The sequence below is a fragment of the Ammospiza caudacuta genome, chromosome 2, assembly GCF_027887145.1.
Source record: "Ammospiza caudacuta isolate bAmmCau1 chromosome 2, bAmmCau1.pri, whole genome shotgun sequence".
NCBI classification, from domain to species: Eukaryota; Metazoa; Chordata; class Aves; order Passeriformes; family Passerellidae; genus Ammospiza; species Ammospiza caudacuta.
Genome location: NC_080594.1, coordinates 32,079,779 through 32,218,741, shown reverse-complemented (window position 1 = coordinate 32,218,741; position 138,963 = coordinate 32,079,779). Strand labels below are relative to the sequence as shown.

The 138,963-nt window shown below is 49.8% G+C and overlaps 6 protein-coding genes and 1 pseudogene across 16 annotated transcripts; 5 read left to right on the top strand and 2 right to left on the bottom strand.

The window, feature by feature from the left end:
- Positions 1 to 5,016: 5,016 nt before the first annotated feature.
- On the bottom strand, positions 5,017 to 8,720 carry COPS7A (COP9 signalosome subunit 7A). 4 transcript variants are annotated; one of them, XM_058825157.1, is made up of 8 exons: positions 8,532 to 8,720; positions 8,358 to 8,433; positions 7,773 to 7,861; positions 7,496 to 7,698; positions 6,923 to 7,028; positions 6,422 to 6,573; positions 6,242 to 6,307; positions 5,017 to 5,468 (listed from the first exon to the last, which is right to left on the bottom strand). In XM_058825157.1, exons 1-7 carry the CDS (start codon positions 8,691 to 8,693, stop codon positions 6,268 to 6,270), a joined length of 828 nt encoding a protein of 275 aa, XP_058681140.1. In that variant the 5' UTR covers positions 8,694 to 8,720; the 3' UTR covers positions 5,017 to 5,468; positions 6,242 to 6,267. The 4 variants fall into 4 exon arrangements, with proteins under 4 accessions (XP_058681140.1, XP_058681141.1, XP_058681138.1 ...); XM_058825158.1 differs by lacking the exon at positions 5,017 to 5,468 and adding an exon at positions 5,497 to 5,962; XM_058825155.1 differs by lacking the exon at positions 5,017 to 5,468 and adding an exon at positions 5,500 to 6,100.
- A 14,878-nt stretch (positions 8,721 to 23,598) lies between these two features.
- Positions 23,599 to 29,239, top strand: PIANP (PILR alpha associated neural protein). Its single transcript, XM_058799956.1, has 5 exons — positions 23,599 to 23,656; positions 23,771 to 24,369; positions 24,515 to 24,596; positions 24,828 to 25,055; positions 25,205 to 29,239. The coding sequence occupies exons 2-5, from the start codon at positions 23,772 to 23,774 to the stop codon at positions 25,224 to 25,226; spliced, it is 930 nt and encodes a 309-aa protein (XP_058655939.1). The 5' UTR covers positions 23,599 to 23,656; position 23,771; the 3' UTR covers positions 25,227 to 29,239.
- An 18,640-nt stretch (positions 29,240 to 47,879) lies between these two features.
- On the top strand, positions 47,880 to 70,189 carry ZNF384 (zinc finger protein 384). Of its 6 annotated transcripts, XM_058824897.1 has the most exons (11): positions 48,022 to 48,046; positions 48,377 to 48,425; positions 49,364 to 49,511; positions 52,144 to 52,210; positions 52,336 to 52,576; positions 52,913 to 53,234; positions 65,155 to 65,379; positions 66,024 to 66,206; positions 66,995 to 67,073; positions 67,907 to 68,065; positions 68,215 to 70,189. In XM_058824897.1, exons 3-11 carry the CDS (start codon positions 49,459 to 49,461, stop codon positions 68,488 to 68,490), a joined length of 1,605 nt encoding a protein of 534 aa, XP_058680880.1. In that variant the 5' UTR covers positions 48,022 to 48,046; positions 48,377 to 48,425; positions 49,364 to 49,458; the 3' UTR covers positions 68,491 to 70,189. The 6 variants fall into 6 exon arrangements, with proteins under 6 accessions (XP_058680881.1, XP_058680882.1, XP_058680880.1 ...); XM_058824898.1 differs by lacking the exon at positions 49,364 to 49,511 and having other exon boundaries at positions 47,880 to 48,046; positions 52,140 to 52,210; XM_058824899.1 differs by lacking the exon at positions 49,364 to 49,511 and having other exon boundaries at positions 47,998 to 48,046.
- Positions 70,190 to 77,679: 7,490 nt separating this feature from the next.
- On the top strand, positions 77,680 to 91,863 carry ING4 (inhibitor of growth family member 4). 2 transcript variants are annotated; one of them, XM_058825418.1, is made up of 8 exons: positions 77,680 to 77,735; positions 88,702 to 88,773; positions 88,968 to 89,134; positions 89,346 to 89,460; positions 89,780 to 89,888; positions 90,205 to 90,352; positions 90,750 to 90,811; positions 91,030 to 91,863. In XM_058825418.1, the coding sequence occupies exons 1-8, from the start codon at positions 77,699 to 77,701 to the stop codon at positions 91,067 to 91,069; spliced, it is 750 nt and encodes a 249-aa protein (XP_058681401.1). In that variant the 5' UTR covers positions 77,680 to 77,698; the 3' UTR covers positions 91,070 to 91,863. The 2 variants fall into 2 exon arrangements, with proteins under 2 accessions (XP_058681401.1, XP_058681400.1); XM_058825417.1 differs by lacking the exon at positions 77,680 to 77,735 and adding an exon at positions 87,680 to 87,796.
- An 8,660-nt stretch (positions 91,864 to 100,523) lies between these two features.
- On the top strand, positions 100,524 to 111,071 carry ACRBP (acrosin binding protein). Its single transcript, XM_058825557.1, is given in 10 exon segments — positions 100,524 to 100,573; positions 100,575 to 100,918; positions 103,507 to 103,601; positions 103,715 to 103,817; positions 104,022 to 104,298; positions 109,563 to 109,695; positions 109,850 to 110,029; positions 110,127 to 110,294; positions 110,370 to 110,456; positions 110,946 to 111,071. Coding segments are annotated over 10 exon segments (1,563 nt in total).
- Positions 111,072 to 112,685: 1,614 nt separating this feature from the next.
- LOC131572385 (protein Wnt-4-like) lies at positions 112,686 to 115,326 on the bottom strand (annotated as a pseudogene).
- Positions 115,327 to 116,744: 1,418 nt separating this feature from the next.
- Positions 116,745 to 126,434, top strand: LPAR5 (lysophosphatidic acid receptor 5). Of its 2 annotated transcripts, XM_058800225.1 has the most exons (4): positions 116,834 to 116,856; positions 117,418 to 117,536; positions 118,044 to 118,274; positions 124,266 to 126,434. In XM_058800225.1, the coding sequence occupies exon 4, from the start codon at positions 124,555 to 124,557 to the stop codon at positions 125,683 to 125,685; it is 1,131 nt and encodes a 376-aa protein (XP_058656208.1). In that variant the 5' UTR covers positions 116,834 to 116,856; positions 117,418 to 117,536; positions 118,044 to 118,274; positions 124,266 to 124,554; the 3' UTR covers positions 125,686 to 126,434. The 2 variants fall into 2 exon arrangements, with proteins under 2 accessions (XP_058656210.1, XP_058656208.1); XM_058800227.1 differs by lacking the exon at positions 117,418 to 117,536 and having other exon boundaries at positions 116,745 to 116,856.
- The last annotated feature ends 12,529 nt before the right edge of the window (positions 126,435 to 138,963 follow it).

Sequence of the window (138,963 nt, the reverse complement as noted above, 5' to 3'; positions counted from 1 at the left end):
AATAGAACAGACACTACCTGTCTCCAACTGCTGGTGATGTAATGTCCAGAGGTAAGCTGGGAGATTAGACACTAGCCTCACCATTTCCATCCTTTACTAATGGCAGAAAAGAAGAACAAAGATTGCAAAAGAATAAATGCTTGAGTAAATAAATAAAATCCAGCAACATTGCCAGATTGGATGAGGGTAACATACAGGAGAACATAGGTGGCCTTGAAGGTGTCAGTAACAGCAAAAGGGCTAAAGTTTGTAGCACAGAGTGAAAGGGAAAAGGAGCATAGGGCCTAAAATCAAAATTTCGGTGATAAAATGAAACTTCTTTGATTATAACCATCAGAAAAGAAGAAAGACTCTGGATGACCAGAGGAGAAGACATGCAGTCCAGGAGGCATTTCTGGTAGCTGTAGGTGTGTGTTACTGTGCCTGTGAGAGATGCTGATCAGACTCCACCTGTGGAAGAGAACTGTGCTCATTTCTAGCCAAGAAAGCCTAAATTGAAGTGCAGGTAAGAGAGCACTTTTGCACTCTATTTGAAGAGCAAGTAAGAGAGTAAGGAGAGCTCACAGTGCACGAGGAGGCTGATTTGGTTAGTTAAGCAAAGTGAAGTCTGTCCTCAAGGGAAATAAACACCAGGGAGGAAAAACAGCTTCAGCTAGAGCCAGGCTGGCACTGGCACAAGAGAATATCAACTAGCTGTGAATTCACTTAAGCTGGAAATTAAAAAACTTTAAACCACTACAGCAGTTGGGTTCTGGAGCAGCCTGCCAAGGGCATCATTGGGGACTGTAAAATTTACCAGCTTGGGATTGGCACCTGAGAAGCTTTTGCAAGGGATTGTGAGACCACAGTGGTGAGAGATCACACTCAGTCACCAGGAGCCTCCTTGCTTTTGCTCCCACTAAAGAGATCATCCATCTTCCCACATCCTGAAACCAATGCTAAATGCTTCAGAGGCAGATACAGCCAAAGCCTCCCCAGAAACATTTTCTCCTGATCTGAAGGGGCTGGGACTTTACTTGTCCTCAGAACAGGAGGGTGCAGGGCAGTTTTTAACATGTGCACAAGTGCTACAGGAATTCTGAACATTCTTGCTACTGTAAAAGGGTCACAGCTCTCGAATCCTGCTGACATTTTGCTGCCTATTGAATTCACCACAACAGGAATATAATTGCACACTGCACAAAGAATTTTTGCAAATGAACTCCTTTCCTTGGCAAGAGAAGAGCTTGCCACCAGCAGAGGAGGCAGACAATAGTCCAGCCTAGTTCCACACTGGATCAAGAGGGGTGCTCCTGGAAAACTGCAGAAGATGAGAGAAAAGCACCCAAAAGATGGGGTGCCTGTGGAACCAGCAGAGAAAACAGGTGGTTTTTATATGAGTATTTCAGCTAAGCAGTGACTAGTACTAGGAAAAGGGATGAGGAAAGAAGAGCCCTGCAGGTGGGAACACAGACAGACTCCCATGGAGAGGATGGCAAAAAGGGAAAGGGGTCACAGAAGGAAAATGAGCAGCTATTCCAGGGCATACAAAGAAGACAAGAAGGATGTCAGAGATCTGAGAGACACATTTGCAGCAGCTGACAGGAGCTGTGAGATTCTTCTGACTACTCTACCTTGCTCTGCATCAGAATCCTGCAGAGGCAGGGCCCTGTCCCAGGAAGGATGGCTCAGCTGTGGCAAGCAGCAGGCACAGCCCTCAGTGGCTGCTGTTAGGGGGGGTCTTTGTACAAAGGTACAGCCCGACGGGCAGCAGAGGAGGACACACACCATCGGTGCCACCTGGCACAAAGGGCCTTCAGGGGAGCACCCTGGTGCAGGAGAGGCAAGGCATCCCTGCAGGGAGCTCTGGGGACCACACAGATGTATGATCACCCTGCAGACCAGCAGGTGCAATCTGGCTGGCATGGCCACGGCCTCTGCAGCACCACTCCTCAGCTGGCACCAGGAGCTCACCAGGACGCAGGTGGTGGGCACAAGTTCTGCTGCTGGGCGGGGCTACCATCCTCCCTGCTGCCCCAGACAGGCCTGAGGGGGGAAACCTGCTGTCCATCCAGAGATGTGCCCCCCAGCCAGTGTCAGTGGTGCAAAGGAGGCTTGGTGATGTGTACCAGCACTTGGGTCCACACCAGCCCATCATTCTTCAGGGAACAAAGCACCCTGCCAAAGGTCTCCTCTGGAGAACAGAGGTAAGGGCAGCCTCAGCAACCCCAGTAAAGAAAATATTGACTCCTACTGAGCACACAAGGACCATCTCTGACTCCAGAGGTACCTCAGCACAGAGCAGTGCAGGATGGGGAGTACCTTAGAGAAGACCTGCAGGGTGTCTGCCCAGCTGTGACACCTCTCCCCACCCTCCAGGTATGGATGGGCACTGCTGCAGTAGCCAAGCCGCTGGCAGCAGCTGCCCAGCACCTTCACCACCTTCAAGAAGGGGAGCAGCAAGCTCCCCAGAGGAAATTGTGTCCCAAGAGTGCAATAATTACCAACATTAACACCAATCCCGTGCTACTTCTTGCCACGGGGCAGCTGGAGGCAGCTGGCAAAAGTTGGACATCAGTGATGGAGCAGTTCAGGTCCTCTCCTGCCTCCTCCCTTCTCTGAACCCATGTGAGAGCCCCATGCAGGTACCCAAAGAGGGTTTGCAATGAATCACTGTGCAAGAGCTGTTAGACTTTCTGTGCTGGGGGTGGCAGATCTCCTGCTCCTCATTTTGGGATGGACATTTCTCTGTACCCTCTTCTACAGCCCCCTAAACCTGATTCCTTTGCAAGGCTTAATGTGTCCAGGTATTTCTGTTTTCCTCTACTCAGGCCCTTTCCTTGGAAAAAAATGGGTTAAAACATAAAGACATTTTAAAATGAAAACTTATAATGCTCAGTACTTACCTCACTCTTGCCATCTTCAAAGTGATTTATAAATGTTAACTAATTAATTAATCTTCACATCTTCTCCAACTGAAATTCAGAGTCACGGCTGAAGCGAGCAGAAAAATAAAACCCCTGGTTTTCAGGTGAAGGGCAAAGGCAAACCTATGCTCCTGCCCTCTGTTTGCCATCCAGCAAGGCAATTTGCAGCAATACTTTCATTCTGCACTGCAACCCTCTCATTTATTTTTCAGTCCTACCAAAGGTCTGAAGTAATTTTATGTGCTACCTCCAGCTTTCCTTTTCTTAATGGAGGTCTTAAAAGGTGCTCCCTTTGAAAAGTAAACAAAATGGAAGACTTTCAGAGCTGTGTTTAATCCCAAACTCTCCTAAAATCCATAACACAGCCAGCCTTGAGAGGGGGATACAGGCGAAGGGGAAGCAAAGCAAATCTATGGCAAATGCTGCTCCCAGAGGATGAGCTGACCCTGGGACATGGTGGGGAGGCCATGGCTGTCAAATAACAAAGTTATGGCACAAGGAGAGAGCCAGACTTGTGCCAGCTGGGACTGAGCTGTGAGGATCCAAGTGTGGGCCTTCAGCACAGCCTGGGGCTGGAGTGGTGAGCCCCACCAGTCCCACGCTGGTCCACACGTTGGCTGCTGTCACCCACGTGGGAATTGGTGCTCCCAAGGCTGATGGCAGCGCGTGGCACAGAGCTCGGGCACTGCTCTGCCCGGCCCTTGCTGCACAAGGTATCACACGAGCACTGTCACACGCAGCCAGCCTGGAGCTCTCAGTGCTGCCTTCCAACTCCACTCCTGGGATCTGCAGCCTGGATTTAAACTGGATTCAGGGCATTGAAACAGAGCCTTTGTGTCTAAAAGCCACCGTTTGGTTAAAGATAGCAAAGCCCAGCAGACCAGAGAGGAGATGAGACACTCAGGGCAAGGCGCTGTTACAGCTGCTCCTCCTGAGCAGCAGGTTCTGGTGGGACACAAAGATCCTCCTCCAGTACTGGTAACTTCAGCTCTCCCTGGAGGTGACACTGCTCCAGCCCAGCTCCTGCTGGATGTCAGCCAGTGGCTGTTAGGACACGTGCTGTGTCCGACTGCTCAGCTCCATCCAAGCCCATTCTCATCACACCCCAATGGCTTTGCAAGCAGCACATCTTTCAAAGGGTGTCAGGTGCCAGACATGTGGCAGGTGCTTGACAGGTATCTCCTCCCCTGTTGGCACCTCAGCTCCAGACTAGCCCTTCCCAGGGAGCTGAAGATCTGATACATATGGGCATTATTGTTCCTGCAGAAAATCACAAACACAGCGAGCACAGAGCCTCTGCTCCCTGACAGAGACAGATGAAGGTGATGTGACGCAGAGGGAAGAAGGCTCAGGTGATTTAAACAAAAGCTGGAAGCTTTGTCACACTGCCTCCCAACAATTTATGGAGGACAGGATTCATCAGGGAGGCTCCCAAATTAGTTACGCCTCTCTAGATGGGCATACACAACTCAGGCCCAGCTATCCCTTCATGTGCTCCAGCAGCCAGATTTGTGTTTTCCATCTGGCCAACTTCGTACCAAAACTCTCCCACTTGGCACTTCTGGGCCAGGCAACTACAGCCAAGGTGCTCGATGGGGGAAGGTGGGGGGCTGCCTGAGCTCCTGGGAGACACCAGCCAGTGAGAGCCATCACCCCAGGAGAGCTGGCACATCCCTGTCCCCAGCAGAGCCAGGTGCTAGCCCAGCCCTGTGACCACACACAGAGGAGCAAACAAAGCTGCTGGGGAGTTTCAGGAGTTCATGGCTTCGGGTGACAGGGCTATCCCACTGACAGTCAGGGCTTCGTTACAGCAGCCTGGAATTAGCAAAGCAGGGATATTGCATTGAACCTGCCTTTTGTGGGGTTTGAGATCTGGGATGGCACCTTGTTACCACCAAAACAGGCACAGACTCACCCCCCTCCCCTTTACAAGACTTGCTCACACCTTGGCTCCAGCTCTCACCTGTCTGCACAGGGAGCTCACCCAGGAGAAAACCCACCCCAGCCAGTGAACCCAACATGGCCCCATAGAGACAAAGCCCCCAGTTTCCCTTCACTGGATTATTTTTTTCCGTGGTTTGCTCACACACAGGAACACAGGTTCAGGGAATCAAATTTTAGTCTTGGCACAAGGCGCAGAACCAAGCGGGGGTGGGAGTCACGGTGTCAATTTACATTTACATCAGCTACATGTCATGGAGAGGCAGTGTGACACTGACACCCGTCTGACTCGGCTCCAAGCCAGCCCCAAGGAGGCATCCTTTGAAGAATCTGAGTTAGGTTTTTTCCTGGGCATCTCACAGGAGTCACTTTCACTGATTTGGATTTTTTTTTTCCAACCAGACATCACCACCACCCGAGAACAGCTTGTGCAGCATCCATCCTGTGAGAACTCACACATGTGGGCATTGACTCTGTTACCTCCACCTGTCAGGCAAGTCCCCACATCACTTTCCCTTCTGTCCAGGATCACAAGACACACAGTATTGACACAAATAAGGACTTTTTCTTCAGTCTCTGCATCCTCCTCTGAGACTACCTGCAAATCACCTTTTGAAGAGCCTAGAGGAAAATCAACCACACAAGGAACACTTTAAATAAGATTTATGATTCACTTCTGTTTTATGGACTCTCATCCCAATAGAGATACTACCTTTGAGAAGGGAAACTTTGAGAGAATATTCCATCCCAAAATGGGACAAAGGCTCTTAATGTCACAGCTTATTTTGGAACCTCCAGAACTGGTGTACAAGGCAAAGAGATGCCACCCACAGGAGCGCAGGTTTATATAGATATGTCCATAGATCTATATTTTTATTGTTTTATATATATTTATAATATATTTATATATTTTTTAAAAGAATCCCTTCAAAAACTACCCTCCCACCTAGCAAAACAAAGATTAAACAATCAAAGACTGTGTCCTGGAGCAAAGTATCCCAGGGGGTCTCATGGAGCCAGAACGACTGCTGTGCACCAGCACCCTCTTTCCAAGCTTTTGTGATGCCCTGGGGGTGCCAAGGTGACTGTCACACCTTGTGGCTCCTGAAATTGGCCTGTCAAAAGACAGGGAGAGAGAAAGAGAGAAACACGTGGCCATGGCGACGGGGGCTTGGGCGGTTGGGGAAACAGCAAGGCGTACAACCTGAAGCTCAGAGTGTGAAATGCTGCGATGAAAAGGAGGGAGTGGCTGGCTGCAAGGTGGGTAAAGGAGAAAGAAAAGAGAACAAATGTGCAGGAGAGTTAGCTGGCAAGATGGGTCTCGGAGAAGAGCTCAGAAGCATCACACTTGGGACCCCTGCTACCCCTCCATCCCCCAAATCTCTTCCTCTCACCCTCCCAGTTGTGAAGGGAGATCCAGCTAGTTTGATTTAGACCAAATCTTCGTGCTGCCTCGGAGCCTGCGGACACAGGGGAAAAAAAAAGAAAAATAACAGTTCAAAGTGGGTCATATCTCACTCCCTTCCTTGGTGCACAGAGCAAAGTGCACTGGTGCTCCCCCACACACTGCTCACCCCTTGGCCTTGGAGGTTTTCTTGCTCGCCTGGCGCTGGTTGGTGCCAGGGGCCGGCTCCCGGAGCTCCGTGAGGTGCTGCTCTGGGTCCTGGGATGTGGCTGCTGCAGCGGCTGCTGTTGTCACTTTAATGGTCTTCTTCAGGTTTGCCACCTGCAACAGCAGCAAAGACAGAGCTAATGTGTTTCCCAAAGCTGGAGATTTTTTGGCTATGGATTTTTTCAGATGCCCTCTGAATTTTTTTAAATTTCTTTCTAAAGGAAGCCCTGGAGCTAAGAGCTGCAAGCTCCCATCAAGCAAAAGAGCCAACATCTGTCCAGGCCCCTGCACTGCAGAGCAGTATTAAGCTGATTTAGGACTCCTCTTCAGGCACAAGTCCCTGGGGGGTCTGGCCTGGGGAGAAGGCAATGCCTCACTCCAGCAAGACTGCAACAACCACAGCACAGTGGCTCTAGCTGTTTAAAGGCAGGGCCTTTGGCTGCTCCCTGCTGCAGGCACTCACCTCGCTCTCGATCTGCTGCTTCAGGGCCAGCTGCTGCTCCTTGTGCTGGTTGGCCCTGCTGACCTGCTCCTCGATGCCCGAGAGCACAACCTCACAGCCCTGGCACCTGGAGAGGAGACACACCACTGAACAGGCCAGGGAATTGGCACAGCACAGAGACAAACGTGACAGACAGCAGATTTCAACTCCAAAATCACTGGGAAGTGACAGCTATGCCAGGCAGGGAACATACAGGGGCAGGAGTCTGATGTAATAACGCAGGGAATTACATTATTATCTGGGAGGGGGACAGGTAACAAAGCCATGCTGGGTTAAGAACTACAGATAAACACTCAGGAAGCCTCCTGCCAGCAGCCGGCGCTGTGCCAAGGCTGCTGCAGCCCCATCACCCCTCCAGACACAAAAAGGGGAATTACTTTTGGGAAATTACTTTCCATTGGAGTATGGGAGAGGGGATCGAGTAGGTCACCTCTCAACACCACCCACCCTTAGCAACACACAAAGGATCCAGGGAAGCCAGCGGCCACTCCTGCAATCTTTTTGGGGTGTTAGTACTGGGGGCTTCCTCCTCACCACTCCTGCAATGTGCGGGTGATGGTGCTAAGCTCCTCCCTCCGGATGTCCCTCCCAATGCTGTAATCCACCTCCAGGCGCTGGTTCCGTTGATCCAAGCTCCCTCGCAGCACATCTGCATACACAGCCTCAATCACCAGGTCCTCCAGCTGCCGCACGTTCTTCAGCTGCAACTGCTCCAGCAGCACCGAGTAGGGGATGCACTGTGGAAACACGATGGTAACTAGCACCAGACAATCCCAGTGGGAGGAGAGCTCAGGAAAAACAGGGCCATTACCTTGATCTTGGCAGCCAGAGTGACGACTGACAGGTGCCTCAGTTTGTTCTTCTGGGCCTCTGTCAAGGGAGGGAGGTTTGCTGCTTCAGCTGTCGTCAGGGGAAAGAATGGGATATTAGAATTTATGCCTCGTTTCCCAGTTCTGCACAGAAGCACCTGTACCACACCCATCTCTTAAGACGTCTGCACACCAATCCCCCAAGTGGTGCTTCGTCTTGCCAAGCCATCCCCATCAGTTCTCAGCTCAAAAGACCTTTTCTGGGCAGCCTTTCTTCCTGCCACCCTCAACTCAGCACTTCTAGCTGTCCCATGGTTATTTATGCGAGTCTGCACATCCCAATGGATATCCAAGTCTCTCCCCGGCCCCTCAGAAACGCCTGTCAGGATGCTCTTTGGCAGGTGGCAAATGGCAGCGTCAATCTCCGCCAGGCACCCGCTACTCTGGGGCCCAGAACACAACCGGGCGTGTGTCGGGCCGGGGCCTCAGCCCTGGCTGCACGGTGGGGCCCCTGCGCCCCGGGTCCCCGCGCGTTTCCCACCCCGCGGATCCCCACCCCGGGCCGGGGGGCTCGGGCCCGGCCTCACCCAGGTAATCCGCGTAGGTGCCGTAGGCGAAGATGGTGAGGAGGCGGAACACGGGGGAGAACTCGCTGTCGGCCAGCTGCGGGGACACAGGGTCAGGCGGCGCCGCCGGGCCGCGGGCAGGGCCGGGCCGGGCCGGGCAGGGCCCGGCGGGGCCGCGGGGCGGGCGGCTCTCACCTCGCGGACGGCGGGCATGTCCAGCAGCTCCCCGAACACGTAGATGCCCGGGGCCTCCAGCACCTGGTGGATCAGACTGGCGAGCGCGGCGCCGCGGGCCGCCTTGGCCAGCAGCAGGAACTGCTCCTGGCTCTGCCCCGTCACCTTGCCCTCGGCCGCCATGGCGGGGCCCAGCCCGGCCCGCCCGGCCCGGCCCGCCCGGCCCGGCCGCTCGCTCGCCCCCCGCAGCCCCGGCCCGGCCGCTCCCGGCCGGCCCCGCGCACCCGCCCCACACCGCCGGCGTACGGCGGCCGCTTCCGCGTGTGACGCGCACCCGCCGCCCATTGGCGGAGCCGGCGGCTTGTCCCGCCCCTGCCGCTTCCCCATTGGCCGGGCCGGGCGCCGCGCGGCGGCGCAGTCCCGCCGCCAGGGCGCCCCCCGCTGGCGGGGCTGAGCGCTGCCGGCCGCGCAGCGCTTCGTCCGTCCCGCGGCCGCCTCGTGCATCCACCGCATTCCCGGGCCATTCCCGGCCATCCCGGGCCATTCCCGGCCATCCCGGGCCACTCCCGCCCAGCCCAGGCCACTCCCAGCCATCCCCGGTCAGCCCGGGCATTCCTGGCCACTCCCAGCCGCCCTTGTCACCCTCCCATGGCAGCGTTCATGTCCCCGGGCCAGCGCAGGCTGTGGTCTGCCTGCGGCGCAGCCTCCGCCGCCACCCGCTGGTCCCCGGCCTTTTGGCCCTGCTGGTCACTGGCACCAGCCAGCCCTCAGCTCCTTTCTGCGCTGTTCTCATGCTCTGCCCTGCTCACCAGCAGCTGTTGTGTGCTCACTGCTCTCTTATTTTTCACGACCCATCCATCCTCTGTCGAAACTCCCCAAGCTGCCCAGCCACAGTGAGATGTGCAAGGCAATCAACGCCAGATGAACATCCACGTATTTATGGGCCTTGCCTGTCTGGTGAATATCTGCTACTCATCCCTACACCTGGAAATGTTCGAGGCCAGGATTGATGGCGCTCTGAGCAGCGTGGTCTAATAGCACAGCTCCCTGCCTCCAGCAGGGGTGTTGGAACAAGATGATTTTTAAGGTCCCTTCCAACCCAAACCATTCTGTGATTCTATGATTAATGTTGAAATAGCTGGTGAGAAAACAGATGCACTACTATATGGCATGGTGTTTTTCACATCTCAATGATCTATTCTATAAGCACCACGCCAGAATTAAAAGAGGTGCATGGAATACCTTGTGTGTGCCCACACATCGCTCTCGTTTTTGCTTTCACACCATTAAGATCTCACTATTTTGGGGATATGTAAATGTAAAAAATCTTATGTTGCAAAGCACTGTACTTATGTATTTAAGATGTGCATTTCTTAAATCCCTGCATGCCTCCCCTCCTCTACTGCATTAATTTTTACAAAAAAATGACTTTACTATCTGCTGAATCATTAACCATCGCACTTGTCAAGAAATGCATCCCTGATGCAGGCAGGGTATGGCCATAAAACGATAGTTTAAACGCTCCACAAGGATAGAAATGTTTCTCGTGCACCTTAAGTACCTCTTGGTGGGTGTATGAGTTACAGCAATGCGGTCATTGCTGAGGGCACGCTTCCCTGTGCCAGGTGAGAGAGAACAGAAACTGGGGGTCATTTGGGGAAAAAAACACCCACACCTTCAGAGCTCTTCTCATCTTGTATAAATCACACTGTGGGCAGAGGTGAGTGGTGAGGGGACTGGGAGGAGAGCAGGCAGTGTGCATTTCAATAAGCAATATTAAGCTGTTTGGCCAAGAGTTTCCAGTGCATCACCAATTTCCTCTTGGCTGGCTCCTTCAGAAACCCACAAAGATTTTCCATGAAATAAAAAGAGGCAACAAATTGATGGGAGCCTTGTACAGTCTATGTAGGCAGCATGGTTTTAGGATGTTAAAATCATAGAGCCATCAGGGCAAGTTTGCACTCCAGCACATGATTGCCAGCAAGAGATTTGGGCTTCAGCTGGATCAGTTTAGCACATATTAAAGGCAGTTGACTTGTGCTTTGCCAGACTTCTGTAAGTGCAACATCTTGAAATAAGTGTAACATCTTGAAGTCTTCATCTGGGTAAAGTCTACGTTTGTTAAGGTTTTACTTGCCAGTATCAACAACTCTCATCTCCTGCTTTGACTCTAGTTCTTGTCACACAGCTGCTGTGGCTGAGTCACGGAGAAGGCTCCTTTGGGGCACAGTTCTGCTCCAAACACAATTTCAGAGCGAGGAAACATAACCCCTGACTGCCTTGGGGAGTTGGATCGTTGTCTCCCAAGCTCATTTGTACAGCTCAGGGTCACTCTCTTCAGTCCCTAAGGCTCCTTTAGTGTTTGGTCTCCTCACTGAGGCCACTGAGAGAAGGAGGGAACAGTGAGGACAGCCATGGTCAGTGTGAAAAACTGAACTTGTAATGTTAATGATCGTGCCACGAAGACTAGGTGGACATCTCTTAAAACAAATTCCAGGCATAAGGAGCAAAACAGTCTGAGTGCTGGGCCAGAGAAGCAAACATGTGCCCTGAAAGGGAAGGGCACTCAAACCCTCAGTCCTGCTCTTGTAGGGCACATTTTCATTTATGTGAACCATTTTCATTTATGTGATCATTTTAGCTTTGAGATGTCACGGTCTTGTTTGCCTCAAAAATCCAAAGCTGAGCAAAGAAACTTCTCTGATCATCTTCCACTGGTAACTGAGCATGGGCACAGTCAGTGAGCTCTCCCAGGAAAGTGCCTCACGCCTGGTGGCTCTGGGCATTGTTGGAAGGTACCCTGGGTCCTCAATGAACAAAGCAGTAAGGAACATTTCCTATGCTCCAGTCAGGTAAAATGGGACCAAGACATATTTTACCCACCAGGCATTTCTTCAGGAAGATCATGATGACCCAGGGAAGCAGGAAAGTCTATCAGTCTGTATTCTCAGAGCCAGCAGTATTTGGCTTCTCCATGCAGCAGGATGAAGGGAGAGGCAGGCAGGTAATGGTGGCTGAGAGCTGTGAAGGCAGGTTGCAGGGCAGTATTGACAAGGGCAACATCTCCTCTCTGCTTTCCCCTCCCTGTTTCTGTATTTAGGCCTGATTCACCGTAGCCTCACACCTGCTGTCTTCACTTACACCAGTGCAGGGTGCATTCAAATCAGGTTCAAACGTAACCCTGCTGATTTGTAGTGTTTTATTACTCTCTTCCCCACCCCCTTGCCGGCTCCTTCCATCTCAGTTTTATCTCTGTATCGATCTGTTTCTCTCACACTCTCTGACACGCTTGCTGCCTTTCATTATTAGTTAGATAAAGCCTGGCAGCCTGAGCATCCTAGCTTACATGATGCTCTCTCTGTCTCCTCCTCCACTTTGGCCCCAATTCCTATGGTCTGTATGCTGGGTCCCCAAGTTTTTGTCTGCTCCTTTTTTATCCTGCATCAAGGGCAAAGACTAGAAGGTCCTTTCAGTGACTCAGATCCTGCACTCTCCAAATGAGGAGGTCATCGTCTTCACGAGTGCAAAAGTCATGGGTAACATCTCCACAACTTAGCAAAACTTTGGCCTCATCCCTAGATTGGAGTGCTGGGTGTTGAAATTAAATCCCAGCCTCCTAGAGGCAGTAACTTCTGTGCTTTTGCTTTCCTCACAAAGCAAACACCTATCTTTATGGTCACAGGGAAACTGTGAAATGTGATTTTCATGTAACCAAAAGAGCCGAAAGTAGGAGGCGAAGAGTGCAGATGAAAGCAAGTCTGTACGACATTTCATAATTTTAAGATAAATCTTGTGACATGGAGACGTTCTGTGTTGTTATTTCAGAATGTTTGGGATTTCTGATCCTAGCTGTAACCACCCCCTAGCATCATCCCTCTCTTCTGATCTCGCTCTGATCTCTACAGAAAGAAACCTCCATTCTCTTTGTGCTACAGATCCACTTTCTTTCCTCTCTGCTCCCTGTCCCACTTTAAAGCTGTAGAGCTGTACGGGCTCATTCTGGGTTCTTCCTTTCTTCGCCACCACAGAATCCAAATAACTTGTCAAAATGCTGAAGACATTTTTTTTCACCAGTCCCTCTCCAAACATAGCAGAGTCACATCTCATGAGACGATTTTTCACAACTGTGTGTAACACGGACTCTGAGACAAAAACACTGTAAGGACAAGGGAGGCTGGCATGACTCTCTTGGATACCAACATGATACAGAAGGCTTTTAACCCTTTAGTTTGTACTGGGCTAATGCACACAGGGCTTACACTTAAAATCAGCCCAGTATCAGCTCCTTGAGGGTAGCTGCATGATAATTCTTCCTCTGATCTGCTCTCACAGCCCTCAGGATTCTGCAGACCAGGAACTGTCTTCCAGACAGGCCTCCGGTTGTGATTCAAAGACTCCAGAAGAGAGAGGATCCTGCACTTCACTAGGTAGTTTGTTTCTGTGATTAATCACTCTCCAGTGACTGGCTCTTGTTATTCCCTGCCAGAATATTTGGTAGACTTTTCTCCAGGAAAGGAGTGATATTGCAAGCAAGTCATGTCTCGTTCTGCTTTTTGATATATTAAACAGGTTGACCTCTTTAAATTACTGAGATCTCCAGCCTTCAGATCATCTTTGATTCAAAGTTATTTTTAAAATATGGAGCATAAAGCACTGAGCAGTTTTCCAGCATGAAAACTGTCTTACTCATACACAGAGAGAGGTTCAATCGTCTCCTCGCTGCCATCCTCACTTCTGTCCTTACACAGACAGGAATCACTTCAGACTCATTACTGCAGCCTGGACCACTGATTCTGTGTTCAGTTTTCTGCCTGTTACAATCCCCACATATTTTTCAGAGCACCTCTTTTCAGGACTGGAAGTTATTCCCTGTAGACGTGGGCATTTTTTTTTCCTGTTTGTGGCTGTACAATTTGCTCTCAACAGTCCTTATAAGAAGTTTTATGAGAATGGCCACCTTACTGAAAGGGGCAGGTCACTCTGTCCTGGTCCTATCCTCATTATTTTTAACACTCTAACAATATTTGTGCCCTCAGTAAATTGTGTCAGAATGAACTATATCTGCTCACCAAGCACTGAATAAAATGGTGAGTCATACCTGACCCGGGACTCATTCCTGGGCATCCACATGAGAAACACTGCCACTCAATGGTGGGCTTCCAGGGATGACCTCCTTTGTGTTTACAGGGCGTTAAATGGAGTTAACCAGCTCACTTAACCTCCTGCTCTGTTAATGTTGCATAACGCTTTTTTTCTTATCAGCATGCTTTGGGAAATTAACACTTCCAGAAGCCTGGACAGATCTGAGCCATCACCTTTCCCAAACAAACCTGTAGTCACATCAAAGACTGACACGAACAAAACAAGTTTATGCAGCAAGATTAGTTTCCTCCAAACCAGGCTGATTGGCATTAACTGGAGAATCACATATCACCTCTTTGTTGCTTTGCCGAGAATTTTTCAGGTCTTCTGTTTGCTCTTTACAAATATTCACAGGGCACAGTTCTCTTCCAGTCTTCTGGGATGTCTCTGATATTCCAAAGCTTATTAACCCCTTGTTTGGTGAGCAGTAGGGCAGAGGAAACTGGGTTCCCTGTGGACTTTTTTCCTGTATGTTCTGTACTTTCCACTACCATACCTTCAGCAGGGGTCTCTTGAGGCACCCCTCCCACGGCTTGCCACATCTGAGAGGGGCAATTTCTTCTGCAGTCTACATCACTGGGCTCCCCCACCACTCTCTAACATTACATAGCTTTTTTTACATAGCTCAGAGGTCTTTGTTACATCTCTAAAATGACACAGCTTTCCCAATGTTTTCTGCTTAATTCTTTTGGCCTGCTGGATGGGCTGCTCTGACCTGTGGGGCTTTGCCCAGCAGCATGGCTACAGGCTCTGTTCCAGCACAGGCATTGGAAGAATCTCCTTCCTCTGTCAGGCTGCTGGTTTTCATACAATTTGTTGGAGCTTATTTACCTTCTAGAATCTGGTCATTTTGTCAAATCCATGGCAACTAACAGACAGACAGACAGACAGACAGGATTCTGCAGGCAGCAAGGCAACAAGGCAACAACGTGGGTCTCTCTTCCCTTAAGAAACAACAGTAAAGCCAGCAGCAGTGGCCTGCCTGGGCTCAGGACTCCTGGGTGTAAATGATCTGTACGTGATCACTGCCAGACAGAAATAACAGCCAGTAACACCTAATTTCATCTCTCCCCTCAAATTTCCATGTAATTTTACATTAGCTTTCCTTTGAAAAGGAAACCAAACGAGCCATTCCATTTAAATCACGTAAGAGTGAGGTACAAGTGACATCAGCCCTTGAGCTCTCTGTTCCCATCATCTCGACAGCTTTCCTGATTCCCCCCACCACATCTACCAAGGTTTCCTTGGTCCCTAAAAAAATTCTGCTCTTTGTCCTCTCTCTTATTTCTGACTCCTTTTGTTGCCTTCTGTAGTTTTACTCTTCAGGGGGATTTTCAGTGTTTGCGTCATTTGGATTTTCACCCTTTAGCTGACCTTTCCCTGGTTGAAATTTCTCTTCTGTTTTGTGCTTCCCAATTATACTAAACACATTCGTCAGGATTTGAAAAGGTCAGAGAGAGCCTGTGTGCCTGATGTAGCCCCTTCCAGAGCTTTCTACCTTCTGCTCCTTCCAGGTGAGAAAGCAGGGGGAGAAGCACAGAGAGCGAGACAAGCTGAGCGCTGACTTGTGCTGCTCCACCATGTCTGCACAGGGGGTTTCTCGGGATGACACAATGAGGGATCGCTGAGCAAGGTTTGTGCAGATGATTTGTACAAGTCCTGGGAGAGCTGGAATGAGAAGGCTGGAGTGTGACGGGAGCCTGGATAATCTCTGACAGGAAGCCCCATGTACATGAAAGGGACAAAAGGCGGGGTTTGGTGTGTGCAGCCTGGTGACACACAGGGCTGTGGCATCTGACACAAACCTCGGCTGTGACACCGCTGCCCTCCTCCCACACCACGACCTCCTGGTGACAACAATCCCCGTGCTGGTCCTCCAAACACACCAACATCACTCCCAAACATGTGAAACACCTGTTGACTCTGCTAAACATGCTCACAAATTCACACACAAGACTCAAATATCCTGGCATGGAAAGCTTGGAGCAGCCTGGTTCATTGGCAAGGAACTCGCAGGAAATCTAGTGAAGAACTGACTCAAACCCTTCAGATATGTGTCCAAACTTGGCACAACCTGTTCTGGCCATCCTGCCGTGCTCAGGCTTGGTACTTTGTGTCCATTTGTCACCTGCTTCCATCCCTCATGCAGTGGCAGGTTGCTTCACAGCTCAGTGCCGTCTCTATTATTTCTTTCTCGTATTTTTTTTCTCCCAGGGTCAGTCACAGTCTTTCCTCATCGCTTTATGATGAAAAGTTTGATTGTTTTTGAGGATCTGAGGAAATTACTGTCTTGCTTCCTCATATTTCAGGCCCTGGAGTGGAAACTGTCTCTCTGTCATTGACTTTCTTCTCTCGCCCGTTGGTTGCTCAGCTGCTCCTTTCTGATTTGGTCTGTGCTTTCTGTTTGGTTCTTGATGGTGGAGGGAGACGTTCCCTGTGAAACGCTCGGCCCCTCAAAGGCACATCAGCTTCTTTCTTTAATTTTGCTGTCACATCCCTACCATTTCCAGACGCATCCCATCGATCCCTGGCAGAAACGCGCTTGGGGACGCGCTCAAAAGAGCCGGGCGATCCCTCAGCGGGTAAAACACACCTTGGAAGGATCCCCCTCCTCCCCCCCGCTTCCCCATCGCTCCTACCTCACCCATGTGTCCCAGGGGCTCTGCCCGTGAGGCTCGACCGAGCCCCGCCGGGGGTGCGCCTCGCCGGGGCCGCCCGTCCGTCCGTCCGTCCGCCGCCCCCCGCCCGGTACCGCGGCGGCCACGGGGGCCCGGGGCTCCGCAGCCCGGGGATGATGGTTGCGGGGACGGGGGACGGGGGGCGGGACCGAGGGGCGGCATGTCCCCGAGGGCACTGCTGCGGGGCGGCAAGGCGAGGGGCGGCGGGGACGAGCCCCGGGGGGCGGCTCGGGGGAGGGGGATCCCGGGGGGCCTCCGCCCCCAAGGACGGACCGGTCCGGGGGTGGCGTTCGCCGGAGCGAGCTGGAGCGACGGGTCCCTTGGAGACACCTCTCTCCATGGCAACCTAATCGCTTCCTGTGAAGATCCCGAAATAACCGACGAGCCGGGGGAGCGGAGCCGAGCGGAGTCGAGCCGGGCCGGGCCGGGCCGGGCCGGGCGGGCAGCGGCGGGAGGCGGCGGGGGGCAGGTCCGGCGGGCCGGGAGCGGGGCTGCGGGAGCGCGGCGGGCGGGCAGGGAGCGGCAGGAGCCGTGGCCGCCGGGGCAGGGGGCTCCGGGCCGGCGGGACGCGCTGCCCCCGCCCGGCCGTGCCCTGCCCCGCCGCCCCGGCGCCCCCCGCGGGCCGCAGCGGGGCCACGGTGCCGGGCGCGCCCGTGCCAGCAGCCATGGGGTTAACGGGAGGCAGCGAGCGAGAGACACAGAGACGGAGAGAGAGAGAAAGAGGGGCTGGACCAGTCCTCGGCAGCTGTTTATTTCAAGGCATCTCTCGCTCCCTCTCCCTCAGCCAAGGCTCAGCCTCAGCAAACCTTCCTCCTCCTCCTCTTCCTCCTCCTCCTCCTCCTCTCCTTCCTTCGTCCTGGCCATGAGAAGCACGGGCAGCAGCAGCTGTGCTCCCCCAGCCCTGTGCTCCGCCGCCCCGGCTGCGCCCCGCTCGTCTCCCCGCAAGGTAAGTTCATCCTCTCGGCCCGGGCTTGGGGGACAGAGTGGGGACGGGGCTGCAGGGCCGGGGGGAGGGGGGCTGCATGCCCGTCTCCAAGTCATCTCTCCCCGTCTCCTTCCCTGTGTCCTTTCTCCCCCTTTTTCTTTCCCCTTTCCCGATCTAGGTGCTCTGTCTCCTTTCAGCCGGCTGTCTCCTTCCTCCCCCCCTCCTTTTCCTCCTCTTTTAGTCGGGGGCAGGGGATGCCTGAGGTGCCGGGAGGGAGGGGGCACAGCCGAGGGATCGCTGCCTCTTACCCTCCAGCTCCGGGCTCCATCACAGACCTGTTGTGCTGGAGCACTGGAGCCTGCGCTGAGGAAGGCGACTTCAGCCAAATTGGCGCAGCTGGAGAAAGGAAACAGAGGGATCAATCCCACCTCCTGCCTGGCCAAGGGTGCACCATGCAAGAGAGAGCAATTCAGATGTGGAGACTCAGCACTTGGAGCACTTGGATGCCCGGGAACAGTAGGAAACTGGGAGGCAGAAGATTGTCAGACTCATGACATGTATTGCAGGCAGGCACTAGATGGCAGGGGACCGGCATCCTAGAGTGCTGCTTGGAATGGGGCCACACTCACAGTTCCCAAATGCAGGGAGACTTGAGCTCAGAGGACCATTGATGGGCTTCACACGCCCATTCCCTCGCTATGAAAACACCCAAATGCAGCATCACCCTTCCAGCCCTGCGTTCTGCCCCAGCCTAGGATCGCCATTCCCAGCCCGTAAGAGCTCACCCAGGCAGCCTGGCACGGGAATTCCTATCAGCAAGTCACTGAGCGCTGCAGGACCTGCACTGACTCAGGGCGAGCAGTGCCAGCCCCTCTGGGATCCTGCTGGATCCTCCTGGGTGCTGCCACCAGCCCTCTCAGCCTCAGACATCAGCCTGACGGGAGGCACTGCATTCCAGCTGTCAGCCCCCAAATTCAGCCAGCTCTGGGAGGTGCTGCCCCCAGCCCCACACATAGCAGCAACTCTTTCCCTGGATGGGCTTGGCATCTCCACCCCAGCATTCGGATTCACAGTACCAGCTTCCAAAACTCCTTCGAGTGCAGCAGAATTGTCCCACTGGGTCATCTGCTCTGGGATTCCTCCCTTTCCCTGTCCCCACCCAGCCAAATCCAGCAGGGCATATCCATAACCCCTTTCCACCAACACCAGGGCTCCTGCTTCCTGCTGCCAGACCAGCAATGACTGCATCTCTGCCTCTTGGACCATGAACTCCGGGGTGTTCATGGCCCCTGAGGAAAATACAGGTGTGGTGTGCCCAGGGCATCACGCAGTGTGGGGGGGTCTCGCTGCCAGTGCCTGAACTCGCTCTGCTCGGCGCTTGGAGAGAGCTGCTAGGTTCCGTGGTCCCAGATCACAGACTCCTATCAGTAGCTGTCACCACAGCCCTTAGTGCTGGCTGAGAGATTAAAAAATGACAGCCAAGCAAGCATTCCTTCTCTGTAAGGAGGGCTGGGTCCTCCTCAGGTTTGTTTTGATTTTTTCATCACTATTTCGAGTGGAATCGTTGCAGTGGGGGAGCTGGGCAAAGCAAGGATTTGCATGAAGCTCTCAGTGCTGCGGGGTTGCTAATGGTGAGCGTTACTCAGCCAGCAGTAAGTTTCATAATCTTGGCCCAGCTCTTGTGAATGTTCAATTTTTCAGGGTCATGAGCCTCTTTACCCTTCTTCCATCCCTTCCCCCTCTCCCCAAACTGGTTGGCAATTTCATTGTTCCAGTGGAATATATCCGTCATGTGAGGTCATCGCTGCATAAGGAGAGGTGATTGATTGCTTAGGTCGCTGGGGCCTGTCCCATGCTGGGCTTTGAATGCTGGTTTGGAGACCTTGAACCGGACTCTGTGCTCGAAGGCGAGGTGATGTGGGGTGCGGAGGGGCACAGTGATGCATTCCCGGCAGCTCGAGTCGCCGAGCAAACAGACTGCTGCATTCTGAACTAGCTGGAGCGCTCTGAGAGCAGACAGCTTCATTCCTAGAGGCACAGTATCACAGCAGTCAAGCTCTAGATGTTACAAAAATACAGATAGATCATCATCTGCCAGCTGAGCCAGACAGAATCGGGTGCAACTCTTTTGCCATCCCCGGATGGAAAGAGCCTCTACCCGCTCCTCACTAACGCGGCTTGTGTGCGCTTGGCTTCATCCAACTGCTCTCCAGTCAGAGGTGATCTCGGCCAGGCATCGAGAAAGCTGTGAGATTCTCAGATTTTAAGGCCAGAGGGACCATTTTGATCATCGAGACTGACCTACAGCAGAGCACAGGCCAGAGAATTTCACCAATTTAATTTCCTGCGCCAAGCCCATAACTTCTGATTGAACTGTAGCATCTCTTTTAGGAATAGAGCCAGGCAAAGGCTGCAGGCAGTAGGGAACACACCACCTGCCTAGGTGAATTGTGCTGGTGTGTGACCCTCTTTATTAATAGTATTGTTCCTCATTTGAATTTGTCAAACTTCAGCATTTTGTAACAGAAGGTTACAGATTGCACTTGATGCGAGGGAGCTACAGCACACGGCTGGCACGTTGGTTCTTTTATTCCTGTGATGCCTTTTTTATTTGGATAGGATTTATCTATGGCACTGAGGTATATGAGAATCCTGAACATGGAGAAAGAGTAAGAGAATCCTAGGTCTTTCCTGGGGCACAGCAGTATCTGAGCTCCAGAGCCCAGGGTGTCACATTCAGAGCTCCTTGCTCTGAGCAGGAGTGCAGCAGGCTCTGCTCCTAGCCATTAGGTAGGATGTAAATTCCCAGTCCCCCTTAGTGAACTGCTATGTATGCTTTGGGGCATGGCTCCTGAGATCTGCTCTCTCATGTCCCAGCAGTGGCTGGTCCATGCTGCAGGAGACTTACAAAGAGGGAGGAAGCACAGATGGGTGTGGGGAACAGCAGCAGGATTCATGCTTCCATCCTGCAAATGCATGAGAGCAGCTCCTAGCAGATTAGCCCCAGTCTGGAGTGATGGTGGGGTCCATATGCAGCAGCAAAGAACAGTGTAATTCTTACTCACTGCTTTCAAGCACCAGGATTCACAAACTGAGCTCAATGAAGTGCCCCGGGGAAATAGCTTTGTCATTCACACTGTCATCTGTGCATCACAGGACCGGAACGCTGAGATGAGGGCTCTGTACCTAGAGTGAAAGTGTACAGGTTTCCTGTTCAGACTCTGGGAGTAGCCCTGTCCAGTTTTATTGACATTAGACCTGGAAAACACATATGAAAGCAAGGGCCTTGCCATGAGGTACTGGTGCAGAAATTCAGTCTCTCTGCTCTGGCACACAAAGGCTTACCTAGAATGGAAATTCAGTCTCTCTGCTCTGGCACACAAAGGCTTACCTAGAATGGTATAAGGTGGGATTTATACTCCCAGGTAGTGAGAGCATTGGCATCCCCTCCTCTACTCTGAAGGCCTACCAGTTTATTCAGGATCCACACAGGGAGCTGCATGCAGAGCTGAAGGAAGGGCATGTGTTACTCTGGCCCTCCAACACAGCAGGGTTAGTGCCCAGGACACAATCCTGCTGCTGGTGGCTGACCACGGAGTGCCCCAGACATGCTTTGTCTGCCTTTTAGTCAATAATCCATAGGGACATCCATGCTCCATTTCAAACATAAACGCTCCAAGCATGCTGGAATCCAGCCTGCACTGCCTGGTATTTTCACCTGAAACATTCCTTCGCTGCCACACCCTCCATGCCATGGGAGACACCTCTGTCCAGCTCCCAGCTCCTCCACAATCAGTCCAGGGTGTGCCAGTGCAGGACACAGTCTTTGGCCACGATCTCATTAACAAACCAGAATGTTTGGACAGAGACCAACCAACTTTGCATCATCTCTGCACTCATCTGGAGCCACCTTTGGGGTGGGGACATCGGGAATCACCAGCTCATCACTCTAGGCAGCAGAACCCACACACAGCAGTGTCTCCAGTCTGAGGCTTGCACCCCCATGTATGGGCTGTGCCCTCCTTGCACATGGGGCAGTCAGTGCTGGGGCTCACCCCTCCTCAGCTCATTCCATACGTTATCTCCTCCATAGGCCTGAAACTGAGACAACCATGTGTGAAAGCCATTCAGGATTTGGCTCTGTAGGGTATCTTATTCCCAAGTTTTCAACCCTGGAATTCCATAGACTGGGTGTCATTGCTGGAGCTCACAATCTCAGCTTAGAAGAACAAGATGTCTCCATTATGAGATCTCCCAACAAGGAGAGCACAGAAACCCCAGCATTCCTACCCCCAGGCACATTTCCGAGGGCAGAGCCATCTGTTAGGAGGAGTGCTAGAGCTTACATGTGCACCACTACTGTGCCACACTTCCCTGTGGGACTGGCACTGAGGTCTGCCTGCACCTGGAGAAGGTCGCCCCTGCTGGGATGGCACTGTCCAGCCCCACATCTCCTGCTTCCCGATGCAAAACAACCCCCTGCCCCCTGAAGACTTGAGCTGTGCCAGAAGCAGAGCAGGCTCTTCATCCCAGGGAACTGCTGTCCCGTGGTGAGTGCCAGGCATGGCCCCAGGCACTCCAAGCCATCTTCAAACCTCTCCTGCAACTTGTGTGCCCTCCAGCCTGGGCATTCACACAAGGAGGTCCTCCATGCTTGGAATTCCTTCCCTTTCAAAGTCCAAAATAAATTCTGTCATGGATTTCTGTTGCCAGACATGATCTTCTACGGCATCGTGATCATAATCCAGATGGCCAAGATCTCGCCAGTATCTGGGTTCAGAAGAAACTTGCTCCATTCTGCTGCCTCTCTGCAGAGCTGCATCTTAATACTGAGTCCCCTCCAAGGCTTAGAGGTTCAGGAGCAAAGAACAAAGAAATGCTGAGAATAGCTGCTCTTTTCTCCTCATCTTCATCTCAGGATCCCTCCAGAGACTGATCTTGCCCCGGAGGGAGGGGCAGGGCACATTAGCCAACAATTCTTTTTTTTTCTGTGAACTTTGTTTAAATATTTAACAGAAGGAAACTAAAAATATCCCCGGTTAATGCAGCAGGAGCTAGACAGCTACTTAGTCTTGGGTGCCCTTCCTCCCGGCCCCTCCTCTCAGGTGCACATCACAGCAAGCCCTGGGTTCTTCCCTTAGGAAGAGGAAGTCTCCCACGCAGGAGGGGCTGCAGTTTTTGGTCAGGGCATGGGGTGAGCCGGGCGGATGGCAGTAACCCCTTGGAAGCCGGGAGGTGCAGCACAGCTGGCTCAGGGCTGGAGGGGCAGCGTTGGCCTCTGCACTGACTCCCTCAGCCCAGCATGCCTGTTTCTCCATCCCGGCAGCCACAGGAGGGCATGACCGTGGGCTGTCGGCATTCGTGCTCTCCTTTTCACGATGAAGGAGCAGGCTGAACATCTCGCAGGATTTTTTTTTTCGTCCTGTGCGTGCGGTTGCAGAAGGATGCGGGGTCAGGCACACGAGCTCACCGGGAAGGGCCGGCACGGTGCTGTGCCCGGCCGAGGGAAGGGGGGCAGCAGCAAGGGCAGCAGTGCCGACACCGGGCTGATGCCGGAGGGTGCCGAGCGTCCAGGGCAGAAAGGACACTGACCTCGCTCCGTGCTTGTGTTGCTCAGCCGTGGGAGACGGGAGACAAAAGGGAGGAATAGGGGAGAAAGGGAGGGATGGGACAGCGCAGAGGACATTAAGACACGGAGTGTGGGAAGGTAATTTCATGTTAGCTAAGAGGAAAGTAAATACTAAATATTTGATAGGCATATTTTTTTCTCTTAAATTCTTTAGTGAGGCTGGACTTTTTCTCGCTGATTCACTCCTTCTCAGTCGTCTTGGTTTACCACTCTCATGCTTCCCCTCTCGCTCCCTCGCTCTGGCACACAATGAAGAGGCTCTTTTTTAATAAATGGATTACACACTCCACACTATAAATAAACACAGGAATTAAGATTCCAACTTGTTCCAGCGATAAGCAAACAAAGATGCTGAATCCCCCTCTCGGCCCTAAGACAGGAGAGTCCCCGGGGAAGCTGCGCATGTGCCTGGGCACGTGTGCTCCGGAGATCGCTCCCTGCTCTTGGGAGCATCTGCTAAGGCATGTGTATCTGGGGGGACCTGGCATGGGGATGGGGACCATGCACCTCCGTGCATGGGGGGCACGGGAGCAGGAGAGGGTGCACGCGTGTGTGCATGGACTCTCCTTATCCTGCCAGCCGGGAGCTCACCTGGGGTGGCACACACTGCCTGCAAGGACAGAGCCGTCACCACTGCGTGGGGGGACACTGACAGCCCTCCCTTTTGGTTCCCAGTGAAGAAGATGAGACAAGATCCTGACTGAGCAAAGACACTGTTGCATCTGAGATGGAGCCCAGTGCCTGGTAGGTTCACAGCTTCCCACACTGGCAGGTGAGGCGGGAAGAAAACAGGAGTGTGGGTGGTGGGCTGCTCCCGGCTGCTTGGCCTTTCAAAGGAGGAACGTTTAGATCAGGCTCTCTTCTTCTTCCCCCCGCCCCGCAGCAGGATGCCTCCGCTCCTCTCCCGCATCCACTCCCTGCAGCTGTGGCATCTCCTCCTCGTCGTCTTGGCCGTCCCTCCTCCCGGCACATGGTCTCTCCGCTCTCGGGGCCCCGCAGCCCCTCGGCCTCTTTGCACCCGCCGCAGCCCCTCGGCCCCACGGTCCATTTGCATCTGGGAAAGGACCTCACAGCCGGAGCGGGATTCCCGCTCGGATTCCGGCTCGGATTCCGGCTCGGATTCCCGCTCGGCCGTGCCGCGCCAGCGGGCCGTGCCCGCGCGGGGAGCGGAGCTGCGGCACGTGGTGCGGCTGAGGCGCCAGGCCGCGGGCGCCCGGCCTGCCACGCCCTCGGGCTTCGAGGATGGCATGCCCTCCTCCCAGTACCCCTGGGCCATCGTGTGGGGCCCCACGGTGTCGGATGAGGACGGAGGGGACACAAACTCAGCCAACCCGGGCTTCCCGCCGCTGGGATACACCTTTGTCTCGCCGCACGGGATGGCGACGGCGCAGCCCAACTCCCACTCGCTCCTGCACAACGCGGGGCTCAACCTGCGCGAGACCCCAGCCACGCTGCGGCCCTTTCTGTTCGGGCCCCGCGGGGAAGGTAAATCTGCACTCTGCTGCTTTCACTCCCAGTCCCCTGCAGGAGCAGCTCCTACTGCAGAACTCATCGGGGACCTCCCTTGCCCTGCTGCTCCCTGGGGACCCAAGGGAGCGGCCATCACAAGCCCCACTCCTCTGTCTCGCAGGTGTGGACCCCCAGCTGTACGTCACCATCACCATCTCCATAATCATTGTCCTGGTTGCCACTGGAATCATATTCAAGTTCTGGTGAGTGGGGTTTGGGCCAATTGAGGCTCTCACTGGGCCAGTGTCCACAGGAAGACTGTGGGCTTGGGACCCATTTGTCTCAGGGGTGCACATCTGGTGCTGCAATCCCTTGCAAGGTTTGGCACTTGGCCACGCTGGGCTCTAATGCTGAGTGTAGAGGGGTCCATCCCATAAACCTCTCATCAAGGGCTGGGGCTTTTTTCTTTACCTCACCCCTTGTTCTCTCCAAAGCTGGGACCGAAATCAGAAGCGCCGGCGTCACTCGGGGCAGCAGAGCAGCGGGAGGCAGCAGGAGAGCCAGCAGCCCCTCACAGACCTCTCCCCCACCACCGTCAGCATCCTGGGGCCCTACGGCGACCCCCTGACCCCCACGCCTGAGGCGGAGGAGTCCAGGAGGGGGCAGGAGGGTGCAGAGAAACTGGGTGGCCACGGGAAGAATGCAGCATTCCAGCTCAACCGGTGAGTGCCCAGTGAGCTGGGGCAGGAGGGGCTGGCAGAGGACAGGGGGACGGGCACACTGAGGCAGGGCAAAGCTGACGTTGGCTAGCGGGAGGCGGGGTTGGGGCAGTTTAAGCGCTCATTAATTCCCAATTCCCTCTTTCCCCCAGAATCCCACTGGTGAACCTGTGACGCTCCCGGGAGAGGCTGAGCTGGCTCCCCCACCCTCTGTCACCGCTGGCGAGCGCGGACTCTCCCCGCCTCTGCTGCCCCAGGAAAAAAAGCAACCTCCTTGTGCCACGGCCCACCACCACCACCTTTATTAACTAACCCCACCGGGATGTGCCTGGAAAAATGGACGAGCTGGGCCTCCTTAGCCTCCTGCTGGGGGAAGGTTGGGGACCCGCCCTGCCCACGCAGGACAGGGTGACAAGAGAGCAGAATGGTGGGAGGGAAGACAGCTGGTGGTGGTGTGAAATCCTGACCTCCCCAGCCCCTCTTCTAGCATACGTGCACAGACACACTTGGATCTCCATGACTCTCTCACCAGTGCATGCCTGACGTCGGGGGTAGGCAAGGTGGAAAGGCGTACCCCTGTCCCCGTGGGCCCTCACCCTCCGTGTGTCCCTTCCCGTGTCGTGTGCTTTGCAGTGAATGTCTGGAGTTCAGTGGCTGCAGGATTGCCCGCCAGGTGACTCGGATGGTGGCAACTTCGTCTGTTCCTGAGACCTTGGCCCTCCTGAGAGTCCCAAGGGTGGGTAAAGCTTGGGCAGAAGAGGCTCACAGAGCACCTGGGCCCTCTCAACAACCCATTTCCTTGAGGGAAACATTATCTTCCCCCTAGATGGAAGATAATCACATCTTTCCAGTTTCTTTCTGCCTAACACTCCTTTGGGTTTTTTTCTCTTCAGCTTGTATCTCTCTTCCTCTCTCCGTCCGCAGATTTTCCCCTCAGTTCCCACCCCCATGCCACTTCTCTTGCCAGTTAAAGTTGGAAATCATTCCTTTAGCTTTCCAAATGTTTTGATCTTTGAAAGCCTCCTTGCTGTCCCTCTGCACCCCTTCAGTCTCCTTCAGCAAGGTTTTTCTGAATAACACCAGTCTGTGATGATGCTTTCCAGAAAATCTGAGGTGAAGCCCTCTGCTCACTGTGTTTCTTAGCAAGTGTCCTGCACACAGCTAAAGCGTGGAATGCAGACATTGCTGGGCATGAGGAACTTGAATTTTGCTGGGCTCAGGAAGAGATTTGCTTTCAGATACTCCTGGCACAGGCAACAAGGCAGCAGACGGGACTCTGCACCTGGAATGACCGAGAGCAGTTTAGAGCTGATCTTGGGAGCACTGGAAGGGTTGCCATGTACTGCTGCTAGGTCTCTCCTGGAGTGCAAGGTGACTGGAAACCCACGAGGCAGTGCTCACCAAGAGCATGAGAGAGGGGTATCTGGGCTCCCAGATGAAGCTTCATTCAGTCCCCCAGCTGATTAGAAACCGAAAGCAATGGCACAAGTCATCTGTCCAAATTGTTGCCTGCAGATGTCCTTCAGGGCTGTGGTGTTCTGTGGGGCTGGCAGCCACACTGTCACTTACCTGTGTGAGCAAGATCCATGCATCTCCACCTCTTCCAGGCATGGACCCATGGGTGTCACTTTGAGGATGTGCGAGATGGCAAATTTCAGCTTAATGACAATAGTTCCTCTTAGCTTTTATGGACAACTTCAAATCAATCAAAACCCCACACTGACAACCACAGAGGTGAAAAGATGCACATTTAGATAAGGCTGCCCCTACAGTGTACAAACACCTTTAGCTGCTGGACTGATGTGGCCAGAGGCAGGAAAATCACCCACAATTTGAAAGCCCTAATGCACTATACAAGGTCTCTGACAAAAGTGATCTTGGAGAGAGGGAAGCAGCCTTTCATCCTTTATCTCTGCATAAAAAGCCTGTTCTTTATAGGACAAAGCACAGGGAATTTCATAAGAGGCCTGGTTCTGCCCGTTTACCCAGCTGAACCATTAGGTGTTCTCGGGTCCCATCTGACTCACTGTGAAGGGCATTTAAATCAGAGTGTAAATTACAATAAGCTTCCCAAAAACAGTAGAGATTTGGAGAAAATGACAGGTCAAATAAAATTACTGGCTTATTAAAAGCACAGAGTGGCTGAAAGATGTAGGTGGAAAAGGACTCTGGAGATCTCTAGTCTAAGCACAGGCTGATTCTGTGCTTACAGCAGGGGATATTAGTGCTTTACCCTAGATCGATCTGTTACTGAGCCTGTTCTTATTCAGGATCCATGCAAGGCTCAGGTGGACATTTAAGCTGCAGATGGACATGGAAGGACCAGTGGCAGTTCCTGCTCGCTGCCCCATTCATTGCTGTTCCCCCTCTCCTTGGCACGTCCCTGCTGGGGAAGGACATCTGCACTGCTGATTGCTGGCAATTTGCAATACCTTCAACTGGTTGAAGTAATTTTCCAGATCAGATTAATTAGATTGTTCTTTGATCAACAGCATTTGTTGAAACAAGGCCAAAGTTTAGACTCTTCCACTTCAGTGGCTGTCCTTGGACTTTCCACATGCTGCATGGAGAGAAGGTTTGTAAGAAAGTGGCAGGGGACCACAGGAGGCATAGTGAAAACATTTTCCAACACTTGATGTGGGGAAGCCCTGAGCTCTCCTGGGAAAGTTTTTGTAAATTCTGCAAACAAATCAGATTTTGGTGGTTTGGGGTTTTTTTCCTCCCCCTTTTACATGTCTCTGGTTTTGGTAAAAGTAACTCCAGGGAGAGAAACCTTTCATGGATACTGTGGTAAGGGGAAAGCTGGTGAAGCTGTGTAGAGAAAACTCTTACAACAACAGAGGCTTGGGTATAATGAACATCTTTTCTAATTTTCCTAGCCAAATACATTTTTATGATAGTCATTCAATTTCTCACCCAAAACAGGTTAGATACAGGGAAACAACTTCATTGTTCTGCCCAAGCATTCATTGCTATGCTTTGTCCCTGGAACAAAACACTCAGAACACATGTGGACACACAAGCTTCTTCCAGTTAATAAATAATCTCACTGGATCTGTTTTCCCCATGACTGGAGCCTTATAAACCATCTTCCCCTACAGAGACTGGAGCCAGAGCATGCCTGAGGTCTTTACCCTGGCCCAGGGTAATATTTTGTAGGATGTGCACATGGATGGGTTGATAGTACCAAGTCAGGGCAGAGGACAGCACCTTCTTAGTCACAGCCCATCAGGTTTCCCTGTCTTCTACATGAATGGAGGAGAAGGATTGTTTTTTCTTTCCATTAGAAACAGAAAGGTTTTTTCTTTCCATTAGAGAGAAAAGCATGCAGGGAAACCAACTGAAAGTGTTCATAGTCTTGGGCTAATTCTGCCCAACATTTCTATGCTGTTGAAAGGGAACATCCAGGTGGGCCAAGTGAGATGAAGTGACTGTGTCTCTGCTGAGCTCCTGCAGAGCCCTTGCTTTTTTACCATAAGGGTGGTCTCTCTGTGGGCACAGTGGAAGGGAGGGAAGTTCCTGATTTGAAGCAGGAGCTGGAGTCTCCCTCTCTTTACCCAAGAGAGTGGTATGACCACAAGGCCAAATCCTGCTGGGGCTTTCCCATCTGGCTGGTTGCAGTTGGTAGACAGGGGAGCAGACCTCTGGTGTGTGTATCCACACCTCTCCTCCAGTCCACTTTCCAGGGGCTAACATCCAGCCAAGCATCCCAAAATTCAGAGAGGGCTATCTACCTCTTCCTCAATGGCACCCAAGTGCCCTTGCAAATCTGGTCCCTTCATTTCCCACTCCACTTCCTGATGAAGAAAAATGTTTGGAAAGGAGTGGTTTGTTCATTCCCTGCAAGTTCTCAAACAGGACCACCTTGAGACTGTTCTGAATTAAACTGTTTTGTTTTTCACTCTGACAAACCACATCTGTGGCACAGCCTTAGAGCTGAGACCTGCAGCACAAAAGTCCTGGGTCAAACTCCAGCTCCCCAGCTGCATCCCTGCTAATGTCCCACCGTAGTCCTGGCCCTACCCTGGCAGGACCATAGAGAGAGGTCCCCTTCCTTCACCAACTGCTGGCTCTCTACTCCTCTTTTGCTGTTGTTTTCCCTCTCCCACTGTTTTCCCTCTTCCCATTCTTGTCCTGTACCATGGTCTCCCTCCTGGTTCTCTCTCCCTTCCTACTGTTTCAGTTTCCCTGCTTCTCTCTTGTTGTCCCTTTGCCACTCGGTCTCGTTCTGCCCCGGCTCCCATCCACCCCTCCAGCCTCCTCCTGCTCCTCTGCTCAGTCTCGCTCTCCCCCTCCCCTGCCCTTGTGCGCTGTGATATATATTTTTGTAGGATTTCTCTTCTCCTTGTGGTGAAATATTCAAATCTTGTGGGATGTTAGTTTCAACATTTTTAAATAAAACTTTGCAAAATATTGAAAGCAGACCTCTTGAGTCCGTGGAAGGTGCCACACTGGAAAAGCCAGGGCGGGATGAGAGGGGCACCCTGGGCAGATCCCATCGGGATGGGGGCTCACACTGCTGGCATCCCACATTCTCTTCTTGGGAGTAGAGGGGGCAATTTGGCCCCGTGTCCATCTTCCCTCGGTCCCTTTGCCGACTGAAGGGGCCCTTTGGCCAATGTCAGGCATTTCCATGGGAGGTGGTGCCTGGCGGAGTTCGAGCCCTCCTCCACTCCCACCGAAGCAGCTGTCCCGCCTGTGGAGCTGCTGCCTCCCCGGCACGGCCTGGGACTGCGGGTCCCGCTGGGGGCCGGGGTGTCCGGGCGAGGTGACAGCAGCCGAGGGGAAGGGAGGGAGGGACATGCAGCCCTGCAGGCGCACCAGCCTCTCTCACTGTTCCCCGCGGCTGCCTCCGCAATTTCTATTTACAGCCCTGCTGCCTCCCCTCCTGGCCACAGTGCTGCTGCTGCTGCTGCTGCTGCTGCTGGTTTCCAGGGCTGCTCTGTAATTAAGCATCCTTGTCTCCTGCAACTCCTCCACTTCCAGCGGCAATCGGGGCTGGGGCGCACCAACCTTGATGGCCACTCCAAGGGCTGCTCCCTGGCAATGGCTGGATGACTGCTGGGGATGGGGATGGTTCCCAGCCCCTGCTCACTCTGTCCTGTCTGAGTCCTTTGGGCACTGGAGGTGTCCCTGATCCTCTGCTTTACTGTTGGAGGAAGGAGCAGGCTTTGCAGACCAGACCTGGCCTGGGACTCTGGGGTTTCTGCCCACTCGAAGGACCCTTCCTGCTGCAGGGCCAGGCCCTCCACATGGCACCCTGCACCCTGGACAGGATCTCTGTGGTTGGTGGTGGCCCCAGGGCCATCAGAGAGCAGACACACTCCTGTGGTGGCTGTCCCGGGGTACAGGCACACAAGAGGCTGGACAGCCCCTCTTCTGCCCCTGTGCTGAGTATGGGAGGGCAGAGACCTTCACCCCAGTTCTTTACGTGTAAGATCCTCTCCAGCCAACAGCTTTGGGGCTGGGCAAGCTGGAGAGACTTGACAGAGGTGGTGATGGGTTCTCATTGTGCTGAAATTGCACTCATGTACTCATTGGTGCACTGAGATGTTTTGCACAAACCTCATCTGCTTCCAGCCAGAGCTTCAGCCCTTCCTGCTGACTTCTCTCTGTCATCAGATGCTTTTCCTCTGGTGCCCTCTCTGCACAGGCTGGGGCTGCAGGCGCTCAGCCAAACATACCCTTTTTCACCAGGACTCACTCTGACTCACAGGAGAAGCTCCAGAAGCTGCCCCTTATTCTTCTGGCTTCCTGAAACACTGACTGCCTGGTCTGGTCCCCTTCTCTCCCATCACCACTCCCCATACATCACTCCTATACACCTGTTGACTTCCCACCCTTCCAGTCTGGTCCCAGCCCTGACTCCTTTTCCAGCATCTCCATTCCTTTCCTGTCTGCAGCCTTGCCTCCTTCCCTACATCTCCCCCACATCCTGTTCTCCAGCAGGGAGCTAGCACTGGGAGTTGCATTCTGAATGAGGACAGCAGAGATGGGAAGAATGAATGGCATCATTTCAATCAAAGAACATACAAAACCTGTACAATGACTTCAAGACACATAAAAATCACCCTAATGAGTGGCCAAAAACGAAGCATGAGGTGTTGCTGACTGCTGTGATTTAGTGGGAAAGACAGTAGTTCAGAAAAACATTTTGAAATCATCTCCAAAATCTGGGATTCCCTCCAGCTGAATGCCTTCTTTAACCTGCTATAAATTATCCCATTATGGGGGAAAAAAATCAGGCATCTGTCAGCTGGAAGAGTCTGTATTGCAGGGATGTGGCAGCAACCAACAACACTTGCTCCCTACCTCCCGTGCTGAAGGACCTTCTCCAGAGTTGTGGCTGGAAGTTAGGACCCCATGTGCTCTGGTTCTGCCCTCCTCTCCAGGCCTGTGCTGCTGGATGTCACTCCTTAGTGCTCCTTTGCAGCACACCTTGTGAGAGAGCCACCCCAACACTGCATGGGCATGAGGGGAGTGCTGGGGAAACACCTGTGGAGCTGTGGGCATCCCTGTGCTCCTCAAGGAGGATGTGGAGCAGGGAAGGCAGCGTGGACAAGCTGTGCTAACTCAAATGTGAGCCTTTGTGCAGGGGGAATGGAGAGCTTCAGCCACAGGTAGCTCAGCACTCTACTAAAGGGACCTGCCTGTGTGGATGGCCATTTAATTAGGAGAAATGCACAACTTGAAACTGCCATAAAGAGTCGCCCTGAAACAAGCAACCACTCATTTCAGCATCATGTAAAAGAGTTGAGTAGCTCCCTTGGTTCATTCCTGCTTTGATCCTCGGAGGCAGAATTGAATCTTTATTGAGGGCTGCTGTGTCTCCGAGTGCACACTGCGCTCAGTGAATAATAGGCCATTCAGTGACGCATTCCACATTGATCCAGAGCCCAGCTTTCTCTGGGAGTGACCAGAATGCAAGCAAAACCATCTTCAGCCTCAGATCAATCCTCACAAGGGATCTGGCAGGGAAGCAAATGCCAGTTCCTGCTCCAGGGCCCTGTCCTGCCTCTCTGTGGCTCCTAGTTAGCGCTCCAGTGGCAGGAGAGCAGATGCTCCAGGGCAGCCAGTCTAGCTTGAAGCTCAGACTTTGTTGACAGCTGGACATACCACAAGGGTTCAACAAACAAGCAAGTAAACAAGCCTTGGTGACTTGTTTTCTATCAGAGGAACATGGTGTGATGCCTACAGCATGCACTGGTCAAATCTGAGTTACAGCCTGGCCTGGCTAGGGAGCCAGTTGGTTTCCTTGTTAGTTTAACTGTGAAAGGATGCACCAGAACCACAGGTATTGGGGTTCTCTCAGGTGCTCTCTAAGCCTTGGCAAAGTGACACAGACTGCAGAAGCTTTCTGAGCTCTTCCCAAACCAAGGGGCTGTCAGTGGTGGGTGTTCTCTGCTAGGGTCAGGGGACTCAGTCTAGCCACGTTAGGACACAGTTTTGCCTGAATGAGTTCATTAACCAAAATGAACTAATGAATGCAGTGGTTAAATACACCTACAGTGGATGTTTGTGTTGGTCTTATTATGTGGATTCAGACACATTTGGCAATACCAGGATGAGTTATCTAAGCCTGAAGTGGTTTCTCTCCCATGCCTTTTTTTCTGCTTTGCCAATTCTTATGTGACATACTATACAAATCACACAAACATCACACAAATGAGATCCAATGCTCTGTGTACCCTGCGTTGGCTGGATACACAGCAGGAACCCTAAGAGGTTCCTTTATAATGAGATTTCTCTTATATCCAGCATCAGGTCCTCCATGATAAAACTGAAGACCAGAAATACTGTCCTGGATAAGTGTGGGTTTCTTGTATCTACTCACATTAGCCAGCTTACCTGTAGCTCCCTATCCAGTGCAGTAATCCTGAGTGCAGGATATGGGGAGGAGACAGATTTTTCCCCTTGTACCTGCAAGTTAGAGGAGAGCTGGGACAAAAGGGTGACTAAGCATAACACTGCCTCTTCCAGGGTTTTGGTGACAGTTCTTTGTTCCTACTCAGGCAGTCCTGCAGAGAGGAACAAATTGCCTAACTAAAATATAGGGAGCTGAGGCTGTCAAGCAAAGGCCTAAAGAGAGGTATGAGGGAGCAGGGATATGAAGGAGGACAGGAAAAGGCAGGGTGAGGAGAGAGTGGGCAGAGGCAGAAATTGTGGCTAGGATTAAATGATGGGGCTGGAAGGAGAAGTAGGGTCAAAGCAGGGATCAGAATAGAAATTTAGAGCTAGGGGGCACTGAAAGCACTGGGGAAATGAAGACAAGGTGGGTGAAGCAGGGCTCTGGGAGCTCACAGGGACCAGGGTGCTGCCAACACTGAAGCCCCAATTTAGCCTGAGCACTTACCCAGCTCTCCTGATCCTTCCAGCTGTTTCAGGAACAGTAGTTGAATCCTCCCCTGCCTCCTGGGGGGGGAAGGGAAGGGAAAGCACATGCTGATGGGTCAGCCCTCAGAGCTCAGCCTCACTGCTACAGTGCTGGCCCAACCCACGTGTGAGAGATGCAGGACTGTCACAAAATGTAGGTCAGGGGCTGAAAAGTCTTTTGCAGGTTTAAAGGTCTCAGCCCTCTGATGTTTGCTCTAAAGGATGATACATTCCCACTTAAGGGATGCTGTTCCCTTTTCTTGCTTCCTTATCCATGTTAGTTGTCTGGCCATCATTTTCCACGAGCTGAGATGGAGTCCACTTCATGTGACCTACACAGGTACCAAGAACTAAGCCATAGGAATCGTGCTCTGAATAACCACAGCTCTGAGACCACCAAAAATGAGGCTGCCAGAGTCTGCCCTTGTACTCCCAGAGCCAGTCTTTTGGCCTCTGGCCTTTACCACTAAAGGGCAAGGACAGTACCACCTGGAGCAGTGCCTGGTAAGGGAGGAGTCCCTCACACCTGGAAATCTATGCACTGGAAAGCCCAGAAAGAAGGGTGCATGAAGAAAGTGCTTAACACAGCTGAAGCCAAGGACTCAAATGTGAAGGAAGGAGTGAGTAGTGGTATGAAACAGTGAGCACCATCCTCTGCACCAGCAGGGCTGTCTGGAAAAGAAGTGCATGATAGTCTGACTCCAAGCATCTATCAGGATGGTGGATGAAGGAATAAGCTGGTGTTTCACAACTTCTGAGCTCGCTTTGCATCCTGGGTGGTTGCTGCCATTTGTTTTCTTCTTTGGTGATAATTGTACGTCGTTTCAGTGCACGGTTCACTGCACAGATGATTTCACACACCCGCCCAAGCTGTGCTTTATTGTACTTTGTTTAAATATGCGAAATTGTATGCAACTCCATGTGACGTCTTATGCAAATTGCTTCTTGTGTTACTGTGCATATTTGAAATTAATTTGAGTATGATCACAGCCCTGGCTCTGAAGCCATTGTTTAGACTGAGCACTCACCCAGCTCCCCTGATCCTTCCAGTTATCTCAGGAGCAGCAGCCTGAGCCTCCCCCGCCTGCCTCAGCCTTGATCCAGAAGCAACGTGCACTGGAGGTGACACAGCTTAGATGAAGGTCATGTTCCAGGCCTCTGCTGAGTTTGCCAGTTAGTGCAGCCAGAAACTGAGTATTTCGTGGGGAAGCTGGAGCACCAAACTCATGTCCTAGAAGGGTCTGCAGAGATGCACTCATGGGGAGCAAATTTTGATCCCTGCAGAGCCAGGCTAGACTCTGGACAAGGATATGCCATCCAGTGGTTCAACAGCTCACCAAGATATCCAAAGGCATCTAGGCTTAGAACAAAGCACTGGTGTTACATCAGGAATTAAAGGTGCTTTCTGGAGAAGCTTGTTAACAATCTGCCCCTTCTGGCAGTGGGTCTGCAAATATAAGGCAAATGCTCTACACACAGGTGTTCCATGTTTTTAAAAATATCAGATTCCATTAAGAACATCTACTAAACACACCAGCCATAACAGACGCAGCAATATATTTTCTACGCTAATCTCTGAACAACATTCAAGCCATTTCAGCAACATTCTTCATGCTAATTTTCCCTTTTCTCCTCTTCTTGGTTATGAGTCAGCAGCTAGGCTTGAAACCCCTAACCTTCATCGCTGAGGAATGATGTAGACCTCACTCTGGCAAGGCCTTAATCATCTGTTAAAGAACAGAACAGAGACAGTCAACCACTGAGTTTCCTGTAACTCCTGTTTTATCCCAGCTCATATAATCCACTGGAATCTGGAGTGTTTCATGCAAGGATTTCTGTGCTGGGCAGTTGAGTGCAGGTGGTGCTGGGAGGCAGGGGAGGCTGGAGTGTGGGCCACATCGCAGGGCTGCTGGTGTCCAGGGCTGGTGTCCAGCAGAGAGGAGCGAGGCAGGCGGTGCTCCCAGGCAGGTGCAGCTGCTCCACTGCAGCACCCAGCCTGCAGCTGCCCTGGGGGAGCTGCTGTCAGCTTTCCCCTTCACAGATGCTCCTGGGGCACCCCCTTCTCTCGTCCCCTTTGCCCCTCCTGTGCCAAGGTGGTCTCATTCAAGTGACTGCACACCCTGAAAGGGTGATGGATGGACCCTGGGCAGTAATCTGTAGCCTGGCTGGGCACTGAGCCAGTGAGGGAGCTGGCCTCAAAGCCCCTGAGTGCCCAGCTCACTCTCCCCTGGGCTGCAGTGTGGAGGAGCCCTCTTCTGCTCATCAGAAATCCCCTCAGATCTGTGAGACACCCAGCCATCACCTGAAGCAATCGGTCTTGGGCCTGCCTGTCACAGACTGTCCCCTCCAATTTCCGTGCTTAGCTCTCTGCAAGCTGGAGGCAGGAGGATGCACATCCTCACTCCCTGGGTAATTAGAGCCCTACAGCACTCTGCAGTATCCCCAGGACACCATCCCACAGCCCCACTTCCAGGCGAGCCACAGGCACCCAGTTTGGCTTGAGCTGCTTCGAGGGCGACGTTATGAAAATGTCCTGCAATTGCGTAAGAAGAGAGGACTGGCACAGAGATCCTGGCCTGAGGCAGGCAGGCCCACTGCATCCTCTTGCTCAGACACTTCCAGCCCCACAAGAAGTCATCTCCTGGCCTCACTGCTGCTGTTGAAAGGCTGTTCCAGATCCTTGCACTGGTAGGTGGGAAGCTCCTTCTAATTTCCATCCTCAGTGTACCCATGGCCCAGGCTGTGATAACTCATTCTTGTGCCAGCACTGTCCTCAGGCTTAAATTCAATGTCAAAACCCTTTGTTAACACAGAGTTAATGTTGCTTGGTGATAGCTCATTCATTCCCAGAACATTATGTTCATCAAAACGCAAACTTGTGGAAAAACAGGGCATTTAGAGCTAAAGTACGTGCCCAGGCAACCTTACTTGTGCACCTTCTGAGCTGGCAGCTGCCAGAGGGACTGTGAGCTCTCTGTCTGCATTCACTGCGTCAGGTAGAAAGTGTTCTGTGATGATCACTGGGAGCGTTACCTGGGGCCAGAGGGGGTGGGCAAGGAGGGGAGAGCCAGTCCCTTGGGGGCAGGCAGGGTGGGAATTTTGGCTGCCAGCTCTGGGATGAAAGGCAAAGTGCCTCTGCCTATGGGATACCGGCTTCTTTCTGTGCACCGCTTTCAAGGACAGAAGGAGATTACGTGTGATTAGGACATCCTGGGGTAAAGATTTCACCAGGCACTCCACTCTGCATCAACACCGAAGGCAGCAACTTTCTGGCAAGTGTCAGCTCATAAAAATGCAGCTGTGTGGCACCAGTGCTTTGGGAAGAGCACAGCAGTGCTCACTGAGGTCCTGACCCACTGCACTGCAGAGTCTCTGCGGTGGGTAAAGCCATCTCCAGCAGCCAGCTGAGCTAGCCCAGCAGGTCTGGCACAACCGCAGCTGGGGAGGGCTCCCATGATGTTTGGCAGCATCGGGCTGTTTGCACTTTTGTGCAGTTGCAGTCATGCTGTTTCTGCCACAGAGGCTGCTGTGTCTAAGGTGAAGGATGCTAGGAGGCTGCCACGAGCTTCAGCCCCATCCCAGGCTCCACATTAAGGGAATTCAGACCAGGATTGCCAGCACAGCTACAGAGATGTACAGTGCACAAGAGCCAGGGCTGAAGACTTTGGAAATTTTAATACATGGTGATTGCATAAGTTTCAAGCACAGAAGCAAAGAATGGCCAGAGGGTCTCCCCTGAACACCACTGCCCTGTTACCCATGCTGCTGCCATTTCCAGCTCACCCTTCTCACTGCATTAAAACATTAGTGCTTTAGAAACTGCTAATGTTTAAAACAAATTTTCGTACAGTGTTTGCTGCTGGGTATGCATTTTCTAAAGAGTTACTTTTAGGAAGTTCCACATGAAGGACAGCCACAAATCCTGCCCTAGACAGGCTGCTCAGCATCCTTCTGTGCAGCCAGGCTTTGTGCTGGGCTCCTACCTCCAGAAGTTTTGGGGGAGCAAGTAGCATTTCTGAAATGTATTCTCCACTTTCTGAAGTTTTTTGTATCTGTAGTGTGTGCAGTACCTGCCTTCTTGCTGACCCAAAAGGGCAGCTGGCCACACTTGCCATAGCAAGGATGTGCAGACGATGGGAGCTGATCTGGGGGAAGCAAAGGGCTGTCAGCTGGCAGGCCTGGAGGGCTCTACTCCAGAAAAAGTAGACAGGGAAGGAGCAAAGAGTGATTTCTCAGGTGGCAGCTGCTCCTCAGACAGAGCCAAGGCTTCTGCGACAGATGCTCACTGTGCCTGCAAGGCTAGAGGAAATGAAGCCCCAGGTGACCGTGGTGCTGAGAGAGTTCCTGGAAAACACAAGCATCCTTGCTAAAACGAGGCCCAGCAATGATGCAAAATATTTTCTAGGAACTCTTGAGTATCTAGGTGAGAACTGCCCTGAGGATGTGGAGATCATTATGCCAGCCTGTCTGGGAGGAGGAGCTCAGCCAGCTGAGGGGGAAGGAAGCACTTGAACCTGCAGAACACTACTTGCTGCATCTCTGGACTCACCTGCCCTGATCCAAGGACTTGCTGCTTCCAGTGAGGCACTGGGCAGGAAACATGTGCCCTTGGGTCCCACATTCCTCCAGGCAGAACACCTGGCCACAGCTGGACTCCCTAAACCCCTGTCTAGAGAAGCTTCCACGTGGAGAATCAATAAATAATCCAGGAGCTTTTGGGTCTAGTAAGAGGGCCCAGGAACAAGTTTGCAACTCTTGTGCACTCAGTTTGAATAGTGGAAAAGTACCTAGAAAGCAGACAGCTCTGTGAAGTGTGAGGAACATAAGGATGGAGAGTACAAAATGAGAAAAGGACAGTGCTCTGTAAAACAGGCAGAACGCGCTTATGGATACAGGCAGTTGGATCTGCTTGCCTCTGAAACAGAAGAAATGCATCAAATCCTGATGGGGTGCACCCACAAGTGCTGAGTGAGCCAGCAGAAGTCATTGCAAGGCCACTCTCAATAGCTCTTGATTGGTTATAGCACCTGGGAGAAGTACCTGACACCTGGGGAAAGGAAACACCTCTCCTGTCTTCAAGAAGGGCAAGAAGGGGGATCCAGGGTCAGTCAGCTTCACCTTGATCCCTGAGAAGATGATGAAACAGGTAATCCTAGAAATCATTTCCAGGCATGTGAGTGACAAGAAAATCATCAGGAATAGTCAGCATGGATTCATACAGGGGAAGTCATGCTTGACCAGCTTGATAACCTTCTATGATAAAATGCCTCACCTTCAACAGGGCCTTTGACACTGTCTCCCACAAAATGCTCACAGACAGGTTGCTGATGTATGGGCTGGATGAGCAAACAGTGAGTGGCTGAATCCTGGCTGAACGGCCGGGCACAGAGGGTGAGCAGGGGCACCAAGTCGAGCAGGAGGCCCATACCCAGCATTGACTGCAGCTCATGGAGACCCTCTGGGTGATTCCTCAGCAGGGGCAGGCTGGACCAGATGACCTCCAGAGCTCCCTTCCAACCTCAGCCACTCACTGATTCTGTGAAACCACTTAATGGAATGGTTTCTGATGAGTGCCACCCCAAGCTGTGCCTGGCTTTGCCTCAGGCAGCAGTAGCTGAATCTGGCTAAAACTGCAGCAGCTGTGTGACAGAACTGCAGCTCCCCAGCCTGCCCTGTGTCCCATGGCTGAGAACTCTGGCACAAATACAGTCATGGCTTCAGCAGATGGCAGGCTTAGCCTCTAACAAGGACAGAATGACTTCCCCGTCCCAGGGAGAGGTGGAATGAGGGAAGGATGAAGCTGGTATGGGAGAAAGGGACACGATGGACGGGGAAACTCTCAGCAACTGGCTCTGCTTCTCATCAGGAGCTGTTCCCTCCTGCCATATGGCTGTGTGCCTTGCCTGCTGGGGAAAAAGGAGTGTCCAGGTGTGTGATATGGGGGAGAAACAGTGGCAAGCTTGCAAGATGTGCTGTGACTAGCTAACACCGCTGCTGCTGAGCTTAGCTCTCTGTGAACTACAGCACAAGGAGGACGATGAAATAACCCAGGGAGATAAGCTGTCTGCACAACAGTGAGAGGAAGCAAGGCAGCTGGTGAGTTCTCCCTGCTGATGTTGTAAACACATCTAAAAAAGTACTTCCCTGAACATGATGTTTACCTGAAGCTTGGGAGCCTTGCCCAGAGGGATCTGCTCCAGATGCTGTGAAAACTCTGGGATACAATAAAGGCGCAAACGCTGCTGCAACCTGAAAAGCCACCCAGAGTGACGCAGCCCAAGCCTGTTAACTCTGAAAACCTCTCAGCATGTTTTAGTCCATAATGAATTCCAGAGGGGTTCACGGTGCACAGACTTGGTGCATCTCTGATGTTACACTCTGTGAAAACACTTGTAGCAGACCATCCTTCCACACTTTGCAGTGCTCACCCAAGGGGCTCCTGGCAGACTCTGTCATCCCTAGAAACCAAACAGCAGACTGCTTGTCCTGCCTGGAATTGCCTCCTTCCCCTTCAGCTGGCCACAGCCTCCAGCCCCTCCAGCCAGCCTCTTTCTCATCCCTGTCAGGCAGCAGCTGCACGTATGAATTAGCTTCCCCTCCGATGGGCACTTCAAACCTGAAAAAACCCTCCAACTTCAATTCATCAGGAAGATCACATTAAGCCCATCTAATCTCGCTGTCTGACAGGGTAACTGCACTGGCGGGCTGGGGGGGTGCAGTAGATGTGATACGTCTTGACTCCGAAGCTTTTGATAGAGTGAAAAGCACAAACAGTGGGGGAAAAAAACACAGTTGGAATTTCCAAAAAGATGCACACAATTGCCAAAAAGTATATACAGCTGGTTTGGGGAGATTGCAGTGTCAGGGTGGAAAGGCATTTTTCAACGGGGCTGTGGAAATCGGTAGATTCATTTTCATCACTGAGAGCTTAAGCCTTGTGGTAGAAAAAGCTTTTTAACTATCAAGCAATAAAATGCTGGACTAGATTGGCCAGGGAGCCTTGTCATTGTAGGCTGCTGAGAACAGGTTCAACAAATATCTGTCAGGAATGAGTTGTGCTTACTTAATCTTGTCGTTGGGTCAGGAGGCTGAATTACATGATTGCCTGAGGTCTCGTCCCAATTTCATTTCCCCCAATTAAATTAAATAAACCTCAGAAATCATTGTCAGAAGCAAGCTGCAGCAAGCTATACTTACTGCAACCCTCCACCCTCAGTCAAGTGTTAGATCAGCGCTAATCCCATCCAGGTGTAAACCAGGTTCAAGACCTACCACTCTTTCTCCAACTTGAAAACCAGCACAATGAAACCCTTTCAGTTCTGCTGCAGGGGCATGTGGCACATTTACTTCAGACTGGCTTTTGTGTATTTCTCCAAAGAATCCAGCCTTTTCTGAGATGCTGGGTTTTAGACTTCCTTTCTGAGAGAGCTTATGGGAGCTGGTATTGTGTAGGAGAAGCACCAAGAAGTCACCTGCATAGAGAGCACAAGATTTTGGATTGATCTCTTACCCTTGAAGGAAAAACTCTTTGGGGGATGGAGCAGAAAAATGTGGGCTTGTGGGTCTGTGTTCAGCACATCTTTTCTTATAATGCAGTGCTTGTCGTGCTAACCTGCTCTGCCTGCCAAGGAAGCACAGCAAATTGCAGGGAGAGGTAAATCTGTGCAGCCTTAAAAAGAGCCAAGCTCAGAGGAGAAAAGGACTGCCCAACTAAATCATGGCTGAGCACCTTCCCTTCTATAATGGCTCATTTCTCTGCCCACATCCCTGTGTATAAAATGGGATTTTAGAGAGAAGTTCATCCATTCCAGCCTTTTGCTAAGCTAAGGAAGGCTCCATGTCCGCTCCTATGGAGAGCAAGGGTAGGCACAGAGACAGACTCTGTTATTCCAGCTCCCCCACACTGCTGCCAGCCCCGAGCCCCCTTCTGAGTATGAGTGACAAATTGTATACAGCATCCTAAATAAGATTAACGTAATGATCTCTTTAAGACTGTTGTCTTTGTGATCACGTCACATCGGGGCTTCATAATCACCTCGTGAATGATGAATGCACCCAGATCTGTCTCTTCCTCTGTCATTTCTAACCAGTGAATCTCTGTGCATAAAAGACATTCCTGTTAGCAGGAGCAAAGAACAGGACCTCAGACTTCTCTGCTTCAGACTGTGAGTAATTCTCCTAAATGCATTTAATCAGCAAACTTCCTTTTCATGCTGCTTTTTTGCTGAGCTAGAGCCATTACTGCAAGGAGAATTATTCCCAAGGCCAGTGACATTCCTCCATGGTGGCAGTTCCCTTTTGACTCCACACATCATCTGCCTCTCCCCAGCATTTTACCCACCTAAAATTCTCCTACTAATTCCTTTCACTTCAGCTTATCTAGCTGCCTTCCAGCCCTTACTGCAACAAATGCCCTACTGAAATCCAACTAGATTAGATTTACCAATTTCTTTTTTCACCCAGGTAAGGGAAAGGAGGTAAAGAAAAGGATCAAGTTAAGGGCACACTGTGCTTTTGTTGATAAACCCATTTTGTATTTGATTCCATTTCCCACTTACTGCTGTAGCTTTAATTCTGTTTTCCTTCTGTAATTTGTTCTTAACCTTATACTCTGTTGAGACTAGACTAATGGGTTTGCAGCTGCCCAGAGTACTTTGTTTTCTCTCTTCCTGAAATATAGCTCCTTTTTCCCAGGCCTGACATGCTTACTCCGAAGTTGATGGATATGCTGCAAATCTTTGCTCCCAAAACTGCTGCTTCCTCAGACAGCTTTGAAAAAAACCCCAAAAAAACGCCACAAATATCAAGGTAAGGTGGTGAGCTCAAATCTTGCTTTTTACAGAGCTTCTCAAGTTTTGCTTTTGCCTTAATACATCAAGTTACTGTTCTCCACCCTTTCTTCTATCCTCTTCTCCCACCTTTTTCAGCATCATCCTTCTTATTGAGAAATGACAGGAGGCAGCTGTAAAGACCCAGAGGTGTTTTAGCAGCACTGTGGTGAGCACTGAAGGTGGTGTGAGAAGCGCATCAGCCGAGCACCCACCCCTCTGCTGTCCTGGTGAGCTGAAAGCCGCAGCTTAGGCTATCACAGAGGCAAGTTTCTCAAAAAGAGGGGGGCTGAGACGTGGCTGTTTAACTTCTGAAAGGGAACAGAAATCCCCTGAAACTCATCACAGATTCTCTGACGGCAAAGCAACATGCAGACACCTAAACCAAGCATTTAAAGCAGTTATTAAAGCCTCTCTGGTTCTGAAGGGGTGAGGGTTTTGTGTAGGGAGGGAACTCTTACATGCTGCACTATAGTTTTAAATGACATTTCAGTGATTGCTGCTGTTCAGAAAAACATGGGTGTCACAGCTTAAGGAGTCACCCCCAAACCAACCAGATCTTGCTGTTAGGAGATTCATCTGTGGTATAAAATGGGACAAGTTGTGCTAGAGAGGGTGGTGAGCCAGCTGGAGAAGAGACATTCGTGCAGAAAGGCTTTACAGATGCTAATGCTGCTGTCAGCACAGATGCATTTCCACAGGGCCAAACAAGCATACTGACCTTCTGGCTCCCAGCGTTGTGAAGACACTGAACAGTGCCTCTTGGCAGATCAGCAGCTCAAAAACACTGACCCACACAGAAAGTCAGGTGAGAAAGGATTTCTAGAAGTCTCTAGTCTAATTCCCTGCTTATAGCAGGGTAACTCCAAAGCTAGATCAGCTTGCTTAGTGCCTTGCTCACACAACTTCTGAACATCTCCAAGGATGGAGATTATCCCAGTATTTTAAGGCACATCTTCCCCTACTGAATTGCTCTCAAGGGGAAGAAATTTTTTCTTACCCATGTTCAGAATTTCTTTGTTTCAACATTTGTCCCTTGTTTCTTGATCCTTGTTTGCTGCCTTCTCAGAGTCTGGCTTCCCCTTCTCTACAGCTTTCTTTCCTTTAGGAAGGAGCAGACAGCAACTAGACACCCCCTTGGTCTTCCCTGTTTAACAAACCCAGCTCCCCCAGCCTTCTCCTTGTGCATCGTGTGCTCTGCCCTCCACCGTGGGGGCCTTTTTCTGGCCATGCTGCAGCTGGGGTGTGATCTTCAGGTGGGGCCTCACACCTCTCAGGTGGATGGGAATAATAATTTCCCTTGATCTGCTGACTACACCTTTGCTAATGCAGCCTAGGGGACCTTCATTGCTTGAAGACTCACTGCTGAATCATGTTTAAAATGCTTCTTGATAACATTTGTGGGGATCTAATAAAATACAGGGCTTATTGCCACAGAGAACTTATCCCCTTCTGGAGCAGGCTTTGCCTGTGCCCACTCAAGAGGGATCCTCTCAGTTCTGATGTAACCGTGATTTTTGCCCTGTGCTGAAGGTCCTCAGCCACTCTTGCTGTCCTGACACATCTAATTAGTAATATTTTTCCTCCTTCGAAATTATGAGATTTGTATTCAGGGCACATTGGCCAGAAGTTTCAGTAACTAACTGCCCTTACTACACTACAGGGGCCAAATGAACTCAGCCTGGAGCCAAGGCTGATCCAATCACAGGTTGTTACATTCCTGCCCAACAGGGACACACCTCCAAGTTCCCAGTCCTCCCAGTTTCTCCCATTTCCAGAGAAACTTATTTTTTCCACTGAAAAAAGGATTGCATTGTTGCTGCATGTGCTTCAAATTCCAGAATGTATCCCAGGTGTGTGGCTTCTGCTCCTTGCCCTTAACAGAGCAAGATGCCACTATAATGAAATGATTCAGGCAACCAAGCACGTGCAGGATAACACGCATCTGTAACTCTCCATTACTGCGTATTTCTAAAAGCTTAGGCAACACTAAGCAGAAAAGTTACCAAGCAGGGGAAAATGGAATCTATTTCCATGCAGTAGGAGAAAAAAAAAAAACCCAAACAACAAACCAACAAAAAAAACCCCGACCAAGAATGACGTGCTGAAATGCTCTCTGTTGTGTGCTGCCAGGGGATTTAATCAGCCGATTGCCAAAGAGATGTCAGTTCCCTGAAAAGAGTGAGGACAACATGCCTTGCTGAGAAATGTACTCTCAGGATTAAAATACCAGCTGCAGAATAACCAAATATTGTCCTACAATCAGCTACAAATTTGGGTGAGAATGAACAGCCGCCATCCTTAAAATGTGTGTCACTACATCATCAAACCTTCTCTGCCTACTGGTCAGTACCCCCCACAAATTCAGGTACCACTTGAGCCAGCTTAATGATGCCATGAGGCCTCATTAGGCCAGGTTTACCAGCCCAGCAGGATCCTATGACACAAAATACCACTTATGTTACCAGGACAGTCACCGTGAGCAGCGCAGTTTACACACAGACAGCAAACAAAAGGTGCTGAACACAAGAGAGTAGAGTGGCACCACGGGAGGGTGGTCTGTAATCACAACTGAAGGGCCAGGGGTGTGTGCTTTGTGTTGGGGTGGTGAAAAGAGAGAACTGGAGAAATCAGGAGAGTAGATAAAGAAGGAAAGTGCTGAGGTGGGAACGTGACAGTCAGATGTGATTGTGGAGGAGGCAACATGGATGGGAGATGGAACAGGCAGCCAGCGTGGAGGTGTGTGTTTGCCACCCTCCCGGGCCAAAGCTGCACAGCAGAAGTTGTTACAAAGGTTGTGAGAGAGCAATTGTCGTGGTAACCGGCTGGCTTTCTCCACACATTTTCTTTTCTGAGCTTGTCAGGAGCTGATGCCCTCAGCAGGAGGTGGGAACCCGGCGGTGTTATTCACATGATTCTGCTCCCAGGAGGGAGGCCCCACTAACCTCCACCTACCACCTGGGCTCTGCTACCTCCTGCAGTCACTTGGCATTGCTGCTGCCTTATTTCCTTGCTGCAGAGTTGTGAACCTCTGTGTCAGCCCCTGCCCTGCTCCCAGTCCGGGCTGGTGCAGCCTGGCCAGCCCTCCTCACACAGCTCCCAGCAAGTTGGATAGAGGGAGACTGTACCAAATGTGGCATTTCTAAAGAAATGAGCTGGTCTGGAGACTGGCCCAGGAGTCTCCACTACACACATCATGTTACTTGCTGTGGGGCCAGATCTCCACCAAGCCTGTCTCTGTGCATGAGCACAGCATAAGGAGGGCACCTCTCCACCCCACACTGCTCCTCCTGCCCCCAGCACCAGCGGTTTTACACAGGATTTTATTCACCACGCTCCTCAGCTGAGCCCAGCCTGCCAGTTATGATATCCTAGAAGTCCTAAACACACACACACACGTGGGACATGGGCATGTCTCACCAGGAGAGACCTGTGGTGGCAGCCAGGATGCTCTTCCCTGGTGTGGAAAGGAGCAAGAGCTGCCAGCATAAGTAAAGGGAGGGAACAGAGAGCTGGGAAAGAAGGTAAAGAGATCAGCTGTACTCTCCAGAGACACACACCCGTGTTTCTCTGACTTTGCCTCCTCCGAAGGAAAGGAGATAAGACAAATCAAGTGTCTGTGGCAGATGTTAGTCACGCTGCCTCACGTGCTGCTGAAGGGTGCTCGGCAGTGCGGGGTGGGAGGGGGAGCAGAAAACTCCAGGCACCTTAAGAAAAATTAACCACTTTGTCCCAATCCTCAAGTGACACTTTCACTCGCCAGGTATAGGGCATTCTGACGAGTGCTCCCGGTTATCAAATCCAGGCCGGCCCTCTTGGAGGAGATTCACTCCTGTTTCTTCCTAGGCAGCATGCAGGGAGGAAGGAGGCTATAAAGGACACCCTGGCAAAGAAGAAGTAAAAGAGATGTCAGTGCCAGAATGGAGCTCCTCTTCCAAGGCATAAGATTGAATACATTTGCTGCGTTGCAGAACGAGGAGGGAAATGTCACCTTCAGAGGTGATCTGACAATCACAAAAATAAATTACACAGAGGAGAGGAAAAAAAAAACCCCACAACAAGACGAGCATTTGTGAATATTCATGAGCAAGTCAAAACCCCCAAATTAACAAGGAAATTAATTTCCAAACTGATTAGGCTGCCAACTCCTTTTATTTAAATAAATCAACAATTGCCTTGGCGTGACTCCTGCTGAAGAAAGCGGAGCTAACCCTGACTCCTCCCGGCGGGGAGTTTGGTGCCGCCTGCGAGGACCAGGAGCCCAGCAGCTTCTGGGGCCGGGCAGGCTGCGGCCGGAGCCGCGGGCCGCTTTCGCTGTGCCCCTGCTCCGGATGCTGCGGTTCCACGATCGCCCGAGCCGATCTAACCGCTGGCTGCTGTGCTTGTGCTCTCCCCGGTCCCACCCTCTTACTCATGCTGGCTCGGAAAAGCTGTTCCAGCATGCCAAGCTGGCAGAAAACTCAAGCAACAATTAAAAGCGGAGGTTTCTGTCAAGTCAGAGCACTGGGAGCAGCTCAGCCAAAGGCGCAGCCCCACAGGTGAGGGAGGTAACCCAGCCTGACCTGGAGGTGGGCCCAGCGCCAGAGTTAACCCCGCTGCGAGTAGCGGAGCGAAGCCTATCTTATCCCAGAGTGTCCGGAGCGGAGGAGAGCAGCTCCAGCGCGGCTCGGTGATTTATTTGTTGGGGTGTCTGCAGTGCGCTGTGGGGCCGCCCAGCCGGCCGGGATAGCAGTGCTGGAGCCGCTCCGAGCCGTGTCCCGCAGGAGCAGCCGGGCCGTGCCGGGGCGCGGGGCACCGAGCGCCCGCTGCTCCTCCCGCGGCAGCGGCAGCGCACGGGAGGCTGCCAGACGGAGCTTGGGTGGGCTGAGGCTGTGAGAGGGAGTGCTCAGAGCCTGGAACGAGGGCGAGCTGCAGCCCCCGCCGGGGCCAGGTGTGCACGGTTACACCCGCAAGGACAACTGGTGTGTGGGGGAGGTCACACGGAACCGCGGGACAGGGTTACCCTGCTGCCCCTTCTGCTCCCGGCAGGCAGTGAGACGGTCCGGTTTGCCCGTTCTGGCACAAGGCCAGCTGGCGGGAAGTCCGTTCTGTTGGCTCAGCAGGACAAACACGTTTAGCAGCGTGCCAGAAAAAGCTCGAGCCAGCGCGGGCTGGGACCATCCCAGGCGCTGGCAGCCAAACTTTGAGACAACTCCCCTGGATCATCGCGGCGGGCCGGGACCGTCCGGGGCGCTGGCAGGCACAGCGCTCGGGAAAACTCCTCTGGAGCGGCCCCATCCCGCGCCGAGCCAGAGGCAGCGGCCGAATTCCTCATTCACGGTGCCTCATGAATATTCACGAGGGCGACCGCCTCTCCCCCCTCCGCCCGCCCGTCACGTGACGCCGCGAGGCCGGAAGCGGCCCTGCCGGCCGGGCTCGGGGACGCCGCGCGCCCGCCCGCCCCCCGCCCGCCACAGGCACTTCCGCCCTTCCGCCAGCCCGGGCTGCCCCGCGCGCCGGCGCCCTCCGCGCTTCCGGTAAGCAAGCGCGCGCGGCCGACCCCCGCCCCGACCTCCGGCCGCGGCCGCCTCGCCGGTGCCCCCGGCCCGGGCAGCCTCCCCCGGGCCGCGGCCGCCGCTCCGCCGCCCCGTTTTCAAGCGAAACCGCTGATGACGCCGTTCCGCTCATCTCGGCGACCCGGAAGCGCCGAGGCGCGGCCCGCCCCCTGACCCGGAAGCTCCTCCCCGCTGTCTTTCCGGTGAGGAGGCCGCCGCCGCCGGAGCCGGGCCGGGGCCGCCGCTGGGGGGGAGCCCGGTAATGTGCGGGGCGGCGGGACCGCGGGCGGGGGGCCGGGCAGCGGGACTTCCGGGGCCGGGGCGATCTGGAAGCGGAAATGGAGGAGGGCGGGCTGTCTGTCTGTCTGTCCGGCCGCCCGTCTGTCCCGGCGTCGGGGGCTCCGCCACGGGGGAGCCGCGCTCCGGGCCGGCCCCGCCCTCGGCCGCCGCGGCGGGAGGCGCGTCCGGGCCCCACGGGAGCGCCTGCCCCGCTATGGCCGGGGTGCCCCGGGCCGCGGGCCCCGCGGAGCGCCCGCCGCTGCCATGCGGGGCCCCCGGAGCCTCGGTAACCCAGGCGGTTTGTTTGCAGAGACGGCCCTGGAAGGAGGAGAAATGCAAGAGGAGGGAGAGTGAGAGGGGTAAGGAGCTCCCGGAGCTGCGTGAGTGACCCCCGCCCCTCAGCCGCGTCTGCCGCGGGCCGGGAGGAGACGGGAGACGGGACGGGCCGCGGGTCCCGGAGCTGGGAACGGGAGGGCGCTTGGGCTGCAGGGAGCGGGAACGGGGATTGAGCGCCTGGAAGGAGCTGGGGCGCAGGGGATGCCGCTGCCAGGCACCTGTTCCAACTGAGGCTCGCCCGCTCGGGGTGGAGGCTGCACAAGTGTCGGGGAACGGCACCAAAGTTGTGTCTGTAGTCTGCGGGTTTGGGATCCAGGACTTTGCCCGGTACGTTTGGGATATTCCTGATGCGTGTTCAAATGCGCTTGTTCTAAAGGTGTAACACCGTTTGAGCTTTCTGGTGCTTATAGTTACCAGGGAAGCGTTTTTGCTTTTGTTGTAACAGCCTGTGTGGCTTCCAGCATCCTTAGTATTTTGCAGCAATTAAGCCTAAAAGCTCCTTGTCATTGAACAAAGATCTTGGGCGGACATAAAACAACAGTCTAAATTGTTCCCAAGCTTTGCTCTCGGGGCCTTTTGTTGACTGCCGAATGGGAAATAAAAGCCAGGCATCTGGAGAATAAAGAAACCCGTGTTAAAAGTCAACCTGTGAACAAATACCTTCCCATCCAGCCTTGGTTGTGCCTTCCAGAAACACAGCCTGTATCTCACCGTGTACTTGCACGTGCTTTTACCTGTCTGTTATGATTAAGGTGCTGGGCTGCCAAGAAGTATAAATGCAGCACGTTAAGTATGTGATTCTGTGAGACGTAAACTCCAGATCCCTTGTCCCTTGCGAGTTCTCTGGTGCACTCGGTTGTTTATTTGGTGTATGTACATTTGTGGTGTGTACACAGAAAGTGTTTTTGGTTTACATCAGGAGGGTACGTTGGCATCTGTCTGATACTAGACTGGTGAATAGGAAGAAGGTCCCATCTCTGGCGTGTTTGTGGAAGCTGGGATGATGAAGGCCCTGCAGTGGGAGCGTGCTGTGGTGCAGGGTTGAAGCTCCAGCCCATGTCTGGTAGTTATAGAGCAATTGGAAGGGTTACGAGCAGAGTTCTGGTAAAGTAAGTGTGAGCAGCGGCTCAGTGGGGGCTGCCAATAGGGGTGCATGTTTTCAAAATACCCTTTTAGCCTAAAAGTGGGGTAGGGGAGGGACAGCTCTGGGACTAGGCCAGTAGGTTGGTGGAGGAATCTTACCTTTGTTTTCTGCCTTTGGAAGACTGGCTTGCTAGTGAAATTGCATGAAAGCTTCAACTTTTACACCATTTCTCCTTCTCCTCCACATTCTTATAACTCCATCACACTTCAGCCTTCCAAGCCAGAAGTTTGAGGCCTGGTAGATAATGTGGTCAATTATTGAGATTTTTGGATGGGGAGGTGGATTCCAAGGGAGTCTAATGAAATCAGTGTAGCCATCCTTTGAAGGATCAGTACGAGCCGTGTTTGACTTGCACACACTGTAAGCTGAGCAAACAAAAGTTAGATTCTCTCCGAAGTTCTGGTGCAAGACAAGATGGAGACAAGCAGCCACTGAGTGCCCTGGCCTCTGCTAGTCTGGATTTTGGAATCTGGAAATGGACTTGCCTTTTATTACTTGTTCTCTTTAAATAAGAAAGCTGTTGTGAGTTCTTTTTGCTTAAATTGGTGTGTTTCTGTTTAACTCCTGAAGTTTGCAGTTGCATCCAAGGGAGTCTTGGACAACTACAAAGTTTCTCTGGAAAATGCATCTGATTATTATTATTATTATTATTATATGAGACTTTGTGGTTTTGGACAGTCAGGTTCACTTTGGTGGTTTTGATGTGGAAGCTAAGCAAATAACTGCTTATTTATTTTAAAAACAAAACAAAAACCAAGCAAAAACCCTCAAACTTGGAAATTCCAAACAAAATGCCACTCTTGATTCAGGTGGTGCTCAGTTGCCAAGGATGTGTTATCTCCTCATGTGTGCCCATCCTGTGGAAGAAAAAAGTCATGTAATTAAGCATTACATGCAAAGGGCTGTGCTGTGGGCAGTGTACTCAATAATTAATTTGGCTGAAAAGAAAGCAGAGGAAGGAAGGTAAGAGTGTTGCCCCATCAGCCTCTGATTGAATCACAGCAGTGCAAATCCAGAGTAATTCAGTCAGGCAGCGAGCAGTCTGACTGCATGCCACCAACGTAAGGTAAATAATTTATCCTTAAGTGTGTTTATTGGTTGATTTGCAGTGAGTGAGTGAGGCAGGAGTACTTGGCCTTGCTGTTGCATGAGCAATTCATAAAAACAAAATTATCGGGTAATTTGGTTCATTTAAATACTGCTTCTCCACATAGAGGAAAATTATCTTTGCATTTTGGCTCATACACAGCAATTCCACATGTATTATTCCATCTTGATATACTTCTGTAACGTGTTTCATGCTACTGGGGGCATCCCTCTGAGCTCCCCTGAGGACTGAGATAGACCCTTCAGAAGCAATATTGTTCAGTTATGAGACCACTGACAAGACCATAACAGAAATATGAGCAGGACAGTTTGCAGGTAGCTGCATGAAAAACCTACAGTGGTTGTGCTCTGTATTCTGAGCATACGTTTTACCTACCACTTTTGCCATATTTGTTTAGGAATAGATGTATCTGTTTTCAGAAAATATTGTTTTGTTAATTTCTTTAGGTTTTGAGTAGTCTTTTTGCAAGTGTAACAAACTTTGTCCACTAATGGTATTACACAAAGGAATGTAAGGAAGAGAAAGGAAAGGGCTTCTTCAGTCAGGTGTTCCCAAAGAGATTATACCTCTGTGCTCAGGAGACTCTCTTTTGGTGTCTAACTCATCCTCTGAATGCAGGGAGAGTTGAGATGGAGCAGTGGACACTTGGCTGGGGACAGATTCCTACAGAATGTAAAGATGGGAAGAAAATGGGCAATGGCGAGCCATGACATGATCTTGCTTGGAAATAGGGTATCTCAGGAGCAGGGGAATCAGGTTATTTTCCTACTGCTTAGTCTCATTGGAGGAGAGCAGGAATATAGAATGATGCTTCTGTGTTGCTTTCAAGAGTGGGGCTGGTGTGGCAGCAGGAAGTTAGGAGCCCTGAGTTTGACTTCATGGTCTGCTGTGGCTGTCTGTTATCTTGGGCAAGTCTGTTTCCCTCTCTCTGCCTGTCTTTCTTCCTGTGTAACATAATGCTAATGTCCCTTTGCTGCATCTGGGTCCTTAGTGTTGAGCTGGGGTGGAGGGACAGGCAAGGTCCAGCATTTTCACTGCCTGTGGGGTCAGACTGTCTGTGATGGTGAAAAACAGTTTTCATCTGTATTTGCCTGCTTGCAGATACACAGACTTCATTTATGCCATGTACTTGGGTGGATGATAATTGGGAAAATTTGGATCTTTTCTGGGTTTCTAGTCAGTCCTGTTTTTTGCATGGAGGACTACTGGGCAAGGGGCATTTCAGATGGACCCAAGCCCATGGGAATAACAGGCACCTTTTCCCCCTGAAAATAATTTTTTTTTATTTGGGCAGATAGCTCAAAAGGGGGGAGAAGTTGCTCAAGGAAGACAGGGGAGATTAAGGAACTGTCACAGCATTAGACTGAGTCAGTTCCATGTTGGAATCTCTTTGAGTTTAATGGGTTTTTTGTGTGTGTTTGTGTGTCGTCTTCCTTATCCTCCATTCCTCCTCCCTTCCCCCTTCTTCTCGCCCCCTGTGCCCAGCTAGGATGGAAGAATCTCATTTCAACTCCTCCCCGTACTTCTGGCCAGCAGTGCCCACCGTCTCGGGACAGGTGAGATCTCCCAGCCTGTTATGTTCAGGAGTTTATGATGAGTGTTTCTGTTGCATTTCTTGCTCAGCCAAATGCTGGGCAAAGCTGTGCCAGGGTGTGCTAAGAGCTGTCCTCCCCCCGTTTAGATTGAGAACACCATGTTCATTAACAAGATGAAGGAGCAGCTATTGCCCACAGAGAAGGGCTGCAGCTTGGCTCCCCCCCACTACCCTGCCCTGCTGACAGTGCCCACCTCTGTGGCGCTGCCCACTGGGATCTCCATGGACTCGGACACCAAGCCGGAGCAGCTGACACCACACAGCCAAGCCCCCGTGACTCAGAACATCACCGTGGTACCAGTGCAGTCTGCTGGGCTCATGACAGCAGGTAGGGCACTCCAAAGGCTTTGGCAGTCACAGAGGGGACTGTGGCATGGGGAGACACAAGGTCCTGGAGAATCCTTACTGGACTGTAGATTATTCCTAGCCTTACTGATGGTGTAGACTGCCTTGGTATGGTTTCACTGTCAATCTCTAGGCACTCCATACACCCACCCTCTTTATGGAAGTTCAGCTTCCAGCAGTAGAGACTGGGAATGCTTTGGGAGGGGAAGCTACCCTTCTGTTTGTGTTGTAGGCAAAAGTAGATGTTTCTGTGGGATAAGGAGGTTGGGCATAATTGGAGATGTAATAACCGACTTCCTGCACCTTCCTTTGTTTGCAGGTCCTGGTCTGGTGATAACCTCCCCGTCAGGTTCTCTGGTGACCACAGCCGCCTCTGCCCAGACCTTTCCCATCTCAGCTCCCATGATTGTCTCTGCGCTCCCCCCTGGCTCCCAGGCAGCCCTGCAGGTGGTGCCAGACCTGTCCAAGAAAGGGACAACCACCCTCGCTGAAGGTGCCGGGGCTGGGGGAGTCGCCCCCAAACCGCCCCGGGGCCGCAAGAAGAAACGATTGCAGGAGTCGGGGCTGCCAGAGATGAGCGACCCCTTTGTGCTGACAAACGAGGATGATGAGGACCAGCACAAGGATGGCAAGACATACAGGTGGGGAGTGGGCTTAAACCTTGGCTGTAACATTGCATGGGCATGGGGGTGTAACCCTTCAGAGGGTTACATGGGGAAGGAGAGATCTCTGCTTTGTACCTAGAGAGTCCCTGAGTAGAGAATCTTTGAGCTGCAGAAAGAGTTGAGTTTTCTTTCTGGTCAGGAATATTTACAGGCTGATGGGTTGAACCAAAACTGAGGATTTCCTTTCAGTGGACAGTCTTGATTTCCTGAATATATAGTTGTTAATGTTACTAGGTTAGTTAACAACCAGGATGTTAGGGTGGCTAAACTACATCCTTGATGGCACAGCCAGCTGGTATGGGTGGTGTACTGCAGAGTGCAGTGCTGGCTGGTGCAGCTGGAGCACTGCTGGTGTATCTGAGAGCCCTGCTATACCTGGGGGCTCCTCAGTTACAGCTCCAGTCTCTGCAGCGTAAAGACTGCAAACTGGAGACACACAGAGCAGGAAGTGAACTGTGGTGGTAGTGTCTGCTCCTGTGTGTATTGTCCCATGGGATCTTCTATCTCAGCACTCCAAACAAAACAAGGGAAAAAATGTAATTCTGAATTACATATTAAGGGTGTTTCTGAGCCCTAAGTGTGTCAGATAAGAGGTTGGGTTTCTGAGCTTGGAGGGATGTGGCTTGAGTTTACGAGTGATGGGGAGGGGAGAGATAAGGTAGGAGGGAATACTTGAACCAGAGGATAAGCAGTGTGGGTGTTTAGAAAAGGTGGGAACCAGACAGAGCAGAAAGTGGTAGGCAGTAAATGTAATGGTCTGTCTTAGGCAGGAAGCAGGAGCACTTTGGGGTGATTCAATGATAGGTGTTTCTGGTGGATGATTAGGATAAATAAGAGGCAAAGTAGTAGCCAAATTGAAACAGGAATAGGAGATTGTCCCTAGGTCTTCTCATTTGCCTATAATGTGCCCAGGATCCCATATCAAACAGTTTTCCATTTATCATCCTAGATGTTCTTTGTTTTGGTTCAGATTTAGTTATCTTTCTGGAATTAGGCTTTTGGAATATGGAGGCATCTACATAGAATCTGTGTGCCCACCCCAGGCATTTTTTCACTTTAAACTATAGCTTTTTTTACTGTTTACATTTTTTTAATCAACACAGTTAAATGGGTACAAAAGCAGAGCTTGGATCAGCCTTTTTATCTTAGCCAATGTCCCGGTTTTTCAACTTTGAAAATATAATCAGCGTATGGTGAGGAAGGGTGGGAGTGTTTGGTAGCTTGCTATTTGTAATCCCACCGTTTATTTTGGGCCATAGCCACAGATCCACACTACTCAAGCTGCTTACAGTCTGGGTTGCTAATTAGGTTGTTAAATATGTATTTACAGGGGACACAATTGGCAGTGAACACTAGAATTAAAGCTGAACCAGGGCTTTAATTATAGCTCCTTGTTTACTTGCAAGTTTGGAAAAAAATGCCCAAGACCAGGTGGAGTGACTCAGCAGAAACTTTATGAACACGCATAGTCTGCGTAACAGCTCATGAAAAGGCCTTTGCAGGGAAAAAACAGATGAGTATATATGTGGGAATAAGTAATTTCTTAATGTTTAAGCTTTCTTTATGTTTATTCTGAGTGTGGTACCTTTTCCACCGGCTGCCACCCTAAGTAGGCCTTCCTCTGAGCAGTGCTTAGGTGTGAGAGACCTAAATTGGAGACCCCCAATAGTGGTGCTTCAGGAGGGAGTACTTCTGCCCTCCTTGAGATCTGCTCTTTGGACGATGCATCCCATGTGCAAGTTTGGAACTAAAAATGATTGTTGGAAAAATCAAGGAAAGCGCTATCTTCTCTTGAAGCTGTGGGAGAGAATAGCTTTGTGCAGCATAGTAAAATCATTTATAATATGCATATGAATAGACTCACAAGTTAAAACTTTGAGGAATGCTGGGATCCTCTGTATTCTAGAGGAAGATTTCAGTAGTTCCCGTCACTACAGTGTGCAGACATATGCTAGCTAAATTAAGACTGTGGGTGAGGTTCCTCTACTCCTGCTTCTTTCTCAGGCTGGAAGAGGAGTTGGTTTTGGCATTCATATGACTACATTTGTATGATTTCATTGATTCCCATGATGAGACACTGAGAATCGTGTACTCAGATTCCTGGAAGGAGTTGTACTACATTGATCAGTGTGGTTTTTATTTTATTTTTGTTTAATACCCAATTCCTAAAGCCTGGGATTATTTTGTCAAATTTAATTATTTTTAAGCTTTGTTTTTGAGCTCTGTGAGCTCTCTTGTCATGAGTGTCTGGGCAGGTGGCTAATATTTCTAATTCCTGACTCCTAGTGTGGTGATAAAGACAGAGTAGGGCCTTGAATGAGGAGCACAGCCAGGCAGATGTGGGAGGTGCTGGAGCATAAACCTTGATACATACAGCTCATCCCATTCTCTACTAAATGTAGAGATGCCCACTCCAGCAAATAGCAACTGTTTTACTGCTGTATCATCTCTAGAAGTGAATTAGTAGGCTGCTGTGAAAGTGGTGGAAGAATCTCTATGACTAGGATTTTTTTTGTAAGAAAAGCTGTGAGACTGTTGCTAATGATGGCAATACTTGCAGATCTTCAGTGTCTGTCCTTAGGATTTGTCTGGCAGAGTCCTTGGTGCATTGCATTGTGCTGCTGGAAGAATGCTTGCACCTGCAGGGGACAGCATCTAACCCAGTCCTGTGAAGCATTTTCTTTCATGAGTAATGTCACTTCAGTCTTGTCTGGATTCATCGTCAGCTCTTTGTTAGCCTTCCCTGTCATCTTTGTATAATTTACTTTTTCTTTGGAAAATGTGATCAGCATCTTTCTAGAAAAATGCTGGCACTATGGAGCACATGGCTTCTTCCCAGTGCTTTAAAAGTGCTGAGGAAAAGGCAGCAAACAGATCCTGGATACAGTAGGATTGTTTTTTAGTCCTGGTGTGGTGCCTGTACCTGTGCACTTTTAGAAGTCTGTGGTGTGATGTGATCGGTGGACAAGACTGATAAGGTGATTTAGCTGCTCTGGGCCAGATCATCAATTCTCTTCTCTTGACAGTTCTCTAAGCAGTTTCTTTGTAAGAGGAAGAGAGCTCTGTATAGGCACTGCTAGGCTCTGGTACTAAGTAAAATCCAGGATGAATACCAGTTTATAATCTGGAATATTTTGCAGGCTGTGCTCTGGAGCCTCGGATACCAGCAGAAAGGTTGTTGGCCTGAGAAGGGCCTCATGTCATAGTGTAATCAACAAGCTCTGTCTTCTCCACTTCTGGTTTTGGGTTTTCCTTACTTTCACTGGGGAACAGCAGGGAAGCTGGGAGACAATAAGCAGCTGAGGGACATAGGAAAATTCAGAGATGGGTCCAAGGTGCAAAAGTGTACAGAATCGTTAGTGAACTGAGCTGCAGAAGGTGAGGAAGCTGGATGGAGACCCTCATTAGAGAGCAAATTATGTACACAAGGGGAACTGGTGGTTTGAATACAGCAGGTGGGTATCGTCTCAGACATGTCTTGTTTTAAGCCTGTTTGGATTTAGCATTACTGTTTAGTGAACTTCCCATAGTTTTGAATCAATTTGTAATGTGGTGGCTATGAGTTTAGTAAGTCACACGTGTCTGTGACAATATTGTTGAATTTGGCCATTTTTAAGCTTGGAAAAAATCTGTTAAGCATGCTCTGAGATGATTTATAGTTTGCAGGTGGAGATATGTGAAGGAAATATTCTCTTTGAGGCTTCTTGAGGCTTGAACCACTCCAGGCACTCAGCAGACAGTCCATCTCCACAGAGGAGACTTCTCTCAGTTTCTGTGTGAGGCTGGACTATATATCTACTCTTTCTGCAACTCTATGCATCTTCTGGAGCTGCACTGTAGGGCCAAACATGCTTTTCCTTCAGGCACAGCTGCTCTTCCTTCTGCTTCAGAAGGGGTCTCTAGTTCCCAGTGTGGACAATAACCTCCATCTCTGATGGACACAACAGCAAGGCATGAGAAGACACTGCTTGGTTCAAACGTGGTAGGGATGAGAATGAGGTATGGGCAGGGACTGGAGCTGTTTGTGCTGAGGAGATCTGGAAACTCAGTAGAGATGGGAATCAAAAAGGAGGAGAGAAAGGACAAGAGCCTACAAACTAGGGAATGCAGCAGAGGATGTGATGGGGAGCCTCTATGCAAGGGAGAGAGCGGAGAGCTAGCACCAGAATAAGCTATAAGCAGCCAAGACTGAAGGGTGGAGGAAAGAACCAGACCTGCTACGTTCTGGAAAATGAGATACCTAGAACTGGCAGAACAGAGAGGGACAAGAGTATGGGATGTGGACAGACATAGAAACATGAGCAAGAGGAGATAAGTGTTAGGTAACTGAGGGAATGAAGTAGCAAAGTGTCCTTGCAGTAGAGGATCAAGAGGCTGGGGCATGTGGGTAAAGAGCTTGGGTCTGGGCCTTGCTGCAGGAGAGGGGATTGCTCTGGGCTGAAAGGCTAAGGGCAAAAAGGGAATTAAGTTTGAAGTGTCAGGCAGAAAGGTTGACCACATTCCCTCCAAAGCCTAGAAATACTAAACCCAGTGTTTCTAAATTTTGCCATGGCTTTGATGTCAGCATAAGAATGTGACCTCCTCTGGCAAAGAACCTCATCTCCCTCTTAGGCTAGAAAAAGGTGAGAAAGTATTGTTACTGTCATTTATCATCTTAGCTGCAGTGGCAGAGGTGTGTGCAGTGGATTTTAAGATTGCTGATGACCACCGTGGGTGTCAGTGTGATGCCACACGTTGAAATTTCTGTTTGCTTTTTTTAACAAGTGGTTCCGTGAGCAGCGGAACTAATGATGCCTGGTTTCCAGCGGCTCTCTCCTGTGTGGATTCTCTGATGTCTAATCAAGGGTGAGCTTATTAGCCTTTCCCTCAGCAGAGGACTCCAAGAGAGTCTCTCTCCTTTCCTCAGCTGCACATTTTTGAGACTTGTCTTGATTTTTAAGATCCTTACCCCTTTTCCAGATTGGCTGGCATTGTCTTACGGTCTCAGAGTTTCAAGGAATACTGTTGCACATGCACATTTACATATGCACATGCAGTTTGTACACATAATTCTTGCTTTGTACATAAATGTAGTGTTTGGAGCTTAGAAAATGACAATTTGACTGGCCACATGCCTGAGAGTATAATGAGGTAAAACTTTGTGGTATGGTAAGTTCTCTCCCTTCTGCTGAGATGTAACTGTGAGTTTGTGCATGCATGTGCTTTCCCTTGGCAGCTCCTCATAGTGCCAAACAGAAGGGATTGACAAGAGAAGTTCTGCAGTCACAAATTCTAATTTTGGCATGTTACTTGTCAATGGAATGAATGTGTGCAAGGAAATGAGGAGAACAGTCACAGTTTCAGCTTGGGAGAGAGGGAACTTTAAAACTGTATTTTGTGCCTCTTGTCTGATTACACCTTAATTTGGCCCTGCTGAGTCAAGGCACTTTGATAGCATCCTTGATTAGTTATTGGTGCATGATAGCCTGTCAGAGACCTGCATGTTTGCTCAACCTGAAAGGAATATTCTGTGAAAAGAAAATAAAATGCATTGACATGGGATTGTGGAATTGAGGGGGATGATCTGGGGAAGGCATTTCCTAGTATGAAGAACTGTTGATTACATTTGCCTCTGCCACAGATTGCTGTGGTATCCTACAGCCCTACAGATAATCTTGCCTTGAAGTGTGTGCAAGTACGAGTTAGGTTGAATCTTCAGTGGATTTGCATTTGTCTTAGGCTACAAATGACCATAGAGAGTTACCCCGAAATAATTAACATTCAGGGTTCCCAAAACCATAATCTCAAGTATCATTGAGCACTCCTCTGTTACAGGTCAGACCCTGTTCTGCTTTGCAGAAGTGTTGCAGCTCATAGGAGTAGCACAGAAATTTATAGGAGCAGTGATATGAATGTATGTAATAGGAATTTTCCTTTAAAGGAAAAAAAAAAAGTCACAGATTTCAGTTTGGCTGCTTGGAATTAGTGGGTACGTCTCTCTTACTGTGTTTCACTGGGTCTTTTTTGATTCCCTTCCCTTACAAAACATAAACCAGGGACATTGTGGAGGTAGATGAGTGCTTATGGAGCACTGATATTTCTGTGGTGGGTACAGGAGATGAGTGATCTGCTTCATGAGGTTGGAATTGCATGTTGGAGTTGGACGAGGCTTAAGGCTGTCCAGAGTGGTGATATAAAAAGCTGAATGCTTGCTTGTTAAGTGTCTGTCTGTGCAACATAATAAGAGTGCAGTTCTGTGGAAACAGTCAATAAAGCTGTATCAGAAGGCACCTGCATTGCAGAGCCAAATTATGGTGACATGGATGACCTTAATCTTGATGTTTCCAAATTTCCTAGTGCTTTTTAATGGGCCTTTTGTATTCTTTTAATTTTAGCTCTTGCATGTTATCACTATAGTGGGAAGCACATTATTGTGTTTTATTGTTTTGTTGGTCTTTTATGCTAATGGTGACTGATTTCAAAAATTGGTGGACGGTGTCTTAGGCTTGATGTTCGATGATTTGGAGGTCAACAGAAAGTCATGGCTGATAACCTAAAGATAAAAGCAATGCCGGTGGGTAGCTGTAAAGAAGTGGGATATTTATCTGGTTGTTAATTGTTCAGACAAAATATATCTTAATACAGTCCCATGGAAGACTTAGCCTTTTGGGACAGCATGATGTCTCCAGCAGCCAGGGACTGAGGTCCAGATGTTGGGACACAATGGCAAACATTATCAGACAGAAGTGTTTTGTTGGACTATTGAATGTCTCTGGCCTAAAGATAAGGAATATGGAGGAGCAGTATCCTGGAAAGCAATGACTGTGAAAAAGACTTTCAGGAATTAAGTGACATCATGAAAGCTCCCAGTGCAAGACTGCGACAGAAAAGGCTTAAGGTGCAGCTGTTGAAAGCATAAACGATTGAGTCATTAAAAGAACACAGGGAATTTGTGAAGTATGCTGAAATACCACAAAATTTTGGGTCAGGTATTTTTAGGGTCATTTGGAAAAATGGGCAAAATGCAGGAATGCCCTCAAATCTGGGAACTGGGAAAGTGCCATATGATGAGAGCATTTTGAACTGCTCTTTGCCTTGCCAGTATATGAGAGTATGCTTTTCTGCAACCTTACCGAGCCACCAGGTGACAGAAGGACTGTGGAAGTAAGTTGACCAAGATCTCTGAGCATAGCTGATAGATTTGTTGCACACTCCAGTAGTGTAAACTGTTCAGTGGAAGCACAGTGTTGGCTTTGGAATAGAAGCTGATGCTGGGTGTGCCAATGTGGAAGCAGAGATACAATTCCTGTGCCTTCATTTGGCATCTTTGTACTCACTGGCTTTATTTGGGTGTTGCCCAAGTGTACCTGTGTATCTTGGATGTTAGTTTTGTCTCCTTTCCCCTCCTCTTACAAAATATTAACAAGAAAGTGTTTAACTTCAGCTTAAAAAATGGGGGAATGTGAGGGTCAAGCATTTATCATGAACTGTGCATCCATTATTATGCTATGCTTGCATTAGTTACTTCATTAACTCTGCATTGCAAAGGCAGGACATTTCCTTCCTTTTTAAATGAACTGCTGACTCTGACAGCCTAAACTTATCATCTAGTCTAACTTCAGACTTTCCTGGTTTGAGTTTTAGTTTTACTGATGGTCTAACTTGTATGTGTAGCCTAACAGAAGGAGCAAGGACTCAATTAACTTGTAAGACTACTCTCAGTAGATACTAGGAATTCGAATTCTCAGAGCCATATAAAGCTTACATAGTTTTCACAACTGTGATACTGATTAATTAAGCACTTGATTGAAAAAGGCTGTTAATCCATGTTGGGCAAATTTTACTATGAGCTGGTATTTCAGATGACATTTTATCTCCTAACAGCATCTGATGAATGAGGCGGAACATTCCATGAAAAGTGGAAAAAAAAATACAGCACTGTGTGCCACAGAGTTGTAGTCTAGTTGCTATAGGCATCATTTTCTTTATGACTCATTGTGATGACTTTTATATGGGAGTAGAATTAGAATTGTACATCCACCTTTTGCTGGCATTTCATGATTTTTGAGTGTCTTTGTCTAACATGAACATTTTTTTGAATGTCTTTATTTCCTATAAAAAGAAAGCATTATAAACATTGGAAGAGGTTACTTTTGATCTCTGGCATATGGCTGAGTGCTAATTTAACCGTTGATATGAACCTCTGTTTTATTAAGGATATTTTCTCCAAGGCTGTCTGAATTTGCAGAGCCATAACAAGGAGCTGCAGGGGATGTTGTGTCACACCATCAATGGGAATGCTGCAGTCATTTCTGTTTCTTGCTGTCAGAAAGAATGCAGCCAAAGGAGGGGTAGTTTAAAAGCACAGTGGGGAGACTATTAAAAATGGATATTAAACAGAGGGGGGGTAGAAATCAATTATTTCATATAGTGTTTCATTCATGCTTACTAAGGAGCACTCCCTATTTTCCTCTCCCCGGCCAGAATTTCACTGAAGTAGAACACTGAAATGCTGCTAGTGTCAGGTGGGATATTCTCATTATCCATATAGATTTAACATTTTTTTTTAATCCATATTTGCCCACTAGAGGGCTGATTGCATCTTCCCCTTTAATATTTGATGTTGTCTGAAGCAGAATGCAAAGCCCTTAATTAAATGGATCATTTGTTCCCGTGAAAAAGCCTGATACCACACAATATAAAATTCTGAAATGCAGCTTTCTGCTATATTCCAGGGCTTTTTTTAACTCATAAGGCTCATGAATTTGTTAATGCTGCATAACATTCTCAGGGCTGATGCTAATTAGATGATTAGAAAATGAGTTCTTGCAATATTTTAATTCTAAATGTTGTTTGAAAAACAATATCAGAATGTCTATAGCTGCTAAATTCAGACAACAGAGGTTGTTTGTTTGAGGGTTCTGTTTTGATTTTGGGGGTTTGGGGGAGGTTAGGGTTTTGGGGGGTTCTGTTATTGTTGTTGAGGCCTAATAATCAGATTTATCATTGTCATGCAAGTGCCAGTGATGTTTTGAAAACTTCTTTATAATTTTATTTTGAAAATAGAAAAGGACATGCAGTCTGTTTTTCTTCAATAAAGTTTATTTTAGAGAATTTCTGACCTGAAGGCTGATACCTGGCAAAGCAAATAAGTAAAGGAAGGGGTGCACAGGAGTTATGGAAGATGAAGTTGATGGCTTTATGGTACTATAGATTTAATGCATGGGACTGCTTGGACTTGATGGCACGGTAAAGTTCATTAATTTTTCAGAACAGAATAGACTATTTAAAATACAGAGTCCTGTGTACAGCACAGAAGAGATTAGTGCCCAGCATTCTCTTGAAACTAGAGCAAAAACCCTTAGAAGGGTATTTCTCTTAGAAAGGGTTCTCAGAATGCTGATTGTAGGGGCCAAGTGATTGAGACCATATTGTAGCCCCAAGCCTTGTTCCAAAGATACATTATTCTCGTGGTTGGAAAAGTTTCCTCTTTTTTCCACTTTTGGTGTCAGTTGTTGTTCCTCGTTATGTCTGACTTGTTCATAAAATAAGCCCCTAGTAATTGATATTTTTCTCCCTTCATAGATTTATTTGGCTGTTGACCAGGTTATCTTTTAAGCTTTACTTCAAACCTAGATCAACTGGAGTTAGTGAATCTTTCCTGCAAAGCCAATTTTCCACATGCCATCACTCTTTAAGTTTGCTGAGCCCGTGTGAGTTTTTCAGTAATGGCTGAGGACATTGACTACAGAATTAGACATGCTGTTGGCAAGAACAGTCGCTCCCCTCTGTATACAAAAAGGATACCTGCTATTCCCCTTTGTTTTGGTGAGCCGTATTAGCACAGCATCACACTGGGAGCTTGTTCTCAATTGAATGGTTCCTTATCAGAGGGCCAGTGCTGTGGAACGGGGTTCAATTGAGAGTAATGGAAGTCAGCATCTGCTGAGAAGGAGCTTGCTAAAAGTCAAGCTTGGGATTATGCTGTAATTGCTTGCAGTAGCAGGGAGCTGGACTTGGTGGCTCAAAGGTATTTTTCAGTTCAGTGTTCACCTCAGTTATTCCTAACGTTGGTGCTTTCAAGGACACAGTCCTCATCATGTAAGTATGACTTGATTACTGCAGAATACATATGCCCTATTCAAGTCTAGCATTCCAGGAAGTCTGGAACAAACTGTGTGACTTGAGATAGTTTGGTTTACAAACCAAGAGCTACTTTTTTAAAAAAAGATGATGCTGATGTACCTTTTTACTCCTTATATCTTTAATTGATGTAGGGATAAACAGTAAAATTGCTTCTGTTTGTTGATTCCAGCAGGGATTGGGGGGTGTGTGTGTGTATTGAGGAGGAATTTATGTAAGGATGTACTTAGTTTGCATGTTCTGTTAGGGCTCGCAATTAAAATGGATTAAGAGAAAGATGAAGGTAGGACACGTGGGAACAACTGTTAGAGATGATAATGAATGTAGAAGAGCAAAGGTGGAGAGGAGGGAAATGTTATGACAGGTGTGTGTTAGAGTGCTTGCTAGGGAGGCATGGCTTCCAGCTAAATGGCTGGGAATCAAGCTGTGGCTCGGAAGGGCCTGTGGAAGTGAAGGTAGGTGCTGGATAAACACTGCTTACATGACATACGCTAATCAGACTGCACACATCATAAAGCTTCTGGCTCCAACAGAGTCACAACAGTAGATGTAATGAAGTATCCTCCTGAGAGGAGATGGATATGGGGAAGAGCAGGATCAGCTCTGTGGCTTGTAATACCTGCAGAGACTTTTGTTGCTGAGCAGTTTTGTAAACACTATAAAACTCAAGAAATTCCCAGACAAAACCACTGTGAACGCTGAATTCATGCTAACCAGCCTTCCTCTGGCTGGCATCTCTTCTCTCAAATGTGACCCTGGAAGTTGCATGTGGAGATTTTATTTTGCCTTTAATGTAAATGAAAAACCTAAATTCAGATAAACCTTTACTCTGCCCCTTGTTTGACACACACGGGGTGTGGGGAAGAAATGGAAGAAAGAACTTGGATGCAGCTTCTATCTCTCTGTCAAATTAACAACCACGAAAGCTTTTACTATCTTGAACTGTAAAACAGTATGAGCTTCTCTTAACAGCCTGGTGTCGTAGTGGAGGAACAGTTTTTAACAGCAGCATCCGTAGCAGAGTGATGCCAACTGCTTCTTCTTGTTCAGAGAGTCTGTGTGTTCACAAATACATTTCTGATCATTATGGGAACAGATGGATCCAAACGCCCAGACAAAACATTTTGCATCACTTCACTAAGACTGAAATGATGAAAGCCCACTAGACCAATGAAATACCACATTTGATATCCAGAATATCTTTGTGAGACCTACTAGGAAAGCAGCACTGCTGTTACTCTCAGCATTTTGTATCCTAAATATTTGAGTGTCTTCTCCAGAAATGGGGGCAGAGTTAAGTGGATTTGGCCATTTTTGCTCTCACAGACTTCACAGTACATGGAATTAACTTCTAATGCAAACTATAACCTGGGATTTCCAGGTTTTCCAAGTTTTTTTTGACTGAAATAAATCATAGATTAACAAAGTGGTGGTTTTGTCTGGGAATTATTCCTATCCCCTTAGGATTGCCATTGGAAAATTTTCAGAGTGCTGCCCAGCCTCTCTTGCAAGCCAGTTGGTTTCTTCCAACACCTTCACTTGTCTGGCTGTGAAGTATTGCTTGTTCTCTTACACCAATTCCCAGCTTAAATTTGTTCTCCTGGGACTGAACCACTCACAGTCAAGCAGTGTCCCAGGAGAAACCTCCCCAGTACCTCATAGTGGGAAAACACCCCTTCTTCACTCAGTGTGGAGGATCCCATCCAGTTAGAGCTGATCCATATTGGGGCTTACCCCCATGTGACCCTATCTCTTCCCCTCGCCCCGGTCCCAGGTGCAGGATGTGTTCGCTGACCTTCTACTCCAAGTCGGAGATGCAGATCCACTCCAAGTCCCATACGGAGACAAAGCCACACAAGTGTCCTCACTGCTCCAAGAGCTTCGCCAACAGCTCCTACCTGGCCCAGCACATTCGTATCCACTCAGGGGCCAAGCCCTACACGTGCAGCTACTGCCAGAAGGCCTTCCGCCAGCTCTCCCACCTGCAGCAGCACACACGGTAAGGGCCGGAGGAGGCTGGGGCCCTCTGCACTGCATGTTGCCGTCATCCCAGCATGCTGTGAGCACCTCCGTGGGCGGCTGCCTGGGCAGACCTGGCTGGTTGTGGCAGGCTGCTCAGGGCGTACGCGCGGCAGAGCGGCGGTGGCGGTACCGGACACGTGAGCCTGGTGCCCGGCTGTGAGGGGCTGGATGTGCTCAGGTTAGCGCTGCTCCGCCAGAGAGGCGCCGGCAGCGGAGTGACGCTTTCTGACAGGAGCCAGGGCTGGTTGTGCCGGTGTGAGAGTAGAACGGGCATAGGAGGACTGTTCCCTGTCGCCCCAGCGTAGTTGTGCCAAACATCTCAAGTCCAGGCTTGCAGCCCCCCCTGCTGTTTCAGCCACAGGCTTCCCACACACAGCTCTGCCAATGCCCCTCAGTCCAAGCTCTATAGTTGCTCTCTCTGGATCCTCCCCCGGTGCAGACAGACCATGGTCCCTTGAATCCAAGGGGAGCACAGTTTGAGACCAAGAGAGCTCATGTTCGGAGTTCCTTCACGTAGCAGATAGCGTGGTGCTGTCCCACCCCCTTTGTGCCCTCATTCCATCAGCACTAGCCAGATGGCGGTCATGTCCAACTGCTGCTGCTCCTCCTCCTCTTCGGCAGGATCCACTCCAAGCTCCACACGGCGATTGTCAAGCCGCACAAGTGTCCTCACTGCTCCAAGAGCTTCGCCAACACATCCTACCTGGCCCAGCACCTCCGCATCCACTCGGGGGCCAAGCCCTACACCTGCCGCTACTGCCAGAAGGCCTTCCGCCAGCTCTCCCACCTGCAGCAGCACACACGGTAAGGGCCAGAGGAGGCTGGGGGCCTGGCCCTGGTCCCCCCGCGCTGCCGGCATGCACCTCTGGAGCACGCGCGCCAAGCATGCGGGGGGCGGGCGGGGAATGCGGCCGGCTGCACCCCAGAAGGAGGTGAGCCACCTGAGTGGACGGAGTGGAGGCTGCGCAGGAGACACTGACCACGGCAGGGCTGAGGTGGGCACGTGCTGTCCCTGGGGATCCTTGGTCTTGCACCGTGGGCGGCACAGAGAGAGCGATAGAGAGAGAGGCATTGGCTGTAGGGGATCCCGGCCTGGCACCACGGGGGTTGGACTGAGTGTGTGGAAGCTGCTTCTGGCATTGCAGGGGGACAGGGACAGGTTAACACTGTAGGTAAACTCAGCCTGTTACTTAAAAGGAAAAGTGTTGGTTTGTCTATCCTGGAGGGAACAGAGCTGTTTTCTTGGTACTCTGGAAGCAAGAGAACAGATTTCTCTTGGTCATTTAGGACTCCTGAGTTTGGAACAGGGAGCCTGGACCTCCAGACCCCTTCCCAATACATTTTTAGGTAGCTCACATGCTGAGCTGTCCAGGCGTTCCTAAGCTCTTGCTCCCCAATCCTTGTCACTCTGAAATCTGCTTGACTGCCTGTCTTCAACTTCTAACTGGACGTGGGAGCTGTGCAGAGCTCTCCTTGTCCAGCTATAACAGCATCTGGAGGCAACATCATCCCCTTCACACAGCAGCAGGTCCTGGCAGTCTGCCCTGTCTGCCTGCTCACTGCCTCCCGTTTGTGCTCTTCCTCCTCAACAGTATCCACACCGGGGACCGACCCTACAAATGTGCTCACCCTGGGTGTGAAAAGGCTTTCACCCAGCTTTCCAACTTGCAGGTAAGGGTCTGGGTGTGTCCTGCTCCTCGGCAGGGGTTGGCACGGGTTCCAGTGGTAGAGGAGGTGGAGGAAGTGGGGCAGCTGGGAGGAGAGTAAAGAACGCAGAAAGCTATTGAAGCCCTGGGCAGGGAAGAAATTCCTGACTTGTGGCACTACTGGCCCAAAGGCGCATAAACGGTCACATCCTGTAAAATTAACTTGACTCGAAAGTGGTGAGACCTTAGTGAAGTTCCTCCCATCTGTTTTGCAGTTTTCTAACTTAGCTGGGGCGAGACTTTTGTGAAATGTTACACCCAATAAAGTCTGGGTATCTGGGTGGGTTTTTTGTTTGTTTTACAATGAAATGGAGGGCATAAGGGTAGGGATATAGGAAGCAGAAGTGGTGTGTCCTGTTGCAGTACCCTGGAGGAGGGGGACTGTAGAGTGTGCCAAAGAGCAAAGAGCTGTAAACACCTGCAAGCAGTTAAAGCAAATCCTGCCCTAAAGGTAATAAATGCAGGGAGCAGATGTATAGAGGAACAGAAAAGGAGAGACCAGGAAAAGACTGAGAGTTGCATGGAAACTGGGAAGATGGGGGTTGTGGAGCATTAAGAGTCTCTGCTCTTCAAATGCCTAGTATGCATGAGGGGGAAGGGCGTGTGTGGGGAGGGTGTGGTGGGCTGGAGGGAGAAGTTCTGTCCCTATGCTAGGAGCCAGGTTTACCTTCCTGAGCAGCCAGGAGCTTGGGGCCTGGCTGTAGGGGGGTGTTTGAGATGAAGCCATCTCCAGTACTAATACTTGCTTCCTTCCTCACGCTTGCTTTCTCTTTCCTGCCTGCTGCTGCCACCCGCCAGTCCCACAGACGGCAGCACAACAAAGACAAACCTTTCAAGTGCCACAACTGCCACCGTGCGTACACGGATGCTGCCTCGCTGGAGGTGCACCTGGCCACACACACGGTGAAACACGCCAAGGTCTACACCTGCTCCATCTGCAGCCGGGCCTACACCTCGGTGAGTGTACACAAGTACTCAGCTTCCCAGGGAGCAGCTTCTGTAGATCCAATGGGAGCATTCCCTGAGTTGCCATGTCCCTCCCTATTGGCTTTGGCTCTTGTGAGCATCGTTCCCTCCTCTCTCTGACGCGCTCCCTCCCGTTGCAGGAGACGTACCTGATGAAGCACATGCGGAAACACAACATCCCTGACCCACAGCAGCAGGTGGTTCAGGCACAAGCCCAGGCCTCGCAGCAGCAGCAGCACTTCCAGCCGCAGGGCGGGGGGGCAGCAGGGGGCCCTTCTGGAGACACTAACCAACCCAACCCTCCCCCCCAGTGCTCCTTTGACCTGACTCCTTACAAGACTTCAGAGCATCACAAGGACATCTGCCTCACTGTCAGCACCAGCGCCATCCAAGTGGAGCACCTCTCCAGCTCCTAGAGAGACCTCAGCCCAGGGAGCAGAACGCCTCTTGTGCATAGCCTGTGCCAGGGGCACCGCTTGTGCAGCGGCCCTCCTCGTGCAACAGTTTCCGGCCTCTCCTCCTGCAGCAGCCTCTCCTGGCTGTGTAACCCTGTTCATGGCAGCCCCTTGCACAACAGCCTGTCTCAAGGGGGTGCTCCTTCTGTGCAACAGCCTGCCTGGTAGGAGGATGCTTCCTTGTGCAAGAGCCCCTTTCCTGTGCTGGGATCACTTCCTCATGCAAGAGCCCCTCCTTTGAAACCCAAAGAAAGGCCCCTGTTTTGCCTTCTCTCTCACTGTAGGATGCGTCTGAAGCGGGGTTGCGTGTTGTGACACGCGTGGTGGATGGGATGGAGAGACGGCCCTTGTATATGCGGGGGCTTGGACACGTGTTTTTAGCAGGCCACAGAAGAATGTGGCAGGGTTCACAGCTGGATGGGGTTCTTTGAGGATTGCCTTGAGTGTCTAAGAGAGAAATATCTATTCCTGTCCCTCCTGCTTGTGAAAGGGAGGAGGGGTCGCTCGTCCTGCCCCAAGGACTGGATGGGAGAAACCTTCTCCCGAGTGGAAGGTGAGACCAGTGGAGGGGGGAGAGTTGAGGCATGTTCTCTGGGATGGACAGGTGCCTACACTGCCTAAGGGCTGTGGAGTATTGCATTCTTTCTCCTCCCCTAGTGGAGAGCAGTAGAGAGGAGTCTGTCTGAACTGGCTGCTGCCTCTCTCTCACAGCTGTCTGAGCAGCACAATGGCCCCATAGGAATGTGGGTTCCTGCTCATTGCCCTTCTTGCCTGTTGTGGATGATATCCTAGCAGCTTGTACTCCTCCTCCTCTCCCTCCTGCTTTTCCCCTCCTCAGAAAAGCCTACAGGCATCAACAACAAACCAAAAAGCAACTGGAGGGAGGGTAAGAGACTGCCAAAATAATCATCACCCTTCTCTCTACTCCCTTTCCTGAAAGGCGGAATGACAGCAGTTCTGACACTCACATACCTGTCCTGCCCCCAGTTTCCCAAAGGGAAAGAGGAGGAGGAGGAGGAGGAAGAGACCAGTCTTTTCAAGGGGCTGGCAGGAAGCAGGGAAAGGCTAGCTTCTCCTGCTCTTCTCTTGCCAGAGTGCTCTCCCAGGCTCCCTCTTGCCAAGACGGGCTGGACTCACATGGCAGTGGTGGCCTCTTCTGGACCCTGGTCATGGGAGAGAATCCCCAAAAGGTGGACAGTGGAGAGAAGGGGATGAAGATCCCCACAGAGAGACCAATCTAATGAGAAGGGGGAGCCAACAAGAATAAACGGAAGGCCCCTTGAATTTATATATATATATATATATAAATATCTATTCCCACCCCTGGCCCGCTCTGTCCTTGCTGTAACTGTTTCTATCTCTGTGTTTATAAAACGCATTATCCTGGCGAATTTTTATTTTCAATCTTTGTTTGTTTTTCCCTTTCTCTTCGTCTTCAATTCTCCTTCCTCTTTTTTTTTTTTTTAATTGGTCCACATGACTGCTAGTCTTGTGTGTTACTTACTAGTTTCTTTGGATCATGGAGGCTGACTTGGAAGAGAATGAGAAGGCAAGGGAAAAAGCATGTGTTGTTGGGTTTTAAAATCAGTCACCCACCCAAAGCCTATAGAATCCCAGACTTCTGTATGAACAACCAATAGGGGCATCTATTTTATTTTTTTTTAACCACCCTGTATAGAAATAAATTGGTGTAAAAGGCTGCTTGAAGGTGCTGCTGCGAGCAGCCTGCCCCTGTGACGTGTGTTCCTTCCCCCTGCAGCCGAGCCCTGCAGGAGCCTCTGGCTGCCCTGGCTCTGGAGGGGCCATGTGGGCAGGCACAAGGGAGCACATCCCTGCCTTTGGCACTTTGCGCTTTGCACAAGGACAGCGAGGAGCTCTGCACCCGGGGAGCCTGTGGCAGAAACCTTTTCTCTGCTTTAGTCACCAGGGTTGGCTGCAAACAGGTGGAGTGCTTGGTAGGTGCATAGGCTAGGCTAGAAGGAGCTGTCTGGTTTGACTCCTGCATTTCACAGGTGACATTTCAGTCCATTTAATCTGTACTGAGAGTAGCCAAGAACTGATGAGTATTTGAACTGTGTTGACAAAATGCATTGGCTTGATTTTGAGGCACTAGAACACAAAATCCATTGGTAGCCTGCTGCAAGGGCTTCATGTTTTCACTGTTTAAATATTTAAGCCAGATTTCTCCTTGCTTTGGCTTCTGGTTCCTAATTCTGGAAACATTCATCTCTCTGATTCAGAGAGCCTGAATGGGACTTTCCCCCCACACACGTGCATTTAAACACTCTAATGTCTCTTCTCAATCCACTTTTTCACAAGGTAAACAGAACTCTGTAAATCTTCCACTGTAAGGGATTTCTTCCAGTCCATGAATTATTCTTGTCTTTTCTTTCTACATCTTGTCAAATTTTTCATTATCTTATGAACAAATTCATTTTGTAATTGAGTGTTGAAGCCCCAGTGCCATGGGTGAGGTCCCCCTGGCTCTTTGCCTTAAGTCTGCAGAGGACTGTGTTTTCCCTCTTCTCCCAGCAGGATAGAGGAGCTCACAGTGGCTGCTTGTCTGGTCAAGGCTGATCATCCAAAGTCTTGGCTTTCCAGGATAGTGTTTTCCCTTCTCTACAGGAATGCTCTGGGTTCTTGTTTCCTGGGTGCTTCACGTGGGGCCGTGTCCAAGTCCAGCCTGTGTGAACGGGCCTGGCTGGCTGATGGGCCAGGGTACTCACAGCTTTCACTGCTCTGTCAACCCCAGAGTGTATCAATTCTTATTTTTACTTTCAGATCCAGGTTGAAATGCAATATTGCATCTTGCTAACTTGAAAAACATTGAGTGCAACTTCTCATTAGCTTTTTTTTGAGACTTGCAGGCTGAGCATTTCTTAATCCTCTTAGTATTTGATTATGTACAGTTTATCTTTCTGACTTATGGTGCTAGGTCAATGCCTTATAAAAATTTAAGTATGTCGCACCTATGCAGTCCCCTTTGTTAAACCAAATGTATAATGATGTCATCTAAGAATGAAATTGGTGTTTGGGTTTTTTCTTTTTTTTTTTTTAACTACAAAATCTGTATTTTGTAAAATCTTTGTGTTATAGGTTTTATTTTTTTTTCCTAATTCTTCATCTCTACAGTTTTTCCATAATTTAGTCATTGAGTCCTTTCATTTGCCTTTTGGGAGTACTGTCATTAGTGTCTTAAGGTATTTGTTTAATATTCCAAGTTTAATTTAAAGATCAGAATCCCTGGGCTAGAGAGCTAGTTACTAAACTCTTTCAGGCCTCCTGTTTCTTGGTTGATTTCAAAATAATACTCCCTTGTAGGTATCGTCTCATCTCCTACTTTGATACTATGGTACTAGATTGCAGTTGCTATTTTCATATGACTGCTACATTATATTCCTTTCTTTAGATGGAATTTGAAGTATTTATTGACTGGTTTCTCCTGTCCTATGTCACTAGCATTTTCACCATTTTTATCTAGCATAGATCAGTACTATTAGTAAGATTTCTTTCTTTATTTTGTGATTGAAAGGAATGAAAGAGCAAAATATTCATTTCCTTTTACCACTAGTTTTTCTAGTCACAAAGCTTTTCTTAAGAATTTTCTCTATTTTTATTGTCTCTAATTTATGTTAGTTGCTGTCTGGCCTACACCTTTTCCATCTGTTATGTTTCTTCTTACAGGAGAGTTTAATTCATATTCCTCTGCCTTCTTTCTTTTTTTCCCATGGACAGCTCTGTTGATAGTTTTGTTCCCCTTGGAAGTTATCAGATCCAGCACAGGCTTATTTCTACTTGTGGCTCTCCTCTGCCTGTCTGTGTTCCACATGGACAGGACAAAACTGCCAGCTTCACTCTAGGTGTTCTTACTCTTGAATGCATCATCTTGAAGTCTCAAAAATGGTTTGGGTGCAGTGTCTTGAATTAAGCTAGGAAGGCTTTAAAAGTCAGAGTAATACCTTTGCTGATTGGTTGAATTCCCCAGGGAGTGGCTCACAAGTTAAAATTCTTTGCAATGATTTTTCATTTTATATGTTAAAGGTGCTTGAAACTGCCTTTCCTGGTCCCTGGTTTGAGGTGTTGTTTTCTGATGTTTGCTAGCCTTTCCCTTCTTGGAATCTGATACCTAGCATGGGCATCCATTTGTATTTGGGGCTGTACAATTCCTGTTACCTGTCATTTCAAAGGTGTTACTGTTCGTGTTTGTGCGGTTTGCTGCTGAGCCTGTAGCTTTTACTGTTGCCCAGGAAGAAACTAATTATTTCTTACCAAGGGACTTTCCCACTGAGCTTCAGAAATGCCCCTTTATTCTGGGCCTCCTTTTTTTTCCCTTATCAATGAGAATTTCTCTGTTTACCCAGTCCTGTTGCTGATCTGGAAATAATTGAAGATACCTTACCCTCATTATCTCTGTCACTTACTTGAGTTTGGATTAGGTCTTCCTCTTTGGACTCCCATGGTTGTTTAACACATTCAAAGTGCTCCAGATGGTTTAGAAAGTGCAGTAGCTACCTGTGAGACACAAAATGTATCAACTTGTGCAAAATTCTTCCCTCTTGAGATGAAGCCTGAGGTTCTGCAGTCTGCAGCTTTGTGCAGTCATGCCAACAACAGTTCAATTATTTACCTCCCACTCACAAGAGTGGAATATTCTCTTAACAAGATCCTATGGTCCTTCTTCAGCTCCATGAATTGTTTGACCCTGCATTTTCATTGTGCTGCCAGTCCCTTCGTTTCTGGATGTTTGTACCCAAGAAGACTTGAGACTTGACAATGACTGGAGTTCTGTATTAGGTTGCATCTTGTATCTTTGCTGAAAGGCAATAGCACTTTTTCTTGTTTTTTTCCAAGCTGATTTTCTGTTCTTAGTTGGATTTTACAAATTATCATTGCTTTAAAAGGAAACATCATGTAGGATGGAATCATTTAGAAAAGTCACCCACAAACAGTAACAGAATCTCAGCCGTGACTAATGATAGTATTGCTGGTCTATAATTCAGTTAAATCTTCAAGAAAGATTTAAGACTTTTATAATTTAAAGCCTTATGGTTAATCAACCATGTCCCTTATTATAGTTCTTTTGTTAGTTATCACTGCCATTGAAACTGCCACTCTATATTACTACTTTTTTTTTATTTTAATCCATAGGGTCTTGCTTGCCTTTGTTGAGTACATTAAAGTCTTCTGCTATAAGAAGTCTTTCTTCTTGTGTAATGAATTACAGACCATGATCAAGTCACTGTATTCATCTTTCCAAACAGCTGAATCAAATTGAGCTGGCTGAGGTGTCTCACAGTAAGGCTTGGCTCCATCATGTAGTTCTTATCTGTTGCCTTTCTTTTCCCTTTCAGTGACCCAGCTGTGTAGTGTTCAGTTAAAGTCTTGCTGCATTCGGCCTAGATGGCTATCTTCAGCCACCAAGCTTAGACTGCCATACAAAGATAGCCAGTTCTTCTAATTAGGTCTTTTCCTTCAAATTAAAACAAACAGCAGTGTGTTTCTTTCCTTAGCTGAGTGCAGCCTCTGTCAGTCAATGCCACTGTGATTTTGCCACATCAGTGTTAGGTTAACTGCCTTACAGCAACCTGGATGAGCCCACTTGCTTTGCAAATACTTTTAAAGCAAAAGTATTGGCTGGTCTGGAACACATTCAGAACTTCAAAGTTGTTTGGAAAAAAAAGCCCATTGCTTCCATCTGCTTACCAGATAATTCTTTTCAAATTACTGATTGTCAGTTTCTAGCTATGCAACTTCTAGATGTTTTATTTAATGGGTAGAACTAAACATCTTCCAAAATCTCATTGGCAATAGGTAATATTTCATTACCTCATGGATGTGTCTACATCATCCAACTTTCTTCCTAATATAGAATATAATTATGAGATTCTGTCTGTCTTCTATATTTTTATTGATTATTTTATCATCTTTATATCAACTAAAGGATATATATCATGTTTAGGATTTTCTTCTGATATTTTGCAGGTAATGTACCTGAAAGCTGCCCAAGTTTACTAGTGCAGTTTCAGAACATAGAATGAAATTGCTCTGTACACTTCCTTAACTACAAGATAGGTACCTGTTCAATCGTCCTTTCAGGTACAACAGATTAAATTTGTGTGCATGGTTTCTTGTTTCTGTATAGTAGAACACCAAAGTACTAGAGAGATGTAGTAACTTGGTCCAACAAACATTTCGATTTCATGTAGTGTCTGTGTAATGAATGGAAAAAAAACTGCAAGAAAAGAAATCGTGACACCAAAGAACTAGAGTCTACGCCTAGTTTTGCTGCTGAAGTAGGGTATGTTTCTGAAACATGGACACACAGTTATAATTTGTGGCCTTTGGCATCCTCTTTCATTTGTAAAGCTAATTAACCCCCTCGGGGCCAAGTGCTGCAGATCAATCATTTGCCCTTTGTGAGTACAAAGTGTGGGTACCTCTTGTGCTTCCCGAAGACAGGAAATTGAAAGTTCAGGGGCCTCTGAACTGAGAATATTAAAGAGTGAGAAGAGCTGAAGGTGCCTCAACAGCAAAAAGGTAACTGAACACGGGTTGGAAGTTACAGCTGTCCTGCTGGGTTCTGCATGAGGATCCCTCCCAAGCACTGGCCTTCACCTCACAGTCCTTGGACAACATTTAAGGAGTCTATAAGGTAACTAAAATCTGGAGGCTTGAATTTGGTATGCAGATGTTTACATTTCCAAGGGAAAACACACAGGCATCTGTAGATCAATAAAGGTTGAGAACCACTCCTGCAGACTGCTTGCATAGGCCGTGCAGCTTCCCTGTGGGACGTGCCGAGGCCTGGGCAGCACCGCTCATCCCACAGGTCGTGTGTGGGACCAGGAGCTACCTACAGGAATAACTGCAGGATGGAGCTGTAGCAGCAGCCTGGGCTGAGGGGGGAGTGTCATAACCACGGGGTTAGCGTGTGAGGCTGGGTGAGGGTTAGACATCAATGGTGCTGGTCTCCAGAGCTTGTTTCAGCTGGGAAAGCACCTTCCTGCACAGCCATCTGCGCCCGTGCTCCAACTGCAGTGGGTATAGTGTTTGAAAAATATTCCTCCTCTCGACAAATAACTGCCCTGCTGACACTTCCTCTGTGGGTGAGGCTGCCTCTGGAGCCCTGAGCGATGCAAACCCTTTCTTTGACTTTGAAAAAAAAGCAAAACAAGCTTTCCAGCACTCAGAGCTCAGGAACTAGTTTTTGCTGGAATGGTAGAGTTCTTACTGCTGTGAGACCACACAGGCACACAAAACTGCCTCTCCCCTTTATTTTGCAAATTCACAGTGGCAGTTCCTGCAGTTAGAGACACATTTGTACACTTTTACTGAGATTTGCCATTTAGATTTTAGGCAAGTGCCTCTTTGCCCTGTCTTTTGTATCTGCAGTGGCAAAAAGTCTAGAGGGAAATTGTCTTTCTGGCATCCTCCTAGCCTTGGCTTGGAGGGTAGGATGGGGTTCCCATGTGGTCTCCTAAACAAACTAGTGATGTCTAAGAATATGTAATTTTTAACATCAGCTTCATTCAACTTGGTAGCCCCAAGCAGGATGTGTTTGGGAGATTCTGGTTTAGAACTGTGACATGGTATAGGGAGCAGATTTTTTTTTTTTTTAATGTAACAGCCACATCCTTCCCCTTAATTAAGACTATAAGGCAATTTATAGGAGAATTTTGAAGTACTTTAAAGAGACTTAACAATAATGTTCAGCTAACTGAAGCCAGCTGCTCCACATGGGAACTGAAAAGACTAAGAAATGTGTTTTGAATAATTAAAAATATGTCATAAATAACTTAAATGACTGTAGGAAGAGGAATGGAAAACTCCATCATCAGAACAGAGAGGCTCTGAATTAACCCAGTAGTTTAACACCAAGATGGTTCATAGTTCAAACAGCTGCAGTTCCTTTATGTAACAGCTCCTCAGTCTTGCAGTGCAGGCTGCTTGAAGACTTAATCCTAGTATATCCATATAGATAGAGGCATGGTGTCTTGGAAGATCTTTGTGAGGAAAAGAGAGAAAAATAAATCCAGTCACTTCTTCTTGCAGCTAGAATCGGGGAGCATTCAGTCCTGAGCAATGGCTGTCATTGCACAGACCGTCAAGAAAAAAGAAGGATGGTGTAGATGAGTAGGCAGAAGAAAGGTGGATGAAATGGAGTATTAGCCAAGCCCAGTGCCTCCTAAACTGTATAGGACGCTAAATGAGCGCTGACCTCTTGAAAAAACCATCCTGCATATCTTGGAACCTAAGGATCAACAGAAGTAAGATAATTTTGTCTCAGTTCCTCCATGATCACACGTGATTCACGGCACCACACCGTGCGTGTAGCAAAGGACGGCTGGGGAGGGGGCTCTACAAGTGGCTCCTGTGTATGGTCACAAGAGTGGTTCTGGCATGATGAAAAGACAGAGGTCACATGTTTCGTTTAATTGCCTTTGTTAGTCTGTCACAAGTGTTCGGTTGTACCAGTCCCGCACAGCAGAGACCCTCCATCCATCTCCACTCCTGACACAGCAGCAGCTGCCCCGCACTGGCGGATTCCGAGGTGAATGGAAAACCACGGCAACGAGTCAGCAGCACTTCCTCGGCCTGATCCCAGGATGGGCCGGGCTGGAAGGGACCCCAGAAAGGGACCCCAGGGTGTCACTGCTCCAACCTCCCTGCTCGAGCAGGCTCGTTCCTCCCACAGCACATGGCACAGGATTGCCTCCAGAGGGTTCTCCGCTGAAGAAGACTGCACCACCTCTCTGGGCAGCCTGTCCCAGTGCTCAGTCACCCGCACGGTGAAGAAGTTCCTCCTCACGTTCAGGTGGAACTTGCTGTGCATCAGTTTCTGCCCTAGTGCTTGGCACCACCGAGGAGTCTCACATGCACCTTTCAGATACTGAGAGACATGGATGGGCTCCCCTCTCAGTCGTCTGAGCCCCTCGGGCTGAAGGGGCCCAGCTCCCTCAGCCTTTCCCGCAGGAGCGGTGCCCCGGTCACCCCCGCCGCCCTCCGCGGGGACCGCCCGGGGCAGCCCCGCGCAGCCCGAAATGGCGGCGGGAGCGGGGCGGAAGCGCCGGGGCAGGCGGGCGGAAGCGGCTTCGCAGCCGGGCAGCGCCGCTTCCGGGCCCCGCGCGCGTCCGCTCGCCGCCGGAAGCGGCGGTGTGTGGGGCGCAAGATGGCGGCGGGGATGTACCTGGAGCACTACCTGGACAGTAAGAGCCGCCGGGGCGGGGCCGAGGCCGCGGCTGAGCCGGCCCGGGGGGCACGGACGGGCCGAGGGGCGGGGCCTCGCGGGGGCCGAGCGCTGCCCAGGGCGCCCGCGGGCTCTCCCCGCCCCTCGGGCGCTGCCCGGTGCCCGGGCCGTGCGGAGAGGCCCCGTCCGTGGGGCAAGGCTCGGCTGCGGGAGCCCTGACAGCGCGGCCCCGCGGCTGGTTTGGTCCGTGAGAGAGGAGCCCGGTCCAGCTCCAGGCGCCCCTCGGGAGCGGGAGCTTGGCCGTCAGTGGTTTCCCGGGATAGACATCGAGCACAGATAACTTTGGGATCCGTGGGGCGGTAGTTATGGTGGTTTTCTACGCTGTCAGTTTACAAATGCAGCCCCGCTTTTCTGGCCGAACAGGAGCTCTGTAAATGCCAATGGAGTTGGCAACGTTATCAGAGCCCTCCTATGGTACCTCCTAATTTACCGTCCTGCCTTAAGGTGCTTAAAACTCCAAACTCTGCCCTTTGGGGATGAGACTTTCAGTGCATGTTTTACCCACGCGTGCTTAAAATAGCCGAGCAGATCCATCGGAGGAGTTGTTTCTCAATGAGTGGGCTAATGAGTTCAGATTGAATAACCTGTTCTTTGAGGAATGCCGTTCTCACGTTTTCCTGCTGGTCTGGTGTTGGCACTGGAGACAAGGGAGGATGTTCACGGGATGGTGTCTTTAAAGCTGGCTGGTTGTGGTGCTGTGTCTTCTGCTTCACTGCACCCAGCCAGTGACATCTCTCACTGTCTGCTTGCATATGCATGGGAAATAATGGAGTTTGGCTCTTCAGATTTCCTGCTACACCGGGTTTCTTCCAGCACAGAAAAGATGAGGTGCTGATATGGACACAGGGTGTCTCATTCCTTGCATCTTCAGTGCTCTTTTTGTCTTTAGGAAAGGAAATGTCTCTGAGAATGTTCAAGAACCATACTAAATTTCAGTGAAAGGTGAAAAGAAGCTGCTGTTGGACAGGCAAGGATCTCTGAGGTGCAAGGAAGGAGGCCAAAGCCAGGAAGAGGAGTTGAATGAGGAGGCAGGTTGGAGAGGGGCAGATTTGTGTTCTTGTGCAGTTCTCACTGCGTTGCAGAAGGCTGCAGCTGACTGAGGCTCCTCAGCTGGGAAGGAGGAGAAGAAGCAGATGGACAAGGAATAAGTGCACAGGAGGGGGATGCAGAGTTTTCCTGCTGGGAGGGCAGGGGTGTGTTTGGGTAAGAGCTGCAGGGCAGAGCTAAAGGAGCAAAAGCCTGGGATCTGCACTTGGTGAGCAGAGACGAGCAGGATGCAGCCCTGAGTGGGCAGGGGTGCTGCAGGTGCACAGCTGCAGAGAGGGAAGGTTGGTGCCTGGAGAGTGCTCCTGCCAGAGTCAAACACCTCGGGGTCATGTCATCACAGTCAGCTAAAATCAGCCAGCCTGGGAACTCCTCTTTCTCTCCTGTACAGGCATGCAGAGGAAATGCCAAAGTCCTCTCTCTCAGCTGAGGTTTGGGTCCTGAGATTGGATTAGAGATGCTCATCCTGGTGAAGTGGATATTAATACAGGAGAGTTACTGTTGTGGTTGAGGTGTCTTGCTTAAAAAATAATGAAAGTGATGTGCACAATCTAAAAGTCCTTAAACCATCTGCTTACAAAGATTTTAGGAAGAACAAAACATTAATTCCTGTGATGGTTTAGCCTTTATTGCTTACCCTTAGATCTCTGCAGCCTTTTTCAGGTTTGTGTGGTGCAGCATTACTTGCTGCTATTAGCCACTCATAAGACACTTGCTGTGCTATTCTGGATTTCTTTCAGGAAAGCATGAATGTGTTGTGACACTTGGCATCAAAGAGCGCCCATCACATCTTCAGTAGGTTAGGCTGCTGATAGGTAATGGCATTCATTTCTGATTACCCATTTTGCTCTGCTCTAAGCCTGCTCTCCTCTCCTGGCTTCTGCCTGAGCTCCTGACTCTGTGGAAATGCATCCAGTGTTTTAGACACGAGTCTTCCTCTTGATGCTAACTGATTGACAGCATTCAGTTTCTTACTTGCTGCTCCCCTTTTTTCCCCACATTATTTCAGTGTTTTAAAAACATTCAGTTCTGTTTTAAAGCAGTTCACTAATATCCTAAAAATTCCTGAAATTTGATAGAAATAAACAGTCCAGAACTTTTGGTCATTTCTTATAAAAGGTGTCTAATTCTTAATTTACATCTGTGTCTTGGAACAGGATTCTTTTACTAGCATAGTGCTCTTGCAGACACAGTTTTCAGTTTAATGTCTTTTTTCTTCCCACAGAGCTTCTCTTTCCTGTGGTTTTCTATCTGGATCTGCTCAGGGAATGAATGAGGAATGTGTGATGAAAGAGGGCAGTTATTTGTAGGACCTCTTCATATCTTTGAATAAAGGAAGGTGTGTAAGGAATTAAGTGAAAATTGTAGGAAGGAAAAAGGTGCCTCGTGTTTGAAGCAAGTGAATATCACTCTGCCAAAGTGAGTTTGGTGGGGTTTTTTTATGTTGTGAGTCCCACTTTGTACAGGTTTCCCTTGCTTGGATTGTGCTTCCCTCAGATTATGAGTGGAAATTTTTAATCAGGGGAACAGATATGCAGAATGCTCATAGTTGCATCTGGAGTGTGCTTTGAACAGATAATTCTGAAAAGTTGTGCAATGAAGCATTTTTGCACCCTTCAAGAGGAGAGTTTGTAATTAGCTGGCCTTTTGGCTTTAATCTCTTGGCCCCAGTAAATCTGGTGGCCTTCCTGCTGTTGGTGAGGGCAGTGGGCCACTCCACTGCAGCATTGTGAAAACTCTTCATTGTCACAGCAGTGAACACCTTGAAAAGCTGGCTACAAAGTCAGTTTTCAGATTGAGCTCTGGGTCTGAGCTTGTGATTCTGTGTTGAGCAAAGAGAATAAAGTAAAACTTGAATCAGTGCTCAGTCACTGGGAATGAGAAACACCTTGCATGAAACATCATGTGAGTAGGTAATTAAAAACTGTATGCTAAAATCTATGAGCAGTCTGACAAAGTTGGGCACACAGCCCCAGTTGCTTCAGTTCATATATTTTCAGCCCTCTACTTTAGACATCTGAAGTTCTTTTCCTTTTTTTTTTTTTTTTTTTTTTTTTGTGAAATAGCCAAGCTAAGAGGAGTTCTCTTAGTAGTAAAAAGTGTCTAGAAGCTTCTTAGGTCAGGTATTTCAGCAGCTTTCAAGTCTTGCTGTAATTTGATACTGGGTTTAGGCCTAGGATTAGGCATGCCCTTTCCTTGGCTTTAAGCTGTTAATTACAAAGCAAATCTGTCTGAAATGTGTTATGCTCTTGGCAGATGCTTTTGCAGCAGAAAAATGCACACATTCCTTCTGTGCTGAGCATCCTGACAGAGGAACTCCATGTCTTGTCTACTCTGACCACCTTCACTCCTTCATCCTACTTACTGAGCCAAAGGATTCAGGGAATGGGAGAGGAGGAATGTGTCTTGTTCCACTTTTCTTCCTGAGTGTTTCTCTCCAGTGGCTGAATTTAAACATTAAAAGATTTCCATGTCTTCAAATATTGTTCTCCTTCTGGTTTCTAAAAATCCAGAAGGAGAGGGGAGAAAGCAAGATTAAAAAGTGCTTTCCCTCAAGCACTAACACAGTGCAGCTTTAGTAAGGGAAAACCTATGGGTGCAAAGGAGTTAGAGGTGTAGAAAGGAATGGAAGAAGAAGGAAGAGAACAGTGTTTTGTGATTAAAAGGTGGAATGTGCATAAAGATTTGTGAGAATAATTTGTGCTTGCTTGAGTTTGAGTTCCTGTGTTTGGCTCAGTGTTGGCCCTGGAAGGAGGTTAGAAGTACTGCTGTGGAGGTGATGGAGATGCTGAGATGAGATAAGGAGACCTCAGCTGGGAAGGTGACATGGTGCAATGCAGTCAGTGTACCTTGGGCTTTCCCCCATTTCCCACTGGTTAGGGAGGCACTGAGCTTCCTTTGCTCCTCTGTTTGCACTTGTCAGTAGGCACACAGAGCTGCACCCACTCAGGGGCTGTCACTGCTGGAAAACTTCAGCCAGCATCAGCACAGAGCAATGGAAGCAGCACATGGAAGTCTTCTTCCTCCTACAGCTGGCATGGCAATGTCCTATCAATGTTCCTTGATAACATTAGCTAACCTAGTAAAATAGGATTTTTCTTTTGGAACGGCCCCATCTGTCTGGATTTTCTTCTGTACACATTCATCAAATGAGGGTGTGATGAGTATTGTCATCTTGAGGCTCTCAGAAGGCTTGGGTGTGATGTTGGAGATTGCTGTAGGCAAGCCCTTGTTTCCTTCCCAGACCTGGCTGTGTTCCAGTTTCCCAGCAGTTCTTTGATCTCTTGCATTCCCTGCCTTCCTTACTCCTGTCCCCTCCCCAGTGCAGCATGCAGCCATACCCCTGGCCCTGCCTCTACAGCTCCTCACATCAATCTTCAGAAATGTAAGTCTCTAAATAAATCATTTCTCTGCTTGTCACTGTTCTAGTGCAGTCAAAGATGCCTTTCACCTTTCAGAGACTTTGGATTGGTTACACCTGTGATGCACCACATACGATCTATGGAAAATTACAAAAGATTTCATGCAGGGGAGAGAATTTGGTGATTCATAGGCATCATTTGTTTCTGTGTGAAAGCTACTGGCACAGCCCACGCTGAGCCGATACATTTAATGACCAATTCATCTAGAATTGGTTTTGTTGTTGGCTGATATTTTTATTGGAGCTGATACAAGATAGCTTTACATGGCAAAGCCTACTGTGTTTTCTCTGTAGTTCTTCACTTACCCAACTGCAAATGTGATGTCATTGTCTTGGCAAACAGCCCTGTGGGCTCTTTGGTGGTTGTCCCTGCCTTTGGAGGGCTGTGGCTGGCTGGAAATGCCAGGAGTGTTGCCAGGCTCATTCATTGTGTCAGTCTTTCAAGCCCTCCAAGCTTTTCAAATTCAAGGTTGATCTTTGATAAGAAAGATCCCTTTTCCGACACTTAACAACATTCCCTGCTGTCTTGTCTGTGGATGCTGTAGCATTGAGCTGCTGTAACAAGACAACAAAAAGAGCCCTCCCTTCCTAAGAAACAGCCCCACACTTTGGGGGAGTGTTGGGTTTCTGTGCCTGACTGTCACTGCTGAGTGGTGCCCATTTCTCTGGGCAGTGTCTGAGGCAGATGTGCTGGGGTGGGCTGGTGTGCAGTGCATTGCCCAAAACTTGGGATATGTGCTGTGGCCACAGAATTCCTGGGTGGCAAATCAGTCTGACGTGCACCTAAGCTCCCTCTCTGTAAAACTGTAGGTGGGCTTATCCCTTACCAGGGTGTTGTGAGGATAATGGTAAAGGTTAGGATTTTTTATTGCAGCAGGGCTGGGCCATCTCTGAACAGAGGGAAATTGTACTCAAGGACCAATTTCAATAAAGGTGCTTGTGTAAAAGTTCCAGTAAATACCTGTGTAGGAAGGTGATTGATTACTTGAGAGCACAGGAGAGAGTAGCAGCAATAGTTTAAAAGGGTGACACACTCTGAAAGGAGAGATACAAAAGACACCCTGCCCCCTAATGAGGGAGCAAGGAAGCTCCTGAAGATTGCTGCAAGCCACTTGTCCTGCAGTGTACTTCAAGTGCTGCAAAATTATGAGAATCATGGAGTACCAAAAAGTCCAGTGTGCTTCCCCAACAAGATCCCAGCCAGTTTGCAGTCCTGGGGGCAAAGAACTTACCCTCTCTGTGTGGCAGTCCCTGACACAAGCAGGAGTTTTTTAAATTGCCTTCAGCAATGTAGTGTCTGAAGTGTTTGCTGAAATCTAAGCTGTTCAATAAAGCAACTGTGGTTATGTTTCAAAATGTCTTTTCCCATTTTTTAATAAAATTTAAACATGCATCTAAACATGGTGGGTGAATAGATGTCTTGGGAAAGGTACTGTGTGTTTGGATGGTCCTCAGTGCTATTGGTCTGTTTTGGGGACTTTGGGCAGCGCAGATCCATTGTTTGGCACAGCACAGGCGTGCTGCAGAGGACTGAAGCACAGTTGAAGTTATCAGGCTGTGTAGGCTTGCTCTCTGCATTTGTGTGTCACAGTTAACATCTGAGTTGAGGAGCTGAAGTTTAAATATCAGCCTGCACCTGACAGCCCACGTTTGTTTTTAAAAAGAAGTAAATAAAATGATCATTATTGAAGAGGGGAAAAAGTGGTGTTGGATTCTGACTTTTGGAGAGAGAGTGCGTGGTTCAAATGGGAGAAGAGAGCATGGTTATGGATGCCTGTGGAAGAATGAACAGGGGAAAGAATGACAAGGAAGGAGGAGAGTAAAAGAGATGAAAGAAGAATGGGCTTAGTGAAGGGATAACATGTGAGGAGAGAAAAGATGAAGGAAGGTAGAGAGACTTCAGCTTGTGATCAGAAATGGAAACAAGGCAAGAAAAGGAAGGGATGAAAAAGATGCATTCAGCAGGAGGGGCTGCACCAGTGATTTTCAGGATGATCAGACCATGAGAGGAATCAGTAGGGCTGCAGCAGGCTTCTGTATGGATCTGTGCAGTGAGCCCATTGGGAGAAGCCTTGCCAGCAGGTCGAGGCAGGAATCCTGCCCAGGCACTCAGCCCTGGAGAGGCTCCTCTGAGTGCAGTGTCCACTCCTGGGCTCCTCATTACAGAGAGACAAGGGGCTCCTGCGCCTGTGCAGCAGAGGGAATGAGGATGATTGGAGACTGGAGCATCTCTCTTGTGTGGGAGGGCTGAGGGAGCTGGGCCTGTTTGGCCTTTAGGAGAATGTCTGAGAGGGGGCTCTTCAGTGTCTGTAAACATCTGCAGGGAGGTGTCGAGGGTGGATCCGGGCTCTTCTCCGTGGTGCCAGGCACTGGGACACGGGGCAGTGGGCAGGAACTGATGCACAGGGAGCTCCAGCTGAACATGAGGAAGAATTTCTTTACTGTGTGGGTGACCAAGGAGAGATTTCCCCCACTAAGGCTGTGGTGTCTCCCTCACTGGACATACTCCAGGACTGTCTGCAGGCAATCCTGTGCCCTGTGCTCTGGGTGACCCTGCTTGAGCAGGGAGGTGGGGCCAGATGATCACTGTGGTCCTTCCAGGCTTACCCATTCTGTGATTCTGTGGCACAGTTGCATTGCTGCCGGCCCAAGCTGCTGGCCTTGCTAGCACTTTATTCCCTGTACATTTTCACCATCTTCCTGCTCCTCTCCTCCTGCTGTGCCATTGCTGTGGAAAGAGGGCCTCACTTTTCCTTAGTTTTCTGTCTGTTGTTGCATATCATCACTCTTCTCTAGTGATCAAAGATGTCTCTAGGGTGTTCTTTCTTTACAATTATCAGTTTCATAATCTGAGAATTATGTGGGTATTTTATAATAGATAGTATGTAGTCATGATGATTTTAGGTGAATCTTACTAAGATGAAAGCAAAATTAATTGAGAGGAAAAAAGGAGAAAAGCAGGAGGAAACGAAATTACATAAATAGCATGAATAATTTTTAGGAATAGCGAGGGAAAGTGTGGTGGTAGGAATGAGGAAATGGAGACTCAAATCTAATTTATTTTTTTTTAAAGGCACTTAGAGAGTGATAATGTCTGGTAGCCAGCACAGCACAGGTCAAGCAATTTCAGCAAGTGTTCTGTCCCCTGTGATAAATTCTGTGATGCAGAGAATCACTTCTGTTTAAGGCTATGCAAGAGCTTTGGAGTTAAGCTGCAGATAGTAGAAAACATCCCCACAGCTAGATTAAGTTATGTACCGTACAAATAGTTTGTTGCTCAGTTATAACTTGCTTATCTGCAGCTTTATCTTGTTATGCTTTTTGTTATTGCCAGACTCTCTCTGGATCATAATTTGTAATGGTCTGCTCAGCTTCCCTCCACGTTCAGTTGAACAGATAGAGTGTCTTTGTAGCAGTTCTGATTATAAAGTCACTGTACTGTCACTTGTTTCATTTTCTCCATTTATTGACAAAGCAGTGGCAGAACATTTGTCCAAGAATAGATTTGCAGAGTGCAATGTTTTGCTGTGGTTTTAGGAAATCATTTTGCTGGTTTTAGCAGGGAAGGGATTCAACTGGCAGGGGTTTGTCTCGTCAGCCCCAGTGGAAGCCTGCCCAGCTAATGAGCCTCTGGAAGCTAGTGGCTCAGATGTGCATAAATGATCCACTCATGGTGCCTGAGCTGAGCATTTGCTCAACCAGAGCCAGAGCCAGGGACAGCCCTCCCCACACTGCCAGAACTGGGTGACAGCCCTCCCCACACTGCCAGAGCCGGGTGACAGCCCTCCCCACAGTGCCAGGGCCCGGTGACAGCCCTCCCCACAGTGCCAGGGCCCGGTGACAGCCCTCCCCACACTGCCAGGGCCCGGTGACAGCCCTCCCCACACTGCCAGGGCCAGGTGACAGCCCTCCCCACACTGCCAGGGCCCAGTGACAGCCCTCCCCACACTGCCAGGGCCAGGTGACAGCCCTCCCCACACTGCCAGAGCCAGGTGACAGCCCTCCCCACACTGCCAGGGCCCAGTGACAGCCCTCCCCACACTGCCAGGGCCAGGTGACAGCCCTCCCCACAGTGCCAAGGCCCCCAGGAGCAGGGGCTCTGCACACCTGGAGGCAGGAAAGGAGCCACTGGCCTGGCTGAGGGGAGCAAGCTCTGGGGAGAGAGGGGCTCTCAAGGGTGGGTGCACAGGCTGAACAGACAAGTAGAGGCAAAAGACAAACAGATGTTGTCCAGATGAGGGCATGTGCTGGCATCAGTGGTGGTGGCAGATTTTTGCAGTGACGGCTGTAAAAACTAGAGCACAGTTCCTTTCAGGTTGTGTAGCAGAATGGAACTCCTGCTTGGGTTTCTCCTGGTGCAAGAATGTCACTGTGAAGTGTGACCCTAACCTCATGTGGGGTTGTTCTGCCCGCACAGCAGCATCCTACTGGTTTTTGTGCTGGCTCAGGAGCTTGCTCTATCTAAAGGTTTCTATCCCTGCTGAGGGAAAGCTGACAGTACCTGGTGGAATTTGTGCTTTTACCATCTGTCCTTTTCAGAAGAGAAAAAGAAATTACATTAATCTTTTCTAAAAACCACAAAGTCCAGAATTTAGAAGCTGTGATCTTCCAGGATTAATAAACTCAATATAAATTTGACATATTGTGTGCAGTGCAGGAAGAGCTTCTGTTTTCCTCTGGAGGATACCTGTCTTGTCTTCTGCAGCGGGTGCTTTGGAGAGGAATGAAAGCAGCGTGCTGCAGTATGACCCATGTTTCATTTGCTGTATAAATTGAAAGGTTTAGAGTTGATGAGGCTGGGGATTGCAGGAGGGAAAAAGGCATGGTCTCTAGATTCCCAAGCTGAATTTCATCCCTGCCACAAGCTCCCTCTATAAGCAATAATAATTTTCAGCATTGTGTCCCCATCGTGTTCTGAAATGCTTTTTGGAACCGTAGGGATGTAATCCGGTAGTCAGCTGCTTAAACCTTGTGTGAAGTCTGTCATGCTGAACAAACCTGGAAGTATCAAATTCAGGATGTACCTACAGACTTCATTTTGCTGCTTAGTAATTTTTCAGAATTTGAATTTGCACTGCTAACTGTCCTTGAATGCAGAGGAGTGATGTGTATGTGCTGTGGATTATGGATCTGGGTACTCAAGGACACCTACTACCTGAGCATTTCTCAGGTAACTAAATCAGAAATGGCAACAGAAATCTGTTAAATCAGCAGCTTGATTGCTCCTAAGTGTTGTGCATGTAACTTCTCATTATGCTGCATGGGCAGAAGTCTAAGTAAAAGGAACAACATTTGTGCTCAGCAAGGCCCACAGTTAGTTTTACCTCTTATAGGAATTAATTTCACATCCTGTTATGTAGCACTTGTTAAAACCTGTTAAAACCTTCCTCTTGCATACAGAACCTTCCCTGTCAACTGATTGCTCTTCAGGGATGGAAAGGCATTAATTGCTGTAGAAATATGTGCAGAGAAAATGGAGATTGATGCCTGGACTGATGTGTTGGACAGCTTTGGTGATGGCAACACTTCCAGCTGCACTCCATGTGAGCTGCAGAGTGAGTTGAGGAAGCTCAGACCTGCTTCTGTTGTGTTTGTGAAGAGCTTTCCCCAGCACCTTCTTTTTTTAACCTTCAGGAGAGATTTATTATTTTCATTAGGTATAAAGGTGACAATAATCAGGCTTAGACTTCAGTTTAGTGCAGTGACACTAGATCTCATTTTGACTAGACAGGCATGGAAAAATGAGAATTGTTTTTACCAGCTTTGCCAGTTGAGCATCTGGTGATGCCTGGGGGGTGAGTAGCACACTGCATTGAAAATTAATTGACTATCAACTTCACATTGCTCAGTCAGAGCCCTACAAGCGTTTATTATTCACAATGTGTGGCATCCTTCCAGGTGTTGGACACACCACTCTGAGATGACAGTGCAGAAGGCACCACAGGTTACAAGTCACGAGGGGTTAAGACTGTTCCCCATCCCATCTCAGACTTAATCTTTGCTCTGCCCAAAGTGTCTGCTGTCCCCTGTATGTTAAATGAATGCATTAAACAGACTCACTTTTCAGTGAATTAGCATTTGATCAACTTAATTTTTACATCCTTGTGAGAAATAACTAAATGGCTTTATTTACCAGCTGTTGTGGTGTTTTTTTCATTACTGAGTGGAGTTTTCGGATGGAGATGTTGTGTTATAAAGACTGACACTCATTACAGATTTTGGGTTTCTGCTTTCTTAGTGTGGCACTCTCTGCATGGCAGCAGTTTTCTGCTAATATGTATTCTAGAAGGAGGCTTCTGCATTAAATGTATCCCACTTTCATAGTCTGTCTCCTTTGGGGCCAGCAACAATGGAAGCTGATGTGCACCAGGGATATGTGTGTGTGTTATTGGTTAGCTTTGTTCCTGCCTTGGCAAGGAACAAGGATCTGATTTCTCCATGTATTCTCCTTTCTCTGCAGGTATTGAGAACCTGCCCTTTGAATTACAGAGAAACTTCCAGCTCATGCGGGATCTGGATCAGAGGACGGAAGGTGAGGATCAGGGACGGTTTTGTTGCCAAGACAAGGAGTAGGTAGCTTGAGCAGCTTTTCTTTGCTTTGCCTTTGTCATGGGGATCTCCAGGCAGGGGAGGAGGCCTGGAGCTGCTGCAGTCACTGAGTCTCTCCTGATGGAGGGCACTGTGGTGTGTGAGGTGTTTGTGTATTTAATGGCTCCCTTCTTTCAGACCTCAAGTCAGAGATCGATAAGTTGGCCACGGAGTATATCAGCAATGCACGGACTTTGTCTTCAGAGGAAAAACTGGGGCTTCTCAAGCAGATCCAGGAGGCCTATGGGAAGTGCAAGGAATTTGGGGACGACAAGGTTCAGCTGGCAATGCAGACCTATGAGATGGTATGAAGGGAAGTGCCTCGTGCTTATCCTGTGAATGCCCAAACTAAAGCCGCCCATCTCGCCAGGCCCTGAGCTCTCATTCTTAGGCCATGCCCACTCTTGCTCCTCGGCTCTTTAGTGCCAGCCCCCTGCCCCTTTGTCCCCTGTTTGTCCTCCCTCTGCCTCCCTGGGCCCTGTCCTGTGGTAACCCCTGCTCCTGGTGTCCTTGCAGGTGGACAAGCACATCCGGCGGCTGGACACAGACCTCGCCCGCTTTGAAGCGGACCTGAAGGAGAAGCAGATAGAGTCAAGTGACTATGACAGTTCTTCCAGCAAGGGCAAGAAGAGTGAGTACCACACTGGGCTGCACATTGATTCAGGAGGCAGCCAGGTGACTGTGGAAGTGCTGGGGATGAAGGCAGGCACTGCAGTGGTGCAGATCAAAGGCTGTTGCGCTGGAGGCTGAAGGACAGGTAAAGAGATGGTGACTGGGCTCTTCTTGTGTGAGTTCATTCAAGGCTGATAGATAAATTGGGATGGGGTGCACAGCCCAAAGCCAGTGTGCATTCCAAAGCCAGGAGTGTGTTTTAGTGCTGCAGGGATGTCACTGTCAGGTGTCTGTTTTGGTGGGGTGACAGATGCAACACCTTTTTCTCTTCTTACCAGAGGGCCGAGCCCAGAAAGAGAAAAAAGCTGCCCGTGCTCGCTCCAAAGGGAAAAACTCTGATGAGGAAGCACCAAAAACTGCCCAAAAGAAACTGAAGCTGGTCCGCACGTAAGTGTTGAAGGGACTCAAGGGAATGAGAAGCAGCACTGGAAATCAGACCAAGGGAGGCCTAGCCAGGCTTTCCTGGTGTCCCCAGACTGGAACTGTGTGTCCTCTGTCCCTTCTTGAGAGGCAAGAGGAAGGAAACTTCTTTATTCCCCTGTTCTCAGGGGGGTGTGGGTTGGAGGGGAAAGCAGATCCCCTTGGGTGTGGATACTTACCTAAGAGAAGTGTCTGTCTCTGGCCAGCAAGGGCACTGTCTTGGGACACACAGAGGTGCTCAAAGCCAGGTACTTTGCTGACTTACTTTATTCCTGTCCTGCAGTAGCACAGAGTATGGGATGCCTTCTGTCACCTTTGGGAATGTGCACCCCTCGGATGTACTGGATATGCCTGTGGACCCCAATGAGCCCACCTACTGCCTCTGCCACCAGGTCTCCTATGGGGAGATGATTGGCTGTGACAACCCAGATGTAAGAGCCTGCACATGGTGGAAGTGGGGGGAATGGAGTGGAGATGAGTCCTGCATGGAAAGGCTTGTCCTGCTTGGGTGGTCCCAGGCACAGCAAGCAGTGACCAGGAGAGGGCTTTCCTCAGGAGTTGGGATGGGCAGAGGTGTGGCTGGCAAGGACCTCTGAAGTGCCTCTCTCTGCAGGGTTTTCCTTAAAATGTTTTCTTGTCCCTAAACTTAGCAAGGGAGAAGAGGAGTTCTCCTTGCTAACAGTGTGTAGGTTGGGTGTGAACATTCAATCCTTGATCACTGCCAGGGATTTTGGAGGTTGTGATTAAATGCTGGGAAACTCTGGTAGCCCAAAAGCAACAATTTCAAAAGGAAACTGCTCTTTAACTGGCTGCTCTTCATCCCAACAGTGTTCCATTGAATGGTTTCATTTTGCCTGTGTGGGTCTGACAACAAAACCAAGAGGAAAATGGTGAGTGAAGCAACCTGGGGGGCCCATTTGACCTTTGGAATGGGGAGGTCCTTGGTGGCAGGGGAAAAAGTACTATATATACACACTTAGAAGATATCATTAAAAGGAAAATTTGAATTAAGGCTTTGTCAGGGACCTTGGAAAAGGTCTTTTGGGACCATGCACTTAAGGCTCATGTCATGTCCTAAATGTTGGCTTTGTTCTTCCTTTTCTAACAGGTTCTGCCCTCGCTGTTCCCAGGAGAGGAAGAAGAAGTAAATTCACAGGAGACCTCAGTACTGCTGCAGGAGCTCTCTTCCCCCTGCCAGGGCCTCGTCCCAGTTCCCCCAGCCCTTGGGGCCTTGGCTGAAGGGAAGTCTTGCCCTGTTTGTGGTTTGGGCCATCCCTGGAATGGTGTGTACCCTCATGGTGCTTCCTGTGTGTTCTGTATCCCTGGTTGCTTCTGAGTCCTTAAGGGAGGCCCTCTCTGTGTACTATTCCAAACAGGTCTCTGAACCTCAAAGGGAATGAATGAGGGCACCAGGGTAGCCACCAGATTCCCAGGGATTCAGGTAGCCCCTGATTTTCCTTGGCTTTCCTTCAGCCTCCTCAGAGTTCATTGCCTGTTCTCTGCTTAGAGAACAAGGCTATGGGATGGGGGAAGGAAAGGAGGTAAGTCTTCAGCATTTTAGGTCATTCATTTTCCTGGATCTTTTTCAGGAGAGAGGGAGTAACCAGGCTACTTCTTAATCTAGTGGGCTGGTTGAGAGACTGAAAACCTGATGTGCTCCCTGTCTTTAACCATTCCACTGCTGGCATTGGGCAGCCTCTTTTGTTGGGGAGAGGAGGAGGCAGAGGGATGTTTAGAGCTAGCTTTGTCTCTCTTATTCCTGGGGTAAACCTGCTGGTCTGGGAAGCACTCTGTGTGAAGGAGGAAGAATTTCTGACCAGTGAGGAGAAACAGCTTGGTCCAGTCTGTCTTCCAGCCTCAAAATTCTGCCTTCCTCTTGTGTAATGGTGCTTCTCCATGGCATTGATGGTGGGAAGTTTGGGATTCAGATCCCACTTGTATAATACAGAATGAAATAAAATTCATTGAAACCAATGCTCTCTTTGTCACCTTGATGTCACCTCCAAAATAAACTGCAGCAATCGCTCTCTAGTTTTTCTTTCTTAGCTCTGCATTTATTGTAAATGGTGAATGTGGTACAGCTTTTTCATGTAGCAGTCCTGTCACTGAAAGGTGACATTCTGCATAAGTCAGGCTTGGAAATGTACCTGATGTACTTGCACAAAGCTACTGAGCTTTCTGGTGGCTGTGAAAAATACCTGCCCCTGCAGGGTGAACATTTATTCCCACTATTGTTTGATCATTTACTTCATCAGTTGCCTTCTCTTAAATGAGGAGGAGTGGAGGTGGCAAAGGCCAACCCTCACTGTCTGTTGGGCAGCACAGCTGAGAAGCCATCAGGACAAACCACGTGCCTCCAAGAAGGTGGACAGGTTTTCCAGACACACTGATAGCTTGCTTCTCAGAAGGTCACAGTCACCTTGTTGCCAGAAACTCTGGCTGCTGTTACTAACATAACATAATAGAGCTCCAAACCAATTCCTGAAGATCTGCAGTGTCTGCAGATAACTGTGAGGAGATGGCCCATCCTGGAGCTCCTCTTTATGGATTCCATTGGCACAGCCTGGAGACTGACAAACCAAGTCTTCTTCCTCCCTGTGGTCTGCTCACCAGGAAGGTTTAAGCCTTTCACCTGGAATGTTTTCCTCACCCAAATTACTTGTATGAGGATCCATGGAGGATTTTGCTGGTTTAGTTATGAAGCCAAAGCTCTGCTCGGGTTCAGAGGAGAGTGTGAGCTCAGATCAGTGCTACTCCCACCTTGTCATTGCATGGGGACCCTGGCAGAAGGGTCAGGAACCCTCAGCTCAGAAGCTGGCGTTGTTTTCTGTTCAAGTGAGTTAGCACTGAGTCAGTCTTTGCCTTTGCCTCGAGAAGGGATGTTCATTCTGTTTTTCTGTTCATTCTGCACAGTAAAAAGGATGAGTTCTTCCCCAGGCTGTGGCTTATCTGGTTTGTGGTACCCTGCCACACTCGATGCCCAGATCGTATTGCATCACTTCCTGGGGCTTCCTTTCTTAAAGAGAGGAGAAGCAAATCCTGGAAGGTGTTGGCTGTGTCTGGTGTGGTTTTAGTGACAGGGAGACTCTGCCATGACCCAGTGGGTGAGCAGGCTGTGCCAGGAGAGCTCATCTCTCCAGCTGGGGGTTACTCAGACATCCCCTGGTGCTCCACTGACAGAAGAAATGGTGGATGTGCCCTGAACTGGAAAATGGGCTTTGGGCAGGGGGCAGGGGTGATGAAGGATGGAAACTGCTCCCAGCAGCTTGGTTTGGATGGATGTGACACAGGATTTAATGGCCAGCATTAGCAGGAAGCTCTCTAGGAACTGTGGGCCAGAGAGGTGTTTGAAGCACCAGCCAGCAGCCAGGAGCATTCCAGGGACTTCTGCTGCCACGGAGGGAATGCTCTGACTTGCACAATGAGACAACTTAGACCAAAATTTGGATAAAACCTGGGCATTTTTCAGTGGCTTGCAAGTATAAATGCAAATGAAAGCACATTAAAAGCTAACCTTGGAAGAGAGGGAGAATAAGGGCAATAGCTGTGCGATATTTAATCACCAGAGGAGGGAAAGAACCAGCAGAAGCTGGAAAATACAAAGTACAAAACTGAAGCCAGTGGGAACAAAGCCTGTAAGTGACAAGGCTGGAAACATGAGCAGCTTTTTTTAGAATGCCTTTTGTTTTTGATATAATTGAACATGGCACTTGTCCATTACTGACTGGAGATAGCAGAATTGTTTGTAATGAGAGGAGGGGAAGTGTTCTGTAAATATTTATTCTGTGTTGGTGCTGGTGTCATATGGAGATGGTGTGCTTCCTAGGCAAACAGTAAAGATGGATTTTAAATGGCACCTCTTGGGGCAAAGATTTTTTTGATCATCAGTCCTCAATAAATGATGTTTGTCGTCCTGTGAAAGCCACCTGGAGGCATCTGTGGGTTGATCTCTGTCGGACTTGGGACTGCTGAGGAAAACCTATGAGGCTGGAAAAGAGCCAGCCCTTTTTTGGTCCTTAATGATGTCAAGAAGGCTGCCACAGCAGTCCAGATCTGAAATACTGGAACAGCAGGGAAGTAAATTGCTTCTCTCTAAAACAAACAAGAAATCCAGGTCAACAAAATAAAATCAGATCGATAGGAAGTAGCCAAAAAAATCTGTCAAAAATTACTTGATTTTTTTTAAAAGATCCTTGTTAATATTTACCTGGATCACTGTAGTGGTAATGGGATCTGAGAAGTTTACTTCTCCAAGAACTTAAGTGCTTAAAGCAGGGATATACTCAGTTAAAGTAATCATGAACTCTGTTGCAGAACTGGCTAGCTTGCAGATTTCCTGGAACAGCTGTCAGTGCAACATAAACACTTTCTAAAATGGTGCTGGAGAAATTGCCCTTTTAGAGTGATTGGAAATATCCTAGTTGATGAGTGGAGTCAAGTCTGAGTTTCAGGAGGCTGGAGCCACGGAGCGTGACAAGAGGGAAGAATTTTGCAGCCTTGTTAAGCCCATTTATTAATAATAATTGGTCCTGCACACAAAGGACCAATTTATCTTGCCCAGTTTGATTGCCCCATCTGTGGGCATCTTTCCTGAGTAGCTGGGCAAATGTGCTGACGAGGATGTTCAGCAAAGTATTCCCCTTTCCAAGGAGCAGACGTGCTCCTCAGGCTGCCGTTCCTCAGGCTCTGCCACCACCATGGCCATGGCACGGGAGCCATCCCAGCCACGACTGTCACCTCCCACCAGCAGGGCCACCTTCCTCTCCTGCCTGTGGATAAACTCAGCCCCAGCTCAGCAACACCCAGCCTTTCTTCAAGCACTCTTCAGGTATTACTCACCCAACCACCGCCCAGAGCTGTGTGGGGGACACTCTCTCACCATCACATATATTCAATTCAAATGTTGCCCAAATCAGCCCAGAGGTCTCAAGCTGGCAGTGGAAGCCATTCCCAAGAGACAGCTTGCTCTTACAGACTGAAAATAAGCCCATCTCCTCCCAGACATGCCTGGTTTGAAAATTTCTGAGCTGTTCTGCTTTCTATCATCAACCACAGCTCTGCTTCCTCCCTGCCAGTGTGAAGGCATTGAGAGCCTCAGTGGCAACATCTGCTCTAAAGATCTGGCTTTAGACAAGGGAGACTGCAGCACTGAAAGAGTTAAAGACTAAAAGAAGGAAATTAAATGTCCTACCTTTCTTTCCAAAGACAACTGAAGGAAGTTTCTCCAACTCTGCTTCCTATTAGTTACAGTATCAGAAGAAATAAAGCTGTTTTTATCTAATAAAATGAATTTCATTTATAAAAATAGTCAAACATCTTGATTAATGTATGCTAATTTATGTTTATTTTCCTGAATACATAAAAGAAACTAGGAGTGTTAGTTTTAGAAAAACACGTTTGTGCCCAAGGCTTAAGGGCAGGCAAAGCTGTGACAAACACTGAGCTCCTACATCTTGGTGTGACAGAAACGTTCAGCAAGGTGTCCCCTTCGGTCTGTTTTTGCAGGTGTGCCATTTAGTTTCAGTGGGCTGGGTTGCTGCCACTGAAGAAACAACTCACTCAAAACTGAAACCCCATCTGGGAGTAGCAAAGGGATTATTTTTTACACATTGACAACAAGCAAGGAAAAGAACCTTGTGAGACCTTGGCATTTTCTCCTTCTGAAAGCCTGAATGATGCAGTCACTGGAAGAGCCCATTTACTCACCACAGAAAGACTGAGGAGGGAAGAAGCCTCTCTGGAGTTTTGTACTCCAAGCCTCTGCTCACATTAGGGATAAGATTGTGGTTGGATCAGGTTGTTCTTGCATGAAACAAACCTGCCTAAAAAGGCTACAGCAGTTTGTTCAAGCAGGCTTTTATGTATCCACTCCATTTTAGTTTGTATTAATAATTCAAGAAACCATTTTTAAATGCTGTTTTTGCAATCAATTAAATATTCCATTTTCTAAATGTCAAGTAAAAAATGCTTCATTCACTATTTCCTAACAAAATAAAATGTAAATTAAGTATTTGAATTAATGCACGTTATAACTGTGTGGTGCTTGTACAAATGGGAATAGATTAACATATCTACCAGGTTAAAAAGAGTGCCAATTTTAATGTAAAGTCTATATTTATCAACATATTCTCATAGCTCTCAGCCAATGACAGTAAACCCACCAAAATAAAGCACAAATGCAGAATGAAGATGATTTAACCTGCGAATAAAGTCAGCAATTTAGAGAATTTTGGTTTGAATCAGACCGCTCCCAAGTGCTTTCATCTGTGCAGATGGGCATCTGAGCCCTGCTCTGCATGGGCTGTACCTGCAGCCCTTCCACAGGGTGAAGGTGCCCAGCACTGGGATCTTGGAGCAGTGTTTGGAAGAGTTTGTGCTGAAGGGGAAGGGGCTCTGCTTGTCTGCTCTGTGATGGCTCTGGGGCCTCTGGGCAGGGCTGTCCCCTCTGCTGAGAGGCTCCTCAGGACTCTCCTGTGAACAGAGTGAGTGTCCCCTTCTCTCCCCGCTCATTTAGGTGTGTGTTTCAGGGAATGGAGGGATCACACCTTCCTCGGAATGCACACACTGCACGGAATGCACAACCTGGCGTGTCTTGGGGCTCTGTCCTGGACCACCCCAACACCCACACGAGCAGAGCTGCTCATGGCCTCCTCCCCAAGCAGCCTGCTGGTCAACTTCTAGCAGCACACATTCACATCCAGCTGGCTTTGGGAGCATTCTTCTATCATCTCTGCTCACATTTCAAGCTATTTAAGACACATGCTTTCTGGGGATGCTGCTTGACAAGCCACTGGAACTCGCAGCTGATCTTTGTGGCCTCCATCTTTGTGTGGTTTTGAGCTGGCCAGACATTGCTCCCTGCCCCAAACCCCCATTTTAACTCACTGTGCTGACACAAGGCCTGTGAGCCACAGTCCTGGAGTTTCCAAGAGGTTTTCAGTCATTGTAGTGCTGCTGGTGCTTGTGGTGGAACATGCAGCACGGAAAATGCTGAGAAACATTTTGTATTTGAGACAACAACAAGGAAGAGGAGCTCCTCTGCTGAAGGGGGGGGGTCCCTCACAAGCCAGACAGGCTCTTACAAAGCTCAGGGCTGACATGCAGCTGGATAGCAACATGGAAAACACCCCTCCAGGGAGTTCTTGTCCCGCTGTTCCAGCTCCCTGTGCTGTCTCAGGCCCTCCGTGGGCCTGGGGGTGACATCTGTGTCCCCCAGCCCGCCCGGTCCCAGCTGGCACAGGAACACCGCTGCAGGAAACTCTGCTGTGTGGCAGCCCTGAAAACAAGGGTGCAAATCTGCTCCACTGCAAAAATCACACAGCTTGCAATGCATCACTGAGGGCACAGCCCTGAAGGTGCCAAGTGAGCCCTCAGAAATCAGAAAATGCTGCAATTGGCATCACCCCCGCATTGCTGACAGCTGTAATTGCTCGATGCAGCAGTGGGGAGTAGACTTCCCTCAGCCTGCAGCATTGATGTATCGGGTACAAGGTGCTGCTGCTCCTCCCCTCCTGCTCCCTCCCCCAGAGATGACTTTGGTTTTGCAAAGATGTGAAGTGCAGGTGCCCACAGCCAGCTGGCACACACCTCATCCAGCAGCACAGCGGTGCCTCCTGCTCCCGCAGCCTCCCAGCCCTGCTGGGCGCATGCCAGAGGCTCACTGACTTCTACGGAGTCCACTTGTGGGCTTGGAGTTTTCTGAAGGATTCTGACAACCTGAACCAAGTCCAGGATGTGCCACAGTGCATGAGAAGTGCTGGGTAGCCAACATTCCTCACATCTGTGCCCAGCTTTCCAAATAAACAGCAGCTCCCCACAGGCACTGCTACCAGAGCAGCAGCCAAGGGACATTCCTTTGGCAGGCCCCCCTTCTTTTGCATTCATTCTTCTTTCCTGTTCTTAAGAAAATAAATGTCTTGCTGGCACATGAGGACACAGGCAGCGTAACTAGGACCTGTCAGACATCAATAACACTGTGTGGCATTGCCCAGACAAGTTTTGGGTGCCCCATCCCTGGCACTGTTCATGGCCAGGCTGGATGGAGCCCTGAGTAACCTGTTCTAGTGGGAGGTGTCCATGCCCATGGCACGGGGGTTGGAATGGGATGATCTTTAAGGTCCCTTCCAACCCACACCATTCTATGATTCTATGATTCTGTGACATGCCCCATCAGTGTGCTTTCCTTAGTCCCACATTACCATCTGTCACTGAGGTCAGCACTGAACTTCTTTCTCAAACAGGGTGACAGAGCTCAGCCTTGGCTGTTTCATTGCAGAGAAGTGGAGGTGATTAACAGAGCTAGGGAGCTGAAGGCCCTGCAATTGTCTAAAATCAGCTAATAAGAATATGTCTCAAGCTAAGTAATGGGACACTAGGAACTGCCAAAAATATGCAATCTCCAGCAGTGTTGCCTGTTTTAATATGGGTAGCAAGATCTAGCTGGAAAAACTCTCCTGATCATTGCTTTTCTAAAGAGCTGCAAAAACATTCAAAATTCAGAGTGCTGTTTATAAATGGTCAGGCTTCAAGGCTCTCAGAAACGCTGCTTTCCAACAAGACACCTCAGAGCAAACCCCAGCTCGTCTCCTGCCAGGCCCCGCTGATCGCACACGCCTCTTTACCAGACTGCATAAAAGTGATGTGAGCTGTCACCCTGCTATCTCGAATGGTCACAGGGCAGGGCAGGCGGTGTGCCAGCCCCGCAGGGCGGCTGTAAACTCTGCCCGCTCTGCCCGCAGCTCCTCCTCGGCCCCGCCGGAGCCGCTCCGCACAGCCGGGGTGGCAGGGTGGCAGGGGTGGCAGGGGTGACAGGGGTGGCAGGGGTGACAGGGGTGGCAGGGTGGCAGGGGTGGCAGAGGTGACAGGGGTGGCAGGGGTGACAGGGGTGGCAGGGTGGCAGGGGTGGCAGGGGTGACAGGGGTGGCAGGGGTGGCAGGGGTGACAGGGTGACAGGGGTGACAGGGTGACAGGGCTGGCAGGGGTGGCAGGGGTGACAGGGGTGGCAGGGGTGGCAGGCGGTGCCAGCCCGTCTTCTGCTGACGCCGGCACTTCCCGGAGCTGCCGTGCCCGGCGTTTTGCTGCCCGCTGCTCACCCGTGCGGCTGCGGCCGTGTCTCTCTCTCCCCGGGGAGCAGGAGGTGCCCCCGCTCCGCAACCCGCGGGGCCAGCCCAGGGATGCGGGGTCCGTGCCCTGCTCCGGGTGTCCCGGCATTCGGAAACGGGTAGGGGTGTGAGTCTGCCCCAGAGCCAGGCCTTGGGGCTCTGGTGGTGCCTAAACCCTTTTTGCCGGCAGCAATCTTCCTGCTTTTTCCTGGGAAGGCTTTACTGGGAACAGAGAGGGGCTCAGGGCCCCTGTGCCAGAAGCAGAGGGAGACCAGCTGAACTGCCCGGGAGTTCAGAAACTGGGAGAGATCAAGCCAGCTTCCCACCATACCCTGAACAAGCTGGCGCTGGGACACTCCTGGGAAGGCACGGGGTGCTTCCCAAAGCCCTGCAGATGGAACAGATGCTGCCTCCTTTCCCCCACATAAAACAATTTGGGGTTTAAGGTACCGCACAGGTACCATTTAGGGACCACTTTTGGGGTGCCCTCAGCCTCAAGTTAGCCTGGCCAGGCCCCAGACTCTGTTGCGGGTCGTTCCCAGCCGCCGCCGTGTCCCCAAACAGAGGGAGAAGCTCCCAGCTTGGCTCCCGCTCCTCCCTGTCCCCACGAGCCTGGCGTGTCCCTCCCTGCGAGTGGCCGCGTCCCCGAGCCCGGCTGCCGCCCGCAGCCCCTCCCCAGTCCCGGCGCTGCCCGGGTCCGGTGTCCGGTTCCGATTGCGGTGCCGCGGCCCGGGAATGGTTCCACCGTTGCCAAGGGCAGAACCCGAGCGCTCGGAGCCCCCGGCCCTGCCCTGCGCGGGGTGAGTGATCCCGCCTGGCCGCCGAGCAGCTCCATGATGCTGAAGCGTGTGGCACACACCAAGTGGCTCCTCTGGCTGCTGAGTAAGTGACCGCCCTTGCCGGGCCACCTCCGAGCCCCCGATCTGCTGCTGCCTCACAGGCCCGCCCCACCCGGGCCCCGGCCATGCCCGCCCCAGCTCTGCCCGCTCTGGAGGCTCTTCCAGGAACTGGGGTGGGGACAGAGCACAGTGCGGAGGCAGCAGGAGAGGGGGACCAGCCGGAGGCGAAGAGGGGAGGGAGGAGATGGAGGGATGTCCCCCTGCACAGGGATGTGCCCTTAGCGTGGTGCTACAGAGGGCAGGGGAGCCACCACCGCTGTGGGTGCCTCTGCAGGCGGGGGCTTTTCAGGGGAGAAATAAAAAAGCACATCAACAACCCCCCCCCCCCAAAAAAAAAAACCCAACACACAAACAACAACAACAAAAAACCAAAACAAAAAAAAACAAACAAAAAAAAAAAACCGCAAACACACACACATACACATAAAAAGGAAACCAAAATAAAAACACTTCCCCACACAACCCTCCCCACCCCGTCCAAACCAAGCTCACAATAAAATCTGACTTTTAAAGTCTTTTAGGGTTTTTTTCCTTCCTTTTTACTCTTCCCCCCCCCTTTTCCCGGGGGGGCCGGTTACCCCAGCACCCCGTAGGCAGGGTTGATGGAGGCAGACTTCAGGCCAGCATCTGCAGTGCTTGTCCCAGCACTCTGTGCCAGCGGGCAGGAGCCGGCCAACCTGCCAGCTGCTCCTTCACCTCCACCCCCTTGTCCCCACCGAGGACAGCCCATCCCATCCCATCCCATCCCATCCCAGCCCATCCCGGTGTGTTTGTCCCGCAGGCACGGCGCTGGCCCTGGCGGCGGGCGCGGCGGCGGCGCCGGTGCCGGCGGTGCCGGGCAGCCCGCTGTCGGACCGGGAGTACGAGAAGTTCTTCGCCAGGCTGCACCCGCCCTGGCAGGCCAACATGTTCTGCCTGCTGCGGCAGGCGTACGGCTGCCTGAGCCCCAGCATCCTGCGCCTGGACCGCGCCGAGAACCACGGAGAGATCCCCAAAGGTAAGGGCAGCGCCCACCCCGGAGCACACGGACGCAGCTGGAGCGGCCTGGATGCTCCTCTGCCCCAAAATGCCGCAAGGCACTGGGAATGGGATGGGCTGGTTTGGGCTCTGTGGCCCAAAGAGCAGCTTGGAACAGAACTGCTCCAGAACCAGAGCACAGCGGGGTTTGTGGCCGCTCTGAGCATCCCTTTCAGTGCTGTACCACTTTCCTGGAGGAAAAACACCTTTTCCCAAAGGCCAGCCCTAACCTCCTAAGCAGGAATTTCATGGTTCCTCCCCCCTGCTCCATGTGTTGTCTGGCACCACCAAAAAGGGTTTGTCCTCCTGTAGGTTTCCTTCAAGCCCTTGTGGGCTGCTGTGAGTGCTCCTCTTCACCCAGCTGAGCAAGCACAGCTGTCCCAGCCTCTCTTCACAGGTCATGCAAAGCCAAGGGAGCCACAGGCACTTGGGTGGCCCTTCCTTTCTGCCCACCTCTGTTGGTGGGGTGGCAGGAGGAGAAAGTGGCCACAGTTTTCTCAAGCTCAGTGTAACTCCTCATCTCCTACCAGCTCCTCCCAGCTTCATCAGAGGGTTAATGCAGAATCTTGGCTCGTGGGCTCTCATAGGTCTTTAAGAAAACTTGAGATGATAAGCTGCCTTTTTAAGTGTTTAACATTTCAGGAGCCAAGAAACATCCCAGTTCAGAAAGCACCATAGCAACAGCACCCTTCAGATCTCTGCAGTCATATTTTCCCTGCACCCCTGCATCAGAGAATTTAAATGGTATAATTATATCTGTGCAGCTGAAAAACTTGGGACTACTTCTGTTGTATTTTTCTTCAGAGGAAAAAAAAATAGGAGCAATTTTCTCATAAAAAAATATGTCTTTATATTTAGATGTGAACGTCAATGAGCTGAATGATCAGCCAACTGTGCTTATTTGGACTGCAGCTTGAGGGCAACTATTTCTTGCTGGTTTCTGCAGCTGTGTTGGGGGAACGAGTCCCACCCCACATCACCAGACCCAGGGATGGGCCCTGTGCTCCTCACTCACTTTTGGGCACCTGCAATCCACTGTGCCCTGGTGCTTTGTGCACCCAGGCTCTGTCCCTGGTTCCTCTCCTCTTGGTGCCCAATTCCCCAGCACTGCTCTTTGTCATGTCCAGCCACACTCCCACTGCTGCTGCCTTCAGCAGAGACTCAGTTCTCCAGAACAGAAGCATCTGAAAATGCCAGAAGATGGGACAGTTCTGCAGGTTGCCCTCTTTACCTTCTCTTCTCCCATCCCTCAGCCTCACACACCTATCCAGCAGAATTTATTACCCTTTGTGTTACCTTTTTTCCCAGTTTGGAGAGTATTTTGGCACGCTTCAGCCAGGCTGAGAGGTGGAACAGATGTGGCAGAGTGTGTATTCTCTCATGTTTAGCCTCTGTTGTCCTCACAGGGCTGTGGCAGTGCTGCCTACACCCAGATATCCATGAGCATTGGCTGTGCCCGTTCAGGTGCGCTGCTGAGGGAGGCAGTCACCTTGTGCTTTAAACAAGCTGGAGTGCTCCCTGCAATACCCTGTGCTTTGAACAAGGCATGGGGTGGGGTTCTGGAGTTTTCCCTACAAGATGGGTGTTTTTCTGGGCTGGGATCCTGGTGTGTGTCTGAAATTCTGCTTTTGATGGTGCAGCTGTGTGCTGAGCACAAGAAGGGAGCACAGGGTGAAGGATGGTGCACAAGCAGTACCAGGGGAGCAATTTCACTGCTAATGCCCTTCCTCTCAGCAGCACTCCTCTGCTCTCACAGGGCTGGCTGTGCCAGACAGGCCATGCACTCCTAGAGCAGAGGGAGCACAAAACCACCCAATTCTTCAGGGTTTCCTGCTCTCCTGCACACCCTTGGCTTTCCTGCAATGGCTGCAAGAGCAGCAGCTCTGGGGTCAGTGTGCTGGCAGTGCTGGTCAAGACTGCAGTTTATGTGTGTACAGGCACAGGCATCCTGGCCCTGTGGACCCTCCTCCATCCCCTACAAGGCTGGAATCAATGTCAAATTATATTGCCCTGAGGAATTTGTCTCCTCTGGAGCCATCTGCCTGGAGGAGCTGTTGCAGCCCCATCCCTGACCCAACAAGACCAGGCTGGATGGGTCTTTGAGCAACCTGGTCCTGTGGAAGGGGTCCCTTGCCCATGGCAGGGAACTTGGAACTTGATGGTCTATAAGGACCCTTCCAAACCAAACCATTGTCTGATTCTCTGGTGCTCCCAGGCCCGATCTGGTCATCTTTTTAACCTATTATATCACCACTTGCCTTTTTTCTCTTTTTCAAACTCAGCAAGGACTAACGACAGAAGCATCAGATGCTGGAAACAGGAAGTTTGTGTCTCTGTCATAGGGAAAATACCTGTGTGAAAAAGGGCAGAAGGACAAAGGGAACCCTCAGGGGGCTAGAGGGAGAAGGGATGTGGTGCCTGGAATGGGAGCTCCAACAGCCCAGGGCTGTGATCTCCACCTCAGGGCACACAGCTTGGACTTTCCCTGCACCCACCAGCTGCCATATGAGAGGGTCCCCATCTCCTGCTGCACCCAGGCCTGCCTCCATCCCACATCTCTGTCTCTAGGGCCAGTCTGCTCTCAGTTTCCAGAGGTGGCGGAGTTCCAGACCTTCTGCCAGTTCGCCCAGTACCGCTGCCTCAAACAGCAGTTCTTCATCAAGGTGAGGAGCGGGCTGTGGCACGGCTGGGGGGAGCATCTCCTGGCAAACGGGAGGGTGAGGAGGAAGGGAGGATAACCGGTGAGAGTCGTGTTTCCCCTCTCCCCTGCACGCAGCGAGTCTCATGTGCGAGCGAGTCCCTCGCCAGCCCCTCCCCGGTTGAGCCCTCCAGCCCGGTGCAGCCCTCGCTGGAGAGCAGAGCCTCCCCTGTCACACCAGGTACGGCTGCCGAGCTGTGCGGGGCTGCCCCGCTGCCCTGCTGGGCTCCTGCGGCTGCTCGGCACCCCTGCAGCTTTCTGTCCCTCCTCCAAAGCCGCCCCGGGCCGCTCCATCCCTCTGTGTCCCCGCTCAGGAGCAGGCTCTCCGGGCCCCTGCTGCAGGACAGCACGGCACACCCTCTCAAGTTCTCTCCTGCCCTGTTAGCTCAGGAACCGTGGCCCATGAAGCCCCCCACAGCCACGCCAGAGGTGCCCACGCCCTGGCAGAGGAACAGGACCGTGCACACACCAAACCTCTGGGCTGCCACCTCACCCTCCAGGACGGAATCCCCCGACGAACAAAACCTGAGAAAAAGCATCTGGCAGCTGATCCATTCGGCCCTCTCCTTGGATGCCTCCTTGGACAACAAGGCCTCCTCTTGGAACTCCACCAGCTCAGGCCCAGGATACTCATCAGAGCAGGGTACTCCCCCCCGAGGCAGGTGAGGGGCACTCTGTCCTTTCTGGGTACCTCACACCACCCGTGCAGGGCTGTGCTCCTGCACACCAGGCAGCAGCCCCAGGGCATCCATGTCCCTGCTCAGAGCAGCTGGTGAGGGTGGGCAAATGTTCTGGAGCAAGCTGTCACATCCAGAGCAGGAATGTTCCTGGGGAGCCCCCAGGCACCCCTTGCTCCAGCACAAAGTGAGCAGGGAGAGGGTGATCCAGCACTGTTAGTGCCTGAAAATGGCACTGTCCTTGCATCCTGAGCAGAGTGAGTTTAGTCTGGGCCTGAGCTGCAGGCAGGGCTTTGTGCCATGCCTGTTTCCCCCCATTGTGGCCATCTGCACTGTGCAATCACCTCTACACTCATCCTCCCCCAAACACGTGTCCCAGGAGTCTGGGTGATGTGCAGAAACAGCATCCTTGCACACACAGGTCCTTGGGATGTGTCTCACTGTGCTCCTTGCCTCTCGGTGTGCAAGGCAAAGCAGATGTTTCTCAAAGCAGCCTGGCCTGAGAAGCCCTCCCAGGAGTGCTCTGTCCTCACCCAAGGGAGCTTCAGCAGCCCTGGGCCAGGAAACAGCCGGCAGCTGTGCTGGGCTCCTTCTCCTGGAGCACGTGCACCTCTGTGCACTCTGGATGCGTGCCCAGCTCTTCCTGGGGTGTTCCTGGTTCCCCATTCTGTGCACTCTGGATGTGTGCCCAGCTCTTCCTGGGGTGCTCCTGGTTCCCCATTCTGTGCACTCTGGATGTGTGCCCAGCTCTTCCTGGGGTGTTCCTGGTTCCCCATTCTGGTTTTGGAGGCAGCACCACGGCAGTTCAGCACAGGGCCCTGCCCCAGGCCAGCTTTTCACATGTGCAGCCCTTTCACACACCCTCCTCAGCTCCTCTGGCCTACAGATGTGTGAGGAGCTCATGGAGCACATTGAGCTCTTCTCAGCTGGTCTGCCAGGATCTGTTTGCCTCTGTCCTCAGGTACCTGGGGCTGGGGACAGAGAAAAGACCTGCAAAAGGATATTATGCTTTCACTCAAAGTCACTTTTTGATCCTTTGGTACCTTGTGGCTGAGGACCATTTGCTTTGAATGACATTCAAATATTATTTTGCTTACTAAGAGGAAAAAAAAAAAGGTGTCTAGATGTGGTTTTCATGGAGAAGTCATTTTGGTTTCGTGCTCTTGCAGGCCAGAGATGTTCCTGTAAGTGCACAGATTTCGTGCCTCATTGCACATCTGTGGTTTCTCTTGAGCAGGCTGCACACCACTGCCTCAGTGCAGCCAGAGATTCACTTCTGCATGTAAAGCTGAACTGCATCGTGTTGTTAAAGCCGTAACGGTCTCCTTGCAAGCCTCTAACACGTGTCATCCTCCCTCCTAATATCACAGGAGGCTTTCACAGCCTGGAAAAAGTTTTCCTGGTGTATGTGCTCTCAGGCAAAATGGTGTTTCATTGAGGATTTCATTCTCCCTGCATCTGAAACTGAGCCTTGCTGTGACTGAGCTCTGTTGGGATTACTGGGGGACTGCTGTGATGGCAGATGACACTCGCTGCTCTGCTGCAGAGCTTCTCAAAGCCACTAATGCTAACTGTGTGTCTGTGACTGGCAGCCGAGCCCATCAATCATGCTAAGCAAGGCTTAAAGCCCCACTGAAGGATAAAAAGGCGAGATAGACCCTGCCTGTCAGCTTTGCAGCTCGCAGCATCCCGCCTCCTCTCACGGGGACTTCAAAGCATGACCTAAAAAAGGGGCAGAATGCCTGGAGGCACTTCCATTCCAGCAAGGGGAGCAGTGCTGGGTGGGCCTGGTCATTGTGCACAGGTGCCATTAAGCGTCTGGTTTTACACAAGGTGGGCAGGGCTGTGATGAGCACAGATCCCAGAGCTGCATGTCTTCCCAAGGGTCTTATGCCCAGCAGGACATCCATCCTTCTTATCCATCCCCTGTGGCTTGTGGCAGCTGCTCTGGCCGCTATTGCAGTTTCAGAGTGCCTGATGAGGCCAGCTGTGATCTTTAGAGGGGGACAGGGCAGGGGTAGTAACACAAGAAGAATCTGCAGCACTTTCCTGTGGTCTTTCTGGTAGCAGTGAATCATTCATTGCGCAGGAAGGGGAAATGAAAATTATGGCACCTATTTGTTATTTTTAGTCCTTATTGTGCTTTCTGCCTTATTTCCTAGTATTTCCTCTCCTCAGAATTACCTCTAAACTGTGATTCAGTCTTGCAACAAGCTAAAGAGAGCTCTGCAGCCCTTATCTTGTAAAGCCCATGCAACTCTCATTTTCTGCAGCAGCTTTCAGTGTCCCTTCGAAACAGGACCATGTTCCAGCTCTGGGCGCACTACCCAGTGATGGGATTCAGCATTTGGGTACATGGAAAGACATCAGCCTCCCTTCTCTGCTTTTTTGTTTGCAGGAAGAATTGCATTTGCCCTTTTCCCCAGAGCTTCCCGTGTTGTGTCATTTGTCAGCTACAACCCCTGCATCCCTTTCAGCACCACAGCTGTCCTGGATCCAGATCTTATTCTGTTGGTATTCACAGGTGGATGCTCACCTGTGGTTCGCATGAGCCCAGCTTCTCAACAAGGCTGCTCCGAGCCCTCTCAGAATCCCAGAACTGTTAGGGCTGGAGGTCATTCTGTCCAACCCCTTGCCAAGGAAGGGTGACCTGGAGCAGGTGACACAGGACACTGTCCAGGTGGGTTTTGATTGTCTTTAGAGGGAGACTCCATCACCTCCCTGGACAGCCTGTTCCAGTGTTCTGTCACCCTCAATATAAAGAAGTTCTTCCTGATGTTGAGGTGGAACTCTTTGTGTTTTAGTTTATGGCCACTTCTCATCCTGTGGCCAGGAACCACTGAAGAAAGTCTGACACCATCCTCTTGACACCCATCCTTGAGATACTTGTGTGCATTGGGAGATACACACACTCCTGGTGACTCCCCTCCTCCTCCTGCTGCTGTACTCCTCCAAACAGTCCTTGTGGTGCTTATCTACTTCAGCCCCAGAGGCTTTCATTTTAAGGCCAGACCCTTCATTAAAAATACCATCCCCAGGAAAAAAAAAAAGAACAAAACCTCTCTTTGAATTATCATCACCCATAACCAGGCCTGGCATGCAGTCAAAGATCTTTTTTCTCTTTCTGAAGCTGTTAAGAGTGACTTTTTCATAACTGGTTTTAGTTTCCTGCAGCAAGCCCCCCAAATCAGAATTTACCAGGTGCTGGAAAGCTGCTGTTCTCTCCTTATCTCCTTTTCTGCTCGCCTCAGGTGCTCCCTGCACCTCAGCCAGCCAGTATCAGGCAGGCTCAGCAGCCGAAAGCTAATGGCCCAAATCCTTGTCATTACGCGGCGGGAGAGGCGGGTGCTGCTCACCAGCACTCCTCAGAGATACCACTGAAGCAGGCTCTGCGTGTCCTTCCACATCCTGAGATGCTCAAGTATGATAAGCTGCTACCTGAAGTTCTCTCTTTTGCCTTGGATCAACTACTGATCTCGGCCCACAGGTTCTTCTTAATCCTGCTTTGGGTTTTTTCCACGTTCCCTTTGGATCTTTGCCTCACAGTACCTGTTAGGCTTTTTCCAGGGCCGTGGTTAGGACAATAACATGCAGAGGTGCTAATCTGGGGAGGGATTTGCATTAGGAACTCACTTGAGATAGAGCCATCCCTTTCCCTGAAGCATGGTGAAACCTCTGTGCATCCACAAACAGCTCAGCAGCATGTCAGCGAGAGGAGAGAACCAGCAGCAGTGCTGTTATACTCACCCAGAGGTGGTAAATCAGCTCATAAATTTGCAACTGTGAGGCCAGAAAACCTCACAGCAGAGATGGAGAGCAGAGATAGAGGTGGAAAAGAATGTGACAGAGAGCACAGCAGAATTTCTTGGTAAACTTAGGCAGTGTGGCACAACTCAGTTTTCTGTGAAGCTCATCATTTTTAACATTCAGGTCTAGGAATTGCCCTGCTCAGCACAGGACATGAAGTCATGTCTGGTGAGCCCCAAAGAAAACAACAGTGCTATGTGGTTGAGCCACAGGCTCCTCTCCTAATAGAAGTTTGGGATATCTTTTTGAAGTCTCTGAGCTGTGGAGGAAGCACCCATCAGCTGGTCCCATGCTAAACACCCTTGGTGTCAGGAAGATGTAGTTTGCTTCTGGTTTGAATGGACCATGCTCCAGATTCCAGTCACCAAAAGTCATTTGGTTTGAATGGATCTTACCCCAAATTCCAGTCACTCTTCCACCTGCTGACAAGGAGAGCTTTCCAGCTGAAGCCCTCCTCGGTAGAAGGGCTGGCTGACTGAGTGGGAACCCACTGGTTTCTTTGCTTATCTGAGGGATGCTTTCCTACCTTCTACCTCTAGGTGAAACTTTTCCAGGCCTTAGGAAATCTCGTCTTCATGACCTTCCTTCACGTTCTCTACCTCTTCTTAATTTTTTTTAATGCTAATCTGCAGGTCTCCATGAAGTTTCAAATATTCTCAGGAAAACTTGTCCACACATGTTAGCCCGTGCATGCATTTTAAGAGCATTTTAATATAAGCAGTTGCTGCTCTTCTTTACTCTCTGTCAGATCAAAGTTTGTTTATTTATCACTGGCTTTGTCTCCAGACACAAGAGGCAAATATCTAATGAGCATGTTTACCTCTTCTGCATCATTGATGATGATTGAAACCAACCATCCCTGTCTGCTAACAGTTCTGTACCATGTTTACAAATTCCATTGTTCCTAAGAGATGCCAAATATTCTCATTGCTCTGATCCCATTGTCCTTATATTTTCTACTTTTAGCTACCCATGTCAGTTTGGATGAACAGTAAATTCATGGTTAACAAGTTTTTCCCCCTTTCTGTCAAATACTTGGGAGGGAGGCTTAATATGTGACATCCCCAGACCCAAGTGGGGCTGCCCAACGTTCAACACCCAGCAGACATCTAACAAACATCTCCTCACTGTGCACTCAGATGGATGAAATTATGCAGCAGCTGCTGCAGGGGCCCTGGGAAAGCTCTTTGAGCTGTGCCCCTCATCCAGTGCCTCTCACATGCCCCCAAATGCACAGCAACCCCCCTGCAGCCTCTGTGTCACACAGGCACGTGCAGACCCTGCAGAGAGCCCCATTCTTCTGTGCAGTTTAGCCAAGAGCCCAAGGTTTCTTTGGGAAGGGATTTTTTACTTTGTTTTGGGGTTGTTTTCAGTTTCTAACTAAAGATGCATCTCTTCAGCTTGTGGCAAGGAATGACTCCCTCCTTCCCTTTCTCTGTCAGCCTTCTAGCCCTGCGGAACGATGAGGCAGTGCTGGTCCTGTGCTACGCAGTGCTGGAGGGAAATTGCCTCTCATCAATGATCACCACGGCCTGGAAGGAGATGGAAAAAAGAGTCCTTGGGTTCGGAGACTCGGTAAAGACACCAGTGTCCACCTCTGGCTCCCACTGTGCACAGGCCACCTCCTGAGAGAAGCTGACCTGGCTGGCCAGGGCGGCAGGAACATGGGAATTCCTCAGCCTCCTCTGTGGTGAGGGTCTCAGTGTCCTTTTCCCCCCTGACTCCCCAGGTGTGTGATAACCTCGGGCGGCACCACACGGACCTGTGCCCCGACTGCGCCTTCTGCTCGCTGAAGAGGGAGCAGTGCCAGAACATCGAGAGCCTGAACCGCGTGCCCTGCGACTCGGGCGCCTTCTCCCCCTACATCAACCCCGAGATCTCTGCCCAGCACGGCTACATTCAGGCCCAGGTACCAAGCCAGCTCTGCCTCCTGCTGCTCTCTTCCTGGACTGCGAGCTGGGGAGGGGCAGAAAGAAGCATGGCTCACTTTATCCCACCCTTTGCAGTCCATGTCCTCACAGAGCCTGAGTGATGACAACATGAACTTTCTGAGAGGGATGAGGATGGAGTACTGGTGCAGCAGGATGGCCATCTATGGCTGTAACGACCCTGCTGTGACCCTCTGGCTGAAGGCAGAGTATGAAACCTTCCCAGACATGGATAGCTCAGGAAAGGTGGGTGACCATCAGTGGATGCTCCCATCCCTCCTTCTCCTCTTCTTTCTCTGACCTCCATTCCCTTGTCACCAGATCTGTGACTCGAGTGGGGTTCAGCACCCCAACTTCTGCATGTTCAAGAGCTACCAGTGCCTCCTGAACAGCATCTACAACGAGAGGGTGAGAAGCAGCTATGCTGCCTTTTGCACAATCTTCTCCTCCATGGCTGGCCCCTCCACAGTCTGCCCCAAGCCCCTGCTGGCCTCAGTGGCCCACTGCTTTTCCTTCTAGGAGGACACAATGGGGTGTGCTTGGGGGAGGTGGGGAGACAAACAGTGGCCCAGCACAACTGGGGTGTCATTGCTGGGTGGGATTTGCACGGGTGATGTGAGAGATGATATCCCTTCATATCTCTGAAGGGCAGGATCTCCTCCATCTGCTAAGCAGTAGCAAAACCCCAAATCACCAGAGCAGGACAGAGGACGGGCCTGTATCCTAGCAAACACACAGTGCAGCTGTCAGTTCAGCTGGTCCCCCCCCCCCCCCCTTCCCCCTGGTGCCCTCATCATGCCAGCCTCCAGGTGCCATCCACCACGGAGGTGTCTTTCCCTGGGGAAGGAAGGGCAGTGGCAGCAGCCCTACAAACCCAGGCTCTCCTTGGTTCTCCAGGTGGTTCGTGTGAAGTGCAGCCGTAACATGACCTACCGGGTGCTGAGTGCCAGGGAGGGAGAAAAGGAGGTGCAGCTGTGGCAAGAGAGGTTCCAAAGCCTCACCAGGAAGCAACCACAAAAATGATTAAAGTTTGTAAAGACCTTCAACATAGTCAAGGCCTATGACCAAATACCACCATGCCCTCTAAACCATATCACAAAGTGCCACAACCACTTGTTATTTGAACACTTCCAGGGCTGGTGATCCCACCACTTCCCTGGGGAGCCTGTTCCAATGCCTGACCACCCTTTCAATGAAGAAATTTTTTCCTAATATCTGCCTGAACCTCCCCTGGTGCAGCTTGGAGCTATTTCCTCTTGTCCTATCACTGGTTTCCTGGGAGAAGAGACCAACTCCCACCTGGCTGCAGCCTCCTTTCAGGGAATTATAGAGGGTGATCTGGGCTCCCCTGAGCCTCATTTTCTCTAGGCTAAACAACCCCAGCTCTTTTTGCCATTCCACACCCTTCACAGGCTTTGTTGCCCTTCTCTGGACACACTCCAGAGCAGATTGTGCAAAAGACACCTCAGTGTCTTTCTGGCAGTGAAGAGCCCAGAACTGGACACAGCACTCCAAGCGTGGCCTCACCAGTGCAGAATACAAGAGGACAATCCCTGCCCTGGTCCTCCTGGCCACACTATGGCTGATCCAGGCCAGGTGCCATTGGCCTTTTTGGCCACCTGAGCACAGCTGGCTCATGTTCAGCTGCTGTCACCAGCACCCCCAGGTCCTTTTCCTCTGGGCAGCTTCCTAGCCACTCTGTCCCAGCCTGTGCTGCTGCCTGGGGTTGTTCTGACTGACAAGCAGAACCTGGAACTTGGCCTTATGGAACCTCACACTATTGGCCCCAGCCCATCAACCCAGCCTATACAGATCCTCTGCAGAGCCTTCCTGCCCCCCAGCACAGCAACACTCCCACCCTGGTGTCATCCAGGAACTTACCCTCGATCCCCTCATCCATACCACTGATAAAGGTTTTACACAGGGACTGGCCCCAGTATGGAGCCCTGGGGAACCCCACTGGTGACCAGTTGGATGTAAATCCACCCAGCACCACTCTCTGGGCCCGGCCACACAGCCAGTTTTTAGCCCAGCAAAGAATGGCCGTGGGCTGCCAGCTTCTCCAGAAGAATGCTGTGGGAAGTGGTGTCAAAGGCTTACTGAAGTCCAGGTAGAAGATAACATGCACAGCCTTTCCCTCATCCCTAGGCAGGTCACCTGGTCATAAAAGGAGATCAGCTTGGCCAAGCAGGACCTGCCTTTTATGAACCCATCCAGGCTAGGGCCGATTCCCTGGCTGTGCTGCGTGATTGCACTTAGGATAACCCGTTCCATAACATTCCCTGGCACTGAGATGAGACTGAATGAGGGGAGCCTCACTGTGGCAGCTGCTGGAACTCCTCCTGGAAACATTTCTGCAGCCAAAGGAAAAGGCATGTCCAGAGACTGGGGGAGGGACCAGAGACAGGGACTCCCCAGATCCCAAACGCAGCATGTGAGCAAGAAGCTTTTGTGTGCACTTTGCTTTCCACTTCGGCTGGGTTTTTCCCCCAAGTTTCGTGGTTTATTTGGCCTGTGTCCTCCAACCCTCCACCCGGAAAAATAATTCAAACCACACCAGCCCACGGCGGCTGGCGGGAGGCTGCGGGGGGAGCTGATGGCAGCTGATGGCAGCCCTGGGCATCGACCCTGAGGGACTCACCGGGGCACCTCCCCGGGCCGCCGGCCCTGCCTGCACTTGACGGGGCAGCAGCAGCGGAATTGCAGCTGCAGCGCTCCCGCACCTCGGCCGGGCCGGCCCTGCTCGCAGCCGTCCCTGGCCGGCCATGTTCCCTCGCACTGTGGGCCCGAGGTGCTGAGGGTGCCGTGCTCCGGGTCCCGCTCGCACAAGTCCGGGCTGGCCCGCAGGTAGAGCAGGCCGTGAGCCGTGTAGGCCTTGAAGCGAGAGCTCCCGGGCACCACGAGCTGCGGGGAATCCACCCGTGTTGGGAAAGCCTCTGCTGCCCCCTCAGGCTTTTCCTTCAGGACGTTGCCCACGTGGCTGAAGGGAGGCAGGAGCTTCCAGCAGGCTCGCACCTGGCAAGAGCCCGACACGCCATGGCACTTGCACTCCACCTTCATGTGGAGGAGAGCCACATGAAGGGCCCGGAGAGCCTGTGGAGCAGGAGGCAGCTGCCAGCCTGACCAGGGACACCGTTCCCAGCACCCCCAGTGTGCTGCTGTTCCCTCAACAATCTGCCCATGGGGCTGGAGATCAGGAGCGGGAAGGGGAAGGGAAAGGGCAAAAGTGTATTTTTAATCCAGGCCAATATGAACAGAAGGAGATGCACTCTGTGGGAAACAAGATGGTTTGGGTCTGTAAGATAAATCCCTGAGGCAGAGAGAGGGATGGGGAGCTGTTCTGGCCTGTGGGGCTGTGGGGAGGGGAACAGATCAGGCCAGAGGTGGAGGACATTCAAGGGACCAGATCTGACTGTGGCCCCTGCAGATGTCTGTCTTTATTGAAGAGATGCTGGAGGGGCAGGGAAGCCCTTCAGAACAGAACAGAGTAAATTATTTTCTGAATCATAGCTGGGGTCTGTGCAGAAAAGGAGACTGCACAGAATTGAGTAGGGAAGGCTGGGACACCCCTCCACACAGGCAGGAGCCAGCTCAGGGTAATCAGTGCAGTGTTTGGATAAGAAAGGCAGCAGGATGCAGACTCCTCTGGCTGCCCTGAAGTGCCTGTTGAGGTCTGGGGGCTGCACTGACCTGTGCCGAGCCAGGGAGAAGCCCTTGCAGCCAGGCTGGCTCCCAGCCCTTGCTCCTGCCCTCACCTCCCCCCAGCCTCATTGTTGTGCAGGTCCATGAGCGCTCAGCTGGATGAGACACCACAGCTCCTCTCAGGGCTGCCCACAAAGGCCTGAGAGAAGGCAATCCCATACACACAGGTTATCAGAGCTGGAAAAACTGCAGAGGGAAGGTGGCCTTATGACAAGGAAAGAGAAGCCCTGAGAGGATCTCCCAAAGACCTGTGGAGAATGAAAGTGTCTCTTTTCTGGCCTGTCTCCCCCATGGACCTTCCCCTCTGCCACCCCCTTCTTCCTTCACCTTCAGGGCTGACTCCTCGGACCCTGGGGTCGCAGCCACAGCATCATGGGAGATTATGTGATCCCTGTGCAGCTCCCCCCGGCTACAGGCACGGCTCACAGCAAAAGCAGTGCCAGCAGCGCTGGATGTAAGGGGACTCCCGTGTGCCTGCGGTGGGACAAGCAATAGCACCAGTCTGCAGAGGGCAAAGGCACTGATGGGCAGAGTGTGGGAAAAGAGGCTGTCACTGCATGCAGGAAGGGTGCCTTCAGATGGAGACTGCTCGGGAGAAATATATGTCAGGAAGTTCACCCAGTGCGGCTGCTCCCAAGGCTGGGAGTCAGTAAGTGAGATGGCTCTGGGGCAGGGTGGGTGGCAGGGTCAGGGAGAAATTTACCAGTCTGCTGGTAAATTTACCAGAGCTGGTACCCAGGATGGTCCAATGGGTCCAAAAAGCAAATCTGGTCAAATGGGAAGACGTTTCTCCAGAATGCTAATGTGGAAGAAGGCACTGGCCACTCTGGGGATGGGTCCGGTGCAACACTAGCCCAGGAAGGGCCGATGTGTCGAGGGGACAGTGGGCAAACTGGAGGGACACCACGCCAAGCCTGCCCTCGCTGACCTTGGATGGTGGCCTTGCCAAAGACCTACAGCCCCTGCAGGGTGGAGCAGTTCCAGTGAAACTGGCGCTGGCACTCAAGGACAGCCAGATCCACGCCTCACTTCACTGCCTCCATGGCTTCACCGCCTCCATGGCTTCCACCTGCTGCTGGCATACGGAGACCTGTTCTTCCTCCAGTCCCGTCAGGCCACCACAGCCCCTGGAGTCCCAGAGGACTGCCTGCAGGGAAGTCTGCTGGGCCAGGGAGCTGTGGGGCAGGGCAGAGGTTCAGTTGCAGGTGGGCTAGAGCCAGGGCCTCACCTCTGCAGGACTAACCCTCTCTAGCCATATCTTAGAGCAGAAATGGGGCAGGAGAGGGGGCTGTAGCCATGTTGTCTGTGAATTGGGCATTCTTGCTGCGCATTCTGGTCTGCCCCTCTTCAGCCTTATCATCTCTCTCCCTCCATGGTCCCAGAGATGCCCCTTCTGCTTTTTGGTGGCCCAGATTCCTTTTTCCACCCTGTTCTCACCCTGTTTTCTTTGGAGACAGCAGCTCCCTAGGTGGCTTTCCAACCCAGACAATCCAAGCACAAACCATACTTACAGCCAGGTCACGGCAGCAACGTGCTGCACGTGGATCAGCATCAGATACAGCCACACCAGCTCCATCCTGTCCCTGCCAAAACTTCACCACCTTCAACTCCAGCACTGCAGCTCCTGAATCCCCTCCTGTGGCTTTCCACAGCCTCTGCCCAGCAGTAGCTTTCACAGCAGCCCCAGCCCAGCACTGCAAAGCAGGGGTAGCCCCAGCCCTGGGCAGTGACCATGGGCTGTCCACGTGTGCCTGCCAGCATCTGAGACCCTGTAGCCTGCAGAACCCTGCTGGGTTGGCCCTGAGAGGTCATCCACACCTGTGCTACAGCTTGGGCAGCGTAGTGGGAGAGCTCTGAGCTGGGGCTCTGGGATGGGCATCCATCACAGGGAGCTCACATGGGTGGAGACAGCATCTGTGTCACACGTGTGGCCTGTGCCATCCTGTCAGGAGATAATGTGGTTGTCCTCCTCCACAGTCTAGTCACTTCTTCAGCAGGAGGCAGTCCAAGACCTGCTCAGCAGCAGACAGAGCCTTCTGCACAAGAAGAGCCAGAAGCACCAAGCAGCTGTTGCCAGACCCACCAGCTCGTCACTGCTTTGTCACCAAACCTTTTGGGGACACAGAGAGTTCCCCTGCAGTGACAGCTCCTGGGAGCAGAGAGGGGAAGACCTGCTGCCTTCCTCATCCACGTCCACTGTTCTTGAAGACACTCCCTCATCTGCTTCCTCCAGGCTGGAGGTTGTTCTTTTCTACCCTGCAGCCCACACAGCTACAGCAAACAGACACAGCCCAGCTGCTCCCTGCCTCTCTTAACTCTTTCCCTGGCAGGTCTCTCTTCACCTCCCTCATTTTCTTCCCCATGGACTGCCCTTTCCCAAGATCAGCCCTTGCCCTTCTCCTAGGAGGCACAGCAGGGTGGCTGCCCCCCTTCTCATTGGGTACCCCTTTCCTAAGAGCCCCTGGAAGCCCAGGAAAATGTGAGCTGTGTGACCAGGGAGCTGAAATGGCCCAGGACAAAAGACTGCCATTCCCCCAGCCAGCCTGGGAAGTGCCAGCTCTTCCCACTGCCATGGAAGGTAAAACTCCTCTGCAGCCACAGGTTTCTGCTTTTCCTGTCTGAATCATTCAGAAAGTGAAGCAGGGCAGTTCTGGCTGTGTTGTGCTTCTTCCATAAAGGGATTCACCCCTTTGCTCTGCTCTCCCATATTTTGCTGCACAAAGAAGTCTGAAGAGCACTATGGGTTATCAGTCATCCTTTCAGACCTGAGCAGCCTCTCTCTTGTAGCATGCATTTCACCTCCTTCCTTGCCTTCCCAGCTCCCTGCATCCTTCCCCCTGCTGGGTCCTTGCTCCTGCTTTCTGGAGCCAGCACTGCGGGGTGGCAGGCATGTTGGGATTTGCAGCATTAGGGTGTAGCCTCCAACACACACCCCAGTAATCTGGTCTTACCTGCTGCTCGCTCAGACAGCGGTGAGGAAACGCCGGGGGTTGAGCTGCTCTGCCCCACGAGCCGAGGCTCCAGGAGACAGCCAGGGGCAGATGTGTGAGCCCACCCTGCTGAGGGGACACAGAGCTCGTGGGCTGGGGCACCGAGACCCGGGGAGGTGAGTGAACCTGGCTGGGTGAGGATGCTGTGGGGCTCGCGGGCTGGGCTGGGTGCCATTGTGTCCTTGTCTGCTCACACATGGAAAAGCCAGGTCTGTGCTCATATGTGTGAGGGGTGAGGGCTGCAGGGGAGGGGGGAGTTCCCACAGAATGTGTCAGACACTCCTTAGGCAAAGGACACCCCCCGTGGCATATCTGCAAGCCTTTATCAGTAGCAACACCTTGGCGGGAACTGAACAAAGATCCCAGCAACGAGCAAGTGAGAAAAGGGGTCTGACTAAAAAGGAGAGGCACTGAAAAGAAGCAGCTCAATGGTTCGGGTGCTGTTGTGCCCTCCATGGATTTATGAGCAGCAGGAGCATATATATCCCTTGGTGTGTCATTCCCTGAATGAGGAGTCAGTAGCAGCAGAACAAGGAAGGCAGGGAGTGAGAAAATCAAACAGCAGCAGGCAAGGGCTGCAGGGAAAGGGAGCCCACAGCAACTTCCCAGGGCAGCTGTCCTTGGGGCAGGACGACAGTGGGATCAGGAGTGTCACCATGACTTGTGTCTTCTTCCAGGTGTGCTGAGACTGGCAAAGCAGAAATAGGACTCGAAGCAACAGAGTGCCAGATGGGCTCTGCACAAGGGCAGCTCCCTTCCCAGCTACACGTGGCAGTGCCAGGTCACAGATGTGCTGGTAAATCAGCCCTTGTACTTTCATAGCACTGTGCCTCCTGTAGCCTTGAACACCAGGGACTGAGGTTCGTGGCAAACATGCCTTTGCTTGCCACAGATAATGACACGTCTCTGGAGCCTGGTTCTTTCTGGGATCCTGCCACATGCCAGTGGTGCACAGCTGGGCCCCCAGGCAGGAGTTCAATCCCAAAGCCCCCTAGCCCATGGGAGTGACAGGACTCCAAGACTTTGTGCAGGCTAGCAATTAAATCAGCTTGTCTCTCACTTCCCATATTTCACTTTTACCTCCTGTTTAGCAGTATTTTGGGGAGAGGGATGTTTTGTTTCCCCTCTGTCAGTCCTGGGGGTGGCTGAGTTAGCAAGACAAGCAAATATTTGGCACTATGACCCAGGGCAGGTCTCCTGAGTTGCAAGGACACCTGGGTACTGCTTCTTTCATGATTGCATTTGCTCTTGTAGGATGTGGTTTAGCTTATCAGCCCTTGATAACAAAGTTCATGCTTTGTAGCCAGGCAGAAGTGCATCAGGAAGTGAGAAAGGAGAAGAGACAAACTGCAGCATGCCAGATGCAGAACCAGCCGCAGCGCGGTAGGGGCCAGCTGTGATTTGGATTTGCCCGCTTCTGTTTTGATCCAAACTGCTTTGTGGGCTTGGGGCCCGGATCGAAACCTCTGCGGAGGCAGCAATCACCAAGCTCCAACCAGCCAGCATCCACACTTGGCTCTTCTCCAGCAGTGAGGTAAGGCAGGGGAACATCTGGAGGGCTGTCTGGGCTGGCACCTCTGGCACTGGTCACCGTGAGCTGCTCTGTGTGTGCTGCCAGCCTGGCCACGGGGCACTGGGGGACATCTGCCCCTCATCAGTGGCCCTATGGACCTAGAGGGGCAAGGCACATCTCTGTATTTATTCAAATTGAGACTTTCCATGGGATCCTGCGATACTAAAAGCATGGGCAGCCTGCAGAGCTTACTTGCCAGGGTGCCCACCATGGGAGCCCTCTTCCACGGGACCCTCGGGAGATGAGGAGGGGTAGCATCTCTTAAGGAGGAGGCAATAGCTGTGTGATCAAACCTCATGAGTTAAATACAGAGGTCTCAGCTTTTGTATCATGTACCTCTCTTTAAAAACAAGCCATCCTAAAACTTGAATGTCTTCACAAAATCTAATCAAATCATCACACAAATCTAATTTTTTGAGTAGACAAAAAGATTAAAAGTGGGGCTTGAATATCACCTGCAGCAGGTAAAAAGCACCCAGATTTATTTAAGAAAATATGTCTCTGATTTCTAGAGTAAAATCGGGTATGTTTTCTGAGGTTTGAAACATTTTTGTTGTTTCCTCTTTGGTTTCAGAATAAGTAAGCGAGCTCATACAGTTTGTGTTTTGTGTTCTGCACCCCAATGCCACATTTGCTCTCTGCATTCTCACTGGAGCCCCAAAACTCCCCATGGCTTTAGCGACAAGCCACTACCAGAAACACTGATTCTGCAGCATCCTCATTAGTATTTTTCCAGCTCTCTTTTTCCACCTCATTTCTCAGCCCCATACTCAGATTCTTCATCATTTTTGTGGTGCTTGGAGGCAGTGACTCCTAGTGAGACAGTGAGACAGGAGAGAGAGGATTCCCAAGACCAGGCAGCAAGATGCCAGGTGCACATCCCATCTCAGGGCATGCCTCCCAGTTCTGGACCTAAAGTATCTTTAGGGCTTCTCACCTCCCAAAAGAAAAAAATCAAAATCCCTGGATTTTGCAAGTCACAGTCTTGGAAGTTGATGGTGTTCTGGGCTCAAATTGAAGAGGAAAAAAAAATGCTTCCTCCACCTCTTGGGACACATAAGGTCAGTCACCAAAGAGAAAGTTTCTTCAGGATTTATAGAGAGCATCTTGTTGTGAGGAGGGGGATTATTCAGCTGTGGTACCACTGCCTCCTTACACAGCTGGTGACTTGAGATCTCTTGGCAGCTTTTGTGCAGAGCAATGAGTACTTGGGCTTCTTTTAGAGGCAGCCACAAGGAACATGCCTTTTGACTCTCTGACATTAACCAGAATGGATAATTGGTCTCCCTGCTGCCAGCCTGCTTTACCTATCCATACCTTTCCTTTTTAGAGAGGGACAGTCAAAGCAGGACCTCCAAAGCTCACTGGAGAAACTCTCTGCACCCCCAACTTTATCTTTGCAATGACTGTGTCTGCATACATCTTGTTTCTCGCGTGTCTTGGTCACTGTATCTGTTTTGGCAAGTCTGAAACTACCAGCTCAGCTTCCATACCAACACCATAGCAGATTCTTTCTTCTGTGTTTCCATCTACCCACGAAAAAAAATCCCCTCAAAACCCCAATCTATTTTCTGCTCTCAGCAATCTTTGCTGCCAGTTCAGAACTGTGCTGTTCAGCATCTTGAAGGCTGAAAGGCTAGAGTATGTAAGGAAAGACCACTCAGAGAAGAAAGAAAACCTGATGGTGGGCAAAAAAATGAAGAGGTTTCTTTCATTGGTATTCATGTCATGAAAGCCTGGGAGATTTCCACAGCAGAAACTTTCTTTATGGGAAGTTCATAAAAGGACTGTCTCTGGTCCAAGCAGTAGCAGGATCAACCATGGAGCAGTGAGATGAACTCAACAGTGTCTAAAACCACACGGCTCCTACCCCAGAGGTCTGAGAATAACTGAAGGGTGGAAGACCTGACTAATTGTGCCATAGAAACCTTTGCTTAAAACAGCTCTTAAAGGCAGACTCAATTTAAGAAAAGACTCTTGGGGGGTTTCAGACCAGGGAGCTTGATGGTTTTACAGAACAAATTAGTAGAGGCTATAATAAAGAAAAAATCGATTGGCATACGGTCACATCTAATTACTGGGGAAAAGTCATGATGGCTTTTATACAGAGATGCTGTTCCCACAGTTCTTCCTTAAAGGGCTCAATAAGCATGTGAACAGTGGCCCACGTGGATTTCCAGAAGGCTTTCAAAGGCAGTCTCACCAATGGCACTTAAAAAAAAAATTAAAGAAAATGTTCCTACCTGGATAAAAAATGCCTAAAAGAAGGGACAGAGAATGAAGGTAGATGGTTGTTTTTCTCAGTGGAGTTGTGAGACACCTGTGCTGGGGTGTTTGACTTATTCATGAGGGATGAATAATAAAATAACAAATCTGTTGGAGACATAAAATTATTCAAGTTTAAAAAGATGAGGTTTGGCTGCGAAGAACTGCAGAGCTTAAGAGAAGTGTGAGTGACTGGACTTAAACTAACAGCTGAAATTTTATCTAGTGAAGTGATGGGAAAAAGCAAACTGAACTGGCCATTACCACTTGCAAATGAGATCTACACCCACGCAGCTCAGTGCATCCACATTATCAGCACTGTGTGTTTTCAGCACCCCAGCACAGGGCTCACAGAGGCTGCAGCAGAAGGGGAAAAGTGCTGAGAAGGGGCAACAAGGATGTTCAAAAGTACAGAACAGCTTCTCTGCCAGGAAAAACTATGAAGACAAGGACCCTTTAGCCTAAAAACAACAACAACAACAAAAAGTTGCTGGGTGGAAATATGGTAGATGTTTATAATATCCTCAGCCACAAAGTGAAGGTGGATAGGGATGGTTTTTGCCCTGCCTGTTCCAGCACTAAAGCTAAGAATTGAATCTAGCAGATGATGAATCAGAGATGGGTATATGGAAGTGATTCTTCACCTGAGGCACAAATAAGCTGTGGAACTCCTTAGCACTCCTGGCACTGGATAATGTACATGGTAAATTTTACATCAACTCAGAAAAGGACTGAAAAAACCACAATTAAATAAAAGTTCCCTGAGGACTACTGAGTACAACTAGGTCACCTATGGCTCAAGAAATTCCTGGGCTACAATTTGTGCAGGAAGCAGGAAGACAACTTGAGGCAGTGTAACTACATGATTGTACTGTTCTTAACATAATCCCTTTACCATCCACAATTTGAGATGGAATATTAGTGGTAGAAAGCCTGACACAGCAGGGACTGTGCTTACATATTATAATCTCTAGATGTGTTAATTGAATACCTCAGGAAAGCTTGAAAAAACACATTGTCTGTAGAGATAAGTCCTTTTCACCTGACATCTGGCTGGTCTGAGTACATGTGTTACAGCAGGTCATGGTCACTCACTAAGTCACAATCTCAATAACTTTGTTTCCATCAAGATAAAGGTCTGACCACACTCTTCAGTCTGCAATTCATTTCAGGGTTTTGGCTCTAGCAAAAGCTGACATATTCTCCTAGAATTATAGACTCACAGAATATACTGAGTTGGAAGGGACCCATCAGGATCATCAAGGATCATCGAGCCCAGCTCCTGGCCCTGCACAGGACACCCCAAGAGTAACACCATGTGCCTGAGAGCATTGTCCAAACACTTCTTGAACTCTGTCAGGCTCAGTGCTGTGACCACTTCTCCGGGGAGCTGTTCCAGTGCCCAGCCACCCTCTGGGTGAAGAACCTTTTCTAATGTCCAACCTAAACCTCCCCTGATACAACTTCAGGCCATTGCCTGGGGTCCTGTCATGGGTCAGCACAGAGAAGACATCAGTGCCTGCGCCTCCTCTTCCCCTCTTGAGAAAGTTGTAGACCACAATGAGGTCTCCCCTCAGTCTCCTCTTCTCCAAGTGGAACAGACCAAGTGACCTCAGCCACTCCTCATATGGTTTCCCCTCAAGGTCCTTCACCATCCTCATGGCCCTCCTTTGCACACTCTCTAATAGCTCAATGTCTTTCTTACAGTGTCCAAAACTGCACACAGGACTCAAGGTGAGGCTGCACCACTGCAAAGCAGAGCAGGACAATCACCTCCTTTGACCACTGATGATCCTCCTCCTTGAGATTCTTGAAGCATGAAACATTTCTTTTGAAACCAACAACATTCTTGCACTTTTGCCTTGTCATCTTATCTTATGCTCCAAACTTGCACAAGAATTCATGCAAAGTATTCATCCACCAGGAAGGGTAGAATCCACTCAGATATAGTTTGATAAACCATTAGAACTTTTTCTAAGAAACCTGTTTTGGTGATGGACCTGCACAACCACACAAAAGGATGGGCAAGTTGGTAGCTGTCTACACTCTTGTATTAGGTTTCCATCTTTCATTTTTTAACGTGTTGTTACCAGAATGATTCTCTTCCTCTCTGAGGTCAGCACACACTTCTGTCTGCAGCAGATTCTCTGTGGATCCGTGCTTTGCCACACAATGCCATCCAGAAGGTCTGACATGCTTGACATGCCTGTCAAGTTGCTGAGTAATATCAACCTCATGTAAAGACATTCTCTAGACAGAAAACTCTACTTTCCTTTTGAAGTAAATCACAATCTACATGGACTCTTATGAGGGAGTCCCTGTTTGAGCCCTGCAAACAACTGTGGGGAACTGTGTCACACCAATCCCTGTTCCAGTGTGAGTCCCTTCCACAGAGTGCAGTCCTTCAGGAACAGAGAGCTCCAACATGGGTTCACATGGTCTTCTCCAGGGGCAACAGGGGAATCTTTGCTCCGGTGCCTGGAGCACCTCATTCTCCTCCTTCTTCACTGAGCTTGGTGTCTGCAGCAGGGCTGTTTCTATCACATATTCTCACTCCTCTTCCCTGCCTGCAATTGCTGTCTCACAGTAACTTTTTCCCTTTAATTATCCCAGAGGTGCTACCACCATCACTGATGGGCTCAGCCTTGGCCAGTGGCAGGTCCCTCCTGGCACTAGCTATATCAGGCACAGAGGAAATTCCTGGCACACTCTCACAGAACCGCACCTATAGCCCTCCCAGCTGCCAAAACCTTGCCATGCAAACCCCAGTGCTGCTGTTATAGCACCTGCAGCCTTCTCTTGTCCAGCTGAACAAGACCAGTTCCCTCAGCAACTCCTCATGGCACAAGTGCTCCAGCTCCCAGACCCTTTTGTTGGCCTTCCACTGGGCTCACTCCAGCTGATCAGTGTTTGGACAATGCTGCTAGTCAGTACCTGGAGTGGTCACTGGCCTCACACTGCTTTGAAGTCATGTTTGTCCACATGAATCTCATGGCACTTCCTTTTTTGTGTTCCCCTCCATGGCTGTGCTGCTCTGGGTTTCTGGGATATGGGCTGCTTCAAGCAGCAGAAATGAGGCCATACAATCCAAATAAGCACCACTGGTCCCATGCAAGTAAGGACACCAAAGGAGCTGTATGAATGTAAGAACCATAAGGAACTCAAAGTCACTGGAACTGAGTTCTGTGCATGTTGTTTTACCTAAGGAAAAGAGCTTGGGTGGAGTCAGGTCTAACTGTACTGTAATTTTTTTTATCTGAAGTGGATGTACAAAGTCCTTTTTCTCTGATATAAAACAGTACTCTGTCATTTTTATTTTAAGTTCCTTCCAGTCAGCATTTTTCCTTCAAAACACTGCTCTCTTCTTTCTCTTTCTCTGGAGCTGCCTCAACTACTTTCCCTGTGTGCTTGTGGTGTCCCTTTCTTGTATTCATGTGCTCTCAGCAGATCAAAGCAAAGTGCATTCTCTGGGGCTGAGTGATAAATGATTCTGTACAACAACCACTTTCTCTGCACTCTGTCTTCTCCTGCCATGTAATTACTCACTTTTCTAGTGTCCATTTTCCCTCGTCTTTTGGTTTCTTTGTGAGTTCTTGCTGCAGAAGCCGCCATGGTGAGATTTTAACACTTGAACAGATTTCCTCCTCTAACTGAAATTCTTTTGTTTTGGTCTTTCACTTTGACCAGGAATTGTACTGACAGCTGGCAATGATCCTCCATCACCTTGTCACCTCTGGAAAGAATTGCTGAACTGGGGGCAGAAGCAGACTCCACATTACCATCCGTGCCAGATGACCACAGACCAGCAATCCAAAGCAGTGCCAGCCAAGATTGCCCATCTACCTCCCAGCAGCAGATGACAGGAATGACCTGTCTGTGGCTCCTCAGAGGGGAACAACTTTCCTCAGTGCTCTTCTTTGTGCCTCCTTAGCCCATCACCAGGCTCAGCCATCTCAGCGAGAGCATTCCCTGACCCATGCTGGGCATGTCAGCGTCCAATACATCCAATACATCTCAGACATGCAAGGATTACACCTTCAACCACCACCTCCTCATGCCTGGCTACACCCTGATATTCATCACAGGTTTGATACTCAATGTGGTAGCCCTGTGGATATTTGTCCGATACCTGCGCCTGAAGTCTGTAGTGATGATCTACATGTTGAACCTGGCCATAAGTGACCTCAGCTTCACACTTTCTCTGCCCCTGCGACTCTACTACTATATCAACCACCACTGGCCCTTTGGTAGCTTCCTGTGCCAGGTCTCTGGCTCAGTCTTCCAGATCAACATGTACGGCAGCTGCCTCTTCCTCATGTGCGTCAACCTGGATCGCTACGTTGCCATCGTTCACCCGCTTCGCTGGCGGCATCTGCGGCGCCCCAAGGTGGCTAAGATCCTCTGCTTCATCGTCTGGGTTGTGATCTTCATGGGCTCCATCCCCACAGCTATGGTCCACAAGCAAAACCACTGTAAAGTAAAAAACCAGACCATTTATCTGTGCTTTGAAAGCTTTAGCGACAACATGTGGCAGAATAACCTCTTCCCCCTGGTAATCCTGGCTGAAATCTTGGGGTTTCTCCTGCCTCTCAGCTCTGTGCTGTACTGCTCAATTCGCATCTTTCAGGAGCTCTGCCAGCCCAGCCAGACGAAGACCCTGCGACAGCGGAAGACCGTGCGTCTCCTCTTGGTCAATCTGGTCATCTTCATCATCTGCTTCGTGCCCTACAACACCACCCTGGCGGTTTATGGGATGATAAAGGCCCGGGTGATGAAGGTGGAGGCACAAACACAGACCTCAGTGCGCCAAGCGTTAATTATAACCATGATGTTTGCCAGCATGAACTGCATGCTGGACCCCCTGATCTACTACTTCAGCACCGAGGGCTTCCGAAACACCTTCAAGAAATTGCGGCGGGGACAAGCCTGGGACTCGGAGATGGGAACGCTTAAGCATCGGATTGTGGAGAGTAAGTCACCCCGGGACCACGCTGTGTGTAAAGTAAAACTGTTCCCATCTGAAAACTTTATCCGTCCCCATGAATCATCACCATCGCTTCCTACTGCAGTGTTCCTGAATGGCCCTATTGAGGACTCGGAAATTTAAGCCCAGGAAAGCCATTCCATTGCAGAGTCACACATGCAATAAGGACAGCAAGCCTGTGGGATACAGCAAACTGCTTGAGGGAGCACAGCAGACTGTTTGTGGGTGAATGTGATGGTGCAAAGCTGAAGGATGAAAGGTTGTTTTGAATAAACAGAGGTGCCTTCGTGACATGGTCATACCTGACTCTTTTGGTACAGGAAACAGAGTGGGGAACAAGGATTTGAAACAAACTTAGTGTGTCTAGGTCTGGCCAGCATGAATTCCTATAGCAAGTCCATCCTGACTGAGTAGCTCCTGGCTGGACTGTAGCCTGAGGCAGTTCTGGGGAGCAACAGAATACAGATACGGTACTCACTGCTGACAAAGTGAATTTACTAGCAGTGGCTGATGTAAACCTTTGACCAGATGTTTCAATGTGAGTCATAGGTCCAGCACAGGACACCTAGATGAGTATCTTAATTTTCCAAAAGAACTGAAGCGTTTAGCAAGCTTTGTTGAGGTCAAGGAGAATAGCTGAGTTTTCAGTAATCTTGCAGAAAATAGGTTCCTAATTATACAGAAAATCACAGACCTTAGCAAAACAATTTTCAGGGAGGTGTGTCAAATCTGCAGCTGTACACACACATGGCACAATGGCTATACATTTACCTAAAGCAAAATGTCTTGGGAAACACTAGCATACTTTTAAAAACTACATTCCAAATGGCCCCAGAAAAAAAGAGAGGATACCAATATTGTCATCATATCAGAAGCTCATGCTGATTTTAGTGCTTTGTGCTCTTGTTGTTGGCCCCTATATAGGACGGTTGATTTCGGTTCTGAGTGATTTTCACTGTAGAAAAGGAATGATGTCACAGAATGAGGCTGCAGTGAGATGTATTTGCTTGCACTGTTTGTACATGCTTTTTCAGGCTGCATTGTATGTGAAAGCCCTATAAATCTCCCCAGAAGCGAGGTCCAGCTGTACACAGGCAGTGCCAGAAGCCCCAGTTTTTCACTCCTGCTGATGGCCAAGGGTTGCCTTTCCAATTGCACTGCAAAACAGCCTCTCTGTGGCTTCCAGCAGGTCTCAGGCCATTCTGGAGTGGATCCATTACAGCAGTTTGGTTTTGTTTTTCCTAATGTTAAAGGAAAGGTCAGGGAAAGTGACAAGAAATGTAGTCCAGAGTGCTAGGGTTTATAGTTTTTAGACTTCTCAATAAGCAATAAATCTGGTTTCAAGTTCCTACCTCATGACTGCTGTGGGAATAAATGTATTGTAATATATCACGGGTTGGTGTTAGGAGATACAATGTTTTAAATCCATTTTTGCAGTCTCCCTTGAAGACTCTCTCTTTTATGAGAGATGACTGCAGAAGCAGGTCTTCAAGAAGACTGTAGGAGATGATGAGCCTCTCCACAGAGACACCCTTGTGTCCCCTCCTGCCTGTGACACATTCACCCTGCGTGAGCCAGCTCTGTCCCCTTGCTCAGCCCACGCATCACCAGCAGAGCAGCCTTGAAATCCATTTGCAGATGAAGAACACTTAATGGTGCCCAAGAGATGCAGGGAGAGAGGTGGAAGAGGGCTTGTAGGGCAGTAGATATTCCTATTTTAAGGACTCAGGACTGCCATGAATGTGACACAGTGGCACAGTGTAGCTGCAGAGGAAACAGAGCTGTGTGCATCTCTTCTGCTACCCTTTTGTCCTGGGATTTATGGGATAATGGAGTGATATTACAGCAGATGCACTGCTGTCCATTTTCAAACCTTCTACCACCTTCATCTTTTCTAGACCCTTTTCCTTGTCCCTGTCCCTCTGGTCCTTTCTCCTTTCCCTAGTCTAATGCACCATGCACCTAAGCATCAACACAATGCCTTCACAGTTATATTTTCTTCCCTGCCCACAGAAGTTCCTTGTTTCTTTTCTTTTAACTTGGTTAGAGTGCTGTTATAAGTTCACAGAAAGATCTGAGTGGGAAGGGACCTCTGGAGATCTCTACCAAGACTGCTTGCTCACAGCAGGTTGCTGGGGGCGGTGAGGGCTGGCAGCTCCCTAAAGGAATAGAAGAGCTGAGATCCAGGCATGTAACAAGGCAGGCAGAGGAAGAGGCTTAGCCAGCAAGGGAAAGCATCTGAGCAAGGGGACAAAGGCAGGTATAGGCAGATAGCCGGGTTCAGCTGAGAATCCAGATCATCACGCAAGCTTGTGGTGATGAGGCAGGTCCAAGGTCAAAGTAAGAAGTCAAGTCAGCATCAGGATCGGGTCTGGAGTCAGAAACCAAGGTGAGCCACAGTCCGGAGATTGCCTGACAAGTCCATCATGACAGGGCAGGTCTTGGGTCAGGCCAGGAAGCCTATCCACGGGTCTAGATCCACAGATTGCGTGGTCAGGCACAGGTCAGACTCCTCAGACAGGAGCCAAGGGCAAGTGCACTAGCCTAAAAGCATTCTCTTGGGGCAGGGTTCAGTCCTGGCTGAGGCTCCAGCAGAGCTTTCTGGAAACTCTCCCCAAAGTCATCAGAGGGAAGGGGCTGCCCTCAGCTCCACTGCCTCTGACCTGTCCCCAAGCTCATACAGCCAAACCCAGGAGCAGAGAGAATGTGGGACCCTGAGGCAGTTCAGTTTTCTCAGAGCCTTGTCCAGGTGTTTTCTGAGCACCTCCAAGGATGGTGACTCCTCAGCTTGCTGAGGTACCCACGGCAGTGCTGAAACATGCCCTGGGGAGAGGCTTTTCCTCATGCTCATCAGGATTGTTGCAAGTCACGGCTGTTGTGCTTTCTCAGGGCCACCAGGAGCAGAGTCTGGCTCTGCCTTCTCTCGGCAGGCTTGCCAAGTATGAATGAAATGTCAGCTGGCAGATGCCACTCCTTCGGAAGAGGCCGCTCCTCTGCTGAAGTTACAGTATCCTCCACAGCACACAACTTCTCTAAAAGCACATCAGAAAACAGGATCTTTAATTGTAGCTTCATTCCTGAAAATAGTGGAACTATTTTTACCTGGAACATTTCATAAATATTCCACCTCCAGCAGAGGAAATTTTTGCTCAAATATTTTGACTAAATTATAAATATCTGCAAAGCTGATCTCCTAATGAATCTCATCAACCAGTTTAACAATAAAGAGGGCTGCTGGTCATGTTACATGCAGCAGAAAAGCTCCTGACTTTGGGGTTCTGAAGGCTTTGCTTAATTGTTACATATAGATAGCTGTGTTTTGTCCTTTGGGTCTTCAGTCTTTTTCAGCTTGCATTAGTTTTGTTTTGGTTTTGAGGATTCTAGTCAAATGAAATTGCTTTAGATTCTAGAGGGGATTTGGGATATTTTTCATGTTTGACAGAGAGAATTGGTGTTAGCCAAGTTTCTGCTTCCGCATTTTTGCTTTGTAAGCTTCAGGAGTTTTTTATTCCGTCACATGGTGATAAGGAATAGCACATGTATGTGCTGTCTTTTAATGAAATGAGTCATTCACCCTTATCTTGCTTTATGGCTTCTTTTTTAGTCAGTGAATAAAAAAAAAACCAGACAAACAAATCTGAAAGTTCTAGGGTATGTCCAAAAATACAAAACAGAACCACCTGAAAGCTTGTGTTTAGTACAACAGGAGCTACATGAAGCAGTGGTATTCAAGAGGGGAAAGTTAAATGGGAATATTTGGGAATAAGCTTGGCAAAGTCTTTTCAACCTGTATAGGTGACCCTCTACATCCTACTGTGATAGTTCTTGAATTCTTGTAAGTATGTCAGAGGTAAAAGGTGCCATTCACTACTTCCCTGTACTTCATGCCATTTGCAGATGTGAACATTAAACAAATGTCTCCTGATCAAGTAAGACTAAACAAGTGAAAGGTCAGAAGGATGGCAAAGGCACACAGAACACTTATTCTGTATGGATCAGACAGCATCTGCAAAAATGGACAAATACATTAGGATTTCAACTCCTTTGACTTCCAGAATGGATATGTCCTATGCATCTGGAAATGGTTCCCTACTTGGATGATATATAAAAGTATTGTTATGACTATTAATCATGACTATTAATATTAAAATGTATTTTATACTTTCTAGAAACCCTCTGATACTCTGAGTTCTGTGAGTCAGCTTGAAAAGATGTTTCAGAAGTCCCAGAACAAGCCAGACCTTATCTTCAAATTGTTTTTTGCTTTTATTACTGTTTTTGTTCCTTCCACTGTGTACTGGCTGTGTGCCTCCCACCACGAGTGTATCCCTACAACAAAACATGTATTTTGTATTACAAATGCCCTGAGCAACTTCAGCTGTGCCTGCTTTGAGCTTGGGAGGTACCCCCTGCCTTCCACTCCCCCCGCTATTGCTGGGAGTTGAAACGGATGTCCTCCAGAGGTCCTTCCAACCTAAATAATTGTATGGTTCCCTGACCTTGTGCTTTAGATGCTGATCTGTCATCCCAGGCATTTTTTCATTATCTTTCCCTCCCGGAGTTGTTCTTGCTCGGATTACACTTTGCATACCCTGCTTGCCTTTCAGCGGCAGAGTCCTTGATCCTGTGGCTGAGTGCAGCGAGAGCCTCACATTTTGTGTGTTGCTTTTGAAGCCTTTATTGAAAATTTGTGTGTTCTGCAGTGCTAACAGCATCTCGGCAGAGGCCAGGCTGCCGCTGCACCGATGCTGATGTACATCCTGCTGACCAAAACCGGCTTAGGGTTTCCTTATTGTTTCCCACATTTCCACTGTCTCTGCTCTTATACGCAGAGAGATCTTTAGGCATGGATCGGGTTTTTTTGTTTGGTTGGTTTGCACAGCATCTTGAGCAGCGAGATCGCGATCAGTGAGGGCTCCCAAGCAAAATAAGAAATAATGTAATGTCACTGAAGAACCTGCTATGCTGGTGATTTTGTCTGAGGTTATCTGGGAGTCTGCAAATACTAAAGTCAGGCATAGCTGTCACTGCTTTTACCTGTTTCAGACAGTGACAGTGACAAGGTGGTTGTAAAACCTCCCTGTACTGCATACACTGTCTCCTGAAGCACGGGCAGCCAACTCTCCACTTGATTCCCTGAAACACAAAGGAACGAGGAAAAACTTTTCTCCCAAGGAGGGCAAGGCGTGGAGGGAGAGGATCAAACTTTTTACTTCCAGGTGATGATAAAAGAGGTTTTCTAACACTATGTGGAAAAAAAAAAAAAAAAAAGAAAAGAAAAAAAAAAAGAAAAAAATTAAGAAAAGAAAAGAAAAGGAAAGAAGGGGGAAAAAAGTAGAAGAAAAAAAGGGGAGGAGGGGAAGGGAGGCGGTGCTGAGGCGGCCGCAGGAGGCTCCGCTCCCGCCCCGCTCCCCGCCCGCCCCGCGCTCTCCGCGGCCAACAGCGGCCCCCGGCGGCGCCTCGGGCCGGAGCGGCGGGACCCGGGACCCCCGAGGGGCTCCGGGCACACGGACCCGGCACCTCCGCTCCCTCAGCACCGGCCCCCTCCGAGATGCACCGGGGCAAAGCAGCTCCTCTCAGCTTTCGGAAGAAAACCAATTTGTAAAGAAAAAAAAAAGTTAATAAAGGCAAGAAGCTGTAAAACTGAGGTAGGTAAATGTGTGAGTGCTTCTTCGCTGGGAGCAAGGGGAGAAAAGGACTTAATTTTGTTGTCAGGATAGTAACATCCCCGTAAGGTGTTAAGAACAGAATGAAAAAGACTTCTGGAAGTAATCTAGCCCGTGGCACGGGTCAGGGTCTTCCTGAGGGTTTTTACCTGATCAGAACCTGACAAATGTTGAACTCACACATTCAGGGAGCGCTTCGGTAAATGCAAGCACAGCCCCACAGAAGGTGCCGCAGCCCTGCGCTTTGAGTCGAGGAACGCCAGACTGACTTTTCCCCTCCCGGACTCCTTGTGCATAGGTGCCACGTTGTCCTTCCTTACACAACGACAGATTGTTTTCTCCTCAAAGTCCCTTCTTCGTTCACCATGTAGGAAGAAAATCAAGACAGATGAAAAAAAGACAGGAAAAAAAGTCACAGAGAGAAAAAAAAAGTGGCATTTTACATTTTCCCCTGGTTTTTGGTTTTTTCTATGCTGTATACAAATCCATCAGCTGTCTACCACACATATATGAACTCCATTCTGCAAACAGGGCTCCTGATCTTCTCCTGCTTTTCTGTAGTGTTTACCATCCCCGCTTCCAATGGCTTTATAAATTTGAATCAATGTCATTCTCAGGAGGCCCATTAGCTGATAAGGTATTATTACAATTTTATAGGCAGGAAACTTAGTAGCTAAAATGTATGTTCTGAACTACTTCAGATGCCACTTTCTTGAGGCTATATAGCACATATCCACCGCATCACTCCTGTTGATTTAAGTCACAAATACAAGACCTAAGCAATTCTGTGAATCAAACACCAAAGCCCCATGATAAGACTTCCTTCCTCTACAGGAAGGAGCAAAGGACTGGTGATTTTGGGGACCATTTAGTGCATGTGCTCGTGCCCAGTATCACCTGGGGGTCCTGGGGCAAAGGCAGGAGCTGTGAAGGTGGTGGCAAGGGGTTCACAAATACTGTGTTATGAGGAGACTAATTTTTTCAGATGCTTCTATATCAGTGTGCGACATCTAGATAATGAGCAAGGGGAATTAGACATTCTCATTGATGAGCATGCATTTGATATAATTAGCATTACAAAAAACCCGGTGGGACGCTTTGCATAATTTCAGCGTGCTTTAGTCCCCAGTTACAGCCTATTCAGAGGCGACAGGGAGGTTAAAAAAAAAAAGAGAGAGAGAGAGAGAGAGAGAGAGAGAGAGAGAGAGAGAGAAGTGTTGGGGAAACATGCTGCTACAGCTGAGGGACAGCAGACCCTGCAGTACAGCTGGTGAAAGCAGCAGTGTGCCCAGGATACAGAGCCAGGGGGTGGCACACATGTTAAGGGAGACCTGCAACTGGAAAACGTGTGGGAGAAATTTTGCAGTGATGATGCCTGATCAACACTTGCCAAAATTATTGGTGAGAATTTGTAGGCAGGGAAAGGACCTGCGCTGCCTCAAGCCAGTTTGTTTGGGGTCATGTTGCAAAAGGTGGCAAGGCATTTGTGGTTGGCCTGGGAAGTGGAGGTTGTCTTCTTGACCACGTCACCTTATTTGCACATCTGGAATGTAACCTGAACCACCACAGAGCACACTTGGTGCTCCGAAAGGACCTCCCTCCAGAGGGGAAAAGTGATGTGGGGAATTGTTCAGGAAGAGACACAGTGAGAGAAAAACATCAGTAGATCTGGTGGCTGGTTACATGAAGTTTATTACCTAGTGAAAGAGCCCACAGCTGTAATCAAGGGGAAAATGCCATCTTTGTCAGAGGTAATGTGATTGAGAAATTTAGAAAGTAAAGGGGTAAGGCAGACAAAAAGCGGCGTAGGCCATTCTGTCATTCTGCACTTTGTACTTTCTAATGGTTGTAGTTATGTACCAGGACAGGATCATTTCTGCTTTCCTATAAGAATGCCACATTTAGATTGTCACTGTGTGATGCTAAAGTCCTGTCACTGGTATTCATGTGGTTTTCTAAATGGTGAGGGAAAGTTATGGCTTACTGGACAAGGAAGAATTAAATATAGGAGAAGCAATAGGAAAATTCTCTGGCTACTTAATTTAGAAATGGTATTTATTGACTTTAGTTTCAGAGTAACTGCCAGTAGCAATATATCGTCAGTCTGGTAAGTGGATCATTGCCACAGGCAGGGTGACATCAGTGCTTCAAAGGGAAATGGTCAGGCTCATCACTAGAGCTATTTTTGAAGCTTTGGAGGGCCCTGTCATAGATACAATTCTCTGTTTCACTTTCTTCCAACCTGACCTTGTGCTCTCTGTTCCCTCCATGCTGTCCTTCCTCATGCGATTTTCTGGACAGGCAATCTGAAAGTACTAAGAAAAACTACTCTTGCAAAAACCTGAGGGACTCTTCACCAAAAATGTAATTCAGCTGGGAGAGCAATTTCCCAAGGACACCAAAACACGGCATGAAGATGATTGTGCCTGCCTTTTTCACCACTTTTATTTCTGTCCTTGGGTTGACTTCCACAGTCCTCTATAGGGGGTAGCCTTCACCAACTTAAGAAAATAAAAAATAATTTAATAAAGAAAAGTGTTTCCTACTGGCTTGTGTTTAGCACAGGGGTGGTATTGGGATCCTGAGAAACAACTTTCTCAGCGCTGATGGTTTGATCTGCCTGAGTTTTGTGCTGCTTTTCCTGCCTGTCAGGGTGAGCAGGGTGGTGGGTGTGGATCTTGGAGTCTGACAGACAGCTCTTCCCCATGCCAAGCTCCTGCAAGCAGCAGAGCACTGCAGAGGGCAGTTGTCCTGCTTTGTGTTTCCAATTGCCAAGGCTGCCTATGAGACATCAGGCTGCAACAAAGCCTGAAAGAAATGGGAAAGGCTCTGAGACGTGTTGGAGAAGACTCTTGTGCTCTTTACCAGAGGAGTGTTTTGAGAAATCGACAGCACAGTCACCCTACCAAGAACACAGGATCTTCATAGCACGGGCTCTGTGCTTGGATGCCACGGCAAAGGTCCAGAATGGCCTTTTGTCTCATCTCCTTGGACTCATGCCACAGTGATGGATGCTTTTGGAAGCTGATGGGGCCTTGCTTGTGTCTGAACCTGCAGCCATTTGGAGCTCACAGCCTGCTGATCTTGTGTAGCTCCTGGGTGCAGCGGATACTCCTTGTCCTGCACCGAGCCTGCATCAAATCCATCTCAAGTTCCTTTCCCAGACAGACTATGGAATTATTTCCAGGGTATAATTTTGAAGAGCAAGCCAGTCAAGGAAAGTCAGCATCTTTTCTTATATTTTGTTGCTCCCACAGCTTCTTTGAGGGAGAGAAGGCCGGGGAGGGGAGGGGAGGGGAGGGGAGGAGGGGAGGGACAGGGAAAGGGGAAGAAAAAAGCTTGAGCATCCATAAAAGAGGTCAAATTACAAAAAGAGAGATTCCACTTGCCTGCACATGCAACTAGGGCAGGGTAAACTAGAAACTTTGTTGGTGAGGTGCAATGTCCTTGTTTTGGGTATCTGGTAGAGTATATTTGGCTGTTGACTAAAGAAATTTTTTTTAAAATATGGTAGCACAAGACTTGAAGAGCAACTTTAACATCTGACATTGTCCCTATCTGCTGCTCTGGGAAGTTTCTTAATGTCATTTTTATTTCTGCTTCAAGTCTAGGTGACTGCATCTCTCAGCAAACATACCAGGTGTTGTTGGAGAGACAGACAAACCTCTGGGAATGGCATACCTCACAGGGCTCAGTCACTCTCAGCCTCTGTGGCTTCACAGATTTTGAAAAAGATGGGTAAAGGAGAAGAATCACTCAGCCTTCAACAAATTTTGGATGGACCACATCCAGATCTGGCATCCCTGTCTCCTACCCATCAGCAACCCTGGTGAAACCCCCAACAGCCTGGGCAGCAAGTAAGTGTGAAGGGCAGGTATGGAAACTTTAGGTGGAAGTGAGCAGAGCACATAGGAATTAGGAAAAGGTAGAGCACAGATGCTGGGAGCACTTTATCCATTTTATATAAAAAGAGCTTTCTATCCGGGCTGCTTACTCAACCCTTCCCCCCCCACCACCAAAAAAAAAAAAGAAAATCCAGGATTTGTTAGGCACAGACTTTATATAGACAGTCCTCATTCATTTGGTCCAATCTCTGTGACATTATCAAGGAGTTTGGAAAGGGACCAAATGAGGATGTGGGGACCAGGAGGGATGCTCTTTTGGCCCTAAGATGGTCTCAGGATGTCATGTATGGGCTGGTGAAGGAATCAGATCTTTTTCAGGACAAACTGATTTGTGTTTTTTCCATGCGGAGAATGACAGCTTGGAAACTGTTGTAGAATCCTCTCTGTCTTTTTATTCTTTTTCTTTCTCTCCTTTAACATTTCAGGATAGAAGTGCTGCCAGCCCCAGGATTCCTGAATCACGACTCAACAATGAGGAGATACAGGAACCTAAAGGTTTGCTTGTGCCCCTGGAACAAGATGGACAATAGTGCTTGTTTGGCCACTCCTCACCCACCCCCCTGCCTCAAGTCTCCTTGTTCGGTTATCTGAATGCTCTTCCTGCTCTTTGGTTCCTTAATGAGTCTGGCACAGCTTGTCCTTTCCTATCTCCACATCCAGTGTTGTTACATCCCTCCTACCATTTTTAGCTCCTCTTTTTCTCCTCGTTTCACTGGCTCCAACACTGCTCCTCTCTCCACAGCTCCCAAGACTAGCTGCTTGCTTTTCAAATAGTCTTCTCTCTCTCTAGGCCCTGCTTCCACTACAGCAATCACTCCTGACTTTTATAATCCCATGTACTCTAATTTTCCATCTAGTCACATTATTCAGCCAGTCAAGGTTCTTTTCTCCCACTTCCATCCCTTTGTTTTCCAGTAACTCCTTCTGTCTTTATGCTCACAACAGACAGTATCATAAAGCTGCTGGCCCTCATCTATTCTCCATGTTTCCCTTCCCCAAGGGCCTTGCTGTTCTCCTTTCACTCAGCTGCTCCTCCTTCCCCCTAGAGCAGTCACCTGGGTGACTGGGTCCCTACACAAGATGGCTGGCACTCACACAACCTTATCCCACCTTTGTGACACAGTGTTGACAGCAGATCTTGGAAGAACTACACAGGGAAAAATCTCAAATGTCCCTACAGAGCATGTGTGAAATGGATTTTTTTTAAAGGCTTATCATTGATCAAAATTTGGCATGGATTTTTATGGGGATAGTGAGTAGTGTAGCTCTGACGTAAGGACAGCTCTCCTTCATAGGTTTCAGCTTCCTCCTCCAAAGCAGTTGGGCAAAAAGACTGTTCTTTTTAACATACACTTTAACACTCAAATCCAAAATGTTTTGCTCTGCCTTTTTTTATTTCTCCCTGAGTAGACTTAATGTACAGGCTGAAGCCATATTTAAAAAGAAAACAAAAATTATAAAAAAAATCAGATGTAGGCAGACAGCCAGAATGGAACATTTCAGCTCCAATCATAAAAATTACAAGCAACTGAATGGTTTACAGTGGGAATGCCCAGTCTATCTAATTCCATCTCTGCTGGCAAATTTCTCCTTGCTAAAACCTGCACTTTGAACTTGCCACTCAGGGATCAATCACATTGCTGTTCCTAGCAGCTTCAGAATGAGGCAGGAATACAGGACTTGCTTTGCCATAGATCAGGGCTTCTCAGAAGCTTTGTCTGAATTGTGAGGCAGATGGGGAAATGAGGCCTGATAGCTGGAAACAAATTCACACACAAAGCCTAAAATATTTCTGTGGAAAGAGAGAAGGTCAAAGACAAAAGCTGGAGCTTTTCCTAACGTGGTTGGTCTGTTAGCAATGTCACCAGTGTAAATCAATCCATTTTAAAACAGTCTTGTCACACCTCCATAAACAGCTAATGTGGACACGTTCAAAGCCTCAGCTAAGACAGAACATTTTGAAGTGGTATAATTAAATCTGGTGTATTCTTAAAGGATGAGGCACCTGTTCCCTGAGTGCAATCAAAGAGAGAGCCTGCAGGCTGGCATGGCTCGCTGCCCGGGACACCGATGCTGTTCCTGTGCCCGCTTGCAGCTCACAGACGCTGGGTGGCAACTCTGGCTCCTGCAGAAATGCAGCTCCTGCTCCCTGGGGCAGCAGCCAGGCTGCAGCAGTCATCCTGGCTGCCTGTGAGAGGTGCAAGACGGGAAAGGCTGCACGGCACAGCACCTGACATGGTGGCTGAGGAGAACAGGAGGAGAGGAGGAAATGGCTGCTGGCAGGGCAGGCAGGCCCTGACAACTGGGATGCTCCAGCAGGGTCTGTACACGGCCACTGCAGTCAGAACAGCCCTCCTCCTGCAGCTGTTGTGCCATGAAAAGCTGGACTTCCCACTGCAGCAGGCACATGTGCTCTGTTGCCAGAGCCAAGAGAGGAGCAACATCTACTGCAGGAGGTCAGTAGTGAACAGCCAGGGGACGGGAGCACCTAAAATGTGACAGATTTCCACTAAGCAAGTGTGTGCCCAAACCACAGATTTATCCAATTAAAAGCCAGGCTTGGAGCAGTTTAAGTTTATTCTCTGCATTAGGCATTCCTGATATTTTACTAAACAGATGTAAAGTTGCTTTAAATTCAGCACATGCAAAGGGTGTGGTATGGACCATACACTGCAAACTAGAGCTCTATGTTAACTCAAACTGGCATGACCTCACTTGGCCCTTCAGCTACCCTCTAGGTAAAAGAAGGAAAAAACAGGAATGTTCCCAAGGAGGCAGGCTGGAGACCAGCTTAATCTGTGCCCAAGTGCACAGAAACCTCAAAAACAGCGAGTGGGAAGAATTGTCAGAAGGACTCAGGGCTTCCATCCTCTGAGTCCAGAGCTCCCTCTCCAAGGCAGTGGAGTGCTGCGTGTGTTTGCTCCCTTGTTTCTTACAGATGCCAAAGGATCATCTGCAAACAAAACGTATGACAGGCAGAATAAAACGGGCAGCAATCTGCAGACTCCATCCTCGACCGCCTCGTGCTCCCCTGCAGACGCTTTCCCTGTAAAACAGATCTGCCACAGGGGGACTCCCTGTAAAACACAGAGTTTGCAAAGGGGGCTCCTGCGTTTGCTGCCGGAAAGCCGACAGACAAAGGGACCACACCTCGGCAGTAGTGCCGGTGCCGGTGGCCACCGCTGGGGCCGCCGGTGGGCCCGCAGCCACGGGCGTGCTCCTGGCAGACCCCTTCTCTGGTTTCACCGGGGCGAGGCCCTATGGAGCACCTTGCAGCAGCAGCCGTGGGTTTCTCACAGGGAAAAGATAATGCTTCCTGCCTTTCCGTGCAGCAGCATCTGAACTTGCTGCTGCTGCTCTAAGACCTCATCCCTTGGAATGTTCTGCCTGGATCTGACTGAAGGGATGCAGGCATCTTTACTGCATCCCATCCAACAAGGAAACATCTCACTCTCTTGTCACCATGCATTACTACTTCCCAGCCCACCTTTTAATTCACGAAGTCTGTAATTTGTAGCTGTCGTTCAGAGTGTGGGGAATTACAGTTTTTTAGTTCTTTTCTGTGTATTAGCCTTTTACATGTCATTATTTCAGCTTCTGGGGCTTACACTTCCTTTTCTTCTCTTAGCTATCAGGACACATGTGCTGGCTTTAACAAGAAGTAGACGTTGTGAGTGCTGAGCTGTACTTGTAATGGCAGGTAGTGAAAGAACCCAGGAGAAGAACAGAGCAGCTCCAAAACACTCCCTGCAGCCCACAACACTAAATCCAGTTGGGGCACAGGGATGGGGCTGAAAGCAAAACCCAAAGACAGCAGTAAAAACTGCCTT

Bases quoted from the DNA above. Each gene is read 5' to 3' on its own strand.
- COPS7A (XM_058825157.1), bottom strand. From the start codon at position 8,693: ATGGCGGCCGAGGGCAAGGTGACGGGGCAGAGCCAGGAGCAGTTCCTG. The intron at 8,434-8,531 runs GTGAGAGCCGCC...GTGTCCCCGCAG, and splicing joins ACATGCCCGCCGTCCGCGAG to CTGGCCGACAGCGAGTTCTC. The intron at 7,029-7,495 runs GTGAGGAGGAAG...TCTCCTCTCCAG, and splicing joins ACCCGCACATTGCAGGAGTG to GTGCCAGGGCTGTGAGGTTG.
- ZNF384 (XM_058824897.1), top strand. From the start codon at position 49,459: ATGTCTGGTAGTTATAGAGCAATTGGAAGGGTTACGAGCAGAGTTCTG. The intron at 49,512-52,143 runs GTAAGTGTGAGC...GTGCCCAGCTAG, and splicing joins ACGAGCAGAGTTCTGGTAAA to GATGGAAGAATCTCATTTCA. The intron at 52,577-52,912 runs GTAGGGCACTCC...CTTTGTTTGCAG, and splicing joins TGCTGGGCTCATGACAGCAG to GTCCTGGTCTGGTGATAACC.
- PIANP (XM_058799956.1), top strand. From the start codon at position 23,772: ATGCCTCCGCTCCTCTCCCGCATCCACTCCCTGCAGCTGTGGCATCTC. The intron at 24,370-24,514 runs GTAAATCTGCAC...TCTGTCTCGCAG, and splicing joins GTTCGGGCCCCGCGGGGAAG to GTGTGGACCCCCAGCTGTAC. The intron at 25,056-25,204 runs GTGAGTGCCCAG...TCTTTCCCCCAG, and splicing joins GCAGCATTCCAGCTCAACCG to AATCCCACTGGTGAACCTGT.
- ING4 (XM_058825417.1), top strand. From the start codon at position 87,715: ATGGAGATTGATGCCTGGACTGATGTGTTGGACAGCTTTGGTGATGGC. The intron at 90,353-90,749 runs GTAAGAGCCTGC...TCATCCCAACAG, and splicing joins TTGGCTGTGACAACCCAGAT to TGTTCCATTGAATGGTTTCA. The intron at 90,812-91,029 runs GTGAGTGAAGCA...CTTTTCTAACAG, and splicing joins ACAAAACCAAGAGGAAAATG to GTTCTGCCCTCGCTGTTCCC.
- LPAR5 (XM_058800227.1), top strand. From the start codon at position 124,555: ATGCTGGGCATGTCAGCGTCCAATACATCCAATACATCTCAGACATGC.